Source organism: Thermobia domestica, chromosome 13 (assembly GCF_964235325.1).
Source record: "Thermobia domestica chromosome 13, izTheDome1.hap1.1, whole genome shotgun sequence".
NCBI lineage: Eukaryota > Metazoa > Arthropoda > Insecta > Zygentoma > Lepismatidae > Thermobia > Thermobia domestica.
In genome coordinates, this window is record NC_137466.1 from 129,728,917 (window position 1) to 129,847,729 (window position 118,813).

General features: G+C 36.1%; 1 protein-coding gene across 2 annotated transcripts; it reads right to left on the reverse strand.

Annotated features, from left to right (window-relative positions):
• Positions 1-247: 247 nt before the first annotated feature.
• On the reverse strand, positions 248-118,000 carry LOC145668502 (juvenile hormone esterase-like). 2 transcript variants are annotated; one of them, XM_081736462.1, is made up of 10 exons: positions 117,117-118,000; positions 39,696-39,833; positions 39,278-39,437; positions 30,398-30,583; positions 24,291-24,481; positions 18,725-18,899; positions 16,305-16,477; positions 14,518-14,668; positions 7,334-7,466; positions 248-3,301 (listed from the first exon to the last, which is right to left on the reverse strand). In XM_081736462.1, the coding sequence occupies exons 2-10, from the start codon at positions 39,756-39,758 to the stop codon at positions 3,115-3,117; spliced, it is 1,419 nt and encodes a 472-aa protein (XP_081592588.1). In that variant the 5' UTR covers positions 39,759-39,833; positions 117,117-118,000; the 3' UTR covers positions 248-3,114. The 2 variants fall into 2 exon arrangements, with proteins under 2 accessions (XP_081592588.1, XP_081592587.1); XM_081736461.1 differs by lacking the exon at positions 117,117-118,000 and adding an exon at positions 75,216-75,512.
• Between the last annotated feature and the right edge of the window lie 813 nt (positions 118,001-118,813).

Consider the following 118,813-nt stretch of genomic DNA (forward strand, 5'->3'; position numbering starts at 1 on the left):
TCTCTCGAATGAAACAAATTAATTGATGTTCACAGACGCGATTATATAATTTCCGTTGCAGTGTTTTATTGATAGTTTATATTTCTGATCTTAATAATTATTATAGATTGTTGATTAAAAAAACTGTATTCAGATTTCTGCTTAAAATAAATTGAAAATCATATATATATATATAGGGAGAGAGAGAGAGAGATACTAGATTAATAATCTACTTCAGAGTAATAAAACGGAAGAAGAAAAGAAAAGCTTCAAAATCTAAGCAGTTTTAATTTGAAACAATAATCAGACCTTGACATGTAACATAACAGCGTTGGATTTTTTACATTCAAAATTACAACATCCATACGTTCAGATTCTGATATAAAACAATTTACTGCTGGATCATTACCACTTTAAACCTGGCTCTGATAATATTACCATACGAGTGTTCAAAAGCCTAGGCGTTCAGGTGAGAATGCAACACATAGCACCCAACTCAATTGTAAATGTTTCGTGCATTTAGCTGCAGTAATGAATAACAAGGAAGTTGTGATTTTATCTGAGACATGAACACACTAAGATACACAAGTTGCAGGAATTTCAATGGCGACGGGTTTATAATGCTATATAACATGATCATACAAATATCACAGAAGTTTAGAATATCAACGACAAGAAGAGCTATTTTCTTGTTTGTAATTAACCGTATGTTTCTAGCACCAGACGTAAAACACACATATAATCGACAGCAAATGTGAGACTATAATCCTGCCTACTCAAGTCCTTATGTCCGTACAGTTCGTATTGAAAAAATAAATTTTGGCTATAGTGCTCTCTCACAAAACAATACATTCTCTGCATACTTTACATGATACAGTGCACAGATATATATTTATACAATACTTGATTGGACAAATTCATTGATATTTCGTTTAGAAGACTATCGAAAATTAAGATTGTTGTATTATTTTAGATAAAATCTTGTTAATATGTTCCCAATATCAATATATTATAGTGTGTTATTGCTTGTACAAGAGCTTTAGGATAATCAAAATATTCTATTCAATTTGGGAGCAGAGAATTCATTTCTGCTATTGACTCTACCAAGACCTTTTACTATCTAATAACACATTTAAATCTAACACTGGATCACAAATTAACGCTTATATAATAAAAATGAAGAAAGTGTTCCTAATATTTTAGTTTCCAGTTCCAGTTACCTCCCTTACGGGAGATTTATATAAAGGAAGTCCCTGCCTTAGAGCCCTGTAGACTGCTTCACTAGTAATGTTTTAAATGAAAATTGTTTGAAATAAGATTATGTATTAACATGGCTCGTGCCAAAATGACCGAATAAGCCTGTTGTAATTATAATTATTTTTTTTCACACTGTTAATGTAATAACATTTGTGAGTTAGTTTGCAAGAAAACTGACTCAAATATACATTGGAAATAATAACTCCATAGCCATGTAACAGCACGCATTATTGCCAGTGCAAGATAAATATATAACTGGTACTTTCACACTTCCTTTGAGTAACTTAGTGTTCTTCATGAAGTGCTATCTTATATACTATTGTTTTATGCAAGAGATCATATGTAATCTATACGTATATTCCATGGGTGATTCAAATCTTCATATTCCGTGTGCGTGGGTTTTCTCGGGGTTCTCCTGTTTCCTCCCACTATCTTCATTCCACCATTTCATTCATTACTCATCCTCACCGTCTCCTTTAGCCTAGCCGGCATAACCGTGGGACGTAAAACTCAAAGATTTCATTTTTTCAAATCTTCATATTCATTACATATATATAAAATACATGTTAATATATTAATCCCAGGATTCACTGTAGAAAAGGAAACATCTAATGAAAATTTTTACATATCACCATGCTTTGTCTAAATATGTTCTTAAATATTTCTCAAAATAGTGTATTTTTCTTTATAGAAATATAAAACCAAATCTACTTAATTCGCTATAGCTTTCAGACATAATTAGTAACACATTCTCTTACAGCACTGATTTGAAATAATTTCGTAAACTATAACAGGAAGCTTTTAAGATGTAATTCAAAGTACCAAGTACCATATTTTGAATCAGTTTTTGTGAAAGAGAAAATAACACAAAAAAAAAAAAACTACTTTTCTCAACAAGAAATAATATTTACAAACTACCATGATGCGAAATCCTTTCGAAATAGAGGTAGATAGCAAACCAATGTATGGAGAATCTACCCACATACACATATATGGAATCCGTGAAGATAAAATTGTCGGTGAGAAAAACCTTCTCTCGTTCCCATAGGATTTCGGAACATGAACCCGTTAAGTTTGTAGTTCTGACGCAAAATCAATACATCTACTAAATGTTATAGTTTATATACAACTTTGTACAAAACAAGAAATGTAAATTGTGTACTCAGACAATGTACTGTTATTACACTTAGTAAGTAAAATAGTTTGACATATAGAAATTTAACTATGATTTGAAACAGACCAAGAAGAACCACTGGTATCTTACAATGAACGATTAAATTGAGTATATACATTGGATGGAAATATAAGTATTTTTCCTTGTATTCTTGAAACTATCTGTAATAAAGATAGTTTCCTCACACCTTGCAATTGCAGGGGAGAGGTGCACGCATCTGACAGTGCTTAGCAGAAAATTCAAGAGGTGTAGTGGGATTCTGGATAGATAACTGTATGCATATGTAACAAGAAAAAGAAACTACAACAGAACGTCGAAAGGCATATTGCGTAGTAGATATCAACAAAAACTGTACAAGAAAACAACCTTGTATGAATAAAATAATTGTCAATAACTGTATTCGTTTTAAAAAGTCATAAAGTGATTATTAAGTTTCTAAGTGCTTAATAGTGTATTAATTTCGGTTTGTTTCATAACATTCTTTGGTTACATTTAAAGGTAAACATAAAACTGTTTGGTATCATTAAAAGTGAAAAATTTTGTTCAGAACACAAAGATTTATATACCGTTTCAAACATTACCTTTTATACAACAAGTATCTTTGTTTATATAATATTCTAAATTACACAATTATCATACACTTTTAACAAGTTAAAAAACGTAACTATCACAATGCAGTTTTGCTTCTATGTCCAACAACATGACTAAAGTTCATCTTTGGAGTAACTCGATGTTACAAATCGACGAATAGACTCCCAAACGTCCACTCCAGGTTTATGTAAGTTATCCTTGAGTTCCAGTTCCGTACCGATATCCAAATATTTCAGGTTATCTTTTGATATTTCTTCCCATTGGACGGGCACAAGATCAGTCTTATTTGGAGTTGGGTTGCTGGAAAAAAATAAACACTTATTTTTCAAAGGATTGTTTTACAAATTCCGCAACATTGTTTAGTAACGTGTCAGTATAGATCAACCAACAGCAAATTTCATTCTTCAATCTGTTATTATCGCATTTGCAACGTTTCAAGCGAGTTAGTTTTACTTCTTTTTAAATGTATTTAATAGAGTTGGAAAAAAGTTGGAATGAACGAGCTTAAAACATTTAAACTCTAATAAAAGTTGATGAAGGGTGTAATTTGCATTTGGTTGTTCTATGTAAATTGACTGTTTCCTCATCTTTTGGAGGGTATTTGTAAATATTTATTGTTGAAGATGGTAGCCACAAAATAAGCCGTTTATAATCCAGCCGTTGTTTGTACTTCCTGTTCACATTTTAGATGTTCACTAAGAATACTATCTAGATACTGGAAACTGGTCATCTTTCGTTCATTTCCTTCTTCGACTTTTATACTTGTCACAACTAGGCTCGCAACCAGACAGGGGCTATGGGGGCTTCCGCCCCCCTAAAATTTTAGTGGCCCTCCAGACCTCAATACAAAATGCTATTATTAATACAAAAAAAAAATGTAGGAGAATTTTTAATGACTTGGCCCCCCTAACATATCCATGCCCCCCCCCCAAACCTCTATGGCTGGTTTCGGGCCTGGTCACAACCCTTTTTCTCCGATCATTGCTTTCGTCTTTTAAGCATTAATATTCATTTTATACACTGAGGAAAAAATGTAGGTGGCGTACTTAAAAAGATAGGTTACATGCGTAATTCCTGTAGTTTTTGGACTTAACGTACAGCAGACGTACAACTGAAGACGCATGTTTTATAATATTTTCTGTATGTGTTCCATCTATACGTACTTTCTGTATAAAACAATGTAGGCGGTCAGGATCTCACATACAAATGGACGTATATAACATATAGCTGACGAAGGTAACATAAGTATATGCATGTGATATACGGAAAACTGTTAGATGTCAGACATCCTGCAATGGCATGATGTAACATCTAAGGGCAGTGCCTATGTAGCATACGGATAACATATGCTCGGTACTGATTACTATAGTAAGCAAGAGGATACCGTATATTTGTACAAATACCTCTGTCCGGAGAACGGATTTTTCTCTGTGTATAACTCAGCTTTTACTGTAGTTTTTTTAACATTAAGCCCACAGTAACATCTACGTACTACTAGACAATTACGCAACTCACATCTTGATATTCCCATGTTTTTCTTGATATTATAAAAAGTACGTGAGATGTTAAAAACTTTCCCAAAGGACTTTCCTGTAAGAAGTTATTCTCTTAAAATTAGCAGTTTCATATTTGTAAGTTACAACTGATGTAGATTTCTGATTGATATGAAAATGATATTTAATCAAGTTAAAGATATTGTATGTAAAATATATTAGGTTCGCATACAAGTATGTACTAACAAAGAACTATCTTATTTCGAAGTCTAATTTCATGAAAATATGAACAATATTATAAACCAAAAAGACATCAATTAGAAACAGAATGAGCGATGCTGATAAGTAGCCCTGTACCAGAGGAAATTTCAAGGTAAAACCATTTTAGAATACTCCTGATTGTCTCATGTAAAACATAAGCTATAGCTACCAAAAATTAGTGTTTTAATATTGGGAAAATGTCCTACACGTGAATTACGAGATTATAAGCACACGGACATAGGCGCCGACTTTGGGGGGACAGGACACTTTTGACCCCCAATATTTAAAGGTGGGCTCATCGTCCTCCCCCCCCCCCAATATAATTCAGTCGAGGGAGAATTAGTAAAGAAGAGCAATAATTTCTATCGTAAACTTCGTCGTGCCATTAATTCAATATTAGGAACAGCCTTCTTATTCGATAGACAATGCCGTTTTCGAAACGGTATTTTTAATAGAGCGCTGAAGCTTCAACCAACACTCTGGAAACATTGATATGAAAAGTACAGATCAATGTGCTGCGCAAAGTTGCAGTAAAGTTCCCAAATTTTGAATTGAATTTGTTTTAATGCCTTTAAGCGAATTTGATTTAGGTCGTGAATTCCGCAGCAGACCAAGATATGGGGGAGGGAAGGGGGCCATCATCATGCTGTTGATAGAAATCAGCTGAATACGATATATTAATTCATTGTTTGGTCCCCCAATATTTTCTTCAAGTAGGAGTCTATGCACACGGATATGGGGCAGAGTCAGGATATAATAGCATTGCACTGACTGATTTATCTTCGCTGCGAATCACAATTCGGCATAGTCTTTACATCAGGATATGTTAATATTTTTATGCTTATTTCTCAAAACGGATTTTGAGATAGAACGAAACGATTGAGCTATGCCAAATAATTCTAACTTTTTTGTAGAAGAAAAAGTAAGAACTCAATTGTAACGAATATATTTTTAAAAAAGTTTTAATCCTTAAAGTCTAAAAGTTTTCTTTCAGTTTCCAACAGAAATAATGACGATTATTATAATTAGTGCTATTTTCGTCTTACTTCATGTTTTAAAACATTTTATGATTAAGAGTTTCGTTTCACTTGTATATTATTTAGTGGAAAGTATGCCAGTATATACCATAACCGAACACGTAAGAATGTCAGGTTAAGAAAGGAAGAGCAATTGAGCAAATTTTTTTTCTATCAAAATAAATTCATAATGCATAATTATAAGTTTATATTTGAATATAATCATAACTTTTACAATTTTTGAATACACTTTTGGATGTTATTAGTTATTATTTGTCAACTATTCAATATTGTTATGCTCACATATAAAATACGTATTAAACATCCTTTCCTCTGACGACCTCTCCTTTACCTGCTTTTGTTTGGAGGCATTAGACGTATTCTCATAACTAACAGCCTATTAGTTGGTAGTAGGTGGGATACCTCCCATAAGTTTTATGTAAGAGTATATGGAGTATTGGTTAACAAATTATATTCTACAAGCATTTTCTATTAATCTGGTTACATTGTATCCCATTACCTCCCCCTGATAATCATTAAGTTACATGAAAACTATGAAATGGAAATAGATGGAACAGAAAATAAGGAAATACATTTAATGAATGATTTCCATGGCAACATACAATAAAAGAAGAATATACTGAACAACATTAATTTGAGAATATGTGATATAAAGTATTAAAGTGAACAACTCGAATTAATAAATTGAGTTATTTCAAATAACCCTTTTACTTTTTTGTATAAGAAGACGTAAAAATCCAATTGTAACGAATATATTAAATGACTTTAATCATTAAATTCTACCAGAAGCTTCGTTTGAATAATCAACAGCAATGACAATAATTATTATTAATAGTAATATTGTCGCCTAATATATATCATTACTTAATTTATGTTTTAAGATAATTTCTGATTATGAGTTTCGTTAGAACAACTAGAATTAATTATGAATAGAACGAGATAAGAAGGAAAATAATGTATTGTAAGCATATTTGAAGCACTTGCAATTAAACAATGTATTATACTTATATAAATTTGCATTTCAGTTTCTTTCCCTGGCATTATATACACAGTACACAAAGTATACAATAAATAAAGATTTGAAGGTACATCAATATGCGACAAATCTGTTAAACCAGACTTTAGACTTGATTCCACTGACGTGGTTGAACTAAATAGAACCAAGTTTTAATTCACAGACATCAATGAATAGACAGAATAAGTGAAGTATTTATACTGTATACACTAAGCAGGAAACATTAAAAAGAGTATATATATATACAGTGGCGGATCCAGAATATAATCAAGGGAGGGGCTAAATCATAATTTGCCGTTTTATCCAGTGTAAAGCAGAATTGAAGCCCATTTTATCCAGTGTAAACCTGAGCGTCAAGGGGGGGGGCTATAGCCCCTTGGATCCGCCCTTGTATATACATATATATATATATATATATATATATATATATATATATATATATATATATATATATATATATATATATATATATATATATATATATATATATGTATACGTAGATTTTAAAATAAGAAAATTTACTTACCCCGTACTAGCAAAATTGGTCCACATAGTTATCAGTCTATCCTTAGTCAAAACCTCAGGATCGCCAGGTTTAAGAGAATAGTGCAATTCTCCAAGAGTGAATAAATAAAGAACATCATCTCCATGCGAAACACCTGTACAAAAAATTTTTAAAAAATCTAACATTTGAATTTAAAAATGAGAGGAACTTATTTCTTTTAGATTTTAAGTATTTGAAAGAATATATCTTCAGAACAGTTAAAAATAGTAATCTTCAATCTTTAATTGGACCTGGATAGCTAATCTGGCAGTTGAGCGATCCACAGGAAAAGGCGCGTAATTAAATTAAATGAATATAAATTCCTTACAATAGTAAAGCGTTTGACCCAAAAAAAAGTGTACAATTATGAGACATATATATATATATATATATATATATATATATGTGTGTGTGTGTGTGTGTGTGTGTGTGTGTGTGTGTGTGTGTGTGTGTGTGTGAAACGATAGATGTATTGAGTTAAGAAAATGATAACGGTGAGCGTGAATATTCATGCGTAGTCTTCCAGAAAATTGAGAAATGATATTTTTTTTCTTTGAAACCTGAAAATTGATGCCGTATGATAACCATACCATTTGCTAAGATCATACTGATACTGAAGTATGTCCTCATCCACTTCTTCATTACGACACTAGCAACACGACTGTAGACAGTATGGATAATGAGGTAGAGCCCAATATTATGATGAACTCTTAAATTTTCTTTTCTAACTATGATATTGTTCAAAGATGAAACTTATCATATATATAACCTAAACAGAATGACATACTGAAGTTCTGTCGCGAACTTTTTGGAAAAGTCAAGATAATGGAATTTTTATGGCTAAAAAAGTATGTCCTTGAGTGTCATTATCAATTAATATGAGTAATTGATATTTTTTATTATGTTGGGACAAACTGATTATTTGTTTATTCGCCGTTAAGTAGCTGATTGGACGTTGGTATGGAGAGGGAGAAGTGCTGGGTTTTGAAAATCTGTGAGGTACTTCCAATACACACGGTAGTTCCAAATTGCGGGTTGTCCAAGGGTTAGTTGGAGTCCAGGGATCTTCCACCGGAAATTTTCGAAAATTGACACGGCTGAAAATAGAGTTTTAGGCGTTTTTGAATGAAAATAAAGTATTTTTATTCATATTGCAAAATTTTCTTGAATGAGAATATGAAGTAACCGGGGAGCAGGGACGGCATTAAGGGTGGGCGAGGGTGGGCGACTGCCCACCCGATGGATGGCCTCGCCCACCCATCCGCCCACCCCAACAGAAGTAGAGTAATGAAGGTGACATCCTGTACTTCAAAAGCAATAAGTAATACTTTGGATTGTAATGTAAAAGGTTCTAGGACTCTGTTTAACTATGCAATGAACAATAATTTTAAGACAGATACTTGTAGTAATATAATGATGCCAATAGTGGTGATTAACCTTTAAATTACGCAGGCTTTAAATTCCAGGACCTCGTGAACTACGAAGCCAATTAAACCGATTTCGTAGGGTTGGGAGAAAATGTAAAATTAGTCACTCGTAATTACCGCAGACACATGAAAAAAAAACTTTTGTTACTTAATATCTCTACTTGAATTTCAGTTATTGACATATACGTGATTTTTATTGTTTATGCATTATTAGTATTGTTGTTACTGTAAAGTTCCTTTTAGGAAAGAAAACTAAAATGTCCCCCTTGCCCCTCCTCAAATATACTGATAGGAGGAATATGTGTTTATTATTCCTTGAATTCCGTTGACATCACAATCCATGTAAGCCTTCCTTTCTAATTCCAGTTTTTACTCCAGGAGAAAATAACAAGAAAAAAATAAAACTTTCATGATGTATCTAGTTTTAAAGGGGATTTTCCCCATCATCCCAGATAATTCGCAAATTGCTGTGGACCAATAAAGTTAGCACGGCTAAAATTGCTCATATTGTTTCCTCTTGCATGGTGTAAACGTGATTGGTAGCTTGTTTTATTGGACATGAATATAGGCGACTTGCTTTTATTCGAGCTCATTTAATTACACATTTCCGTATTTTGTTTCTCCATTAGCAGTACAGGATGCTCGTGTTAATCCAAACCCACCGTAATCCGAAACCTGCGCTTGTCCGAATGATATTTAGCCGGCGGGGTTGATATTTTTAGACTGGTTGCTCAAACAGGAACAGTTGTGAATTATTGGACTAGATCAGATTAATTTTCTTGAATACAAGACTGTTTCAAATGACTTTTGATTGCTTAACTGTATTGTACATGTTTTAGATTAGAACTAAACCTTGACAAATATTCGTTTGTAACTAGATTTGTGGCTTTTGAGAACTTCCTTTTTAATCCAAACAATTTAATAACCTGAACAGCTCAAGCAAATATTCGGATTAACGCGCGCTTCCTGCTGTAGTTATCGAAGATTATTACTGGTCCACTTTTTACCCGCACAGTTACCATGAAAATAAACAGATGCGAAATAATGTTACTCTTATTGACCTTCCAGTGTCCCCGGTGAGTCCTGGATTCAATTCCCAGTGGGAACACAAGTGATCTGGATATTTCTTCTCTAAGTTCCGCAGTGTCCAAGTCTCCGAACCATACAGTCCAATGCTCCATATATAGCACTTGACCAACTTCTTCTTAAGTCCAATATTGAGCCTGCTAGTTAAGGAGCCTAAGTTTTTCTTGTTGAATGCTTCTTTAGCTATGGCAATTCTTGACCTGATCTCTTTGGTGCAGTAAGCGTCTCTCGTCAAAATACTTCCCAGATACTTGAAATTATCGACCTCTTGAAGTTCTCTTTGTTCTACTCTGATCGTAAGGGCGTGTTTCTAGGGGATATTCTCATAGTATTCAATATATAGTATTATTTATGGCATTAAGTATCTTCTGAACTACTAACGAAATATTTTTTGCCCGTTTATCTTAGGTTGCAGCTTGTCTGGGTATGAAAATAACGTTTAGGGCAGTTATTCTAACACTTGCTGAGATAAGTAATGAAAATCGCAGTAGCTCTTCTGAAGCAAGACATCTATTGGGTCAAGTGAATTTTCAGCTTGTGTTCCAATTCAACTTGTTCACACTTTTTCTTGGAAAGTTGAAAAGATTATTAGATTATCTACCAAACAAGGAGAGCACACTGGCTGATGCTGTTTTAGTTACGAATGGTGTAGTGGATTATTTTACTGAAATTCGAAACACAGTTGAGGAGTTCGAAAAAATTTGGAATGAATCTTGCTGAAAATAACGGTATGTCTCTAACGGGTCCAATGTCCAGAACACGATCACTGCCCAATCATTTACGTCAGTATATTATGACTGAGCAAATGTCGGTTTAGGAAGAAGATATCAAATCCCAAGAAGACTACAGACTTAGGATATTTCTTCCTATACATGACAGAATACTTGCCGAAATGCATGGATAGGCGTTTTACAAAAAATACAGGTATTCTATAAGCAGTGGGATAAGCAGTCTTCACCCTAAAAGTGTACACTTCCTCTCATTTGAGGAAATTGAACCACTTGCACGTCATTATGGATGTGATGTCGATAGTGTAGAGGTGGAACTGAAACTTCTCCCGAAAGTTTTGAAACGTTATTAGGAGGAAAAGCAATGCAAAATTACCTCCGTTTCTCAGTTTACTGAAGTAATGGATCGTTTCATAATTGCTTTCATGAAATTCGCAAATTAGCCGTAATTGTTGTCACCATTCCTGTATTTAGTTCCCCATGCGAGCGTTCTTTCTCGTGTCTTAGACAGGTTAAAACATATCTAACAAATCGAATACAAACGGTCGCCTAAGCAATCTTTGTTTCCTCTCAGTAGAAAGAAAACTTCTAATGAATATTGCTGTAGAGGATGTGGTAAACGCATTCATGCTGGACATAAAAATCGACGCATTTGCTAGCGCAACATGCTAGTAATGAAAAATGCTCTTCATTTAAGTGCAGGTATAAAGGTTTATTGTAAGCTTGTTCGTACCATGTGATCAGACCTTCATAGTTTAAAATACACTGTTCTTTCTGTGGATCATGATGAAGTTTTGTTAAAGCTATTTACTTCTTTATCCAAGTTTTATATATATATATATATATATATATATATATATACAGTAGAGCGTGGATTATCAGAAGTAATTGGGGGACATGGGTGTTCGGAAAACTGGTTTGTTCGGATAATCGAACTGTACATGTTTATTTGCCAAAAAGAAGTACTGTACAGTAAATGTATTCATAAAAACAGGCATCTCTTTAAGTATTACAAAGTAACGTACAAAGGCAACGCCTTATGAAAGCCCCATTAGAAGCTATGTTCCGCCAGCAGTGGCTCAGTGCGGCGACTACTGTGGGAAACTTGGTTTGGGAGTAAGGGGGATGATGGACGGTAGGATGGGAGAGTAACAGGTGCGAGCGAGTACACAGTTCGGCTAAGCGGTCGTTCGGTTGACCGACGTTCGGATAATCGACGCTCTACTGTATATATATTGCTAACTTGAGTTTCAGTGTCAACATATCTGTATAAGCTATGATCAAACAATCATACTGTCGAATTTCCCTATTCTTTTAGTAACATAAGTCTTTGCTGTTGCATATAGAGATCACGTCAAAAAAAAAAAAATCTTGTTTTACTTTACCTACTTATTGTGTATTTTATGTTATTAACGAAAGGTAGAGTATTATCTGTTAGTCTGTGTTGTTTGAACTTTCTTTTATTTCTATGCATTCATGTGTATTCTTGGATGGAGAGGAGCTAAAGCTGTCTTGAACTTCGACTACACAGGCACACCATTATTATTGTTTTAAAACATTGGAAATTGAGATAGTGTGTGCCACACGGAATTCGGTAGGTTGAGCATATAGCCACGAACTCCCCCAGCCCATCCTAAGTTCTGCATTTCTTCAGTCCTACCAGCCGAATGCCGGAATTGTACCTTCTATACGGCCAAGACAGCTGTTTTCCATATCCTTGTTCCTCCCCTATTTCGGTCTGAGCCTTAGCTAACTAATGAGTATAAAAAATGAAAATTATTGTCAAAAACCCAGTTCTCATTTTCATTGTCCGCCCACCCAGCAACTAGGTCCACCTCTTTCCGCCCACCCCATCAAGCGTTTCTGGCGCCGTTCCTGCCGGGGAGCGTATAAAGTTCTAACCTCCTATCTGAGAACTTGACACACCTTTCTGAATACTAACCTTTGGATTTATAGATTTTAAAAGGAAGTAGAACAAATGAAGCTAACTAAATAAAACAAAATTTAAGATTTTTTTTTTTTTTTTTTTTTTTTTTTTTTTGAATAACGATAATGCATACAACGATGCAGCGAATTGAAATGAAAGGCTTGTCTTTGGCTCATAACTTCTTATATATCTCTCTCCGCTTTGAAAAAATGGGTCCTATTATCATTTAAGAAATACGGTAAACGATTAGAGTTACTTTCTTTTTTCTTTCTTTTTCATTTCTTATTTTCTTCTTTGTTTTTAGTGTGGGTGCTTAAGGACCTGAGCAACCCAGAAGTTAACGCCCCTGCGGATAAGAATGAAAAAAAAATAACCGAGTAGGATGCAAAACTAACAAAGAAGTTCAGTGAAACCTCTGAATAAATGGACACCGATAGAACATGACTATTATGTCCGTAAATGAGAGGTGTCCCTTGACAGAGGGATTACTCAAATTTAGGTTACTCACAGCTCATGCGGTAATTGTGTGCAGTATGCACTAAATACTTAGTTATAAATGTAAATACATATTTCATATTAATATCAAAATATAGTACTCAATATTCGAATTACTGAGGAAATAACAGGGAAATTGTCTGTAAAGAAACAAAAGTATTGCTGCGTTTATATGGACGTGCACTAGAACATATAATGCGTCTGTGAAGTTTCTTCTGAATTTCAAGTCATATCTCTAAGTCCCTTCATTCGGTTACTAACTATATTGAAAGTGAAAGTAACACAATAAAAAAAGTATGTAAAACTATTATTATATTATTAAATACTGAAAATATAGACAAAGCTAACCAATCATGACGACTTATGAATTTCTTGGGGGAAAGTCTGCAGTAGTTGTCTGTCTTGTAACTCTGCGTACACTACGAATTAGAAATTATATTTCTGGTCATTGGCATCTGTGGTCTTTTAAAATTGCCACGTATGAAGAATGACGTCCCTCCACGATCACACTGTCCAGGCGGAAGGATGAAGGGAAGAATGGGACCTGTATGTTATATACCATCTTAGTATTTGCTTGTTTGAATAAAGAAAACCAAAGAGAAAAACCTCATTCAGGATGGCCGACTTGGAAAGGTTTCTACACCTTCCCGACCAAATCCCCACTGGGAATCAAACCCGGGACCGCTTCTGCGGTTACAGGTTTCTGATCGAAATTTGCATGTAACTCTTGGATTAGTTGGAATTAATTGAAGATTTATTTTCAAATTGCGGAAGTTATTTACTATGCTAAATACATATGAACTGAGAATAATTCCTATCTAGATTAAAAGGTTAGTAAAAACGTTGGCGTTAAAAGAAGACTGTCCAGTGTCCATGTTCGTATCTGAGAGTGGCCTTAAAAGGGAAGGTCCTCTCCCATAAAAACACATACATTTTTGCCAGGACTAAAAATGTCCATATTATGGTGGTGTTCATTATTGAGAAATATATATTAAAGGAGATTTCACTCTATGAGAAAAGTTGAGAGGAGAAGAACAATATTGCTGAAGGTTAGACATGATCAGAAATGCCATAATGTTCAAATAAGATGGTTTATTAAGTTGATTATTATAATAAAGAATTGGAATGTCACATTGATGATACAAATTACTATCAGACCAGGCGCCTATGGGCTAAATTTCAGATATGGATTTCCAATCTCATGATGTTGTTTTAATCTGAAATACCACATAATTAACATTTTTCGAAAAATATGGTAAAACAATTTTAACAATCTGATGAACTAAATATGAAATGTCATCAGTCTTCAAGTAAGCTGATAATCTAATGCGTTAATTTTTGTGTATGTCCCAAAAAAATGATGTATTTTTTAGTCTTAAAATCAAAATCATACAACTTAAGTTTGTACATGCAGATAGTAATATGTACTTGATCTTTTTAAAAAATAAATAAATAAATAAATAAAAGTGTCGAACTATTCACATAAAGTAATCTTAATTTTACCTTTTGGTGCTTTTGGACCCAAAAGAATTTTTCCAAGTCCGTTTGATACTTCAGCGGTGATTTCGTATAAATATATTGGATTTGTACTTTTCTCAAGCTGGAGTTTGGTAGTAGCAATTGCAGGATAAATAAAGAAGTTATCAGAATCAACCTACAATAAAACAAATACCATTTTAGTGTTCATTCTGCCTTTACAGATTTGATCACAAAGGAGTTGAAGTTACTTAAACAAGGGATATTATATTATACATATCATTTTACTCAAGTCCGTATGTTTGTGTAAGTTTAAATGAAAAAAATATATATACCTACTAATGATATGTTTCAGCTTAATATTGTAGAAGTAACAAAGGTATTGCAGCAATTACAAGAATACCAGAGCATTTTTTATGATTAGGTCAGTGATGGGCAAACTACGGCTCGCGGGTGAAATGCGGCTTTGAAAAGTTCTATCCATCCCACGACAAGATTCTTAATCTGACGAATTTAACTTCATTTCTGAGAATTAACCCATCCCAGTTCCAATCAGGTTATAAGGAACTTCTAGATTTGCAGTCACAATTTCATTTATCACATTCGCCTTCATATTTTTCATCATTAATAAGGTTTAATACTAGAAGAATTTTGTAAAATGTACTATTTTTTGCTTTTAATAAATTATATTGCCCTGCCTGAAATTCTTTTCTTTGTTCTTTGGCCTCCTTCTAAAAAACAGTTTATCCATCACTGAACTAGGTCATTTTGTTCCTTGGTACATATCAAGAGACAGATATTATTGTGTTTAGGAACAATATTACTTTTAATGATAAAGAATTATTTTCGACAACTAATATGTGTATGCTTGTTACAAAACAAATGACAAAGATATTATTTTAAAAATACAAGTTGCTTCCTCATTCCAATTACGTAGAATTGGAATTTTTTCTTTATAAAGTAACTTGAACAACAAAGGACACAATATGCGTATAAAAACAAATACTATTGCAGTTTTATCACATTATTTGCTGAAAGAACATGCAATGAATATGGAATCAGGCGTCTTAGTGTGAAATCAGGCGTGTAAAACCAGATATACAGGGTGGCTCAAAAGTAGGTATACACCCCTGCATTGATCAAGTATAACATTCTAGCTTATAGGTTGATTTGCTTCGGCTGTTCCGAGCTTAAGATATAAGTAAAAAGACATCGAGAAATGGTATAAGAAGCAGTGAGTTGATCAGTACGGGACTGTATACCTACTTTTGGACCATCATGTATATTAGAAAAATCACACAACAAATAATGACCATTCATTACATCCAAAGTAATGTACTTTTGTATAACCATCTCCCTGTTCATAAACAAAGAAGAATTCTAATAAAGAAGTTCATAATAAATTAAAATTACATGAAAAAACAATAGATGTACAATATAATATCCCTTAAACAGACTGTAGTATTTGCTTGTCACTTCAACTTATGTATGGCAATAAAAATAGTTCCCAATGTCGAAAACAAAACAAAAAATAACTAGAAAGAAGAAAAATGTCTAAAAAATTCAGGAAAGCTGTGGGCGCCATATCCCATATCCCCTTGGTTGAAAAATTCCCGACATGAGTTGCTTTTCTGTATGTATAAGTTCATAATATATAGTGCTTAGCAATATACATAAGTTTCTACTTATACCTAGAGTAGGGCACAAGTCTTTTAAAATACAAGCTTGAAATAACACATATCTACATATTGGAATAATGAAGCTTTAATGCTACATTTTTAAAATAAAGAGAAGGTGAAGACAGGCTTATTTACCTGAATGAGATTACTCATAGTTTTCCAGCCGACTTCTTGGCCTCCAAAATAATATTCTTTTATCTTCTTCGATATTTCAGCTGAATTTTCACTCTCATCATACATCATGTAAATTGGGACAACTTCTTCAAATCTTTTATTGATATCTTGAAGTTGCTGATCGGCAAGCAACACTGAAATGTTGAAAATAAATACTATACAATATTTGAATTTTGAAGATAAATGTAAAAATTCTGGTTTTATTCTTACCTAAATGATAAAACATCTCTCAGCCGACTAAATTTAATAATCGCGTTAGTGCGAAGGGAAATCGTTAAGTTATAATGGGATGGAAATTTACAAGGAAAGTGGCTTAGTTTCTGCCCTAAACATTTCGAATTTTTGTTGTAACGTACGAGTATAAGATGAAATCATTCTTGTGCATCTATGCATAAAATTCGAAACAAAACTTTTTTATATATTTGAAAGTTTGTAGTAGTAACCTAACTACATTACATACAGAGAAGTTCTCTGAATCTACGTTTACATGTAACATCGCGTAAACAGTGCAAATAACGTAAACTTCTTAATATTCTTTTTTCAAAACCTTTTCTCAGTAAGCTGAATGGGCTTTACGCATTGCTGGCTTCCATCTTATTGTATCTTGTGTCATGTTTACTGAGACACCACATTGAGTCATATCTTCCTTCACATCATCAAGCCACTTCTTGGGTTGGCCTCGCGTTCATTTGCTATTCAGTTCTATGGCATCAACTCGGTGAGCTACATAGTAGTCTAAAGGTCTTCTTCTTACCTGTCCAAACCACGAAGTCTACTTTGTTACAGTTCTTCTACCACTGGCTTAATCTTTATTGTTTCCCGGAACGCTTTGTTCCTAATTGTGTCCTCCCGCGCCACTCACAAATACGCAGTGGAGTCTCTTGAGGGAAGTCATACGAGTATTGCTAAACGTTCAATCGCTCCAAACGAAGCGATGAAAATTTGCGTAATGTTCTAGTTCTTCCATATAAGAATTAGTATAGAGTTCATTTGTAACTAAGCGGTTAGCGTACGCACTTTTTGCCTGGGAAACAAGGCTTCGATTTCCGGCGGGAGCTCATGTGGTTCATATTTCACGTTATTCAATAGGTCCACGTCTCATATAGTCTTGCTGCTGTATGGGACGTTAACTCAAAATCAAATCAAGAATTAGAATATTAGATAAGTTTTCTTCCTTGAGTTTGAAAAGATTAAAGTTTGATTTTTAGAAAAATAATCACACTGCTGAACAAGACTGCACTTATTTAATATAAAAACACATTTACACATGACGTTTCGATCTTCTAGCCAAGATCGTCATCTGATGAGGATCTTGGCTAGAAGATCGAAACGTCACGTGTAAATGTGTTTTTATATTAAATAAGTGCAGTCTTGTTCAGCAGTGTGTTTACTTTTCTGATTTGATTTGCAAGACGTATGACTATGATTCTGTGTCAGTTTGATATTTTACCGATGTGATTCCGCTACTTACGAGCCGCTACTGGAAAAATGTAATGAATCTAATATTTTGGGTCCAAGTTTTCATAAGTGGGCAAGATAGAAAACATAACTTTAATAGAAGAAAATCTGTATTGGAATTTATTCTCTTTTAAAGGAAGTGCAATGGGGTTACCTACTTCTTTATACAGTGAAACCAGTGGCGGATCTCCCCCCCCCCCAAATGTTTTGAAAGATAAAATAATTTAAGCTGTTATTGGTATATACCGTATTTACTCGCGTAATTTTCGCACTTTTTTAGAGGAAGAAAAATTGTTTTGAAACAAGGGTGCGTAAATTATGCGGGGAAAAAAAATTACCCACATCAGTGAACATCATCTAATTTTTTGCCCAGTCTAAATAACACGAAAATACCGGTACACATTTTCTTTGTAGCAAGAATTGACAACAAACAACTAATTCTAAATTTGTAGAAAAATAACATTAAAAAATTGGTTAAGAAGTCGTGTGGTTTCTTACCTTACAAATCACTGTCAAATCCTCGCGTGCGCAAATTACGCGAGGAAAATAAAATATACAGAAAATGCCCTTCAAAATTGGGGTGCGAAAATTATGCGAGGGCGAAAATTACTCGCGTATTTACGGTATATACATATTTAAAAGTTTATAGTAAAGTCATGATATACCTATCATAGTCTGGGTTCTGACCTCTCCCAGTTTTTAACTTCTAACTCCGCCACTGAGTGAAACATCCTTACAAGCGATCGTCCAAAAACTTTCCACTAGAATCGTTCACTAATACCACTAGTATTCATTTTCCTCTAAGTATCTTTTTGATTGGTCTCACAGAAAAAAAAAATCACAAAAATGCAAGTCAATAAAACAAACGTAACTTGTACTATGCATAAAATTACACTTAAATAAATATTCAAGTTACAACTTACTTCCTGCAGGCAATATTCCTTCGTGAGAGACAAATCCGTTGATCCATGGTACTTGATTAAATTCTCCTTTCTTTAATACCTCAACTGGATGGGCGGATAGAAAGGCAGGTACCCCATCGGAAGTTGTCTTTTCTACTACAGGTACAAAAGGGAAATAGAAGTCTGATCCCCATTCCTGAAAGGATAAACAATTGAATCACCGGAAGTTTAATTACATCTAGATTACTAAAAGTTTAACTACATATCACACCGGCATTTCACAATGGCGTCATTTAGTGGCTTTATGGAGTGAATTGGGATGTAGATACTTTTTCATCAATATTACAATTAGTGTTGTAAAATTTCCGAAAATTTTGAACCTGTTGGTATAAAACCGTTTTTTTTTTTTCTGTTTCTTTCCGGAAAATTAGGAAAAATTGGGAAAATAACAAAAATCACTATATTAGGTTAATTTTACTAGTAATAAAACCTTTTTTTTTTTCGAACGCGTGAAAAATGTAAGTTGAGAAATTTCAATATTGCGAATATTTAAAAAAAAGAAGCATTCGAAAATAAAACTGCTAGAATTATTGATAGACGGTTGTATTAATAGACGGAATAGATATGAGGGAAAATCTTGTATACCAATACACACTTTCCCCTCATACCTATTCTGTCTATCAATACAAAACTTGGTAGACACATTTCTTATCCCCTATAGTAATTTTCGAGATACGTTTGGATTGTGTGCTTTCAGCCGGGGCCACTCCAGAGGGGTCCAAAGTTGATGGGAGGGATTTCTGAAGGGAATTTTCCCGACATTCTCCCAATTTTCTCTGTTCAAGTATGTTATGAGCCGCAATACATAGCACCTCTGGAAAGTTTGTTTCATGCTGAAGAGAATGAACTATTGATTTCCAATGAACAGTGTTGATGCAATAACTATTTCACTATGAGTCTATGCTTTTCTTTATACTTACAATTACTCAAACTACGTCTCAGGGGCTTACTCCGTTATCTATGGCACGTATTTTTTTTTTTTTTTTTTGTGCAGGAACATATTTTTGTCATGTTTATTGAATAGACTAGGTTTGATTCAGATGTCCGGATGACATGTTCATGTCCGTTCCTTGTGAGATGAATAGTGACACTTCCGATTCCGCTTAAATCCAAATTCAGGCCCGCAACTTGGTGAGGAAGATATATATAAAAATGATTGAAAATGACCGGTATTAGTGTCGAGTCGATAGTTTTTTGGGGTCGCTGAAATGAACAATAACTCTCCGATGTCGTTTAAATCCAAATTCAGTGCTGGAACTTGGGGGAGGGAGAAGGGGTATAAAAATAATCAAAAATAGCCGATATTAGTGTCGAATCCATAATTTTTGGGGGTCGCTGAGATGAACAATGACACTTTCGATGCCGTTTAAATCAAAATTCAGCCCCCATTAATATTCCTAAAGGGGAAGGGTGACATGTAAAAGTAATTGAAAATGACCGATACTTGTGTCGAATTCATAGTTTTTGGGGGTTCCTAAGTTCAGTGGTGACAGTTTTGGTGCCCTTTGTGTCCAAAATGAAACGTCTTTTCCCCGTGCGAAAAACAGGTATTTTGCTGGTCCTTAATAAGAGCGAACAGAAGTTTCACATGCGATGTATATGTGTAATTAAGATCATCTCTCTTTTTGAGTTGTTCGTAAAATATACAAATAATAAAGAAGGGTTCTTACCAGAAATCAGAAAACTAAACAGTAAAATTAAAACCTGTTGGTTTAAGTATTTTTCCTGTTGGCGAAATACATTGTATATATGCTGTAGACACGTTACAGCAAATAAGATTAGCTTCAGGTGAAAAAATAGTTTTTAAATTATATTTTCCGGTTTTTGTCAATATTTCCGAAGAAACAATTTTTTTCTAATGGGTTCAAAATTTCCGGAAATTTTACACAGCACAAGTAAGATACATATCTGCATAAAATATATATTTGATTTTAATACACCGGTATTAACTAAAATGATTCTGGGCCCCTTATTTTAACACTTCTCTGCCATAAAGCAGGAACTTCCTAACATTGCTTAAGATAATTTTAATGCGTGTATATTAATTGCGCCAACTATGATTATATTTTAATATATTTTGTAGCCGTAACTCCATTCTAGCACGGTACTAACTTTAAAGCGGTTGGATGAGTGGTGCACAGTGGCGTATTTAGGGGGGAATTCCGGGCTTAAGCCCCTCCCCCGAAACCTTACTTACTATAGTAAAGTATATGAAATATCTTGCAGAATTTTCACATTTTCAGGCAAAGACCCCCCCGAAAGTGAGCAAAGCCCCCCCGAAACAAAACCGTAAATACGCCACTGGTGGTGCACATAAATTTTCCATCTTTGTTGCCACAAATTTTTCCAATTCTAATACAAGAAACAAAGTAGTTTTCATTTTAAAAGCAAAATGTAGTAAAATATTCGAAAATTTCATTCTTTTCCCAAATTTTCCGTTATTTTCCATGCTCGGGAAAAACCGGTAAAAAACTTGTTTTCTAACCAAAATTTCCGGTTTTTTCCCAGGCTTTCACAACACTACTTACACAATATAATAATGAAAAACGTGAAATTTTACTTATAACAGTCTTGTCCTCCTCCTCCTCCCTCCCCCCTCCATACACACACGTAAGCAAAATCTGAAATGATACTGCTGTCATATCATCTAAATTTTTTGTAGAGTGCTTCATGGTTTATCGTACCTTTTCAGCACCAAGGATATAAAGAAGATCTGCACCATAGCGCACAATCATTCGTAGATAGATATTAAAAAATGAACAAATTTTCCTCTGATTAACTAATCCAACACTCTCTCAACGCTGGCTGGCATTATTGCATGCTGGTTTATTTTTGGATCAAAAGATCCAATATATTTCAATCAAAAATTTCTTCTGTCTTATATCTTGGAGAAATACATACAGTGTAGACAAACCCAAACTATCACTTAAGTCAGTATGATGGGCTTATTCCGTAAAAATTACGAAAACTCGATTTAGGAGCCGTTCAAAAATTTTGTGGCCTCTCATCCAAAAACCAATTTCTGGATCAACATGCGAATTTCGATTCAAATTAGTCAGATCTTTCTTAGAAAATAAGGGATCACGGACAAGAAGTTTAGTCAATGACGTGGTTCTAGATTAGCTCCCTTGAAGCAAGCACAGGCGATCTGGATTTCACATTAAGCTGAAAGCTACTTTATGTAGACTCGGTACTTGAAGGATATTTGAAACAACAACTACAATCAAACAAACAAAATAAGTTTACAATAATCTCACTCTGTACAATCTTACTCAAATTAAAATTTGAAACCTCAAGGTACTTTCAAAGTTATAATTTGATTGGATGATAGTGTATTTAACATTCCTATTAGAACTGAGGTTATAAGACGTGGACCTACAACTTAATGTACGATCCAAACGAAATGATCCTCATGAGGATCAAACCTAGGACTCTCACGCCTAAGGTGCACTTCCTAATCATGTAGCCACGATGGAGCTCAACTACAATTTCATCCTGTAAAGAATCTGATATGAAATTCACACTTGAAATTTCAATTCTTGCTATGAAATAGCTCTTAAAATCTATATTATAAAAGAGAACGCACAAATCCTTTGTTCCCTCATCACGCTAATACGGCTGAACCAATTTCTTTCATTTTTGGGGGGTTATTAGGATTTGGACCCTAGATGGTTTTTATCATATCACTTTAATTTTTAATTACCAGTGTCTTGAGATAATTGACCATTCAAGTGTCCATAACGTACAAATCCTTTGTTAGTTCATCATAGGTAAAAATAAACGTATTTATATGCAACCCGCATGACCGTGTCACTCGGCGGGTTAACATAAATGACAGGCGATATAATGTTAACATTTACTGCAATCTTCTATGGTTTTTATCATATCACTTGAAAGCGAAAAAGTAAAAATTATCTAAGTAACAAAGTTTATTGCGTTCCGGGGTGACCGCAGCGAAGCGGGGTGAACGCTGCTAGTCTGATATAAAATTTAAATCTTGCTTCAATTTAGTCCTTAACAATCTGCTATGAAATTCACATTTGCGAAGTATGTAATTAAGGATTGTTTATATCATCGAATTATATAACATGACTAGCCTTTGCCTAGCTGGAGGATCTGCCCCCGGACCCACGAGTCTGCTCGGCCTACGGCCTCGCATTTCTTATCTATCGGCCTTTGCATCAACAATGAATTTTGTGAACTTGCTCTTCACATTTCCTGAATCTGTCCATCCGAGGGCTTCGATCCCATACACTGCCTCTGCTCGGCCTACTGCCTCGCACCTCTTGCACCCACAATTCTATCGTTTCTTTTCCTATTTCAACTATCTAAAAGATAAGATTTTGTATTCTAAGAAAATGCCCATTTAAATAGCATGGGAATTTCTTCATCCCCCTTTAGATCCCTAAAAAAATAAAAATATTCACTTTTGGCAATTTTCCTGTCGGTTAGTCCTGGAAGACTACAATCATGCCCAATTTCATCATTCTAATCCTGCTGGAAGTGCCTAAACATTTTGGGGTGTAGAAGACATCCCATATAAATAACATTGGAAAGATTTTTCAGTTCCCTATAAAACCACTCTAAAGTTGGAATTTTTTCTTCTGATGATTCAGCTAGGTAACGCTAAACGAGAACGTACAAGCGTACCGAATTTCAAGATTTTATTCCAATTCTAAGTACCTAAAATATGAGATTATAGGTCCAAAAAAAGCCCATTCAAATAACATGGGGAAATTCTTCATCCTCTCTTTAGACCCCCTAAAATTAAAAATATTAACTTTTGGCAATTTTCCTTTGGGTTTGTCCCGAAAACCTACAATCATGTCAAATTTAATAATTGTAGCCCTATAGGAAGTGCTCAATAATTTGGGGGTGTAAGAAGTGTCCCATATAAATAACATGGAAAAGATTTTTCAGTTCACTATAAAACCTCTCTAAAGTTGGAATATTTTATTTTTACTGATTTACTTAGGTAGTACTAACGAAAACGTAGAAGCATACCGAATTTCAAGTTTTTATTCCAATTCTAAGTACCGAAAACATAAGATTATACGTCCAAAAAAAGGCCCTTTTAAATAACATAGGGAAATTCTTCATCCCGTCTTTAGACCCCCTAAAAATTAAAAATATTCACGTTTGGCAATTTTCCTGTGGGTTAGTTCCGGAAAGCTACAATCGTGCCAAATTCAATCATTGTAGCTCTATAGGAAGTCTCAATAATTTATGTCAGCTCATGTAGTTTTGTATATAGTTAGGATTAGGATTAGGATTAGGATGTAAAACTCAACTTACAAACTCAAATCAAATCAGCATCTTTAAAAATTTTTTAAAGTGCGAACTTGAAAAAAAATACTATTGTTAAGACAAATAAAATCTCTGAGCAGATTATCTTCTCTAGTATATCTTAAATGAAATTTCTATTTATAAAATTAAGTCTTGAACGTGTTTATTTGTTATATGTTGAAATATGTTATTGGACCTTAGAAATATTGGTAAGAGAAAGCAAGAAAATTACTTAGATTACCTTGAGCTTTATGTAATTCTTTGCTAAATCGGCTGCCTTTACTTTACTTAGACACTGAATAAGCTGCTCTGAAGTTTCAGATTTGCAATTCAACATTGCTCCATATTTAAAAGCTAAGGAACGTGCTTTAGTTGCTAGAGCCCATGGACATAATGATGTTCCACTTTGAGAAATAGCTTTATGGAACAGCCCTATAATAGAAAATTATAAAAGCATGAAGCAAAAATATTAATTTTATTACTATTACAAATAAAATAATTCATAGAAATGAGGACATTATTGAAACAATTGATTGACGATATAATTCATTCATATATATTATATATTTAGGTCTAAAATTAAGGATAGTTTAAGAGTTCCGTATCTTAATATATTTTCTATAATATATTAATTACACTAAGAGAATTTTTTTATTTATTTTAGTTAAATGTTGAACTTGTGATGTATTAAATTGAAAAGATAATGACTCCAAGTTCTAGCTGGGACAAAAAGGGGCGAAGAAATGTAATATAATCACGTATTATTACAAATCCCAAGCAAAGGCGCAAATCTGTCTTCAACATTGGGGGGGACGGGTAAGATGGTCCCGTATATATATATATATATATATATATATATATATATATATATATATATATATATATATATATATATATATATATATATATATATATGTATATATATATATATATATATATATATATATATATGTATATATATATATATATATATATATATATATATATATATATATATATATATAAGCGATGTTCAAAATATTTATTAAGTTGAAAAACAATGCTGTGAAGGATCAGGGGAGCAGAATTGTCTTCAGTGACGAATTTAGGAGGCTATCGGGCTCATTCTCCCCTCGAAATAATTTGTTAGTTTTACGCATTCCACGTACAACAATAATCCTTCTTACCATTTCTAAGAATGTCATTGGTTTTCCATTTTCTTATGCTTTTTGTTTAGAAATAATACTGTATTTGTCAAATTTCATTCCATGTAAGAACCGCGTCCTTAATTGTTCTTTCTGTCATCCTTTCTATTTTTCTGTTTCTTTTTCTTGACGTTACTACTTTCATTTCGCCTATCATACTTTATCGACCGTTGTCAGTTGTGATTCAAGTTGGCCGTCATCAGTAACACCAAAACTAAGAGGAGTTGATAAGCGAAACTAGTGTTCCACACCAACATGCGCGGATATCAACATGACAGGACTTTAGTTATTATAACAAAGGAACAATTATATCGTTTAGTTATTTTTAAAAGAAGGAAATGTTTGAATTAAAGAAAATCAGAACGGGGGAATAATTAGCCCGGGAAATTAGGACGGCCAAGAGGATGCTTTCTTTTTCTTGTATGAATAGAATAAAGGGTTAGATTCACTTTTAAATTTTTGTGTCATATCATATAGGATTTATCGATCTGTAATTCTTGCCATTATAACTTCAATTTATGCATAAATTAAAATATATTTAATTCTCAAACTCAGGTGGGCAATTGCCCACTTCCTTAATTGTATTGGGCATAGCCCTCAAAAGAAAATCCTAAATACGCCATTGGTTGTCTTCAACATTGGAAGGTGGGCAGATTTGAGGCTTATTCTAGATAAGGGAGATGAAACTCATATTACGGTAGATGAATCTGATCAACTGTTGTAGAGTATATTATATATTAGGTGATGTAGATGAAGTAGTAGTACATATCAGTATTACAAATCACTGCCGTGAAAACATTCTGAAATCTGAATACATGCATATTTATAATTTGTATGTTTCTAATTAGGCATCCACAAAGATCCACGTTAAAATTGTTTTATAGTAATATAATAATATAAATGACGACTTCCCCAAAACTATGAAGAAAGAATATCAATTATGTGTGACGCAACAATACTCTTTGAGCAAAATGATTATAATCTCAATAACATTACAGGAATCGTTTCAGAAATCTGACGCATGTCATACTCTTTACTTAACAGATGTAACCTTAAGATTAGAGAGAAAAATATTCCAGCAATTGAATTCTTTTCTTTGCTTACGAAACATCCTCTCTCAAAAGAAAAATTGGGACACGCGGAAATAATACGTAGGAACAAACCATGGTTCGAACTAGCAGAGAAGAGAAAACAGGCAAAATTACGTTGGCTACAAAATCCGAATGAAGTAACTACACAAAATTTCGTAGACATCAGGCAAGGAACTTCCAAAACTTTTAGAACAAAAAAACGCGATATTTTGAAAGCTAAAATTTAGGAACTTGAAGATAGTAAAAATAAAAACATTCGGGACATGTATAAAGGGGTCAACGAATTTAAGAAAGGCTATCAACCTCGTTCTTATATATGAAAGAAAGCTGATGGAACAGTTCTCACTGATACAGATAGCATTTTAAATAGATGGAAAGATTTCTTTGACGATTTGCTTAACACGCAGCCAAAAACTATTGTGCGTGGAGAAAGGAAGATACACACGGCAGAATCATATATTCCAGAACCCAATCGAATAGAAGTAAAACTCGCTATAAAGAAATTAAAGAAACACAAATCTCTGGTGCAAACGAAATTCCGGCTGAGTTAATTTTAGCTGGAGGCAAAAAATTGTGGAACAAGATACACAAACTCATTCTCCTTATCTATAACAAGGAAGATTGCCACAAGAGTGGGAAGAATCAATCATTGTTCCAATTCACAAGAAAGGCGACAAAACTGACTGTAATAATTATCGAGGCATCTCTCTTCTGTTAACATCCCATAAAATCCTTTCAAACATTCTATTAGCAAGAATGAGCCCATACGCAGATGAAATGTTTGGAGATTATCAGTGTGGATTTAGACGAAATCGATCAACTATCGACCAAATATTTACCATTCGCCAAATACTCGAAAATAAGCGGGAATACAGTAGTCCGGTACATCAACTATTTATTGATTTTAGAAAGGCTTATAACTCGGTTAGGAGAGAAACATTGTACAACGTTCTTACAGAATTTGGAATACCGAAAAAGCTAATTAGATTAATTAAGGCATGTTTAAATGAATCCCAAAGTAAAGTCAGGGTAGGAAAAGTTTTGGCCACGAGCTTTCACGTTAAGAATGGCCTGAAACAAGAAGATGCGTTGTCGTCATTATTATTCAACTTTGTCCTGGAATACGCTATAAGGAAGATGAAGGATAGCAACCAGGGCCTAGAGCTGAACGGTGTTCACCAGGTTATGCGTACGCTGATTATGTAAGTTTAGTAGGGGTTGATATGAGAAAAATAGAAAGAAATGCAAAGGTCTTATTAGACACGCTTGCATGGACATGAGTTTAGAAGTAAATGCAGAGAAAACTAAATACATGGAAGTGCGTCTGGACCGTAATACGGCAAATTATGTATGTGTTAAAATATTAAATAATACTTTTGATAAAGTGGATACTTTCAAACATCTAGGATCAATATTAACAGACGAAAATCATATTCACGAAGAAATTAAATGTCGACTAAAAACAGGGAATTCGTGTTATTATTCAGTTCAAAACCTCTTGTCGTCGCGAATTCTGTCGAGGGATTTGAAGCTTAAAATGTATAAAACGATAATCATACTCTTACTGAGTACAGAGCATAGACTGAAAGTATTTGAGAACAAGATCCCGAGAGAAATATTCGGACCAAGAGGAACGGGAATGGGGAATGGTGGAAACTTCATAACGACGAACTACGTAAATTATATGGCTTACCAAACATTGTTAAGGTCTTCAAGTCTAGGAGGCTTAGGTGGGCAGGATATGTAGCCAAGATGGAAGAAAGTAGGAATGCTTTCAAAGTGTTAGCGGTAAGACCAATCGGAAAACGACTATTAAGAAGACCTAGGCGCAGATGGGAAGACAATATTAAGATGAATCTCGCAGAGATAGGAATACAAAGTAGAAAGTGGATCCAGTTGGCTAAAAATAGAAGTCAGTGGAGAGCTTTTGTGAACGCGGCATTGAACCTCCGAGTTCCATAGGCTATAGAGTTTGTTAGCTTACGAAGCATGAGTAGATGCCTAGGCTGATACTACAAATAGATTAAATGCGCATTTACTGAAAAGATGGGTTCTACTGACATTGGATAGTCTATATACTCTTCGTGTGCTAGGGCCTAGGGGAGAGGATGAGATAAGATTTCATATGAGGTTACGTCACGCACAGTCGCACGCCTTCATTTTCATTATAAATGGAAAAGCCAAGAGAAACAAATTTCATCTAACTTTCCTTTGTGGCAGTCGGACACAACTCATCACAGTTATCTGCAAAATGCACTTTTCAAATCGGCACTTTTCAAATCGGATTATTGGGAGAGCCTCTAGTTCCAATGTTGGGGGGGACATGTCTCCCCATTTCCCCGGAATTTGTGCCCGTACCTACAGCTGAGACAACTTTCCAGCATGAGGAGAGGGGCATATCCTCCTCTGGCATTTATTGCAATTTGTGCCCAAATAGCGGAAGTGGAATTAATACATATTGATGAGACTACTAAACTCACTACAGCACGAAGTTCAGTTTGAAATACTACAGAATACGATTCTTTTTTTAAAAAAAATGGAAAAGCCAAGAGAAATCAATTTCATCTTACATTCCTTTGGGGCAGTCGGACACAAATCCGAAAAAGCGCTTTTTAAATCAGATTATTGGGGGGGACAGTCCCCCCCAGGTCCAACATTGGGGGGGACATGTCCCCCTCGTCCCCCCCGGGATTTGCGCCAGTGATCCCAAGAAGATTTAAACCAAAGGTAATTACCCCATAAAAAGAGTCATTTTTCTGATACAAAGTTTTATAGCTACTAACAATCTATCACCTATTCACATAAACATTGAAATTCCCTGTATTTCCAAACACCTATCGGTTAAAAAGGTGAGAAAAAGGAAAACCAATATGAAATGTATGTTAAAATATATAGATAGCATTAACACCTATGAGTATTTATTGAACAAATACGATTCTTCATGAAATTTTACCCTACATAACACGCACATGGTTAGATCACATATTTTAACTACCTCGGATCTTTTTTCGCGTTGCTTTTATGAAGCTGCTTTTGTGTTTTTTTGGTTGATAAATATTGTAACTTAAATTTCAGACATTTCCAACTTAATTAGAGCTCTGTTGCACAGACGCGTAAATTCGATGACAATACAATATTATCATATAGTTTTTGCTCTAACTTACCGTTTTACTCGTAAAATTAATCAAGTTATTACAAATGAATTTAGATTATGTATATTCGTAAACTTCAATAGATAGGAACGATTCAGTGCTAGTTCGAGGTCTTTATACGACACTTTTAATATAAAAGTTAGGAACTATTTGCCTTCCTCAAGTGCTGTTTCAGCCGCTCAAGTTAATGATCTTAGAAATACAGAACTGGTTGTAGGATATTCAATAAACACCAAAAAGTTATATATTGCGAAAAACTTTAGCCTTCAACCTTAGGAAGAGCGCCCAATGCTTCCAGCCGTATTCCTAGTTCTTCATTATTCTCCACATAAAAAAAAAAAAAAAAAAAAAAAAACTCCAGTGCATTTTATGGAAACAATGTTTAAAAAATAATGCCTTTTAGTATCATTACTCATGTAAACATATTAAAATATTCCAAAGTTTGAGGCACGTTTCTACGTTTCCTGCTACAGAAGTAGGATCATATCTGCATGATAGTCATTATTCAATGAAACTCTTCTAAGATCAGATTAAATGCTACAAAGTACATTATCCATTGTGAAAGATTGAAAAAAAACTTTACCTAAGTAAAGACTACGATGATATATAGCTACTACACAATATTGTAACATGATTTCTGTTTAGCATTAGATTTTCCTCGTGACTAAGCGGTAGCGTACGCGTCTTTGGCGTGGAAGACCGGTTCGACTCCCGGCGAGAGCTCATGTGGTTTGGATCCCATGTTAATTAGTAGGTCCACGTTTCATATAGTCTCGCTGCTGAAAGGGACGTTAAACTCAAATCAAATCGAAAATCAAACCAATATGATTGTTTTATGAGACAACTCTATTTTTCAGCGATTTATAAATGAATATTTCCCTAATGATATATATATATATAACCTAATGATGAACAGCTTACCTTTGGATAAAGGTGAAAGCATATGGTAGTGGACGCTGGCTCCTCCAGCACTCTCTCCAAATATTGTAACGCTATTTGGATTTCCTCCGAAGGCTTCAATATTCTCTTGTACCCATTTTAAAGCTTGTACTTGGTCACGTAGACCATTGTTGCCAGGCAATACCTCATCTTCAGTGCTCATAAAACCTATGGAAATAAACAAAATTGTAGTTATTAATTTTATGATTAAGATTTAAAAATAAGAAGATCCATTTAGTATTAGAGATAACGAACTCCTTGTCGCTACAATTCAGAAAGTACTATTGTCTACGATATGTCTTTCGATTAGATAATATGTAGTCAGCACATTGATTCCAATCTCTGTTATTATTATTATTATTATTATTATTATTATTATTATTATTATTATTTTAGCTAACTCAGAGTTCGCTCTTAAAAATACGATTCATGTAAGTTCAAAACTTTTTGACAATGGTTGACCAATACCAAAATCTCTTTCTCGCAGATCGGGAATTTACTCCAAACCACTCACACCAAAATTACACGTGGACTAACTATTTAGCAAAACGAAACATGCATTTAGATACATAATATATTATTAATCATTGTTTTGAAAGTGTAATCAAACTATTTTAAGTACAGCCATAGAAGAAAGAGTATTCCGTTTATGAAACCGGAATCTTCTAGCGATAGACACGTGCAGCTATGACAATGGTACAGAGTAGTAGTAGCGACGTTTGTGAAAGAAGAACAGAAAATATAACTTCTATCTCGGTAAATGGTTAGTTTTTTATGCGTGAGACTTGGGTTCGACTCCCGGTAGAGGTACATACATATTATATAACTTGACAGGCAATTACTTGAAGTCTAAGGTGCTGAAATTGCTAGAAGCTATGAGCTAATACAATGCTCTACTGGCATATATTTACAACAGCTGATCGAGAGCGAATTATTTCTTGGTATTCCTTTCCTCAATTGTTTCTGTGACACTTCGTTACGGCATAATTACATATGACAATTAGTTATCACTCAAATTGATCAGTGTTCAACTCATTCTTGTTGGGCCATACGTCACATATATTGACTCAATGATGAAAAATAACATTAAACTTGAAGCAAAAGGAGCTTTCCTTATCCCAACAAAATGTATGTATAATGATTAAACGTCACTTAATTGTATTAATCTACTTCGTTCAAATAAAAATTATTAGACATTATTTTCTATCATAGAAAAGTAACTTTTAATTTTTACATGCTTATCTTTTTAGGTTATAATTTCACAATTCCATGGCAGAGAAAAATATTAAAATACCTATAAGCAATCTGTACTATGTTTCTAGAGCATTGTTTTTAAGGATATTAGGTCATAAGTGAATTTGTTTTGTAATGAATTCATAGTGAAAGTAACAGCCCTACTTTACGTTTTTTAATCATTTTATCAAATTATTGATTCGTGTATTGCGTTTCCAGATATGCAAACTATGATGTGGGTGAGTATCGGGACTTTAATACAACGTCATTATCCGTTCGTCCGTCCGTCATTCTATAGACAGGTATCAGAGCAAAAGCGGTAAGAGATATCGAAAAGCGGTTTTTCGCAATCGATTCGGCATCCCAAGAATAGGTTTCATCTCTATTATAACCGGAAGTGGTTCAAATTAACCATTTCCGGTTTCAACGTTTATAGCCATAGAGCGAAAACGATAATCGATAGCGAGAGTTTTTTTTTAAATGATTCAGCGTCTTAAGGTAAAATAACAACTGTCCGCAACACTCTACTAAAACAGAAAGTAGTTTAAACTTACTATTACTTCCGGTTTCAATATTGATTTCCATAGAGCAAAATGAGAAAGAGATATTGAAACGTCATTTTTGGGAATCAATTCAGTGTCCCAAGAATAGACTCTACGTTCCATCTACTCAGTTATCGCTCTATTCAAACCGGAAGTAGTTCAAATTAATCATTTCTAGCTTCAACGTGTGTTGTCTACAACAAATTTACTATTAATAGTTTCAACACTAATTTCCATGGAGCTAAACGATAAGATATATAGAGATTATTTTATGCAATAAATTCAATGTCTTAAGAATAGCTTCCATCTCCTCCGTTTACCCTTTATTCAGAAAAAAAAAAAGTGATTCAAATTAAACATTTCTAGTGTCAACATTTATCTCCATAGAACAAAAATAGTACTAAATAGCATCAAGTGGTTTTCTGTAATCGATTCAAGGTGTCAAGAGAACATACAACTACAACCGCAACCTATACCAAAGCCAGAAATGACTGAAGTTGACTACTATTTCCGGTTTCAATACTATAAAAGTAACCAAGAAAGTTCTGTCGCTTTTTGTGAAGGTCTGTGTTCAATTGACCCCCACACCGTGAGTTGAATGGGAATTTAGGTAAGGCGAAGGTCAGTTGTTGGTGTGGGTATATCTAACATACTACCTGGTTGTGGCAGTTCAGTTACACTGTGAATTTGCGTAAGGACAGAGTGAACATGGGACCTCCACAGAGCTTTATAAGTCCGTGTATACTGTACAAGTTCAAACTGGGGTCAAATGCCGCTGCAGTGGGGCGGAAGATATGCCAGGCCTTTAGTGACGGTGTCGTGACTACGTGGACAGTGCAGCGGTGGTTTAAGGACGGCGACGAAACACTCAAAGACGCACCACGTGCCGAAAGACCAACACATATACAAAATGAATATCTTCAGGCAGCAATTGAGGCGAAAAGTGGCCAGACATGTGAGGAACTGGGACTACAATTCAGTGAGAGTGGAGAAACCATTCGGCAGCACCTCCATCAACTTGGGAAACACTACAAGTTGGGTCGATGGGTCCCACATGATTTGACTCCGGGGAAAGAAGGCAACGTGAGCAGACACCTGTGTTTCTTTGCTGTCTCGTCTGAGGAAAGATCCATTTCTGAACAGGGTGTTGGTGTTGACATGTGATGAGAAGTAGGTCCTGTACGAAGCTCCACGGCGTTGTCATCATTGGTTAGCATCGGTTCCAATACAGCTGAAATCAGAACTGCATTAGAAGAAGGTTCTCCTGTATGTTTGGTGGACTGTTGGTGGAATCATACAGGGGAAACTGCTACCAGCTGGTCAGAGCATCAATGCAACTGTGTACTGTCAGCAGTTAAGCCATGTTCAAGAAAAGCTCAAAACTCTGGAGCCAGCATTTGTGAATCACAAATGGGATCTCCCGATACAGGCCAACGCTAAGCCCCACATGCCTAGAATGACCCGGGACACCATTCTACGCCTTGGATAGGAAATACTATTGCATCCGCCATACCACCCGGACATTGGACCGTCCGATTATCACATATTCCATTCCTTGGACAATCACCTTAGAGGACGCCAGTTTAAATCCTTAGTGGAAGTCTTAGGTGACATATCGATGTTCGAAGGTGGTGGGTGAAAACCGACAGAGCTTTCCTGGTTACCTTTATAATTTCCGTAAAGCAAAAACAGTTAAGATACGTTTTTTGCAACCGATTCAGCTCGCTTTACTCTATCTTCTCCAATAATCTATCTAAACCGAAAAAGATTCAAATTAACCACTTCTGAGTTTAACTTCTATCGCCATAGAACAAAAATGGTTAGCGACAAGTGGTTTTCTGCAATCGAGTTAGGATTGCAAGGGAACATCCCAGCACAACCCACAATTCTCTACCAAAAGCGGAAGTGGTTGAAATTTACTACTGATTTCGGTTTCAATACTAATTTCCGTAGAGCAAAAAATTGTAAGAGATATCAAGAACCAGTTTTTTTTTTTCAATCAATTTAGCTTCCCAGGAGTAGATATTATCACCTTCCCTAAGCCTCTATTCAAATTAGATGTGGTTCAAATTAACGATTTCCGGTTACAACTTTTTATTGTCATAGAACAAAAGCAATAAAACAGCGAATCATATCTTTTTCATATGGATTCAGTGTCTGAGGAACAAGTTCTATCTTTAATCTTAATAATCTATTGGAACCAGTAGTTATAGATGTAGTACTTCAAGTTTTAGTATTGGATTCCCATAGTTTAAAAGTCTATCGCAGTTTCCCATTGTGAAACAAAACTCACTTATCTATATATATAAAAGAGAACGTACAAATCCTTTGTCCGCTCATCACGCTAATACGGCTGAACCAATTTCTTTTATTTTTGGGGGGTTATTAGGATTTGGACCCTAGATGGTTTTTATCATATCACTTTAATTTTCAATTACCAGTGTCTTGAGATAATTGACCATTCAGGTGTCCATTACGTACAAATCCTTTGTTAGTTCATCATAGGTATAAAAATAAACGTATTTATATGCAACCCGCATGACCGTGTCACTCGGCGGGTTAACATACATGACAGGCGTTATAATGGTTTTTATCATATCACTTGAAAGCGAAAAAGTAAAAATTATCTAAGTAACAAAGTTTATTGCGTTCGGGGGTGACCGCAGCGAAGCGGGGCGGGTTAACATAAATGACAGGCGATATAATGTTAACATTTACTGCAATCTTCTATGGTTTTTATCATATCACTTGAAAGCGAAAAAGTAAAAATTATCTAAGTAACAAAGTTTATTGCGTTCCGGGGTGACCGCAGCGAAGCGGGGTGAACGCTGCTAGTTATCTGTAATTGTTAAATATTTTGTATCAGAAACATTAATAAGGATTGCTCTTTTGATACAGTATTTCACATTATCACATATGGCTATCAGATAAACATTTTTATCTATTTTTTTAGAAACACAAATCAATACAAATTCTTAGTTTCGTTCAAGGAAGATTCAAGCAATAGCATGAAATAACTACAATTTACTTTCAATAAATCCTTAAGCAATATATAACAGTCTAACGTCCTTCTTTGCACTGATATTATACCAAAAGAATCCTACCATTTAGAATGGGCTCCAAACCTATTCCGTTTGTATCCTCACCGGGTACAAAAAGTACTACACCACGAAGAGGCACTAGTAGTTTAATTGGTTCATTTTTTAAGGGTATTGTAAAATGTCTACTGAACATGTATGTTAAGTTCGTACTATATACGAGACATGTACTGTAGCAAAATTAATATTCACGAATGTTGAAGCAAGGCATTTATAAACTTCTGTAGTATATCTGGCTGTACTCCTTGTTCAAAAATTCTTGCTATTGTATCATCCAAAAATTAGATGCAAAACGAAGAAATAAATATCTCATTGTTTAAACTCTTTATTGCAAACTTATATCCAAACATTTTATTTCAAGTCGATTTACAGTACTTTTAAAAAGATACGTAAATAGTCATATTATTTAAAAGGACATAACATTTGTTTGTTTAGAAGACCTCCCTAGATATTATATCCATATTCAGTAACATTGGTACTGTAAGCTAGAGACCTGCACGGGCCGAAGGTTTCGGCCCGAGCCCAATCCAGCCCGAATGTACCAAGGTCCGGCCCAGCCCGGGCCCAAAAAGTTTTGGAGATTTTCAGCCCTTGCCCGTCCCGGCCCGATAGGTTTTTTAAAATTCTTGGCCCAAGCCTGGCCCGGGCCCAATAAATTTTAAAGGTTTTTGGCTCTACCCCGGCCCGATAATTTTTTTTAAAAATTTAGCTCGAGCCCCAATCTTTCTCAAAATTTAGTATTAAACTTGACCTAACCCTCAGAAAAATTTTCTAAACTCTGGTTCACAACCTGACGCTTGCCTCCCGAATGGTACCATTGCCTCCTAGAACTTTGCCTGCTATCGAGAGAACAAACACTCCATTTTCTGTAACAAAAATCTAACTTAATTGATTTTTTAGCATAAAGTGAAGATGGCAATATTGTTTAGCGACAGGCAAAACTTTCCCACCCCTTCGTGTCATATTTTGGGTTCAGTGAAGGTTAAGGTCAGAGCTCAATTTAGCGCGCAATGCCTGCAATCATCTATAGTGAAAGTGGAGCTGCTAAGCAACACAAACTGTAAATAGCTATTGCATTCTTTGTAACATTTTTCACGGGCACACTTCTTCAACGTTTGGCTTTATTCCAATTATCGCTTAACAAAAGTCAATAATTATTAAAGAATTGCAATTAATCGGCCCCAGCCCGGCCCGACCTGAAGAGGAATCAGTGTCGGCCCGCCCAAGCCCGGCCCGGCCCAAAGAAATAACAGAGTCAGCCCGCGGCCCAGGCCGGACCGGGCCTCGAGCCGAGCCCGACCCGTGCAGGTCTCTACTGTAAGCCAACGTCAAACGTATGCTCCATTTATGTTATAATGCCCTTCACTTCACATTTTATATTTTTACAGGAGCAGTCTAAAACCGAGACTGTATTTACGAAAAAAAAAAAAAAAAAAAAAAAAACGAGGATTCCAAAAACTGTACTCTGCTAGTCCATATCTCATGATAAATTTGATTTGACATAACACTTTTTGGCACCAAAAGAGGCTTATGGTCAGCGGCGCAAATCTGTCTTCAACTTTGGGGGGGGGGGGACAAGAAAGGCTTTTTCTTTTGTTAAGCGATGCTCAAAATATTTGTAAAGTTGAAAAACAATACTGTGGAGGATTAGGGAGCAGAGTTGTCTTCAACATTGAGAGGCGGGCAGATTTGAGATTTATTCTGGGGGAAAATCAATTTCATCTCACTTTCCTTTGTGGCAATCGGACACAAATCATCACATTTTTTTCACCAAAAAACACATTTCAAATCGGATTATGGGGGGACAGTCCCTCCAGTTCCAAGATTGGAGGGGACATGCCCCCTCATCCAAGGGCGCCGATTTCTCTAAATTTGGAGGGGGGGCATTCAGATGCAGAAGGTATATATGAAGATTTTAAGACAAATTGCACTCAAATTATGCCAAATATTGTATATTTATAAATACAATAGGGGGCCCACATGAGCTTTGGGGGGCCCGGGCCCCCTCGGCCCCCAGGATCGGCGCCCTTGCCCTCATCCCGCCCGGGATTTACGCCAGTTGTTATGCTATGTGTTCGAAATGACCACTAGTAGTTTCTATACAACGCCCATGGTCAGTAGCGTAGCCAGGATGTGTGTTTGGGGGGGGCCCAAGTGCTGTTATAGGTACATATAGAAAAATTACAAAGAAGAAAATATATAAACATAAAAATATATAAAAAATTACAAACATCAAAGTACCAAAGTACATTGTCGGACCTCTTTGGGGGGGGCCCGGCCCCTCCGGGCCCCCCCCTTCCCTACGCCACTGCCCATGGTGACGAACTGCACACTGAACTATGGCTGTTAATGTATCTACAGCAATGACAGCAAATGACACTACGATTTGTTCATGTAGCTCGTTGATTGTTGCTGGTTTTTGTCGATATGCCTCATTCTTGACGGTTCCCCAAAGGTCCAAATCAGGAGAGCGAGGTGGGTACTCAACAGGACCTCTTCAACCAACCTACCGTCCGGGTAGAGTTTTATTGAAATACAACTTGACATCTCGATGGTAGTGAGGTGAGCTCCATCTTGTTGCAAGTAAAAAGGTTCATCACCATACAAGTATATGAATGGCAGGCAAAACCCTTCTCTGATGCATATCAAGATACATCTCACCAGTTACGGCACGCTCGACGAAGAAGGGATCAATCACATCACACACTGATAGACCACATCACACAGCAACCCCCACTAGATTCACTGCTCTGTCCACGTGAGCATGAGGATTTTCAGGAGCCCAGTAGACACAATTATGGCGGTTTACACTCTGTGCATTAGGCTAGTGAATGTAAGTCTCTTTGTTTAGAATTTGTTTAATTGCAAACAGTGAGTATATTTTGGACCCCTCTCTAAATGTACAATTCGTTAAAATTCTTCAAAATAAGATTCTTTTATCAATAAACCGATGCCAGCGCTTTTGCCACGTTTGGTCACCCCTGGAAGACTGCAACCGGAATTTCTTTCACGCATTATATTGAAGCTGCTTGCGCTCTTTCCACCATCTCAAACAATGCTCTGCAGACTTCGTTTCATTTGAGGGAGGAAAAAGAAATCTGGCGGGGCCTAGTCTGGACTGTAGGAAGGCTGAGGCAGCATTGCCACGTTACGTTTGGCCAGAAACTCATTATCGGTTATCACATTGCCCAACAATTCATGTTCAAACTCCACACGTGTGAACAGTTCATGAGAAACGAACAAGGATTTCCTTCTATTGTCCAGATAGAGCTTTTGGCACCAATTTGGAACACGTGTTTCTCATCTGCAATTCATCTGACACCTTGATTCTGACAACACCACGAAACAGCTGCTTATCCATATCCTGTACAGGCTCAGAGGCAAAACTAAGTCGGTCACGTCGTATACCTAACATCCTCTACCAACGTTCCTGCCCATGGAAACCACATTTCACCCCTTCCCCTTGGCTAGAAAAATCAGTCCTGATATGTTATTTTAACAGACCCTGTAAGTCACGGAAAAAGAATTTAAAAACTGCCTAATCTTTTTATAAAAGTATTTCCTCCATGGAATATTTAACTGATTCAATTTATGTTACAGGCTTAAAAATGAAAATAATCATATAAGTGAAATACGTTGTGTTTAGAAGAGGTTCAACTATGGAAAATGCACAGGGTTTCATTAGGGAAAATGATTTTACATACTTTTTTTGGCGCGGAAAATAAGAATTCATCTCGTCGCATTTCTTAAAAATCATTACATACGCGTGATCTGGTTTAAAAAAAAAAAAAAAAATCCACTCCATACCATTAAGTAAAGGCGTAGTACGAATACAAATTTATTTGTTGTGACTAACTTAAAATCTCTACTAGAATGGCAAGCTTCCGTGAGTTGAAAGTAAGTACGTATCTTATTGAAACAATTTGCTTTATTGTTAGTGAAATACACATTATAGTAAAGTAAAACGTTAAACGGAGTTAACTACATACCTAAAGCCCCAATTCTGTAATTTATAGTAACTAATACAATATCTTTATCGAGAAGGTACTCTGGTCCATATGTTTTTGTGTCACCAGAGCCCACCATGAATCCTCCTCCATGAATCCAGAACATAACATCTCGAGAAACGGGATCAGAACCATCCTCATTCTAGAAATATAACCAAAAGTAACAGTTGTCAGTGGGAAAAAAGTGTTCAAAAATTAAGTGAAAAATATTTTTCATTTTATGAGCGAAGTTAGCTTGAGTTAAATATATATACGTACCTAGTAGTTATTGTATAATTAGGTTGGGCAGTACTCACAAAGGCAAGAATTATTAGACAATAAATATTAACTTTAAGGAAATAAACAAAAGGAATTTCTAGTAATAGACTAAAATTAATTTCCTTGAATAATATTTACTTACTTTAGATGTGTATACATTTAGGAATAGACAATCTTCATTTCCCATATACTTTTTCATGAGCATATGTAGTTGAGGACACGGTGAGCCCTCTTTGGTTGCATCTCGAATTCCTTCCCAAGACTCAGGAAGTTGAGGAGGCTGTAGATCAACAAAGGAAACAGTAAGTTTATATATTCACTGTTCTGCATTGTTCTGTAAACTTAACTTCTAACAACTGAAATTTTAAAATACTGCAAAGATCAATTTTATAGATAGTTTTTCTTTAAAAAAAAAAAAAAAGAAGAAGAAGAAGAAGAAGTAAATTCATTTGATTTGGGGAGATTTCCTTAATCTCTGATCGTAATAACATATCGTTGATTTACTATGAACTTACTGCTAGAATATGTGTACAAATGCTTATGCTTATCAGTGATGAAAATATGCCGGAAGTTTTTTTTTATTTATTTTATTTTTATTATCTTTCTTTTTACGAATCAGTGTTTATTTCATGTCACGTCTTGTCAGTTGCCATGGTAACGGCCGCGTGGTACTACTGACTCGGCCAAACACTGCTTCAGAGTGCGTTATCTAACCAGAAGTGGAAAATAATACTACAACTTATTAATAATAACTACATGCTTTTCTTTCGGTTTTTTTCAGGATTACTAACATTATAACAAGATAGATGGTTAAGAAGATATTTTACTTTCATCCCACATAGAAAGGTATACAAACTAGTACGATTTATTACATTTATGAAGGTAACCAACAAAGTTCTGTCGTTTTTGTGATGGCCAGTGTTCAACTGGCCCTCACACATGAGTTGAATGCGAATGGTCAGTTGTTGGTGTGGGTATATCTAACATACTACCTGGTTGTGGCAGTTCAGTTACACCGTGAACTTGAGTAAGGATAGTATGAACATGGGACCTCCACAGAGCTTTATAAGTCCGTGTATACTGTACAAGTTCAAACTGAGGTCAAACGCCGAAGCAGCGGGGCGGAAGATAAGCCAGGCCTTTGGTGAGGGTGTCTTGACTACGCGGACAGTGCAGCGGTGGTTTAACAAGTTTAAGGACATGACGAAACACTCGAAGACGCACCACGTGTCGGAAGATAAACACATGTACAAAATGAAGATCTTCAGACAGCAATTGAGGCGAAAAGTGGCCAGACATGTGAGGAACTGGGACTACAATTCAGTGTGAGTTGAGAAACCATTCGGCAGCACGTCCATCAACTTAGGAAAAACTACAAGTTGGGTCGATGGATCCCACATGATTTGACTTCGGGAAAGAAGGCAACGTGAGCAGACACCTGTGTTTCTTTGCTGTCTCGTCTGAGAAAAGACATTTCTGGACAGGGTGTTGACATGTGATGAGAAGTGGATCCTGTACAAATCTCCACGTCGCCGTCATTATTGGTTATCATCCCATGAACTGGTTCCAAAACAACCGAAACAAAAACTGCATCAGAAGGTCCTCCTGTGTGTGTTTGGTGGACTGCTCATGGCGTCTGCATCAGGAACTGCTACCAGCTGGCCAGAGCATCAATACAACTGTGTACTGTCAGCAATTGAGCCGTGTTCAAGAAAAACTGAAAACTCTGGAGCCAGCACTTCTGAATCGTAAAGAGGTCCTCCTGTTACAGGACAACGCTAAGCCCCATGTGGCTAGGATGATCCGAAACACCATTCTACGCCTTGGGTGGAAAACGCTATTGCATTCGCGATACTGTCCGAACATTGCACCGTCCAATCATCACCTGCTCCATTCTTTGAACAATCACCTTTGAGGACTGCAGTTCAAATCCCTAGTAGAGGTGCAAAATAAATTGATACCTTCTTCGCTTCACGGCCAACCAAGTTCTACCGCGATAAAAACTATGGCCTTCCAGGACGTTGGCAGAAGGTCGTGACTGCTGTTGGGGACTGTTTTTGATCTTCCAGGTACGTCTTAGGTGACATATCGATGTTCGCAAGTAGTGGGTGAAAAAGCGATAAAACTTTCTTGGTTACATTTATATATCGTACATTTATGGCTAACACACTGTAGCCTTGAGAGTAAGCAATTGTCAAAGGTGGTCTTCGATAAAAGACGGAATAAATTACACCTTCACGACGACAAATATTACGGTGTGTATTTTGATTGATTGGATTGGAGTTTAGATTTAATTTCAGCTCCAAAGTGTATGAGACGCGGCTGCCGAACCAGATAAGTTCCCACCGGGAATCGAAACAGAGTCTCTTCCAATGAAGGTTTCTACACTAACCATATAATTCACGACGGAGCTCTGGTGCGTACTTTATATGTACCAAGCTGCATATGTAAGATCTTTATGTAGGTAACATTCGCTGACATTCAGCAAACGAAAGTAGGCCACCATCATTTGTTGAAGATTTTCAATGTTTTGTTGCCACATATTGTGTTGGTATGATTGGAATATAAATTTTCACATTTGGTGGGAAATAATCCTATGTAACACCAGGGGGCGGATCCAGGGGGGCGATCGGGGAAATCGCTCCCCCCCAGAAGAGGAAGCTTTCTTATTTTATATATACAAATAAAACCCATCCCAAAGTTTGAAGCCCTTAAAAGTAGGAGTATGACAACCCACCGGCCCCCCCCAGAAGTCGGTCCTGGATCCGCCCCTGTGTAACACAACCAATGTAAGAATCGAAGTCACGCGTGCGACGTTCAGAAAACTGTCTTGGGTACCCAGTAAGTTAGAAGACAGTGTGTTGTTGAGTATTATCGTGTGGGATATTCTAAACATCTAGCCGCGAAAAATATCAACAGTGCATTTGGGCCGGAGTAATGAATGAACGTACTATACGCTATAGGTTTGCGAAATTTAATGCTGATGAAAAATGAGAGCCGCGGTCATCGACTAACAGCGAGTTCTGATTAGCTACTCAGGAACACCGTGGAAGTAGACGCTCGGAAAAGTGTACGTGCAATGGATGGGTCAAGCATATGGTATTTTCGCCAGTACTTCCAGCAACATTTTTTTTTTGCTATTGTGCTGCCAAAATGTCTTGAGCCATGGCAAAAATGCGAACTAAAGCTCACAACCTCACACGCCCTCGCGTTGAGCCAATAAGGGTTCAGCTGTTGCTAAGAGAGAGAAAGTGAGTGGAATAACTTCAGACGATAGCAGCGCTTTCAACGGAAGACTAGGGATCAAGTCAATGTGGTATAATAATAGACCATTTTTGGTTGAGAACACACTTTCCTGAATATCCAGGACATAGTGGCACACTTGTTTGATATTTTTTATTATAAATAATAATAATAATAATAATAATAATAATAATAATAATAATAATAATAATATCTCTTATAATACTGAAACCTATTAGTTTTTATAATGACTCTATATAGCACTGAGCATTATTGTTACGTGTTACGATTTTAACTAATTATTATTAAATTCTTCATGATTTTTAAATTCTAAAATTTCGCGACACACCTTAGGGGATTACGTGACCCATCATTGTGTCACGACACATAGGTTGAGAACCACTGGTCTGGGTAACCTGGTCACTGTTTGGAATTTCAAATTTGAAAAAAAAAATCATAATTGAATGGAGAAAACTAAAACAAATAAATAATAAAATTTTAAAAAATAAATCCACGATCCCTTCAATCCGAACGCCCCTGTGAATAGTGATTCAGATTTCACTTTAAACAATAGGCCCTGTCTCAGAGCATCCGGATTTAAATGTAAAGTCAGACTCCAATTAATAAAACAATTGATCAATTTCAGAAACCAGGCCATTTTATATTTACGGAATGCTATTAAATGAACAAATAATTGTGCTAGATATATTCAATACATTCAGAAATCCCGATTATCTGACAATTATGACGTCACAATCTACCCTCAAATATCTGGCGTGTCCTGTCAAGATTGGTAGTTAGTTGAAGTTCGAATCCCGTGTAGGTACTTGCGTCGGGTAGTGGTTTGGGTCCATTTTTAAACATTAGATCCCGTTTTGCGGTGGAATGAGAATGTGAAGGAACACTACGAATCACCTGAGTTAGGATCGAATTAAGGAACCCTGGCACCTGAGGTAAGTGCTCTAGTACTTTCTTTTAAAACTCTTTCCGGCTCTTAATTTCTCTGTATTATGCTTTTCACAGACTCAACAGAGACACAACAACAGAAGCATCAAGGACAGTTAAAAATGTCCATGATATTCAGAGGGATTCGACCTTCAGACGGGGTTCCTTTCTTGATCGTCACTCTAATGCCTCATACCGCTCGACGATACCATTCAGCCACGTTTCTTGTTTTCAATATATGGATTAATCTAATTTAGATTTCACGCTAGCTGTACTTTCTTGGAAGGGATGACAAGCGGAGAAGCAGGTACAATTTGGGGAGGTAGCTTCTTCTTCTTCTTCTTTTTTGTATACCAAAAAGAATAAGGATTGCAGTATATTAAAATACAATATATCTGAAGGGTTGCAGTCGAGCGGACTAGAGTTAGCCTGCAGGGGCACCTACTCCCCTTGCCCCCTCTGGTGTCGTTACTGTTTCCTGCATGGCTTTTGAACTTGTGAAAGAAAATAAACTGATTATATCAGAGGTAGTATCCACTGCGTAAACACAACGATTTGATGGCATTAGTACAGTTTATTAAGAACAAAAATAAAACATTTAAAATACATATTCTCGTAACACAGGCCTACGTATCAACACGCTGCACTTTTATTGTTCCCTTACTACTCTAAACTAGTCCTAATGCTTCTACATCTTACATATTACTTGTCTGTTCCACTAACCACTTTCCTTTTCGATGACCGAATTTCTCCCAAACCATGACCTTTCTCTCTTTCAATGTATTGGGGTCAACGTGCACATGGTACATGCAATCAATACTTTTACAGCAACATCATTCTGAAAGATTGCATAATATTTATACATTTTTCCTGTCTTGTAGTTCCTTTATTCTAGATTGACTTCCAACTGGATAGCCTTGAAAATATCTTAAGCTGCATACAAATATGTGCCCTACTGGATGTGTTTCGTATAATCTTGCGACATCATTTATGTGTTTACTAACTTGTTCCATTCCGCACCCGCAATGTTCCGGTTCCGCTACTATATATTTCATATATATATACTGTATAAGTAGTGTGCCAAATATTGTGTTGCAGAATCTGATAGTATTTCGCAATCATGAATCATTCAGCAAATTACTGGAGCTACAATAAAACATGCTAAGACGCAATTGCTTCAATTAATTGTATCGTAGTGTTTTTCGATAGAAAAGAGATTATAACAGGAAATTTACGTTCTACTTTCACAAAATACAGCTTTGTATCAATGAATCATTGGTCCTATACCAATTTCCAAATAATTTTCATTTGAGGTTATGTTTTTGTGATCTTAGTAATGGTGTTAAGAACGAAACAGGAAAACCGCAACCACGACGGTCGAGTCCTGGCTGGAATAAGTTATAGTGACACAGATAGTATCTACAGTATATTGATCTTACATTTGTAGTTTTATTAGCAAATGTACGTTATTTACTACCTGTAGATAGGCCACGACCGGCTCATCAATATTAATGAACTAGTCCATTAGCAAAAATAATAAAGTTATATTAGTTAAACAATTCACAGTGAGCAACTGCATAATTTATATCGTTTACTTAACATTAATCGAGTCATTAAGTCTGGATGGCTCAAAAAGGCAGGTCATATAGTCAGAATTGAATAAAGTGGGAACGCTTTCAAGATCGTAACTGGAAACTCAGGGGAAAAAAAAAGAACATTAGGAAGCTTTAGGCGCAGATGGGAGGACAATATTAAGATTGATCTAACAAAAATAGGAATAAAAAGTAAAAAAACTGGATTGGGTGAGCTAAGGATAGAAGTCAATAGACAGCTACTGTGAATCCGGTATTAATATCCTGTCTGCAACAGGAACAGGATATATAACATTAACATTTGCTACTCAAATTTAGTTTTGTAATAACTGATGGAAAAATAGAGTACTGATGAAAAAATTAGACTAACGCTTTTCTTTTTTTTTTTCGAAATTTTCCGCTTTTCCCCGGCCTTGGTATTTTTTTTTTAAATTTCCGTTGCTTTTTTTACCTTAAAACACTAATCAACACTACATGAGGCAAAACTGGTTGTTTAATACAGAATTGAAACCAATATTCATTTTTTTTTTTACCAGAGGCTGAGCTAACCAGGTATTGAACCTGTGGTCACGTGCATAAAACGTACGTTTGTTAATCACTTGGTTACGAAGTTACAATAAGAGGGGAAAGAATTTGTTTGGTGGATTCTTAGTTGTAGTAAAATTGTGGGCGTGTATGGAAAGTTGGTACTTGATATCTATCACATGATTGTCCAATCACAAAAGAAGTAGGTACTGTGATAACAATACTTAATATCAATCAACACTTTCTAAAATGTGGGCAACACCAAATACTGATTTACAAGTCAGCTTCTAATGGATCAATAAAAATGTGATAATTATTTCAAAGCAAAACTATAAAATGTGAAAACTATTATGGGAGATAAAGATTTAAACTGATTTTTTTTTTTATTGTGTAATTTTTCAAGTTAGTTCGACGACTCTGAATTTAATATTATTAGTTAACGAAGCCGATAACAAATTCAAATCAAGAAGAGCATGATTAAAAGACGGTAGTAGCTTGATAAAATGTATGCGTACGACATTAGTCTACTGAAACAACAATGTAAGATGACCTGTGATTGTCAATGTCAGGAACTGGAGCAATCGGGTCGTATTCATTAAAGTGGATTTTTTTTTTTTAACTTAGCATTTAATTCATCAGAATACCTGAACTATTATCTTCACCGGGATTTTTTTTTCCTGTGATATAACTTGTACTGTCTATTATAACCGCAAGAATTCCTCGATGAATCGTGAATTGAAGTAATTAAAAAGTTGCATTATAGTCATTAGCAGGGGCGATCGGGGCGTTTCCCCTTCCCCCCAGAAAAGGAAACTTTCCTATTTTATATATATAAATAAAACCCATCCCAAAGTTTGGAGCCCTTAAAAGTAGCAGTATGACAACTCACCGCCCTCCCCCCAGAAGTCGGTCCTGGATCCGCCCCTGGTCATTAGCAAACAAAATTGTAGGAATACTACAAACTAGAGATACAAGAGCTCGGGAGAAAAAACCGGCTCTTTTTTAAACGAAGTTTATTTCCACGGCTTTTTTACCTGGGAAATTTTGAAAATTTCGATTTTAATGAAGAAATAACAGTACGTTCTACCTCTCTTTTCCCATTATTAACACGAAATAACATTTAATTACAGTATTCTGAGGGAAGAAAAAAAAAATTGAAGAATCAGCGAAATCGGTTACTCAATACGAAAGCAAAAAGACAAGCCAGTGGACGCAGTGAGTTTTCTAGTTCTAACGAACTGCTTGTACGGCTTTAAAGAGTAGCTTTCAATGACATAAGTGCTTAATTAAATATTTTAATAATGTCGTCAATAACTGTTCGGAAAACGTAACTTAATCGTTAGATTTCGTAGGACATCATTATTGTTTACAATTTATACATGAACTAGAACTTCTGTTAGTAATATTTCCAATTAGTAGCAAAAGACACGCATTATGAAGAAGATTACGCGAAACAATATATATATATATATATATATATATATATATATATATATATATATATATATATATATATATATAAGGGAAAGACAGTTAAAAAATATCCATGTTTCCTATTTCAAACATGATAAGTTATAACTGTAAAGGAAAAAGTAATTATGTGAATAATGAAGTTTTACCATCGTTAATGTAACATCATTCCTGATATTGCCGTTAATATCTTTAATTTTGTAAACTGAACTTATTCTGGGTTCTACTAGAATATCTGAAGTTCATGATAATATTTTCTAACAGGAAACGGAATGGAAGCTAAATTTTATACCATAACCGAAATAGTATTGTATAATGTTTCCTGGTTTGTGATACTTTTTTTTCTTCTTTCTTTTCTGTCAGTTTGAATTTAGGCAACCCGTAAAACACAGATATCACGATGTATAACTTAAAGCACTGGATTAGGTGTTAAGGCAACCTAACACCATGGATATGTTGACCTGCATAACTCGCACCCGAAGAAATACCAGTTCGAAAATCAATCAAAATAACCAGCCCTTGATAGAACATAAGTTTCAAAGGCACTGATTCTTGTAAAGACACTTTCCTAATTGTAGAATCCACTATAGGAAAACAAAGGTGGTATTTGAATAAGGAAGCCAAAAAGCAAGAATTTCAGTTTTATTTCCAAAGAAGCTGGCTTTTTATGGGAAAGCCCTCCATCCCCCCCCCCCCCAATTTTTTTTTTTTTTTTTTTTTTTTTGCATCTTCATTAGAAACTAAAACGTTTGATATAGTAAATAATTATAAAACAGTGATAGCAGCAAAACTGATATTAATGACAAAGGTACTGAGTGATTGTAGATATGTCTCTCCATTTGTGGTATTCTTGTTCGATCTTCAGAAGAGTTTTCTATCTACGTAACAGAAAATGATCTGCAATTAATGGGTAGAATGAAGTACATTGTTTTGAAATATTAGCGTGGTGAAAGATTATGTGATAAGATTTTACCTTTATCAATTAACACGTGCTATAAAGTTATTTTATATGGTTCTACGAATTGATACAATGATTATCTAATATTTCCATGGAATTTCTGTATAACATGCTGCTTCTATAAATGGCTGAGAAACAGATCGTGTTTCCCTGAAAATAAGACCTAATCAGAAAATAAGCCCTAGCCTAATTTTTCCGATTGCTCGTAATGTAAGCCCTACTCTAAGAATAAGATCTATCCCCAGAATATGTCCCAGTAGTTACAGAACTGCAAACGGATCACTTACACATACAGATAATTGTACTTGTGTAAATAGGTAAACCCTAATGTCTCTTTTGAGTAATAAAAAAATATAAAAAAATTTTAAAAAAAAACTAATTATAAGATCCGGTCTTATACTTTCGGGGAAACACGATGTATGTAGTCATTTCATACAAAACTTCAATTTTGTTTGTTCGTTTTCAGGACGAGACAGAATCTATAGTTAAATCCGAGATCTGAATCACGTGTGTTTATAACAGGAATCAAATCCAGTCAGGAACATGGAAAGTTCTCAGCTACTAGGAAAAAAATGAAGAAAAAAAGCAATGATAATATTGCACTTCCAATTGACTCAAACACAGAACAATGAGCATTAAAAAGCAAACATGCTAACAATTTAGATGACAAATGTTTTGTTTTATAGTAAATATGGTTAATCTTAACTATACAACAGGTTCATATAAGCAGAATATTAATGTTCGTACACTGTTAAAAATACTTTCTTAAATCTGAGAAACCGTTTCTTATCTGTGCACCGAGAATATATTTTCTTAGAAACAAAAATTTGAAACTCTCATTAATGAAAAATGGAGAAAAGTAGATGAGATTGTATAAAGTGAAACGAGAAAATATACTGTTACTTTCCTTATGAATGAGAATTGCCAAATCTCATTTCTAAGAAAATATTGTCTCGGTGCACAGATAAGAAATGGTTTCTTAAATTTAAGAAATTATTTTTAAAAGTTTACTTTTGTGCACTTGGTCCTAGTTGGATTTCCAATGGGGCATAGAATAATTTGTGTTAACACAACATTGTGAGGCAATTAGATAATTATTTAAATTAAGAGATATGAACTCTAGTTTTAAAGGCCAGAACTAATGGTGTTAGGAGCAGATTACACTGACAGAAATCGTTCTAATCAGTCGTAGGCTCTACAGTGAGGAGTTTACGCATAATTTAAAATCCCTTAGTAAGAGCAGATACGCCTTTCGACGATTCGAATATATCGAAGCCTTTTTTTCAGTTTTAACGGCCCATGATTATGCAGCAAGGCTATGGGAAACGAAGATAATGAGATGGATAATAATAGTGGAATGAAGAAAGCGGGAAGAAACAGGAGAACCTCGAGAAAATCCATGCACACAATGTTTGTCCACCCCAAAGCCCACTTGGCGCGAGCTGGGATCGAATCAGGAACCCCACGCAGCAGAAATGAGCGCTTTACCACTGAGTCTCCGCGGCTCCAACGAAGACAATATTTGAAATGAGATTTCCTAAGAAACATTGTAAAGGTAATTATCTAGAGCCCTGGATAAGCTCATTTGCGCAACAGCTAAAACAAGTGTGCTTTGTTTACAAGTTTCAACTCTACGCTTAATAATTCAAGCAAAATTGATTAAGGAGACGCGAAAATATAGAAATAATACGTAGTCTGGAATCTAAATTTAAAAATTAATAAACTTTACGAGATTCAAGGTCGGTACAAAATCTCTAACACCAGTCACTAGATTTACGGAAAATTCTATATCTTACAATTCATTTTACAGATTTTTTTTAGAGATATTCATTAATAAATGCGAGTCCTAGCACAATCAAAATTCAGTCATTAAATGTTATTCTTATATATTAATTCAGAAAAATATCGTAACGAACTTCGATATAGACGAATTCTGTTAAAAATTTAAAATTTCTGTAATTTCATTTTTTTTTTTTTTAAATAAGAAGTTTAGAATATCGCTATACGCGGACAAAACACGCTTCTACTTCGCCATTCGTTTTCCTATTCCAATAAATTTTATTTATTTTTTAAAAAAAAGAAACTCATATTCTTCGTTTGAAAATTCATCATTAAAAATTACATGTGCAACCAGTCATTCCCATAATTCTTATTCTGCCTTTGTAACACAAATTCATTTTTTTTACGCACTTACCTACAATATCAATAAAAAAAAAGACCATAAATCGCCTTAGCGTCCTAACACCGCAGAAATATATTGCGTAAAACCGCGTATAACAGAACTAATTGAGAAGTCATTAATAAGACAAAACTTAATGATTCGTTTCACCGAAAATATCGAGTGCAAACGTCGGTTGAAACAACTATTTTCTACATCAAGAAATATTTGGTTTGCCTATTAATTTAATCACGAACTCGATCAAATTTAAGCTGCCAATTTGAAGACACGTATTCAAGGATGCCAAACATCTAACCTTCGATGCCGGGCTCTGTATTATCCAAACTTCAGCTCTTATCTTGTAAAATTACGAACTCCGGGAGCTATTGCTTGAAATCCAAGAGATAGAAGACCAGATAAGATTACTTCGTGTATGCTGTTTGACTTCTCAGAGTGTGTGTCGCTGCATCGAAATCCCAGCCACTAAAATCAAACTCAAGGCTGTGATAAGAACAATAGATGGGGTATTTGTTCGACAGTGACAATGTGAAGTGATTATGAACAGGGAATTCGCTTGAAAAGAATTACAATCACAACGAGTAAACAAAACTATTACTAACGTAAATCTGAATAGGACCATTATTATCTATTCTCAGTAACTATCTCTAAACTATGAATTTAATTAAATATTATTGTGATTTTACGACAGCCTATCGTAGACTCGCTCTTCCAATGGTATTTTCGCCTATACTCCCAGGAACTACCCGTCAGTCACCAGTCTAAGCTTTATTCCAAATGACCAGGCTTATCACGTCATTTAATCATATGTCTGAGTAATTTATTTTGTAAGCTAAATTAACCTAAGTTTCCCATTGCACCTAATTTTAATTTTATATCTCAATATTCAATTCACCTGAAAGTAACAGCGTCGAATAAAGACCGAGATTTGTTTAATTAAAAAAAAAGTGCAGTGTTAGAGGATTACAATACGATTATCACTAGAGATCTAAGGTTACCATTTTTTATCATTCTTATTTTTAAATATATCTAACACATACTAAAATATAAATTATTGCATATAGATTATTATTCGTAATCTTATTATTATTATTATTATTATTATTATTTGTATCTATTCATGAAGTATTACGGATTTTTTGTAACATTTTCTCAGTCCAATATAAGATGGAATCTAAGTAAGTTTTCCTTTTTTCCAAATTGTGTATACTAAACGTATCTAAAGTGTATAAATTTATAAAATATATATTCTATTGTGCCTAATTACATTTTCTGGTATGCTGAAAACACATTGTTGATCTCATTATTAAAAAATGCAACTACAGTAAGCAATGAAAACAAAATGGAAAAGAAAAAATATTCAAAAATTTGCAGCTTAAAACTGAACAAAAGAGAACAATATCGAAAAAGAACTTATTGATTGATTATAAATTGAAGAACAAAAAGAACTTATTGAAGATAATTTTGCAATATTTAATTCTGATATTTAAAACGAAGACGAATATTTGTTTATTTATTTATTTTACATGTTGGAAAACAACTCTATAGATTATATTTTCAAATTGTGTATTGTAATCTTGCGGCTGAATCTTATATCAACTTTATTTTTGCCCTTTCTTTCTTTCTTTTCGAGTGCTTTGTATATCTAGGCGCAAATCTCTTATTGTTACACATTAGGGAAAAACTAGAATTGAAATATTGAAATAGAACACAAAGCAAGATGTTTCGCTATTATGAACAAACTGTACATGAGGAGTCATGTCTGACCGAACTATGCCTATTTTATTTAGTTTCTAATAATTGAGTTGCAGTTCTTAAGGGAAGTCGGATCAACAAAAGTTACAACTTTATCGCTACAAGCTAGCTGATGAAACTTACCTAATGTATATTTGTATATGTAGAAAGAATAAGTATATAAGGTTTCTTCCCTTAGTTTGGCTTGTAGCGATAAAATTCAGAAGAAAAAATCTTCTTGCTGTAAAGAATGAATACATTATAGGATTCAGAAATGGCGTGGGTCAATAAAAAGTTGACCCACTACACATCATCATCCACTTTCACCCACCACCCACGATAATTCACTCTGACTCAACACCCACCAAAACCTATTGTCATATACTCTGACCCATGATCCACGCCCTCCTCTCCACTGAATAAAGAATTTACACTTATAATAAAACAAGACTGTGAAATTATCACTAATCGGAGTTTAACTTTCTATGATCAATCGTTCAAGAACCGCTCTGATACAATACCGGTGGAGTTTACCTTTGCGATATAAAATGGTAAAGTGTTTGATAAAATGGTAATTTCAAATTAATTATTTTTTACAGGGTGTTTCAAAACAACACGGACAACGTTTGGGAGGTGATTCCTGACACCAAGATAAGACAAAAAGTATAGACCAATCTGGGTGCACAAATACTTCCTTTTGGAGTTATAGGTTGCTGAAAACATTAAAAATTGAACTTTAAAGGTCCATAGCTCCAAAACTCTGGGACCTACTGTAGTCGGGTCAAGACTTCACTTAGGAACTAATATGTACACTATCCAAAAATACCGTACATGTTTAGAATTCTAAGATACTCACGAATCAATTTTTATAGAAGGAGCTTGGCTACGAGTTTATAATTCGTAGTACTCTCCAACTACCTGTATAAAAATTGTTGTGTGAGTACCACAGGATTCTGAAGCATGAATTTATGGATAGGGAACATACTAGTTCCTAAGTGAAGTCTTGACCCGACTACTGTAGGTCCCATATTTTTGGAGCTATGGACCTTTAAAATTCTTTTTTTTTTTCTTGTTTTCGGCAGCCTATAGCTACGAAAGGAAGCATTTCTGCACCCAGAATGGTCTATACTTTTTGTCTTATCATGGTATCAGGAATCACCTCCCAAACGTTGTCGGTGTTGTTTTGAAACACCCTGTATAACTATTTCCCTGTTGAAATATAGATACTTTTCAGTGAAAAGTAGAACGAAATTTGAAAGTCTCAAATCAAGGTAAACTAGGCCAACGTTAAAAAAAGTAAAATTTTCCATATAATTAAGCGTACCCTACGAATTTAAAATTTCCATATAATTAAGCTTATAGTACAAATATTCTGTCTGTTTTCCTCACAATTTTATGGTTTGATTGCCTTGTGTTCTGAGTGCTCCATAATATAACATGCTTCAGCAATTATTATAATAGGAAGCAATGGATATAAGATGCGAAGCACTGTAATTTTTTCTCAATTAATAATTTTTCTCAATTTATTGCTCAACTAATATCGATCGTTTTCAATTATTTTTACATATCAACCCACTACCAATTTCCCATATATAGAAAGTGCGCCCCTACCGCCATTAAAAAGGATCTTAAAAAATGCAAGGATATGTTCTGTTTATTTTTAATAAAGTGTTAATATACTGAATTTCAGCTTCCTATGTTGAATGGCTCCTGAGATGATTGGCTGTGATGATCACGCACATAAAGTTACATTCAATTTTTTATATAATAATTCATGTATTACAGGTAATTCAAAAAAATATATTTTCTGCAGCAGTCAGCTCCTCTAAAAACATACAGGGTGTCTCAAATCTCAAGTAGTAAGTCCTATTGCTATTATTACAATTACAAATATTAATATCCAAAAGTGCCTGAAGTTCTTAATGTACGTAATCTCAGGTAATAAATAGAAACAAATGAAAAAGGAATAAAAATGGAAGCCTTGCAAGTAAAACGTAGACAAATTCACCAATGTTCAGAAGATAATGCTACAATGCACTAAGCAGAGTGGGTCGGTGGGTCAGAGTGGGTCACATCCTGTTGACCACGACCCACTGACTCAAAATCACAAATCTTGACCACTTGACCTACGACCAACTGACCCACTCAATGTCTGGTAGGACTTCTTTCTTTTGCCTAGCTTGTAGGGATAAAGTTTTATTTATTTATTTATTTATTTATTTATTTATTTACAAAAGTGACTTCCCTCAAGAGTTGTCACTGGTAGTTTTATTCTAATTTTGTATTCTTACATTTAAAAGAATATAAGCTAGGATATAAATGACTATTTACTTCAAACAGAATAACGTCAATGTATTTTTTTTTAAAAAGTTTGGATACAGAGACATCGAATAGGGAATGTGATATGCATAGCGTGGCGAGATCCCAGAAAATTGGGAAATATCCGGTATAGAAAACAGATTTACGGTCATATTACGTTTAGTTACTATTGTGTAATTACTGAAACAAAAACAGTTGTCCCACAACAACGTAGCAACATGAAGTGTGTGTGAAATATTCCCGCAGTTTTGTCCTTGAAGAAATAATGATCATGATTCTGTAGTTCAAACGTTTATTCTTAGCATTGACCTTCGTATCCTTCAACTAAGATAATTCGAGAGAAACTATGTTTTACTGCTATTATAACATTTTTTTGTAAACAAAAATATTTACCACATATTACACAGAATCCAATCTATGTATATTCATGGAAAACAGAAAAGTGAAAAATTGGTCACATATACATGTTGTAACCAAATTGGAAACCGAAGGATAGGGTTATCTTTGATGATTACTTAGTGATTATTCGTCATTACTTACATCGTTATAGCAACTTAGCAATATATATATATATATATATATATATATATATACGCATATATAAAGCCCAATTTTTTGTGAGTAAGGTATCATTTACAGAAAGCATAAAGCATTTTTATTTTTCAAACGGTATGAATTAAACACTGGCGGCTCTTGAGGGCGGTATCGGTAGAAGTTAGCAATTTTATCTCTACAAGCTAAAGAAAGAAAAGTTAGCCTACATTATCACTTACTTTTTGTGTACCAGTGACCCAAATCGAATTAGGGATGGGCAAGAACGAGTTTTCATTGAAACTCGACTTGACTCGAAACAGACATCTTTGAGCTCAATTTGAGAGAAATCACACATGTATGCCAGACGTCGCTGCTTGCGAGATAAGAAAACGACTCGCAAATTACAAGTGAAGAGCAGAGGAAGAAATATTTATACCAGTAAGTCAGATCTTCAAAGACGAAATGACAGTACCAGTAAACCAAGGTTTAGATTTGGTGACAAAACTTCCAATGTACAGCGACAAGAAAGGTTATTTGAACAAAGCAAGGAGAAAAGCTCTCGGCCTGAAACAGGACACACCAACGCCTAGCAACATCTCCTTCCCTGACGATATTCTCCTATGTGAGGATGGATCCTCAGTCTTGCAATACGACAGGTTAGAAGAAGACAAAAGGATTTTATGTTTCGGTTATGAGGGTTTAAGATGAGCACTGAAAAACAGTGAGGAATGGTTCTTGGATGGAACTTTTAAGAGTTCCTGTAAACATTTTGCACAACTATATACCTTACATGCTAATATTGGAAGTATACATAGCAATACATCGGTCGTGCCCATTCTTTATGCATTGCTGCCCGACAAACGTGACGTCACGTACAGATATGTTTTCATTCGTAAAATCATGTAGAGCTAACCCAAAATTGCTGAAAGTCGACTTCGAAGCAGCAGCTGTGAATGCTCTGAAGGCTGTATTCCCCGCTGCTCAGATCTCAGGGTGCAACTATCACTTTCACCAGGCAATTTGGAGGAAGGTACAGGCTCTCGGCAAGGTAGAGGAGTACACAAAAAGAAAAGATACACGCAACCATGAGTGGATGTGTGCTTCTCTGGCACTTGTGCCTCTGGAGTGCGTTGACGATGGTTGGTTGGTAATCATGGAGGACTGTCCAACAGGAGAAAAGGTTGAGGCGTTCAATGAATATTTTATTGAACAATGGCTGGAGAATCCTAACGTTCCTAGAAAATGTGGAACTGCAGTAGGCAAAGGCACAAGACGAACAACGTCGTTGAAGGTTGGCATCATCGATTGAACAGCACCATATCAAGAAATTCACCGCATCTCTTCTCTCTTATAAAGGTGTTGAAAGCAGATGCCACATCCAGTTTCCATGTCCTTAACAGACAGGAAGTGTTTGACAACAGCCAGAAGAGGAGAAGGTTGACATATATGAAGATGGTGACTTGAAGAGATGTCTCATGAGATGAGGAACGTGCATAAACTCGAGTAGGCTAGATATTGTAAAGTGTAAATATTCATAAGCTTGTAGCCATGTATTATTTTCGACGAGGTGCAGTTAGTACGGATATACTCGACAAGGCTCCTATCGAAGCCGCCTTGGGGTATGGATCGAGTGCATTGTAATTATGTAGTCATTGCTTTTTTCCATGCTCTTGAGCGGCATGTTATAGGTCGTCCAGACGTATCAACATATATTTTTTATTGTTTTGCATAAATGTGTTTTGCATAAGTTTGTATCCAAACTAACTTTTGTAGCTGTCAAGTGTTGCTTGAATATGCGTAACTTTGTACTGATGTGGTTTAATTTTAATATTTCATAAGTTTGTAGCCAATTGTATGACGTTATTAAGTTTTGCATGAATGTGCGTAATGTATTGGTTTTGTTTTATTTTCATATTTTATAAGTTTGTAGCCAGTTTCTTATAGTCAGTTCCCTTTTTTATATAAACAGGTTTCCACCCCTCTGCGCACCTCGCCTCAAGGAGCGTGCGGATTAGCACGATAATAAATAAAGATAAAAATACCGTGCCGATGTGCACGAAAATCGTGCTGTGCGGATGTGCACCACACCCATAGATTCACTTCTCAAGCGTTAAAAGCGGTATTTTGTAACAACCTGCATGACAACTTTACCACCACCTGTTAAGGTGAAACTGATTCCGAAATTTACCCGCACCAAGCTCTTTTTTAGAAGTTAACAAGAACATAGTACAGTATGAGCGTTGAGAAGCTTATGGAATGTACTGTTAAGTCAGTGTCAGAGTTATGATTATGATTAACTCAGTATGAGTGTTAATGAGAAATAGACCAAAATTATTATTAGGGCTAACTCAGTATGAGAGTTAATGAGATATAGCCCAAAATTATAATTAACTCAGCATGAGAGTTAATGAGAAATAGACCAAAATTAGGATAGACTCAGTATTAGAGTTGATGAGATATAGCCCAAAATTATAATTAACTCAGCATGAGAGTTAATAAAATATAGCCCAAAATTAGGATAGACTCAGTATTAGAGTTGATGAGATATAGCCCAAAATTATAATTAACTCAGCATGAGAGTTAATAAAATATAGCCCAAAATTAGGATTGACTCAGTATAAGAGTTATAATTAACTCACAAGTAAACCTTACGTTTGGGTGAATCGAGTTGCTGACTGAGAAACATATAAGAAAGTAGTACTAAATGTGGTCAGTATTTCAGTGAAGTTTTAGGTGCGAAGCTCCAGGGGTTTAGGAGATACAGCTACCAGAACATCACATGGAAGTACAGAATAGTCTTTATACAGTTGGAGGTAAAAGCTCTGTAAGACCTCTTGTAACGACAAAAGATGAATAACAAATATATGGGTACATATTAGGACTAGGGGGAAGTCATATAGTAAGGGTATACCTGACGGCGGCCATCTTGAATTCCGCCATTTTGAATTAAGGTTAAGTTTTTAAAATAGGAATAGGGTCATGTGATACATGATTTAAGGCGCAAATTTAATCAGAAGAACAATGGTGACGTTAATTTTGATTTACGTGCAATTGGTAAAAAGTTATAGGGAAATTAAATATTGTTGCTGCATATGTGTTAGTCCTTTACCCCACCTTGTAAATTTTGTGTTAATGATAATAATTAAATAAAAAGCAGATGGATAAATATTAGGTCTATGGTAAGAGTTGCCTTGATGGCGGCCATGTTCAAATCCGCCATTTTGAATCAGACAAAAGTTTTAAACAAAACGCATAACAGTGACACCTTATTAATAGCAAATTTTACCATAAATCCAACGGTATAACCATTTGTGCTTTATCATTAACCAGCACAAAATTAAATGGATCGCTCCTTACGACTACTGCTTTGACGGAATTGTTAACGACAAATGTGTCAAGTGTAACTCGATTGCCTTTTTCAGGTGTGCTCAGTGTGAGTAGAGCATTTGTGCAAGTCATGCACTCTTTTCTGAACTATATATTGATTGTACTAATTGAGGACTTTTCTGGAACAAAGACCCAAGTTCAATTATGACTCAATTCCACTTTGGTCATTTTTCCTTAAATTAGCAATTTGTTTATGCGATAACAAATGCTGGTTAATGATAAAGCAAAAATGGTTATACCGTTGGATTTATGGTAAAATTTGCTATTAATAAGGTGTCACTGTTATGCGTTTTGTTTAAAACTTTTGTCTGATTCAAAATGGCGGATTTGAACATGGCCACCATCAAGGCAACTCTTACCATAGACCTAATATTTATCCATCTGCTTTTTATTTAATTATTATCATTAACACAAAATTTACAAGGTGGGGTTAAGGACTAATACATATGCTGCAACAATATTTAATTTCCCTGTATCTTTTTACCAATTGCGCGTAAAACAAAATTAATGTCACCATTGTTCTTCTGAATAAATTTGCGCCTTAAATCATGTATCACATGACCCTATTCCTATTTTAAAAACTTAACCTTAATTCAAAATGGCGGATTTCAAGATGGCCGCCGTCAGGTATACTCTTACTATATGACTTCCCCCTAGTCCTAATATGTTCCCATATATTTGTTATTCATCTTTTGTCGTTACAAGAGGTCTTACAGAGCTTTTACCTCCAACTGTATGAAGACTATTCTGTACTTCCATATGATGTTCTGGTAGCTGTATCTCCTAAATCCCTGGAGCTTCGCACCTAAAACTTCACTGAAATACTGACCACATTTAGTACTACTTTCACATATGTGTCTCAGTCAGCAACTCGATTCACCCAAACGTAAGGTTTACTTGTCAGTATGAGAGCTAATAATGCATATAGTCCAAAATTATAATTAACTCAGTAGAGAGTTAATGAGATAAAGCTCAAAATTATGATTAACTCTTTGTGCTTGAGGCTAAATTCTCATGCGTAGTCTGAAAAAATCAATGAAAACGAATTTTTATTGCGCTGAAACACGTGCTGAGTTCTAGATTGTATTTATTGTTGTTTTTCCTCTCTTAACGGTGACACACACTCCTAATAAAGACGCACATACTACTTATGACTTTTAAAGTGTATGTAGTTTTTGCTTAAAACAGAAAAGATAATCAACGTAAAAGAAACATGTGAATAATTTGATGAAAAGTAAATATAAACTTACTAAGACATGAGACAATTATGTGACCTACAATTTGTGACTTGTTTACGTTTCTATGTATGACCTTACATGTTCGTCTTCATTCTTCTATAGACATAATAAAGAAATAGCGGCAATATGCTAATACAGGTATGATTGACTTCATCTAACTCTAAATATAGAATAATATTTGAATCAATAATTTCCAAAGATACTAACAAATTCGTGCTAGTGATATGCATGACTTAATTTATCATTTATGTGATTGCAAGGACAACTACTTCCTGATAACATCCAGTGTAACATTCAGTTCTACATACTTCATACCAAAAGTTAATGACATAAATGCAGACGTGGATCTACATTTAAAGATGGAATCCGATCCAATGTAATGCGTCCAAATGTTAGTGCTCTCCCAGCGGGAACTGAACGCTGGAACGTATACTCCAAAAGGCGCATGTAATGGCTACTAGTAATTATAGACCAGAATGGAAAGGTCTATTTTCTTGCTCTGTACCCAGACCTTTATCCCACAGGGTTCCCAACTAGAACTATATTTAGCACGCAATTGATGGTAATTAATACGAGTGATTGTAATTGGACAGTTTTAGAAACTACATTTGGCCATTCTTTAACATGACGAAAAATATCCAAAAGTGTTCTATCAGTGAAGAAGAAATGCCATTGGTTAATAACAATTGCCCTAAGAATGTTCAAAATGTATCAGAATTTCTGTTGTGTCCAATGAATATACAAGAAGGAACTACTCGTAAATGTGTAAAGTGTTTCAAAAGCGTTTCTGTGCTTCTATACTCTTTGACACAATCTTATCGTTTAGTTTTGCATTATATATTTATCTCACAATTTTGCTTTCAAAAGCCCTCAGTCTCTATTCTTCTTTGTGACTTAGTGATCAATCTGTGAATCAGAGGGCTACAATGATTCATCAACACAGCTTTCACCTCTGGCGCGCGGGACTCCTGATTCGATCTCAAGTCATCTTAATTCCTGGTGTACAACATCATATCTGTGTTTTCTCTGAGTTTTCCTGTTTCTTCTCTAGGGATGCAAGGACTTTAATAAAATGCTTTCTTGAAGCGAAGAAGAAAAACATTTTCCGCTGCTCTTTTTACCTAGGAATTCTGGTGTTTCTTTTTAAATATTTCAACTGTAGTGGAAACAGCAGTATACTCTATATTTGTTTCCCCGTTGTAACTTGAAAAACCATTTAGTTATTGCATTTTGAAGAAAAAAATCTGAAAAACTTCAGAATCGAAGAAAATGATCATTCGATAGGAAAGAAAAAGGGGAAATCAGTGGATCCTCCATTCGTCCTCTCCCCCTCTCTCCTGCCACCATACCCTCTAGTACGTCTCTTATGATACAGTTCCTTCTTAGGCAATGTCCCAGCTAGTTTTTCTTCCTCTTCTCAATAATATTTAAAACTGTTCTTTTTTCCTCCACTATTTCTAATACCCTCTCATTCGTTTTCCGCTCGACCCAGCAAATTGTCTCTATTTTTCCTCTACACCAGCTTCCAGTCGTTTTCCATCATTCTTTCGTAATGTAAATGTTTATGTCTCACACAGTACAATAATCCGCTCAAGGTATTTTATGAGTCTTTTCATCAACTCTGTATTCAAGATCCCACAAAACAGACTTACTTCTAACGGCTTCTTTCACCATTCCTATCCTTCTTTTTATTTCACGTTCGCATTTCATATCATCCTAATAATGCTACTCTCTTCCTATTTCTATGTTTATCACTACTGTGGTCCATTAAAAAAAAATTGTTAAAAGTTATCTCTGTCAAGTGGTACAAAGCTTCAAGAAATTGTTGATTTATGTGGAAAAGGAAGAAGAGAAGCAGTGAATAATGTAAGATAGTGTTTAGCAGAGTTGGCGTGAGTCAATGAAAACTTGACCCACAATGAACTACTTCGACCCACCACTTACCATGAATCACTCTCACCCACTGTGACCCACTCCGACCCACTAAAACCCATCGTCATCAACTTTGTCTCATTATCCAATTTTCGCAAAAATTCGAACTTCCACTCTCCGCTTACGATATGTATTATAATGAGAGCGATATGGTAACATCCCAGTTAGAATTAAGGTCTAACTATATACCAAAAGTCATTTCATTTGACTTTGGAATTTGGCTGTGATGATCAGGCACACATAGTTACATTCATTTTTTTTTATATAGTAATTCATATATTACAGGTGATTCAAAAATGTATTTTTTCCAGTAGTTAGCTCCTCTAAAAACTCACAGGCTGTGTGTCTCGAAAGCCAAGTAGTAAGTCCTATTGCTATTATTACAATTACAAATATCAATATCCAAAAGTACCTGAAATTCTTTTTTCACTTAGATATAATTACTCACCTCAAGCAAGTAAAAAGGAACAAGTGAAAAAGGAAGAAAATGGAAGCCTTGGAAAGTAAAACGTGGACAAATTCACCACTGTTTAGAAGATGCTGTCTACAATGAACTGAGCCGAGTGGGTCGTTAAGTCATAGTGAGTTAGTGGATCAGTGGATAGGGTAGGTCACGGTGAATGGTGAGTCGCAGTGGGTCACATCCTGTTAACCCAGGAACCACTGACCCATCGACCTACTCCGTCTCTGGTGTTTAGGTAAACTTGTATAAGTTTAAATATAAAAATAGAACCAGTCATCGTTCCTACTAGTTTATGTGCTACCAATTAGATAATCTCCTTAAATTTCGTCTCAAAATTTGATGCCTCTGGTAAGAGCTCATATCCTTCGGATTCCAAGTTAACCTGTAGGGGCTAAAAAGGAACGTTAAGCTAGAATTGCTTCGTTTTGGTAAACATAAAGCGAAATACACTTATCGAACATTGCAGATCGCTGGTTCCTGAGATGAGACTAAATTTATGCATGAAACAATTTATTAAGAATAACATAAAGGAATATTTACGTTCAGGACTGAAAATTGTAATGAAAATTAAAATCAAAAGACACGAAATAGAACATTCGTAGCATCAGTTAGTAGGTGGTTAGTTGAACAGATGTTATGAACCGTTGAATCAGTACGAACAAAGAATAATATTATTGACAGTGATTTCGCTACTGCCAACATGGAGCATTTTAGCGATAGATAATTCCATAGTCATAAGTATACACCGTGGGTCGAAATTTACAAGTTATAATAGGGGTGCGAAATATTCACTAAGAATTTCTGTCGCATATTTTGTAAGTGTTTTCGATAACTTGCCTTCCCACCATACTATAATGAATATATGCGTTCGGGACGCTGAAAATTTTCTAAAAAATTTGGATGTCAGCCTAGTTTAGGACAGGTTTCAACCTACGTTAAGTAATAATAATAATAATAATAATAATAATAATAATAATAATACCTGATTCCTATGTCTAGCGCTATCACTGATGTTTCGTGTTTTATTTTAATTAATATGTAATATTAGATGCACTAGAAACACATTACATTACTTGACAATTATGTATTTCGCTTATTCATATTCCAGTGTGTTATTCCTTGATTTTATGCACATCAAGTGTATCATTGGAGTCATCAATAAAAATTGTAACTCATATCACACCATTGTAAAACCTGACGGAAAACGTATGTTGTTGAATTCTGTGGGAATGGAACCTTAATCCTGGTATCACTGATATCAGTATTTCGATCAGATTTGTGTTTCGTTCATTTTGTAGTCTGTGTAGAGTGTACAGAGGAAATTAGTACATTCCTGTATAGAGCTATGCTGTGGGTGATGTAGCGACAATTGCCATCAACAAGAAAGTAGTCTATCTTAATCTGAAGATTCTAGTGACAATTGCGATCAATTCTCATACACTTCAAGAAAAAACACATTTTTATGGTGTTAAACATTAGATGACTCGTTGCCAATCTGATGTAGTTGATAGGTTTTATTTTGCTCATAAAGATTATTTATGTATTTATTGTATATGAGAAATATGCAATGTTGAGTAGCAGAACGCATCTATTATAGTTCGATTTCCCTCAACAGTGGTGCTTATACTACTTGTGAATATAGTAAAGTTTGCAAATAAAATTTGAAATATAATAAAGTTTGCATGACAAAAATCTAGTTATTGAATAGATTATTCGGATTTCAATTTAACATATTGTCATAATTCGTCGATGTTTCCACGAATTGGTGAATATCACAACTCCGCTGCAGGCACGTAGCCAAAGGGTGGGTCTGGGGCGTCCGGACCTCCCTTCGAAACCAGAAATAAAAATATAAGGATCAAACAAAAAGAATTTCTAGAAAATTTCTTGAAAATATGAAATGAAATGAAATCTTTGAGTTTTACGTCCCTCGGTTATGCCGGTTAGGCTAAAGGTGACGGTGATGATGAGTAATGAATGAAATGGTGGAATGAAGAAAGTGGGAGGAAACGGGAGAACTCCGAGAAAACCCACGCACACGGTGTTTGTCCACCACAAAGTTCACTTGGCGGGGGCTGGGATCGAACCCGGGACCCCAAGCACCAGAGGTGAACGCTCTACCACTTTTTTTATTTCTTTTTTTTAAATACTTTATTGTACTCTTATTTAGCCAATTACATCAGAAAGGATTAACAAAGAAAATTGTACTGTGAGCATCCAATTATACCAAAAAAAAAAAAGTACAATAGACATCAATAAACTGCTGCTAGAAAATTAGCAAACTTTTGTTTACGAATTGAAAGTGCTAGAGTTTGCATACGGAACAATAATTGATTGACATACAAAGTCACATTATTATTAAAATCATTACATAAAAGAATATCGATAGTTTGGGACGTGATCCATAAAATTGCGTTATGTTTAGTGCTGGGATAAAATTGATAATCCGGAAGCAGCATGAATGACGTACAGTGAATATTAGAAGGAGTTGTTCTGCAGATACGGGCAATGATTTTTTGATAATGAAACCATATAGCTGTGTTTCGTGAGCAGCTTTCGAGCCGGTGTTGGAGAGTATCGAGAACATAACAAGTACCGCAGAAAGAAATATTACAGATACCCAATTCATAAAGTCTCCCGTTAGTAGGATATATATTATGAACAACACTGTACCAAAGAGATTGCATGGCAGGAGACAATACCGGAGTATGAATGTTTTCCCAGATTTTCTTCCAGTGTGTCATTGGGTAATGTTCTACAATACGGGGAACCGAAGTTGTGGTGCCATGATAATGATTATATAATTGTCTAACAGAAAGATCTTCAAGGTGACTCCGTGCGATAAGCGAGTAACTAATATCAAGAAATACGTCCTTGAGGTATGGCACAAGGGAAATCCAAGGTTGTATATGCAGGGGAGCTTGTAACTCAATATGACGTAGTGGTACACATAAGGCCTTGCTGGAAAAGGATTCGGAGTAGGAGCATAATGTTTGGCAGACGCGATGAATCAGCAGCGAGTAGCTCTGAAATTTAATGTCTTTAAGGCCAAGGCCACCATCACGTTTTGATAAACACGCAGTCTCGTGACTTACCCTTAGGCAGTGATTATGCCACAGCAGTTGCCCTGTTTGTTTTCGTATGATACTTAGGTATTTCTTCGGCAAGGAAAAAAATTGACTCAGAAACCAAAGACGACTAAAAATAAAAACATTTAAAAGGTATACTCTGCCTGCAAGACTGACCTGCCGGACTTTACTTTGGTGTATGAGAGCAACCAAATTACAGGTTGTGGTATGAAAATTGTAGTCTATAGTATCTGCTATGCGACGTTGCCAAGTTACGCCTAAGATTTTGATGCGATCAGTAAAGGGGAACGTAGACAAATACACGTGTTGGTCAGCCGGATTTATAAACATCAGGCGTGACTTTTGTTTATTGAGAATAGCACCTGAAACGCCCTCATAGTTCGATATGAGAAGTTCAACACGTGACAGTTCCTGTGGACTGGTAATGAAACAATGTATATCGTCTATAAATGCTTGTAATTTTAAGGATGTTGCACCAATCTGTATACCTTGAATGTGTTGTTCCAGTGTTAAAAGAAAGGGAACAAGAACCAAGCTATACAGAATGGCAGACAGGGGGCAACCTTGTGCAATACCTCGACGTACATTGATAGGATATGTAAGTGCACCATTAACCTTTAATCTTACATATCGTTGAGTATAAAGAAATTTAATCAAATTAAGAAAACTGTCTCCAAAACCATAGTTTTCAAGTACCTTAAACATGTAATCATGTGACAATCTGTCAAATGCCTTATGAAAATCAAGCGCCAATAAAGCGACCTGCGGAGAACTTGTTTTCTGACACCAATGAATACCTTCTCGTATATTACTTAGTTCTAAAAACATAGGTTTTGTATGTTTTAAACCATACTGATCATTGTGTAAGACTTGATTCAGAAACGGTTCTAAACGAGAGGCAAGGCAACGGGATAAAATTTTCTGGTCAACATTAAGGAGGGTAATCGGTCTAAAATTATCAAAGTCATGCGCACCTGCATGTTTAGGTACAAGTACCATTATGCCAGCGGTAAAGGAAGAGATGCACGTGGGCGTGAGTCGGAGTTCGTTATACATTTCTGTGAGAAAAGGCGTAAGAATGCTGTGAAATTGGCGGTAAAATTCTAGTGTAAGACCATCGGGTCCCGGAGATTTATTTAACTTCCCCGCAAAAATAGCTTGCTTGACTTCTCTTTCTGTAAAGGGGGCATTGAATATGTTACGAGCCTCCCGGGTGAAAGTACCGGTCGGACGCTCGAAGCAAGGGTCAGAAGATTGGGTTGGAGCGGGGGAATATAGGTTCTGGTATGCATCGTACAAAGCTGGGATTACCTGATCATGCTCGTGAACTACACCGTTAGGAAAGGAGACCTTGGAAATAAGGTTTTGTTTACCTCTGCGCCTTTCACAGATAACTGTATGTAAAGAGGGAACTTCATGCTGAAGCATCGTTGTTTTGCCTCTCGTGAAAAAACCTTGATTTTTCTTTCGATGTAAAGTGAGTAGGAGTGCCTTAATTTCATTAATACGAGGGAGTACGTCTACTCCTTGAGCAAGTTCTTTATAGTAGTCACATAATAAGTGATGGTAATAATTATATTGCTCTTTAAAAAGAGAGGATTTGTCTTTGCAGTGCTGTTTACAGATAGACCGAAAGGACGGTTTAATGTGATGTAACCACCATGAAAACAAACTTTTCTTGTGAGATTTAAAGTGCATTAAATAGTTCCACCTATTGGTAATTAGCAACTGTAGATCCTCGTCAGGTAAAATGCTGTTATTGAGTGACCAAACAAAGGATGATTTTAAGTACTTACGGATGGGTAGATCAATGGTACAAACCACAGCACAGTGATCAGAAAAGCATACCGGTTGAACGTTTATGGAGCGCACAAAATTAATTAAAGTGGTACTGACATAGATCCTATCCAAACGTGAGGATCCATTTCGTCGAAAAAAGGTGTGCCCTGGGGTGTTACCTTTATAATGACGCCATACGTCAACTAACTTAAAGTCTTGAATCAATTTACGTAATGTAGGAGAAGTATTGTAACCAAAACTTGAGTCTATAGGATCTAACACTGCATTGTAGTCTCCTACACAAATCAAATCTCTGGTACCAGAATGTAACTCCATTGGAACGTCAGTGAGATAGAAGGAGTTTCGCTCAGTACGTTTGTTATTCCCGGACGGCGAATATAAATTACAAAAGTGTATGCTTTCATAATTGGCTGCGATAATACGTCCTGACGGAAATTTTGAGAAAGCGGTTAATGAGATATCTTTGCGATATATAATAGCTGTTCCAGAACCAGTTTCGGGAGGATTGACTTCCCACAAATGATTAAAAAGAAAGGAGAAATTGTCAATATTGCATTCTTGAAGGAAAATTATATCCAGAGACGATTTGTTGATGTAATCGGCTAGCGCTTTTTGCTTGGTGAGACTAGAAATGCCGTTGACATTAAGAGTGGCTATACGCGTGGCATACATATTTAATGGCCACAGAAAAATAAAAAGACACCAAAAAAGCACGACACAAAGAAATGACACAATACACTTGAAACAACAAAGACGGGGGGCAACACTCGCACACATTCCCGTTCTATACTGGAAGGTGATATGATCACTTGTCCGAAGAGGTAACACTATCATTTTCCTTAGCACTTGCTTCACTATGATGGGAATCTACTCGTGACCTCGTGAAACCAGACACACAATTGTTGTTTACGGGGGGAACGCTCTTAGTTTTCTGAAGTTTATTGGCTCTACTGGATGTATCACGAGGGGAAGACTGAGATCGACCTTTGCGACGTCTCTTCTCGGGTAGAGAGGGAAGCTGGGATGCTTCTGTAGATGATGAATCTCTATCGAAAGAATCCGTCACTTCCTGGTGAGAGTCATCAATGCCCACTAACGGTGGGGTACTTACCGTGATTTCAGGTAGCGTATCCATCTCCGATGCGGAAGATGCTGAAACAGTAATGCTCTGTTGTGGAACATCCGAACTATTAGGCGCTATGGTAGTGGAACTGGAAGAGTCACTCTGCGTTGCATTAGAAGCAAGGGTCTGCTGGGAGGCAATAGCAGGAAAACTGGTGTGAGATGCAGCTGTAGAACTAGGGGGGACACCAAGCGGACAAGTGGATTCAGTTTCATTGAGTGCCTTAGCAAAAGGACTTGCAGCAGTTGCAGTTGAAGGTGGAAGGTTCTCCTGTAAAGTTGGAGGACGTTTCTCACTTAATACAGGAAAACTAGTAAACGAATGAACGTTCGGTTGAGTATCCACTTTATTCAAATTGCCGGGCATGGGCGGGGCTCTGGATGGTGAGACACTGGATACTGAAGCTGGTACGGTTGGAGGGAGACGACGCTTTGTACATTCCATCAGAAAATGATTTGGTGAGTCACAAATGGCGCAGGTTTTAACTTGACCTCCATACGTTAACCACAAACGTAAACCACAGATAGTCACATAAGAAGGTATGGGGCGCTTAATGCTCATACGTATTATCTTTCTCCCAGTCCTTACTTCATAGATGTGTCCAGTAGAATACATTTCGTCTGCAATTGACTTAATTTCACCGTACTGAGAAAGCACACGAGAAATATGATGATCTTCCAACTCGGTGGGTACCAAATGTAAACGGACAGTCATAATATTGGAACTGGCAGAATCGATTAAAATGTTATAAGTACCAAGATCATCTGAATAACTAACCTTTCCATTCACTCGAAACAGAATTTGTTCACAAAGCACTTGTGAGATTAACTTAACATATAACTGTTTGCGACTATAATCAAACTCAATACTGACAACTTGATCAGGAAGCAGATGAAAAGTATTGCGGATCCATTCATGCAAGACCAATGTGTTAGGCTTGTTCACAACATCTTGAAATGACAAACGTAAAGTATTCACTCGGATAACAGACATAATGCACTTAGTAGGTAAACTTGTACTTCACACTAGACAATATGATGAAAAGAGTAAATATAACTCGAACTACTTGGTAGTAGAAAATACTCCACTTGACAATGCAGGTTGAGTTGAAGCAAGTTAACACACTCACTACTTCCACTCGAACACCTACCGGAACAACGAGGTGAACGGCACGGCGTCTGCCGAGCAACTGCACACCACTGAGCCACCGCGGCCCCCATTTTCTTGAAAATATCTAGAAAAGTTACGGAATTCTCAGACTTTCTGATACTAGCCAGAGAATTTTCAAGTTTTCGAAATAATAGTTCCGTTCTGTAATAATATGGACATTTTTTATAATAATTTTTCGTCATCACTTCTCTGCAGTATCAAAAACATGTTATTTGAGAAACAGTTGGAATATTGCTCCTTTAACTTGTCATTTGGAACAGATAGTAATTAAGTAATTGACGGAATAATAAAAACAAAAAGGTTGTGTGGAGAGAAAGTTCTGTTAATGATTGATTCAACAGAGAATGGAACGCAGATATTTAAAATATTTTACAAGACATTATTGGATATGTACTTTTTCTAATAGGGAATGTGTACTTTTTATAATAGTTGAGGTCATAATGAAAGGAAAATGGTTATATTTGAATGAACAAAGGAAGGAACGTAGATATTGTAAAACCTTTTTAATACTTTTTTTACTCGAGATTTCTTCATAGTTTGTTATTAAAATACTTACTAACATATCCTCATTTTATTGTCCTAATAAACCAATATATGTTCCAGTAAAATAGTTTAGATTGATGGAGCCCCTGATGTGATAATGACAATATTTCATGTCACGGACCCCTCTATTACGAAATCCTGGCTACGTGTCTGTCTGGTGTATCATGAACCAGCAAATGCAGAATTTGACATGTTGAGTTTCATGTCGCTATTTATATTGGAACAAATTGTAATTTGTTCTGACAACGTTCAGTTTGTCTCGTATATACATATTCACTAATTAGCAAGTAACGCAAAATTTACGAGTTTCAACGTCGTTTTCTCGACACGATGATTTTATATATTCGCCGGTTCGCAATGTAGATTATGGGAGAAATGGGATACTCGCCAGTTCATGAAAACATCAACGGATTGTATTCTTGTTGATTCTAATGTAGTGTTTAAAGTTCATAAATAGTAGGCTGATAAGGGAATTATTTTGTAATACTATTAAAATAAATAACGATATCAGAGACAAAACGAAGACCAATTATCTCGACTTTTCCATTAGCAAAAATATATGAAAACAATGTCATGGATTTGAGCGTCACAGTATCAGAGAGAATATATTGTAATAAGCCCAGTCAAACTACAATATTCTGTTTCACCGAATTGAATCGATATTTATAAATTTACTCCCCCAAAGGCACGCGGGACCTCTAGCTTTCCAGTTATTTTACCCTATGGATTGGCAAAATTTTATGGTAAATCGAAAAATGATTATTCTCGTTGTGGCAAATCCCATGCATAGAACATATTCTTGAAACGCTTCATTGATTCCACAGACGAGCTTCTCGCTACACCTTATCATTTTTTTCTTACTTTATAGTGACTAACGTTAAAACCAGATTTTTGCCAATTTCGGTTTGAATAGGAGTTTAGGAGGGAAAATGGTGCCTATTCTTAAAACGCTAAATCGATTCCACAAAAATCGCTTTACGATGTCCCTTATCGTTTTTATTCTATGTAAATCAATATAGAAGCCAAAAAAATTAGTAGATTTTTTTTTTACCACTTTCGGTTTTAGTACAGAGATTACAGTGGAGATGGAAGATATTTTTGGGACGCTTAATCAATTGCAAAAAAATCGTTTCTCGCTATCTGTGACTATTTTTGTTCTATAATGATCAACGTTAAAACTAGAAATAGTTGAATCCGGTTTTAATACACCAATGAATTCCATGCACAGTCTGATTTTATCAACAATCTCGATTCGTAATTTTTGATCTCGTTCATTCTAATCAAAATCCATGATACAATAAGTTCTTGTGATTCTTTTTGTTTGTCTTCCGCACGGAAGGACGAGCACACAGACAGAAAAAAATAAATATATAAAGAAATTTCAATAAACCAAACTCTTTAAAAGTTAAAATCCGAAATTAGCTAGGGTAGTGCATAACTGTATTTTTTGAAAAAAGCAAGAAGAAAATCTCGCTCCTACTGAAACCTTCTTGCCGGAAATGGAAGTGTATAATTAGGAACCAGCATTTTATTTCTTTATTTATAACTCTTTTTATTCTTTATTCTTCCACATACACATCTTATCAGCTTCACTATACCATCATCACCATAAGCATTCTTTCATTACTTGTAAAGCGGTCCCGGGTTCGATTCCCGGTGGGGCCACTCGGTCGAAAAAGTATAAAATGCTTTTTTCAGGTCAGCCACCCTGAATGAGGTTTTTCTTGGGTTTTCCTCATTCACACCAGGCAAATGCCAGGGTGGAACCTAACTTATAGGTCCCAGGCCGCTTCTTTCCTTCCCCAATCCTTTCTTCCTTCCCTTTCCCCGGACTGTGTGCTCGCCGAGGGACGTCATCCCTCAAAAACGTAAAGGGCTAAATGGCCTTAGATGCCGAAAGCCCAGAAATCTAAAATCCTATCCTGTCCATTACTTGTAGACAGCTTGTGTCAAATGGATTTTGTAGTGGACAAACACCATGTGTGGGAATTTTCTCGGGGTTCTCCCGTTTCCTCCCACTTTCTTCATTCCACCTCGTCTTTCAGTATCACCACCGTCTCCCTTAGTCAACACTGCATAACTGTGGGACGTAAAGTTGAAAGATTTCATTTCATTCACTCGTAGCCAACTTGCCATAAATTTTGAAGCTTCCAGTCACTACCGTCTTCATTCATCCTCTTCGCTTCTACATTGCAATATTCTTCTTCCTCTCATTTACATTCTACCATACATTCCAAATCACATACATTCGTAATGTTTTTTTTTTTTTTTTAGTTTAACGTCCCACGAATATGCTCCGAGACTAAAGAGGCGGTGAGGATAATGAACGAAATAATAGAATGGTAGAAGGAAACGAGAGAACATTGAGAAACTCCACGCACACGATGTTTGTCCACGAAGGAGGATCACCTGGCGGAAGCTGGAGTTGAACCACGGACCAGGGGTAATCACTCCACCATTAAGCCACCACGGTCCCCATTTAAAAAAATTAAAGTCCTAAGAAGTTGTTTTCCTTCGTTTATATGTGTTTTCACTATTGCGTTTCTTTAACCAACTTTCGCTAAAACTTCCTCATTCATTTTGTGTACTATCTAGATAATTTTCTCACTTTTTTTTTCCATATCCATCTTTTCATGCTTCTAGTGGTTTCGGTATTTCGTAATATGTCAATGTTAATCCCGTACAATACACTGTTTAGCCTGACTATAAAGTAGCATATACTCATTAATACTTGTAATTTATTTATTTATTTTCACTCAGAACTCTCGCTAAAGTTATTTGCTACCCTCAACCTATTGTATATAAGTTTTTCGTTCTTCAATTGTACTTTTCCTGAAAAATGAAGAATCCTATGTACACGAGTTCAACCGAATTCATCCGATTGGGATCAAACTTGGCATGAAGGTAGACCCTGCCTTGTCATCCAAGTTTGTGAAATATTGTAGTGTGTTGGCTTTTGGTTCACGAATTATGAAGGCTGTGAAGTGAAAATCTCCGCAAAGCGATTTTAATAGAGATTTGCTTTGTAAAGAAACAATGAAGAATTACTTTTTGCCGTAACTGTGGAACTTACACTTGTTACATTTTTACTTTCTCTCTTTTAGTAATATAAGGCGAGCATCGAGATCACAGAATAGTTTTCTTTTGCTAAATTTATTCTACAAGTTCATATAGACGAAATTGAGAGCCTGAAATGTCCGCAAGGAAACATAAACAATGCTTAAACGAATGCTTAATCGAATTTTTCGTGTTAGGTAATTTCCTGGGAGCTATATTACTATTATTGCAACTCAGAAAATAAGAGCGCTTTTAATAAAGGGAGTGATTAAATGGTAGAGCGCTTACCTCCGTGAGGAAAGGTTTCTGGTTCGATTCCAGCTCGTGAGTGTTCGTGAGTTATGTATCTTTTAACCCTGTTTTCTCACATTTTTTCATTTTATAATGGTTTTCCCCTCTATTATTTATTATCCTTCTCCTGTAACGTAAAATGCATAACTATACATGTTAAATATTTCTTTTTTTCTCCAGTATCCACAGTAGAGTGGTCAGAAAGCAGTGATTAAAAAGCCGGACTTCATGAATTTGTAAACCTATTCCTCACATATGACAATTCAATTCATTAATTGCATTTAGGCATCTTTGGCTTAAGCAAGCGGCCTTCAATACACGCTTGTTCTGCAAGAATTCTTTAAATATGTCACTGCACGTACCATTCTCAATTTTTAAATCAAAGTTGAAACAAATTTAAAGTTCAGACTTAATTGTGGAGATATTAAGACGGTTGCGTTCTTTTATCCAAGCAGCATTCATTAATGAAAATTCCCATTCGCAGTAAGCATTACTACTTTGTATGAAAAGAATATACAAGCCGACTTTCTTCAAATTCTCAAATCCTTCTCTTTGTGTTTTCGCACGTTCTGAAAGTTTTAAATACCTTTCTTCAACAGTTGTACCGTTCTTGAACATATCTGAGGCTGGTACTTCTTGAAACACTGAATTCTTCGTAAAGTCCATCCATGCCAATGGATTTAATATTACATGCCTCAACAGAACTAACAAAATCTTCAAAAGAACACTCGGGATTTCCCAACGAAAGCAACGAGAGTCTCTCTAAAATCATACCTCTCGCGAATGTATTGCGAGCCCGTTTATAAAAATTCAAAAAATCAGATTCGTACTTTGTTTTATCACAAGGAACTAATAGATTCATCTTAGAATTAACTGTCGCTGTGTAATTAGAATTCACTGTGAACTCGCACGCGGTCCAAGGTGAATATGACGCGGTCACACTTTTTTTCTAAAACCATTGAAAGCTTATGAAGCAGTCGAATATCCATAATTGATATGGCCTGGTCAGGGTTGGCAATCTAATGGTTTTCCCACCAAGTTTTGGAACTAAACTTTTCTTACTTTACTAACTAACTGACTAACTCTATGGCCTATGGAACCCGGAGGTTCAATGCCGCGTTCACAAAAGCTCTCCATTGACTTCTATCCTTAGCTAACTGCATCCAGTTTCTACTTTGTATTCCAATCTCTGCGAGATCTATCTTAATATTGTCCTTCCATCTGCGCCTAGGTCTTCCTAATGGTCGTTTTCCGATTGGTCTTCCAGTCAAGACTTTGAAAGCGTTTCTATTTTCTTCCATTCTAGCTACATGACCCGCCCACCTAAGCCTCCTAGACTTGACGACCCTAGCAATGTCGCTTCTGATCTTACTTTACAAGTTACAAAAATATTCAGATAATAATTTGCAAATTCTGGAATGTCTGAGACTAGAACCATCGAACCATGAGAATAATGGAAAGTTAAAACATTCGTGAGATAACTAAAAAGAGGATAAATGAGAGTCCGGTTCGACTACTAAGCCGGACACGGGACAGGACCACCAAAAGCCAGACTGTCCGGCCAAAAGCAGGACATCTTGCCACCCTAATCTACAGCCACATTTTGATATACTTAACCTGTTCTTTCCTAAACAATATTGTTTCAAGAACATCATGAACAAGCCCGAACCTTAAATTCATTGCTGCCCCGTCGATCTGCGGAGATTGAGGTCGAAGTAAATTGCGAGGCACCATTTACAGCAAGAATAAATTATGCTTGGGAAAACTTCGAAGTTTTCATATACTGTATATGTAAATGCTAGTGATCGCTCACTTTGAGTGCACTACGTGACATTAACACCATAGTGGTAAATATGTCTTAGAAAATGATGGTTCATCATTTCTAAATATTTTGAATTCCAAAAATGAATTAGAAATAGTCAACTAATACTTTCTCGTATAGCGCGGGGACTGGGGCGTCGCCTGACATGCCTCACAAACGGTACGGCCCTGTTTCAAGTCTGTGAGAATAATCCTAAGGATAGTGTATTAAATATAAAAGAAAGGAAGGATAAGTATATGACAAAACCTTACCTTAAACCGTAGTTCTCCTACAGGTGGTTTGGCGTACGGAATCGCGTGATAAGCGTAAAATTCTCTCCCACTAAAAGATTTCATTGTTTTTCCTCGTAATTGTCCTTGTTTTATAGTTATAATTGGTGCTTTCGAACCCCATACCGGCATCAAATGCACTAATATACTCCATAATGTAAAAAAGAATACGTTACACTTCATAACGTTTTGTTTACAAAATGCTAATAAAACTGTTGATGTATTACTCACGACCTAACAATTTGAGTGCAAGTGGCACACTAACTCAGCTGTTAAGAGCCATAGAGAGTGTGGTTACACGGTGAATCACGTGAGTAAAAAGTCGGCCTATCTGAGCGGTCTTCGCGCTCAAGGACGCTTGTTTTCATAAGCAAACAATGAAACCTTTTCAGTTTGAGAATTGTTATGCAACCGATAATATCCCTTTGTCACGCTGATGAACCTTATCCGATTATATCATCTTCTTATTCTCACAATAATGAAGAGTAAAAGTGATGTGTTGGAATAGAAACAAAAATGCTACGAACATTTTGTGTAGGAGAGCGAATACGTACATTTGTTCCAATAGAAAAAATGAAATATTTCAGTTTTATGTTCTACGATTGTGCCGGCTACGCTAAAGGAGATGGTGATGATGAGAAATGAATGCAATGGTGGAATGAATACAGTGGGAGGAAACGGAAGAACTCGGAGAAAACCCACAAATTCGGTGTTTATCCACCACAAAGCCCATTTGGCGCGAGCTGGGATCAAACTAGGACCCCATGCACCAGAAGTGAACGCTCTGCCACTGAGCCACCGTGCCCCCTTGTTCCAATAAAGGATAACCTTACAGTTAAATTCTATGAGCACCAGAGAATTTATGTAACCAATTCTATCAATAAGGCTGGCCGTATATTGACCAGAAGACAGGACAGTCAAGTCGATGTTCAGTACTGTGCGTATTGCAACAAAACCTTGTATCATATAGCCACTCAAGCAGATGCTAGACAAAGATCTATCCATCGCTGTGATGCATACAGTCAATTCTCTCTCCACTTCCTCTCCTGCCTTCCCCTGTTTCTGCTTGGCTGGCCTTCCTTTGGTTAATATGCGACCGGCCTAATCCGGAAGTTTTATGCTGACGAAGATGATCATAAATGACTTTGTTTATACCGAGATGTTAAAAGAAAGAAAGAAAAATCACTTAAAACCGACTTTTTTCCATATTTATGCAACATAGAGCTTGTAAAGAACAGAGGACCTACTATATTAACCGTGGGCTCCACCAAACCACGACTGAGCATTGAATCCTAAAACGATAACTATTTGTTACCTACATTCCCTGGTTCATTAAATTAAATAATTGCGAGATTTCTTCATTGTAAATCATTTATTTCCCATGAATTTTGCTTAATTTAATATTTTTTGTATATTTACAGAACTTACAACAACGATGTGTGTTTCTATAATAATTATGACTTTCTTCTTCTTTTTATATTCGGGCTAGTGCTAATTTTAAGCACTTCTAGCCCGTTACCGTTGTATATGGTGCTTGAATTATAGGGAATTACATAAATTGTATACGTGAACTTTCTTAATACAATTATGTAAAGAACCTCAGGACATTACAATAACAATGACAGAAATTGACATTTTAGAATGCATCTGGTACAAAAATAGCCTATCGACATTAGCTTGTAGGAATATATGCAATACATGTAAACATAATGTATTTGTTCCCGTAATTAAGCCGTTAATTCGGCATTTGATAAATATTTCATTTCCTTATTTTTAATATATATCATTAATTGTCTATTCGTGTATTAGATTAATTAAATTGATAAGTTCTTAATATAAATATCTAACAAACACATATGTTATTCGAGATTTCAAAAACAAAAACACATTCATTAGGTTTAAATGTAACAATTATTTTAAAGGAAAATTGCCTTAGTTGTACAGCAAATAAAGTCAAGAAAGACGATAAATACTTATAAACTAAAATGACGTGATATTTAAAACATTAATTATTTGTTGTTATTATTTTACCAAAATTAAAGTAAAATTAAACAAATACACTCTAAAGAAACACACACTAAATTCTTGACTGCGATTGACGAATTATTAATCAGTGCACCCAATTTTAAGTTTTACACAGGATATTCGTATTCAGAAGCACATTCTGTTCTGCAATAACGTTTTTGACGATTTGCTTTCATCTGTTTCTTGTATCTTTCGAAGGAGACCATTTCTTCAGTTCATTAATGTTAAGCAACCCGAGGGATTTACCAGAATGTAAGTCGTTATCACTTTTCACACTTTTAGTTATATCTGGTTTGTTACCTTCCTCATTATGTGAATTAATTACCGTTTTATTTCTTTCCCTCCTTGGATTTCTTTTACTTTCGTGATTCTTTTGTTTGTCAATTGCTGGTTTCATAATGTGTCTGTTTCCAGTTACATCCTTGGGTACACTTACACTTACTTTTGGAAGATCGATTTCAGTACGTGAACTATGTAACAATGGAAGGTCTACATTAAAACATGCACTTCTCGACGCTTGAACTTTAATTTTGTTTCTATTGGCCTGATTTTTAAGAAATGAATCTCCAGAATTATCTTTTGTGTTTTTCTTATTGTTCACTTGATTATGTGAATCAATTTGATTCATTGTAGATTTACTTCTGTGATATTGGATCTCTTGTTAGTTTATAAATTCAATAAATTTGTACTTTCTTTATTAGAACCTATATTTTCTTCATCTTCTTGAATGGTTACCTCCTTGAGATAAGATTTTTTGCTCAGTATTTTTATAATCGCTCTTATGTTCAGTACCTGAACCTCTAGTTATTTCTTTGGTAATTGTCTGACTGCTTTGTACATCTTCCCTAGACTCGGAAGCTCTTGTTAATTGATCGGACATATTCATATTGTAATAAATTCTTTTTCCGTTGAGTAGTAATTTGTACTCCGTTTTTCTTGTCACAAAATGAAGCTCACAAAATTTAAAAATGGTTTTGGAAATCTTTACTGCTGCTTCGAGGTTATCACAAACTCCCAGTTTGTGAGGCACCAAATAAAACGATAACTATTTGTTATTTACATTCCCTGGTTCATTAAATTAAATAACTGCGGGATTTTCTTCGTTGTAAATAATTTATATCCCATGAATTTTACTTATTTATATTTTTTGTATATTTATAGAACTTCAAACTTCGGCGTCAAACAACCTCCCTTACAGGAGATTTATAAAGGAAGTCCCAGCCTTAGAGTCCTGTGGACTACGTCACTATATTTGTTTTAATTATAAATTGTTTGAAATATAAATATGTACTAAAATGGCACGAGCTAAGATGACCGATTTTGCCTGTTTGAAATATATTTGTTTATCACACTATTAATGTAATAACGAAGTATAAGCGGCGCATGAACATATTGAAAGTAAAAAACAGTATATGAAGATTGTAATAAATAATAAAATTGTCCAAGGTAAATACTTGTAAATAGTAAAAATTGAATAAAAAATTAGAGCAAAGCTCCCCAATACTTAGTGTTTACAGCGCCATCTCTTATCCTCTCTTTACAGAACTTACAACAACGATGTGTGTTTCTATAATAATTATAATTATGATTTTTCTTCTTTTTTATATTCGGGCTAGTGCTTATTTTAAGCACTTCTAGCCCGTTACCGTTGTAATCCGGAGAAGTTCGCGGATATACAGATCGTAATATAAGATGGACTCTCAGAGTACAGCCCTTTCCTGACCATACTTTCTCGTCTCTAAGAGAGCTGGACTTCAGGACCACGTTAGCGATCCTGGCAAATTTTAAGTTAGACTTTCAAACTATTTTACACTGAGTCTGTCTGTCTTTCTGTTGAACGGTTTCAGAACAAACGATAAGAGATACCGAGAAATGTTTTATATAATACTAGCTGAACCTGCGCTATTTACATAGCACACAGTTCTAATATGAGCGTGAATCTCCTTCCCACTTCTCACTATATCTGTGAAAGTCCCTTTACGAACACAAGCAAAGAACAGGAAGACTCTCAAAGGCACTGAATTGCTATAGACAAACATGTAAATGTAGTATTTTAATATACAAAATGCTGGGGTGAGTTTGTGGTAAACTTCGATAAATAATAGATGATACCAAATGCAAATATTTTTTTTTCTTAAAATTCCATATCCGAGTATGCCTCATTGTGGGTCCACAAGCCTTCGAAGTTACCAGCTTGCAACATAATAGGTTTTGTCATTCAGATTAAAGCAAAGTGCCTGAAATGTCCGCCAACCCGCTATACGTAGCTTTTCTACTGGTTGCCTTTCACAAGGGTATCAACCTTAACGTCCTAGTGCAATATTAAACTAATAGGGTTAAGACGACGTCTAAAATGTGGAATAGAAAAATAAAGACTTTTTTTTTTTTTTTTTTGAAAATTTGAATGAGAACAGGCAAATCTACACAAACTTTGGAATCGACCAGTGAAAACGTCACATTTCTAGCACTTGTGGTTTTTGAGATCTCATTGTCGACAGGATTGGCTACCTTTCCTGGCCTTATCTCGCTATCGAAACCAGAAATGGTAGATCTGTCGGTTTCAATATTGGATCCGCAGTAGTGAAGAAAACTACGGTACTTTTACACTATGAACCGAAACGGATTTGTCTCTTAATTTTCACTAGTTTTATCCCACAAGGTATTTCTTCGTTGTTTCCACCCCCGAATCGCCCACAGAATACAAAGGAACAACCTAAACGAAATAAACCTGCTGGGACATTAAAACTACGCGTACAATACTGAATCGAAGAGGTAGCAGCCCCAAATGCGGCAAGCAGACAAAATAAGTAGTACTACACACGAGACGAGAAATTTCTCATCTTGCTCGAAAATGAGATGTGAAGTACCCTTTAAAAGTTGGGATGAGACGAAAAATAGCAGTTTAGTGGGTAACACTAGTTCACCAATGTCGTAGATCTTAACAACAGTTGTAAATGACCTGGCAATGATGGCATAATACCTATGATAATGATAATATCACATCCTTTGTGAACTTCATGTGACGCGGGAAGGTTGTGGTAGCTCCTAGATATAATTAAGAAAAATCAAGGCATAAATTTTGTACATAAACTTACAAATCGAAACGAAAAAAAAATCGAGACGAGAAATAATTCTTCGAGAATCAGTGAGACGAGTCTTCTACATAATTTACTAGTCGTGACTAGGAAATATTATTTCTCGTGTCGTGAGCAACACTAACCTGTAAGAGTAAGATACAGGTGTTACATGATTACACTTAACGATGTGTGACAGCATCGCAAGAACCTAGCAGAGCCTCTGTGAGGTGCAGGTAGCCAGAGCCGAAACTATGGTTACCTAAGAATATTAACACAAAATAAAATAAAATAAAAGAAGTGGAGTGGCTGGGAATATTTAAATTAATTGCAAGGTATTTGCATAGAATGCTAATTACAAACTATGTGAAAATGATTTACTTCCCTCTTGGAGATAAGGTACTCTCCTGGAAGGGCCGCCACTCCCCTTATTAAGTTGGTAGAGCTATATTAATTAATTTTGTGGAACAGCAGATTTTAGGGTTATCTGCATAACAGCCATGCTCAAGGATGCTACAATAGTGAGTCAGTTTAAAATTTAAATAAGGTTAAAAAAAACTATAATATAAATTTTTACAGGTAGCAGCCTGTATTTAAGCTCACTATCTCATGGCTGTTATATGGTTTTTTGGGCAGAATATTTTTTTTGAGCCTTCATACAGAGAGGTGGTTAAACATACATAATTAAGGGGAAAATGTTTTTTTGAATTACACTCCTGAAACAAATATATTATTAGCACAGGTACTTACCCTACAGCAAATTGAGTAGACATTGGTTTTGGTAAGAGATGGTAGTTTTATTTTCCACGTAGGAAACAGGAAACATAATATAATAGATGTGATGATATTCACACTTTGATACACTAATATTTTATCACCTTTTCGTAGTGCACTACCACACACACACTTTCATATATTTTGATACACTTGATATGTGATATATTTAACACAATTTCCTTTTTTTAAAAAAAAATAACGTAGGATGAACCTGAAGTTAGAAAGGTCTGTTTGACCTTTAATAAAAAAAAATATAGATATTTTTTTATTTCCTCATATTTATGAGTTTTTGGTCTCTAACAGTTTATAGAGGAGAGACATATTTTAAATTTAAAAACATATTTAAATATTTGCGTAGATAAACAAACAAGTTGATGATAAAAATAAACAAATTTAATATGCTGATTTATTGTTCCGATATTCACTAGATGTTCACAAGTTTTAAATTGAATGTGACAGTGTTCTTCTAGATTTTTATTCCACTGTGAAGTAAAATGTTTTGTATGAGATATAGCACACAGGAATACTGATGTTTTATGAGGGAACTTTTAGTATCTTTTATAAACAAGCAAAATAATTGCTTGAAGCCTTGTTTTAAATGTCCAAGGACAGGCACGGCATAAAGGCGTTACCGGCCTATGTTTAATATCTTTACTTGAGATATCTTAAGTTATATATTTTTCCCATATTGGAAGAACTAGGTTTTCCCATATTAAAAATGGGATGTTCGACGAGAGTTAAACTACGAGGTCTTTATTGACTGTTTGTAGCACTCAGAGAATGAAGAATTATTAACTGAAGATTAAAGTTCACTTTCCATTGTCACTATATGTAATAATCACCACTGATTGTATAAACTACAGATATGTGTAGGGCTTACACATTCTGTGAATTGATTATAACTTCATATATAGAAAAACTGAGTTCTACACACTTGCGTATACACTTGTTCACAGGACCATCCAGGGGAACCGGACTTTGTTCACACCTTGTCCCGGGTATTAAACTCTTTGTAAGAGAAGTCATGTGACTTCCTTTTAACTGAAAAACTCTATCTTGTTGCCTCTCGATTCTCACTTGAACTACCCCGTTCTTTCATGAAAACGAGTATATGTCTTTACCAAAAACAAGGAAACGAAGAAACTCGCTTCCTCAAGCAACCTTTGACAAAGGAATCTCTGCCTTGAGGCGATATTCTGGGTGGTCCGATTTGCCACTGCACTTGTTTAGCTACCTTTTGTAGCCAACTTCACCTTGACCCTGCTGACATGTGCTGCCCCTACATCAAGGACGGTCAACACTGAAGCTTTTGCTCCCAGCAGAAACTATGAGAGTGTTTTACACAAATTTGTTTTTCTTCACTTGTTACACATAAATTAATATGATAAACATTGGTTATTTTACATTAAAATAAAGAAAAATATACAAAGAATACATATATATAAAATTTATGAACTGTCATCTCTCTCAGAAGCAGCAGTACACCCAATTCCTGTGGCTGTCTTTCAAAACTGTCTGCTACTAATGCAGCCATGTTTGCTTGGAGAGAGATTGAGGAAACATCTTTGTTAATTATTTATTTTTTACCAATACAAGATCCAAATGTCTTGTTCGATAAGGGATACACGCTGATAAAATAATTTAGAATTTTATGCGGTATTGCCAAGAACGTGTTTAGCTTAGTACGTAAATATTAATATTAAACATAGAAAATAAGTCAAATTAGAGTATACATTTTTAAATTGGTGTTGCATTTCGGGAAGAAACTAAAGGCTCGCTAGCCAGGTTTACTGGTCTTTGGTGAGAAGGGGGGGAGGAAGTGACGCTTGAGCTCGCTGCATTGGAAATCACACCTATAGAAAACTAAAATTTCGCATGTAGAAGCGAAAAAGTTTATGGCTTTTGAAACAATACGAACGCTGTGTTTCAACACACTGTATCAACTTCAGTGTAGTTCCACCAAGGAAGTCCGTAGGCTACTTCCTGTGTATAAAGATACTTATTTAGTTCCTATACTGGTTATTTCTTTCCATGGTGAGTTGTGAAGGACCTCACATCTTTAAGTCTAGGCGACAGCAAGTCGGGAAAGAAAAGAAAAACTTCTCTCAGCGCTAGCTCTCTTCCAGCGTTCTGAAATTTCATGTATGATTCATATAGAATCTGCTCATTTCCTATTTAATTAATCCTTTATCTATGCTTTTAATATCATATTTTCCATCATCCCCTGTAAACTATACATTATGCAATGACGCAGTAATTAGATGCAATTATTTAATACGCTATATAATGCCTATAAATGAAATAAACACAAATGAAATAAATACAATATAATACAATATTGTATTAATATTTACGTACTATGCTCGGTGTTTTACACTTCATTACTAATAATATCAAATAAATATGCACTGAATATGCTAATGTTAAGCAATTAATTATACCACAAATTATCATATTTACATATCAATATGCAAATGTGCCCCTCATCTGCATTTTGATATGCAGATGATGGAGAAGGACATCGGCCTTCTACAGTAATTTCCCCCCTATTATTCTAGGTGCTGTACTTTTTAGTACAGGACGTAGATCATACGGAGGGCACATTTTCATTCTTGAAATATTATAAGTACACAATACATCCAAGGTTTAAAAAAATCAAAGTTAAACAACACAATAAACATAATAAATGAAATATTAATACACAAAAGCTAAATATTGAGAATTCAGTGTTCCCTAAGTTACGTAAACATAAATGACATAGGTTCCCATACATACACTAATACACTAATACACTAGTTCACTGAAATATACACTATTACTAACACTATTTACACAGGTTGTCAAATCCGGTTAAGTGATGCTTATATGTGTGATTTGTTTCACCTCTATTTCTTTTTTTTTGGGTGGTAGTTGGAACAACGGATGGAGAACTTCCGAGTTTTTATGCTGGAGCATTTATAAGATTGCAGTTAGTTGAATGAGGAACACAGTTCCTTTACGTTTCGTGGTGTCTTAAAATTTAACACCGCCTTCACTTTCACCGGATCTTTGCCGATACCGGATTGCGAAAGATGGAAACCAAGTATGTTCAATGATTTTTTAGCAAAATTGCACTTTTTCAGCCTGAGAGTTAGGCCGCCCGCAGTGAGTAAATCCAACACTTTGTTGAGGTGTACTAAGTGATCAGCGTAGCTCCTGTCGGCTAAAATTAAATCGTCAACATAAGCGCCGCAGTATTTTTTAGCTTCTGATCCAATCAGCATATCTAATGCTCTTACGCAAGAAGCAGGGCTCTGTTTTGTTCCAAACGGAAGTTTTTGAAAAACATACGAAATGCCTTCATGTAGGAACCCAAGATATTTCTGGTCACTTTCTTTCACTTTAATTTGCAAAAACATCTCGGTCGCATCAACACAGCTGAACCAAGAGTTGTCGCAGATGTTTTGGAGAACAGATAGGGGTGGCATAGGTCTGTCGGAGAGATCCCCTGAAATTTTGGCCAGAGCTCTTCCATCAATACAAACTCGAATGCGTTCGTTACTCTTTGGCGTCACTACCAGAGGGTTTATATATGCTGTAGGCATCTTCTTGATCACACCCCAGGCCTCCCAACGCGAAATTTCATTCGATACTAAATTCCTGAATATTTTTGGGTAAGGATACAATTTTGTTTTTATAGGACGTTTGTCCGTTACTCCACCCTCATGCTCGTAGTTAGCTATGCAACCTGGCTTGATATTAAAAAGCGCCTGGTGCTTTAAAAGAACAGCTTTCAAATTTTTTCTTTGGGAGGCTGAGAGATCTGAGTAGTTCGAGACAAACTCCTTTATATCTGAATGGGAGGCACGTGTGTTTACTTTCAACCACTCTTCTGATGGGAATACATGAACTGCCATTTCTTGGGCACTTGGGAATCTACCATTATTTAAGTTTGGGGCACGAGCAGCCTTTTCTCTGCAGGTTTTATGCTCATTTAGTGCGCTAACCCGTATGGCCTTCCGTCTTTCATCTGACGGGGAAAAATTACAGTCAAAAGCATCTACTTCCTCTATAAAACTATAAGGTTTTTCGCACTCACCATTTAATTTTAAACAACGAACTACTAGATCCTCAGTCTCGCAATCTATTGATCTAAATTTCACTTCTACATCATGAGGATGTTTGAGATGTAGAAGGCCGGTGTCATAGTCTAACACGGCACGAGATTCTGTAAAGAAGTTGGAACCTAAAATCAAGGATCTGTTTAGACCTGAAATAATAATGCCTAGCGTATGAAATTCCTTCCCATGTATTTGAATGACTAACAGCGTTTGGCCTATGATCGTCGCTGATTTACTTCCAAAAGCAGACGTAACCCGTATATTTTTAGCACTCAAAAATGCGGGTGTGGGGTGGCTATTTGAGACGGAGTCCCAAATTTCTTTTGAAATAGCGGAGCAAGTAGCCCCTGTATTTAATAAAGAATTAACTTCCTTTCCAAACAAAAGTACATTAATCTCTGGCAGTGAGATGATGTTATTACTAGGTAGTTCTTCATTACTTGAATCAAATAAATTTTTAAAAATGCCATTGGCCTCTTCATATACAGCCCTATCTAAATTAATGTGTTTTCTGTTCCTACTCAACAAGGTTATCTTATTTTTGAACATGCCTTCACTGAAATGCTTCTTTGCCTTAATTTCTAAACAAAATTTACAATTTTCTTCTTCTTTTCTTTCTACATTTTCAAAAATTTCTTTAACTGCGGTTTCACATGAATTTTCATATAAATGTATATTTTCTATGTTCTCTTCTATATTTCGCACATACTTGGAATTTAAATTTGTCAACTCAGATGTACTCGTATTTTTTATTTCCATCTTACCGTTGTCCCAAGCACATGCGGACAATCCTCATTCTCTGGGAGCAGAAGAAGAGGATTGGTTACTCCTGGTATTGTTTTGGTTTTGGCTGGTAGGAGGAGGCGCACGGTCATAACGTTTCAACAGCTGAATTTCCTCGTCCTCGTGACGGAAGGAATTTCCTTGTAGTCTATCCGTGTTGCGCATTCCACCCCTCCTACCGCGGGCTCCACGAACGTTGTTGTTGTGAGAGGAGTGGGAGTTCCCCCCACGTGACCAGCCAGACGACCCACTTCCGCTGCTCTGATGGCGAGGCGGGGATCGCTGGTGGTTGTTTTGATTCGTGTTTGGGTGTCTCTTTCTCTGGTAAGGACGCTGGTTTTCTCTCGTTCTATTTTTCTTACGAGCAGCGTGCTTACCACTGTGGCCAGAGGGGTTATTGTCCTTATTTTCCACGCTCACTTGGAGCATGTTGACCCCTTTTTTTTTGGTTGCTTTGGTAAAACTGGTCGCGATTCGTTATCGACGACTGCAGTTCCTGTACCAGATTTAAAAGCTCTGCTATGGTCTTAGGGCGAGACGAGACTATCGCCCTAAATAGCCAGTTCGGGAAATGCCGCGGAAGTACCTTAAGTAATGTTGCATCAGACATTCTTGGCTCTAATATACTATTCTTGTGTAACAAATCCAGCAGATACTCTGCGGGGGATTTGTGTACACGATTGTCGAAGTGGGAGGTGAGAATAGTTGCCCTTAGATTAGCCAGCCGCTCTTCGCTAAGGTAACACTGTTTGAAATTTTGTACAAAATCTTCGTAGGTGTGGATTTTGTTCCGGTTAACTTGAAACCACTGATAACAAGTATTCCGAATTGCTTTAGGTATGAAGCTGAGCCTCATCTCGTTCGGTACTCCAGTGACCTCAAAGTACCGGTCGAGATCTTGTAGGAAGTTATAGGTTTTGGTTTCAGATTCATTTCCAGCATACACAGGTAAAGTGACGTCCCTGTGTATGATCCCAAATGCTGTTGCGAGATGCTGTCTCGTCTCATGATTACATGAGCGAGACGTCGACGGGACAGGTTCTGTCTCGTGGGAAGTAGCGAGGATCCCAGGTTGAGAACCAGGCAGATCGCGACTCGAGGTTTCATTTGGTGACGTATGGCGTTTTGGTGCACTGGAGACAGAGATGCTTGCGAGTCTCCCCTCAATCACCTCGCTTGTCTCCTTTTGTATGGAGTTCTTCCACTTCTCCATTTTCTTCTCAAGTTGTGCACACACGTCTTGAACGGTGTCTTGCATCTGTTGGATGCTACCGTTACATTCCGACCTGATCTCATCGAGTGGCGTTTCCTGCTCTAGTTCCCCCCGGATCCTGGCTAGTTGGGAAGCGAAACTCACTTCCACTCGCCTGACCTGATTATTTAGAGTAAGTGTGGTCTGTTCGACACGAGACGAGACCTGTTTAACATTTTCAGAAAGCTCTGAGTAATTCTCCTCTAATCTTCTAGTTGTTTCAGTGACACGTGAATTGAGATCTTCCCGAGCGCCTTCAATCTTCCCCCTCAGCTCTACTGTAGTGATCTCAAGTCGCTCTGTCAATTCCCGCTCACTCTGCTCAAGTCTTGACGTCATCGAATCTAAACGAACTTCAAGACGAGCATTGACTGACTCTATGGCCTGTTTAAGTCTTACACTATTCTGCCTAGTTTCATTATGAACTTGTTCAAGACTCTTATCTAATTTCTCTAGACCCCTGGAGCTTTCTTCTAGTTTCTTTTCTAACTTTTCCAATCCCTTTGAGCTTTCTCCTAATTTCAAATTCAAATCTTCCTTCAAGCTTCTACTATTCTCTTCAAGTTTTGCTTCTATTTCTAACTTTAATTCCTCCTTTAGTTTCTTTTGTCCTTGTAAGATCTCGCTTAAAATGGCCTCAATATTTAAATAACTTCTCTGTTCCACCACGCTACCCTCATTGAATGCGGTGCTAACACTATGTTCCGGCATTCTCGTAGTTTCCGTAGTTACCTCCCTTTCCTCCCGCAATGGTACTTCCTGTTCCCTACTGGGGACTGGCGGAACGGTATCCACCGCATCAGCGTCTCCCACAACGCTGACCGGACGCTCGCTAGCGCTCTGCGCGTCAACCACACTATTCTCCTCTGAGAGCTCCCTAGCTCTCTGAGCGAACTCTTCAAATACAAACTCTGTGTCCATATTTCTTACTCTTCGAGCCTGTGCTCGCGTTACAACCATTTACAAATACAAAACGGAATTACAACGTTTCTTTCCCCCCAAAGTTCTAAAAAAAACTGAATTCTCTATAACACAGATATGGTAATCAAAAATATTCAAGACACAAATAAATTTCAACACACAAGACACCTTCGTTCTTGGAAATTTTTCGGGACGAGAAACAAAACATATACCGAAATTTTACTACAGACTGTATGTTGACCAGCGTATGTTGGCCTTTACGCTGATGGCGCCACTTCTTTTGTGAGGTGCAGGTAGCCAGAGCCGAAACTATGGTTACCTAAGAATATTAACACAAAATAAAATAAAATAAAAGAAGTGGAGTGGCTGGGAATATTTAAATTAATTGCAAGGTATTTGCATAGAATGCTAATTACAAACTATGTGAAAATGATTTACTTCCCTCTTGGAGATAAGGTACTCTCCTGGAAGGGCCGCCACTCCCCTTATTAAGTCGGTAGAGCTATATTAATTAATTTTGTGGAACAGCAGATTTTAGGGTTATCTGCATAACAGCCATGCTCAAGGATGCTACAATAGTGAGTCAGTTTAAAATTTAAATAAGGTTAAAAAAAACTATAATATAAATTTTTACAGGTAGCAGCCTGTATTTAAGCTCACTATCTCATGGCTGTTATATGGTTTTTTGGACAGAATATTTTTTTTGAGCCTCCATACAGAGAGGTGGTTAAACATACATAATTAAGGGGAAAATGTTTTTTTGAATTACACTCCTGAAACAAATATATTATTAGCACAGGTACTTACCCTACAGCAAATTGAGTAGACATTGGTTTTGGTAAGAGATGGTAGTTTTATTTTCCACATAGGAAACAGGAAACATAATATAATAGATGTGATGATATTCACACTTTGATACACTAATATTTTATCACCTTTTCGTAGTGCACTACCACACACACACTTTCATATATTTTGATACACTTGATATGTGATATATTTAACACAATTTCCTTTTTTAAAAAAAAATAACGTAGGATGAACCTGAAGTTAGAAAGGTCTGTTTGACCTTTAATAAAAAAAATATAGATATATATATATACAGCTTTTTTATTTCCTCATATTTATGAGTTTTTGGTCTCTAACAGTTTATAGAGGAGAGACATATTTTAAATTTAAAAACATATTTAAATATTTGCGTAGATAAACAAACAAGTTGATGATAAAAATAAACAAATTTAATATGCTGATTTATTGTTCCGATATTCACTAGATGTTCACAAGTTTTAAATTGAATGTGACAGTGTTCTTCTAGATTTTTATTCCACTGTGAAGTAAAATGTTTTGTATGAGATATAGCACACAGGAATACTGATGTTCTATGAGGGAACTTTTAGTATCTTTTATAAACAAGCAAAATAATTGCTTGAAGCCTTGTTCTAAATGTCCAAGGACAGGCACGGCATAAAGGCGTTACCGGCCTATGTTTAATATCTTTACTTGAGATATCTTAAGTTATATATTTTTCCCATATTGGAAGAACTAGGTTTTCCCATATTAAAAATGGGATGTTCGACGAGAGTTAAACTACGAGGTCTTTATTGACTGTTTGTAGCACTCAGAGAATGAAGAATTATTAACTGAAGATTAAAGTTCACTTTCCATTGTCACTATATGTAATAATCACCACTGATTGTATAAACTACAGATATGTGTAGGGCTTACACATTCTGTGAATTGATTATAACTTCATATATAGAAAAACTGAGTTCTACACACTCGCGTATACAGTTGTTCACAGGACCATCCAGGGGAACCGGACTTTGTTCACACCTTGTCCCGGGTATCAAACTCTTTGTAAGAGAAGTCATGTGACTTCCTTTTAACTGAAAAACTCTATCTTGTTGCCTCTCGATTCTCACTTGAACTACCCCGTTCTTTCATGAAAACGAGTATATGTCTTTACCAAAAACAAGGAAACGAAGAAACTCGCTTCCTCAAGCAACCTTTGACAAAGGAATCTCTGCCTTGAGGCGATATTCTGGGTGGTCCGATTTGCCACTGCACTTGTTTAGCTACCTTTCGTAGCCAACTTCACCTTGACCCTGCTGACATGTGCTGCCCCTACACCAAGGACGGTCAACACTGAAGCTTTTGCTCCCAGCAGAAACTGTGAGAGTGTTTTACACAAATTTGTTTTTCTTCACTTGTTACACATAAATTAATATGATAAACATTGGTTATTTTACATTAAAATAAAGAAAAATATACAAAGAATACATATATATAAAATTTATGAACTGTCATCTCTCTCAGAAGCAGCAGTACACCCAATTCCTGTGGCTGTCTTTCAAAACTGTCTGCTACTAATGCAGCCATGTTTGCTTGGAGAGAGATTGAGGAAACATCTTTGTTAATTATTTATTTTTTACCAATACAAGATCCAAATGTCTTGTTCGATAAGGGATACACGCTGATAAAATAATTTAGAATTTTATGCGGTATTTCCAAGAACGTGTTTAGCTTAGTACGTAAATATTAATATTAAACATAGAAAATAAGTCAAATTAGAGTATACATTTTTAAATTGGTGTTGCATTTCGGGAAGAAACTAAAGGCTCGCTAGCCAGGTTTACTGGTCTTTGGTGAGAAGGGGGGAGGAAGTGACGCTTGAGCTCGCTGCATTGGAAATCACACCTATAGAAAACTAAAATTTCGCATGTAGAAGCGAAAAAGTTTATGGCTTTTGAAACAATACGAACGCTGTGTTTCAACACACTGTATCAACTTCAGTGTAGTTCCACCAAGGAAGTCTGTAGGCTACTTCCTGTGTATAAAGATACTTATTTAGTTCCTATACTGGTTATTTCTTTCCATGGTGAGTTGTGAAGGACCTCACATCTTGAAGTCTAGGCGACAGCAAGTCGGGAAAGAAAAAAAACTTCTCTCAGCGCTAGCTCTCTTCCAGCGTTCTGAAATTTCATGTATGATTCATATAGAATCTGCTCATTTCCTATTTAATTAATCCTTTATCTATGCTTTTAATATCATATTTTCCATCATCCCCTGTAAACTATACATTATGCAATGACGCAGTAATTAGATGCAACTATTTAATACGCTATATAATGCCTATAAATGAAATAAACACAAATGAAATAAATACAATATAATACAATATTGTATTAATATTTACGTACTATGCTCGGTGTTTTACACTTCATTACTAATAATATCAAATAAATATGCACTGAATATGCTAATGTTAAGCAATTAATTATACCACAAATTATCATATTTACATATCAATATGCAAATGTGCCCCTCATCTGCATTTTGATATGCAGATGATGGAGGACATCGGCCTTCTACACCTCTAGAGGTTAGTATTCCGTGGATTCATCATGGGCGCCCGGAACTAAAGAGGATAAGGCTAAGATGCTCTCTTAGAGTATAGTAAATCATGCATTTGCAACATCAACTAATCTTATCGACTGTAAATCAGTCTCAGATGTATACGGCGTTATGCAGTCATACATCGGTCGTGTTTAACTGATAAACGAACATACTAAGAAAGCAATGGAACAATGTGCCCAAATAATAGGTATAGGACGTTTTTCTTGCCACATGCGATTCATCCTTTCCCTGTTGAAAAGTTGCTCCTTGCAGAAACTGCAGCAAAGAAACCAACCGGGTCTAACACCATATCTTTCGCTGATCAAATATCCGTTAAGGTGTAACAGACACAAATGGGTTGGTATCCCCCAGCATAAAATCCGTTGCTGGACTGGTATGGTGATGCAGGATGCAAAAGTCGTTCAGCTTGTTGTAATTGTAACGCCAATTTTGAATGTAGCCATCAGAACAGCAGAATTCGTCCGAGAAGAGGTTGTCTTGCCACTCGGCTTTCCATGAACGACATTGGTGTAACCATTATAGAAACAAACCTTTGCTTTGCAATCAACGAGAATCGCAACAAAAGTGAGTCGTAACAAATGTCCCTACTCCGTCAGACGACGTAATTCGTGGAGCATTGGTCATTGAGCAACAATTCCAAATTGTTTCCCAAGTTTGAAAGATGTGGATGTCCATTTCACCGTAGCCACATGCAGAAGTCTACCCACAGAGTCCATGATCTCACTCGGCCATTGAGATCATGCATTTCGTCCCTGGAGCCATCGATTCTGTATTGGTATTATTGTGGCTGCATTCCCTCATAAATATGAATATCACGAAAGGATAATACTCAGTAATGATATGCAACAATTATCCCATGGTCACAAGCGAAAGCTAGTGGAATTGATGCCGTATTGAACGACAAGGCATTGTTCGACCGTCCTGATACACTCAATGTCACGGCAGTCACTACTGAACTGTTTCCTGACCTGGCTCCAGTTACTGTTTTAAGGGGCATGACTGATACGTAATGTGTTGTAGTGCATCATTGATAATCATTTTACTTTTCTTCTATCCTCTACACATTCTGCATATACGAAGGTCATTTAACTCGAAGTGGCAACATAATTGTGAAATGGAATGTAGTGAATCACGTCAAGAAGCTTACAGTCCTTCGATGTAGTCTCCGCCAGCTTTCGATGTAGTTGAACCCTTCGCCAGATGTCTGGTAACAGTTGAATACCTGTCAAAGCCCCACTTTGTGAGAGGGTGTTGGCAGTGCGCCCTAAGGCACGAGCAATGCTGGAAATGTCTCTGAAACGTTTGCCCTTGAGAAATTCTTTCATTTTTGGAAAAAGATCAAAATCCCAGGAGCTCATATCCGGGGAGTATGGCGGGTGCTCCAATACCTCCCAACCCCATCGTCGTAACAAAGTCTGTACTGGATTTGCTGTATGGCATCTGGCATTGTCGTGTAGGAGAATTGGTCCAGACTCCAGGAGGTGTGGACCTTTGCGCCGCAATGCTGGTCGCAAATGGTGATTGAGGTAAGAAGCATAATATGCAGCATTGACGGTAACGCCTGGTGGAACTTGATGTGACAGGATATAATGAATTCGTGGTCGTACGACATTATCATCATCGCCTTCACGTTTCCTGGCTCTTGCCTAAGCTCTTTCGGTCGTGAAGATTCTGGGTGGCACCATTCACTCGACTGACGTTTCAATTCAGGCTCGTAGGATCTTCCCCACTTTTCGTCACTTGCAATAATGCGGTGCAAGAAGTCATCACCTTCCTCATTGTAACGTTGAAGGTGTAGACGCGCACATTTCCACCTATGCCACTTTTGAACCTCGGTCAGAGCATGGAGTACTCATCTGGCTGCAATTTTCCGCATGCCAAGATCTTGTGTTAGCATGTGGAACACTGGTCCGGAAGAAATGTTCAGCTCCTGCGCCAATTCCTACAAGTCAAGCGCCGATCACCGTCAAACAGTGTCCGTAATCTTGCAAGATGAATTTCATCCGTAGCCGTTCGCATATGCCCTCAAACGTGCATTTTGTCTGTTGACTTTCGTCCCGCCTGAAATGCTGCAACCCATCTAGCCACTATCCGATACGGTAGAGTAGCTTCACCACAGACTTCTACTAATCCTCTGTGAATCGTCCTAGCATTTCGTCCTCGTGCCACCTGGAATTTCATAAAAACACGCTGTTCTGCACGCGTGAACATTGCGCTAGGGCGGTATTTCACACAACAATTACTTTAACAATGTCTACTAGCCATACACACCGTAAATGACCGCACCATAATATGGGACCGCAGCAGCGTTGAACTGACTCGTACACATTCACGGAACGCACTGCGTTCGTCATTTGTGTCCTGCTCACACGACACCCAATCGTAGCAGTGTTGCCAGTTCGAATTAAATTACCCTCGTATATATCAGGACATAGCTCCTTCTTAGTGTTGAATTTTTAATATCGAGGACTAATGAAATAAAATGAAATCTCATTACCTATATCATTCCATATAATGTTCTTTAACCTAAGGGAAACAGATGATTAATAAATTACAGTGAACGATGATGAAATAATTGGTTCAAGAGAATGTGGAGAACTCACAGACATGATGTTGTTCAGCAAAAACTTATTTAGCCTGGGATAGAACCAGGAACCTCTAGCATCAGAGATAAGCGATCTACCACTCAGCCACCGTACACTGCTAATCTCCAGCTCTTTACATTAACTTGTACTTAAAATGTTCAATTATTGATCAGTAATTTTATTTTGCAATTTTGAACGAAAAGCTCAAATCATATTCTTAACTTGTAAGTTTGAAATTGTAAAAAATATTGACTGTCGTATTCTAATATAAATTCACTGGTTCTAACTTAGTTCCCATTTTATTGCCTGCCTATAACTGTTTAGAATTGAGTTAAATATGATTCCTAGTGATGAGCAAATGCAAGACCAAGACCAAGACTGGAGTGGTCTTGGTCTTGGTCTTGCACATCCAGTCTTGATCTTGGTCTTGCACTGGAACCTTTGGTCTTGGTCTTGGTCTTGCACACCCAGTTTTGGTCTTGGTCTTGGTCTTGCATGCAAGAGTCTTGCAAGTCTTGCATTTAAGAAATCTCAAACTTTTCATAGATGGATTTTTCTATGGATATAAGGGATAATAAACTCTACAATGCACCAATAGTAACGGAAATACAATGTATGTTTCTAAATGTAATATACTTTAACTTCATGTAAGTATGATGATAGTGTACAGCATAGGTGATGACCTTTATTTTTTTTAATGGGTGCCCACTCTTCACTGCTTATAAGATATGCCTAAATCATAACGCTTCGTAATCTGTTTATATATTTTTTGAACAAATCCAACACTTCACTGGTTCCCAAACTGGGGATACTATCCATGAGACACATGAAAGAAAATCAAGACGACACAGATTATTGAAATACCATTAATTGCAAAATTATTTTTACACTCTAAAAGCGTCAGATTGTTCTTTTCAACCACGATTAGCTAATCCTTGCATTAAACAAACTTCCAATTAAATATTGAGATTTTGTTTTACTGATTCCAATATGTACTCTATGGGACAGAAACATTGACATTACGTAAAAGTGATGAAAAAATTGCAGGCTTTCGAAACATGGGCGTGGAGAAAAAAAGAAGAGAATTAGCTGTGTTGAACGGAAAACGAATGAGAAGGTGTTAGAAATATTAGCAATAGGGGAAAAAAGAAGACTTTTAGTTATTGATAAGAGGAGAAAGAGGAACTGGTTAGGATATTGGCTGAGGAGGAACTGTATTATGAGGGACGTGCTAGAGGGTATTGTGAAAGGAAAGAGAGGGAGGAAGCGAAGGAGACTAGTTGAAGGAAGGTATTAAACAGAAAATTGCTACGTCAAGACGAAGAAACTAGCTGATGACCACCGAACGTTGAACCTTTTCAGTTGCAGCAAGTAACCTGCCAATAATGGCAGAATAGGTATTATGAAGAAGATGATATATTTAACAATATTGACTTAAAAAAAAAGAGAGAAAGAGAATTAAAATAATAATAATAATAATCAAATCTCTTAATATTTTAGAATAATTTGAGTGAAAACTGAAAACGACTCAACTGTCTGTGTCTTTTGTGTAAACTCAATTTATATAAATACTTTTGACCTGTATTAGAAATAAAAAATAACCGCATGAAACTCCAAGTTATTTGAAGTCTCACTTGTGAATATGGATTACTAACACCAATTACCCACTTCGTTGGGTTAAACTAAAAAATAAAATAAAATAAAATAAAATAAAATGAATATAATATATTTCGTTAGTAAGTCACTTTTTTACTATTAGTAAAGCGCTCTCTGATATCGGTCATTTTCGATTATTTTTATATTTCTCTCCTCTCCTCCTCCCCAAGTTGCAAGGCTCAATTAGGATTTAAACGGCATCAGAAGGGTCACTGTTCGTCTCAGAGACCTCCAAAAGTATGGATTTGCACTAATGTCGGTCATTTTCAATAAACTTATATATCTCCTCCTCCCCAATGTTTCGAGTCACTGCATCGAAAGTGTCATTGTTAATCTCAGTGACCTCGAAAACCATGAGTTCGACTTGATAATGGTCATTTTCGATCATTTACATATATATATATATATATATATATATATATATATATATATATATATATATATCCTCCCCAACGCCAAGCTACGGGACTGAATTTAAACAGAATCGGTGGTATAAGTGTTTATCTCAGCGACCCCGAAAACTACAGATTCCATTTTAATATCGGTCATTTTTTATCATTTTAAAATATATTTCCCCTCCCCCTCCCTTAAACTGCACCGTCCAAGTTATATGACAGAAACCATCTCAGGTCCGATCATCATCTATGTCGAAAACGAGATCAAGTTCGGTCGGGTAGTTCAAGAGTTATTAAATTTTATTTCTTTTTGTATCTTTTCCATCCCTTCCCCCTCCCCTAAGTTCTACCGTCAAAGTGATTTGATGAAACCACTCGAAGTCCGAACCTCATCTATGTTGAAAATTTGATTGAGATCGATCGGTTGGTTCAAGAGTGATGAAGTCACAAAGACAGTTACTTATATTTTTTATTTTTTTTACATGTATCTCCCTCCTCCCCCTCCTCTACGTTGCATCGTCATATTAAAATGATAAAAATCGCTCCTGGCCTGAACTTCATCTATGTTGAAGATTTGATCAAGATCGGTCAAGTGTTTCAAAAGTTATTAATTTTATTTATTTTATACACACACACACACACACACACATATATATATATATATATATATATATATATATATATATATATATATTCCCCAAACCCTAGATTTTACCATCAAAGTGAAACAAACTCTAAAAAACTTTCCAGGACCGAACTTTATACATGTCAATAATTTGATTGAGATCGGTTCAAGAGTTATTAAGTCACAAACTTAGTCACTTTTATTTTTATTTATATTGATTTTTATACATCTTCCCCTTCTCCTCCTCCCCTACGTTGCTCCGTCAAAGTGAAATGGCGGATAACATTCCAGGCTTGAACCTCATCTATGTTAAAAATTTGATCGAGATTGCCATTTCTTTCAAGAGTTATTAAGTTTTCTTTATTATTTTATAACTCCCTCTTCTCCCCTCTCCTAAGTTTTACCATCTATGTGGAATGATGAAAACACTCCCAGGTTCAAACCTCATCTATGTTGAAAATTTGATCGAGATCGGTCTGGTGCTTCAAGAGATTAGGAGTCACAAAAATATACACTTTCAATTTTATAATATAGATTTATTGTTGTAGTATGATGTTATATCGCTCAATCCTCGATGTGCCGTATACCTAAGGAGGCTAAAAGTTATATTAATAAACAATTATTCAACGTATGAGCACCCGCCCATGAAATCAAACTTGTGGTCACATGCACTAAGTTTCTGTCAATGTCATGAAAATATTATTTCGATATTAATTTTATGAGCACACACTAAAAATTTCCAACGGATGCTTGAGTCTCGGAGCAAAGCCATACCCATGTTGTCGACACCCATGTTTTACGGTATTACCAATGGTCAATACTACATTTCTCTTTAGTTTTGGAAGAAGAAAACCACTAATATGTTTTGAAATGAAATGAAGTATCTAGTTTAACGTCCCACAATTATGCACCAAGGTTAAGGGAGACGGTAATGATGAGAAATGACTGAAATGGTGGAATGAAGAAAGAAGGAGGAATCGGAAAAACGCCGAGAAAGTCCACGCACACAGTGTTTTTCCATCAAAAAAGCTCACATGGCGCAAGATGACACCTGTGTGATTTGAAAATGAGCAATATCTACAGAAAACGCGAACAACCAATTCAGAAAACGACATACTGTAGCTATATGCTACAGGGGCAGATCGACTCACACGGATTGCATAAGCTACTGGGAACACATTCACTCCAGCAGCATTTTTACTGAGGCCAAGAAATCCATCTCCTTTTTTAAATTCTATAAAAAAAGTCAAGTAATGCCGGTACTTGTGCAAGACTCTTGCGCAAGAGTCTTGATCTTGCAGGTATGGTCTTGGTCTTGGTCTTGGTCTTGCACCCCTTGGTCTTGGTGTTGGTCTTGCATCGGGATTTCTGGCCTTGGTCTTGGTCTTGGTCTTGCACCCCTTGGTTTTGGTCTTGATCTTGCATCGAGATTTCTGGTCTTGGTCTTGGTCTTGGTCTTGCATGCAAGACTCTTGCAAAAACTGCAAGACCAAGACTCTTGCGCTCAGATTCCTACACTTCATTTTTTTTCAAACAAAATTCTTTCTCTCGATAGCGTGCGCAGAATTCCGTCAAAGAGGGCTGAAGCACTCAATCTCGTATTATTTCAGGACGAGTGTGATTTTTTATATAAAGATCTACGTAGGAATATTATATATTAGATTGGATTGGATTTGAGTTCAGCAGCGAGGCTATGAGACGTGGATCTACAGGTTAAAGTGGGTTCCGAATCACATGACCTCCCGTCGGGAATCGTACCCGGATCTCCATGCCAAAGACGCATGCGCTATCCGCAAAGCCACAAAAGAGCTCAGGCATATAATATAGTAAATGTTTATTTTCATAATTTCCTCAAGGATAACCCCCTCCCTTACGTATGCCAATGGTATCACTTGAATTTAGAAAACTGCACTACAGATCTTGAATAGAGATAGTATTCTTTCTGTACAGCTGCCTGCAACAAGAACGTCATATATTCTTGGTGTCCCGACAAAACGTACCAGCGACAAAACGTACCACTTGAATTTTCGCGACAAAACGTACCACTTTTGACGACCTGTCATAAATGACAACCTGTCATGGATTAACTAAAGCATTTCTGATATTTATTCCACGTACCACTTATTTAAATTACAACCTGTCTTGGACTAATTAAAACATTTCGGATATTTAATCTGCGACAAAAAGTACCATTTCAAGCATTTTTTTTTCCAGCGTGTTCACAGATTATTCTCCAGATCAAACAAACTTCTCTTAAAGGTTCTGTACGTGACAAACGTAACATTAAACACGTTTATCAGCGAGTAAGAGAACACGAGTCTTCCAAAATACATTGGACCAATGTGGGTGCTTACATATCTAACAAAAGAGAACATAATGTTAAGAAACTACTTCCTCATGAACAGGTAAAACAACGGCAGTATAAGGTTGAGAAGAACAGACAGGTAATGTATCGAGTTGTCAAAGTGCAGAAACTCATTGGTAAAAGAGGGCTCATTTACAGAGGAAATGTAGCAGCCTATAAACTGAAAGACACAGCTATGGATCATGGAAACTTTTTGGATATTATTTCTTTCTTAAGCAAATTTGATCTTAACCTTAAAAGTGATTTAGATAAGGTCACCGAGAAGAGTCATATACGAGGAATTAAGCAGGATAGTGGTCGCATAACTTTTACTAAACAGGGTGAATTATGTTTTGAATGCTATCAACACACTTATCAGAGAATATATTTCGAAAGAAGTCTCTCAAGCTTCAATATTTTCTGTTCTATTAGACACTACTCAAGATATAGTAGTTTCAGGCCAGTGCTCTGTTGTTTTACGGCATGTTGTTAAAATGGTTGTTAAACAAAGTATTGTTGTCATTGTAAAATGCATATCTACCGCAGACCAGTGTCCTTGCGGTTTACTGGTGGAAATTCTGCAGAAGTTGATATTAAGAAGTGTATTGGAAATTCAACCGATGGCTCAAGTAACATGCAAGGACAATATTCGGATTTTTACAATTTACCTGTGATCAGTTACACGTGTGATTCAGTTGATTTTGAGTTTAACGGCCCCTTAGCAGCGAGGCTATACGAGACGGGACATACTGATTTACGGGAAATCCGAACAACATGAGCTCCCGCCAGGAATCGAACCCAGGTCTCCCACGACAAAGGCGCATACGCTAACCGCCTAACCACTAAGAAACTCAGTTACACGTGTGGTGTTACGCTCATATACTCAATCATGTCATATGTGATCTGACAAAAAAATGCACTGATTCTGTGTCATTGTTCTGCTGAATGGCTGTGCGATATTTATGCGAGTCTTATCAGCGAATGAACATTTGGAAGATCAATGTTAACAAAGGCGTCTTACAATTATTGCGGAAACAAGATGGTAGAAAACACACTGTTTTTCAGAAAAAGTTTGGTCATTTTTCGAACCCAGAAAGTGCTTTGTATATAGAGTTGACCATAATAATTAAGAAAATTGCTTCTACAGAAAATATCAAACCAAAAGCTAGGTGTAAAGCGAAAGGATATATAAAAGATCTTCTCAAGTTCAAAACAACTCGGACAGCACAAATGTTCCTTAAGATATTTCAAGTGACGACCTCTCTGTCAAACTATCTCCAAATAGAGGGTGCTGCTAGCGTAGTCCTATCGGATGGTGCAGACTACTCTGTTCCAAGTGAAAGAGTAGAGAGTAAGCTTATCAGAATGGGCCAATAACAAATTTGAAGACTTAGAACGTGATTTTTTTTTTCTATTGACCTGTCGACAATACGCCTTCAGAGATGGACAAAGATTATCCTGTGAATATGAAAATGAAGCTGCTTCTATCGACGCATCGACGCATTTAACACAATATTGGACATGGTAGTTTCGAGTATTTCTTCAAGATTCAAGAAGCAATGTACTTTATGGATTATTTGGACCCTAGACACTTCAACCAAGTAACAGAACTTCCAGACGTGCCTTTCGATAAACTTACATATTTTCTGAAAAACTTCAGTAAAGAAGTTTCCAAGGATACTATAAATGTATTCTCTTGGACTTTTGAAGGACGTGGATATCCTTGAAAGTCAGTCTTGATGACGAGTACAACCGAGAAAAAATGACTGCTGATGGTGCAAGTGATTCAGAATTAGGAGAAAACATATTTCTTCACACGGAAAGCGAATGCAAAACGTGTTACAAAATTGTCCAATGTGCTGCTTTTAATTTTGAAGAATTGTAAATTTTGCAGTAATATTTATTCAAGTTTCCAGCATACAAATTTTTACTGACTTTACCCATAACTCAGGTAACATGTGAAAGAAATTTTTCAAAACTGAAATAGACTGAAATACATTAAAAATAGGCTAACGAGTACCATGTCTCAGAAACATTTGAAAACATTTATGTTGATGTCCATTGAAAAATATTTATTAAATAATATTTCGAATGCAAAAGTGATAGATACAGTAGCATCAAAAACTAGTACACTAAAACATCTGCTAATTTTGTAATATAGTATACGTTCTTCTTGAACTTCATATAATATTTTGAACAATTCAGAATAATATACTGATGAAAGAATATCAGGTTTTAATTGTCAATTGTTAATACTATTGACTTACTGTAGAAAGCAAACTGTGTAATTGATTTGTGATATTGAGATGCTGGTGGCCCTTGTGGGAGAAAGCGCCCGCGCCCCTCTAATAATGCCTATGTGTCCTTGGTCCTTAGCCTTAGTCTTAGTCTTGGTCTTGCATCGGTACTTTTCTCACCACCAATCTGTTCAACTTTTTACGTTATTTTGGCTTATATATATATACCGTCCTATCAAATGGTACGTTTTGTCGCGTATTCATATTCTTCTCTGAATGACTAAAACGGTTCAGTAGTTTTCTTACCTGAAGAAAGGATGTAACTTTCTTTCTTTCTTTTTTTTTTTTTTTTTTTTTCGAAAATTGTATTATGAACTTTAACTTGCGATATGCACGGCTGAACTTTTGTCTTTTGAGTATTGATTCTAGAAGATATTTTGCTCCGGTCAGTAACACACATAGGCGTCGTAAGCTTAGGACTCAGAGTCCTTTAGCCACCAATATTGTCGTTGAGATGGCTGATCTCCCAGAATCTCATGTTTCAGTGGCGTTCGATTATGCTTATTTCTACAAATCAATTTTCCTCATAGTTTTTGTTTTTTTAAGAACTATTCAGGTGCACTTTGATGTTTGGAACACATTTTGTTTTCTTAATTATCTGTTGTAAGTGTCCCCGATCACATCATATGATACAAACTCTTTTCTTTCTTCTAGATTTTTTATTGGCAGGATAGAAGGCAGTATTCTTTCTTGTTCCTGCTTCCAGCTTCAATCATTTGCTGGTGATGGCTGAAGTGTTTTATTTTTAAATGATGATGAGGAGGAGGATGACTATGTGAACATTGCTCACAGTGTAAGTTTGAAACATTTATCATGTTATAGTGACAACGAAAGAAAATGTTAAATTAACCTTCTTCTCGACTGTTGCAACCGCATCATGATGAGTTGCAAATAGTTTATTGCGTAGAAACGAACAACGAATTTTTTTTTATATATTATTATTCTACGATTATGCTTTGAGGCTAAAGGAGATGGTGATAATAGTAAATAACAAATTGGTGGGTTGAAGAAAGTGAGAGAAAACAGGAGAACCTCGAGGAAACCCACACAGATGCAGGCGGTGTTTGTCCACCATACAGGCTGCCTGACGTTGACGTGAGCTGAGATCAGGACGAAAATATATCTGGAGCGGAGAGAACGAGTGGAAGAACAGTTAAGCAACGTGTAGGAATAATTTGTTCTGCCTAGGCTACGAATCCATCTAAGGGGGCAAAAATGTTTAAATCCGACTTTAATTAATAGCATTTCGTTTTCAATCTACCAAGGCTACATCTAGCAATTCTTTTAATCAATTTACAATAATTGAGCTCTCGTGGTTTCTCTATGAGACAAAGAGTTGAGGTTGTCTTATCGCGAAAATATATTGTAAAAATAACGTCTCGTGTCGCACCGTGTCACGAAAATTCTGTTTTGTTTCATCTTGTAAAACGTAGATCCCCTCCCCTTCCAACCATGATGTCTTCTTTGCGCGTTATGACAACATAGTGACATAAGAGTTTAAGAAAATCTTTCAGTTTAACGTCCCATGATTATGTCCTTTGTGCTAAGACAGACAAATGATTAAGGTATATGAATAATGATGGAAAAATTAATGGAATGAGAATGTGGAAGGAAATTGGAGTACCCGAGAAAATCCAGGGACATGATGTTGTCCACCACAAACTTGCTTGCTCGGGAATCGAACCATAGACCCGACTCACTAGAAATAAGCGCTCTCCCACTGAGGCACCGTGTTCCCATATAAGAGATTAAAGAAGCAAGCCTTCTCTCGAAGCATAATTATTTTGTGTTAACAAAACCATTGCTCACATTGTATACATTGCATGCTTTAACTCTACAGTACAATGTTATTAGGGTTTAACGGGAAAAACTTTGTCTAAAGATGAGACACATACCAATCGATAAAACTTATTGAGTAAAACCAAATGATTGTAAGACCTCATGCGTAGTTTTTCGGAAAATGGAGAAAAGCTAATTGGTTCGTAAACCTAAAAATTGATGCTGTACAAGATACATGCCACGTAATGAAGTGAAACTGATACTGAATCATGCCCTCAATAAGCTCTTTATTATGCTATTAGGAAAGCGGCAGTACGTAGTATAGTTAAAGAGACATAGCCCAAAATTATGATTAACTCCTTAACGTTAATTTGTGCTTAATTTAGAATAGAAATAACACAAGACTCCGAGCAAAACACAATGTTTGTGGTAGATAATGAGTCTGATAAAGCCGAAGGATTGGTTCGTCGGCGAAACTGTTATACATCGCTATTTTAATGAAAAGCATTGGCTTTACTTAGAAGCTGTGTGTTATTTTTATTTTCAAGTACTAAAGCAAAGCTAACATGAATCAGATAGTTATTGTTTAATTTCGTTACTGTGTAACGATAAGACCTGACCAGGATAGCAGTGCGGTTTTAGGAGGATGGCGCTGCTGTTGTGTTTACACCAGTTTCTTGGCAAGTGCGGTGAGACAGGGGAGCGGAGAGTTTCACTCTGCAGTGTATCCAACGGTTTATAAAAGTTGCAGTTTAGATGCTATGCATAGCCTAATCTCTTTCTGCTTAATAAAGAACGCCGTAAGTTATGTGATTGTAGTGAACCATTTTTGCAATAATGCAGATTTATTGTGAATAATGATATATGAATGGAAATTACTAATTTAAGAACAATTGACAATTCAGTGAGCTTCTACCGTGTATTAAAAAGATTGTATAAAAATTGATTACGTTTTATTCGGTCATTATAAAACAGAAGCAACCTGTAAAACGCTGCTTCCATTAGCTTGCTCGCAAGATAATATGGAGTCATATTTGTTGTTGTCGATGTTTTTTGCTTGTTACTTAAGATGTTCTGCAAATAACTTGAATAACTTTTGGAACTGTTTGTCTTAACTTGAGCCAAGGGCGGATACAGGCTGAATGTTTGGGGGGTGGTCGTTCGAAGTCAAATCAAGGTACAAAAAAAGTAAAACAACTTTAAAAAAGGAGAAGTAGCTATTGTCTGCAATTTCTAGAATAGAAATGGCCACCTAGAAATAGAAATGGTTTCGAATGTGGACATTTTTTTTTTTTTTTTTTTAGCAAGAACGCCAATGTAAATAATTTATTGCAATTTATTATTTGACTTCTGCAACGTAAAACAAAAAAGAGTAAGGCCTACCTATTTTAGGTTTTATTTTACATTTATAATACAAAGGTGAAAATTCTTTGGTTTTATTTTTAAAATAAAAAAATATCCTATTCTGGGGGGAAATCGCCCCGATCGCCCCCCTGGATTTCCCCCTGACTTGAGCATATGCGTGAAGTGGTTTATTACGAACAGGACAAAAAGAACTGTGATAGATTGATTATAAGTAATCCAGTTAGAAACATTGCTGCTTGTATTTTAGTTCCAAAACCGGCCGCCCGCACTCGTTCGCTGGTCGGTAATACCAACCGGTAGACAACGTAGACATGAACAAGATGACATCCAAATATTCTCTACTCCAACTAGGAAATAAGAAGGAGCCAAGGTTCTGAGACGTCGACGTCAGACAGGCTTTCTCGAGCACTAGTTTTGTGCATTTTATTTCGTTTAATATAAGTGTTGTTCTTTGTTTTATTTTACTTAGTTTCACTTTTTGTAAGAGCACTTATCAGCGTTTGAAAATACGTAAATAATTCCACAATAAATAAAAAATCCACTTACAAATACGATTTAAACGAATTGTGTTTAGTGCTCTTTTTCTTATATAATTTAACATAATATGAATGCAGAGTGAATTCTGATAGCCTCTTGTATATAGATTAGATAAGAAATAGGGAAGGTCTAAAGTTGTTTTAATAGTTTAGGGTTAAACGACTTATGCAACTGCATATTATATATGTAAAAATAAAATGTACAAATACGAGTACTATGTTTAGACTATAGCATCCCATTCTCGAATATTTGTGAAATATTTTTTTTCTTTTCAAGATTTTTGGATAGAAAATCTTCACAAAATCCATGTGCTGTATTGTATGTTGACCCTTTCTAAGGAGTTTGTTCTTCTAAAACTCTTTTACATATTTACCTAACGTGTCCGTCCGTCCGGAAGAAAAAAATCTCGTGAATTACTTGGTGGACCCCTACCAATTTTGGCCACGATGTAGTGTTAAAGGTTAGGAATTGAGCTCGTTGATAGAGATTATATTCAAACTCAAAGTGGCAAAAATCAACCATTTCCGGCTTTAATGTTGATCGCTATACAGCAAAAAACGGTAATAGATAGCGGTAATTGATTTTCTGTAAATCAAGTAAGCGTCCCAAGTGTATATTTCACCTCCACTCTAATGTCTCTACTAAAGTCCGAAGTGGTAGACATTTCCGGTTACAATATTAATTGAGAAACTAGCATACCATACAAACAAAACTCCTTCAAGGGGGCATGGCGGCTCAGTGGTAGAGCACTTACTTCTGGTTTGTGGGTCCCTGGTTCGATCATCAGCCAAGTAAATATGTGGTGGACAACATCGTGTCCATGGGTTTTCTCGACTATTCCTGTTTCTTCCCACATTTCATTCCACCAATTCTTCCATCATCATTCACTTACATAAATCATTGTCTCCCTTAGCCAACAGGGCATAACCGTGGGTCAAACTGAAAGATTTCATTTCGTTAAAGAAAAAAAAAACTCCTTCAAGTGGTATACACGTGACACTACTACTTTTTTTTATTACCATTTAAGGCGTCATGTAAGTTCACCGTAAAATGTAATAAATATGTAACTGTTGATATTTTGTTTATAAAATTGTTTCGGGTCTTATTGAGGGAGATAAAATTTTCTTGTATAGTACAGTGTACGGTATGTTCTAATATCGTTGCTGGCTGCATAATATTTGTCATACATACATATAGTAGCTACCAAATACCAATCGACTTCATTAAGAATATGGGAGATAAGGGAAAGAAAAGTTCCTTCGACTCTGGAATGCAATATATGAAACACGAGAGTGTCCAAAATACTTCCCAAAGACGATCATGATACCGATGACTAAGAAACCGAACCCAGAGAAATGTCAGGATTATAGAACTATTAATTAGTCTCAGATCTCATGCAGCAAAAATTTTGCTTCGAATTCTGAACAGAAGTGATTCGAGTTTTAACGTAAGTTAATTATTTCTGATGAAGTATTTAGGACAATAAAAATACGAACACACAATCTTTTAACTAATATTAATAGAACCTTTTAAAGAGAAAGAGAGAAAGAGAAAGAAATTTATTTAGCTCATTCTTCTGTTTGAGTTAACTGTTCAACACTTAACAACAATAGCGACATTTTTAGAACACTTTTCTTTTCTTTCTTTCTTTCTTTTTTTGAAAATCAATAAAATTGAATGACATTTCAGGTCACAAATAAGCTGCAAGGCAGGAAATCAATTCTCAATCAAAGGCTGCAAGTGCAAAATAAAAGAGAGAGAAAAAAACTATATAAGTCATTATAAAGCTAAACTCTCATACACTGAAGGAAATGCATTTATGAACACACTGAACCAATTCACAATCCAGCCGAAAAAATTAAAAGAAATTTTTAATTTTTACGTCCCATGGTTATACCAGTTAGGCCAAAGGAGACGGTGATGATAATAAATCAATGAAATGGTGGAATGAATAAAGTGGGAGGAAATAGGAGAACCCCGAGAAAACCCAAGCACACGATGTTTGTCCACCACAGTTCACCAAGGACCCCATTCACCAGAGGTGAACGCTCTACCAATGCGCCACCGCGGCCCCAACCCAGCTCAAAGTTCGCACACAATCAAGAATGTGGTAGTTAGTTCGTGATAATCACAGTCCAACACGGCGACTAAGCTCCATTGCGACGATATTATACAGGATAATCAAGTAACATTCAGCATTCACCCCAATACAACGTGTAACCATTTTTATCTCTACACAAGAGTTGTTCGGGGGTAGCTGGTCGTATTTTAGGCGCTGAATGTCTGGAATAGTCCGCTGCGGATCTTGGCATAGCTGGGCGATGATTGGTCCGAAACCCAACTTCGGCCAGGCAACGTCACACATGTGCTCAAAAGGGCTTGTGTTCCAAGACCTAGAAGGCCAGGATAGAGGTCTGCACGGGTTCGGGCCTACAAAGCATACATAACTTCGGACCCGGGTCGGGCTCGGTCCGTAAATTTTTACATATATAATCATATTTCTCAGGCTTTTTCGGGCCTCACTTTGTAAATATACTGTATAACGATATATATATTGCACTGTTCTTTCTGGAGAACTTTTAAAGCACAACTGCAAAATTAATTGGTGTCAATAAAAATACAATTTTGCGTTAATAAGTAAGTTTCTGTAATTCGGGTTGATATCGGGCTCATTTGATTATCACGCGAGCTCGGGCCGGCCTCGAGCCTGAATGCTAAAACATATTTCGGACTCGGGTCGGGCCTCACATTGTAAATTCACGGGCCGATCCGGGTTTGGGCTAAAAAAATCCGGCCCGTGCAGACCTCTAGGCCAGGATAGAAGACGAATACGGAGTAGCTAGAACATACTGTGTTACCCTGGTTGTATGGAAATGCGCGTTATCCTGTTAAAAGATAAGATCTCACAAAGTGTCTAAGTAAGGTCAAAGGACAGATTTGCACGAATATAATAATTATTATAATAATAAAAACACTAGTCATACTCCGCTGAATAAAGTACAGAAGCGAACGGGATGTATAACTTATTGTACTCCGCACGAAAACGGCAAGTACGGAACTTGTACGGCGAATGCAAACATACCCTGTACTTTCACGTATATCTTCATATCTACGGAATGAGCATGGCTATCACAGCGGCAGAGATAAAAATAACTATTTTTAGATATTCAAGCATGTTGCAGATTTATAAATGTACAGTAGAGCGTCGATTATCCGAACGTCGGTCAACCGAACGACCGCTTAACCGAACTGTGTACTCGCTCGCACCTGTTACTCTCCCACCCTACCGTCCATCATCTCCCTCACTCCCAAACTAAGTTTCCCACAGTAGTCGCCGCACTGAGCCACCGCTGGCGGAACATTGCTTCTAATGGGGTCTTCATAAGGTGCTGCTGTCCGGCCAAGCCGCCAGTCGCTGTGTTTCAACAATCAGCACACTTCTGTCGGTTTGGCACTGGCCGTACAGTACTGGCCAATTTACTGTACAGTACTTCTTTTTGGCAAATAAACATGTACAGTTCGATTATCCGAACAAACCTGTTTTCCGAACACCCATGTCCCCCAATTACTTCGGATAATCGACGCTCTACTGTACGTACTAAAAACGTCCTTGTGTGTGCATCTTGAACTTATAACAGGATCGTTGAACCACTGCTGGTGACCAAATATAAAATAATTTAACTGAAAGATAACACTTTTTCTTCCAGGCAGTGATTTAAAAAAAAAAAAGTTCCAGTTTTAAATCAACATATTATAAAGGTATTTATTTTGTTTTATGATAATATCTAGGTGATAATTAGGGGTCTATACGTTTCCACTCTTCATATTAATCAATATATTAACTGAATATTTTAAAATGACTGACGTCTACATAGATTTACGTAATTTAATAATTTAGATGCAGGCCGAAATTACAGAAGGCAGGGAAAAAATAATGAAAATTTCGAAAAAAAAGGCAATCAGAAATTTGAATTAATGCAGAAGAGTCAATTACCGAAAGTAGAGAACAAAGTAGACCGATTAGAATAATTCATGCGAAACGCTCACAAAGAATTATTAAAAATACTACCACAATAGCAAATAAACTTACAAGGAAACTATTCAGAAAAGGATTGAACCCAAAATCTCCAACATTGAAACCATTTTAACAAAAGAAACACTGATCAAAGCTTAATACACACTTTATTTTAAATTATAATTTAAAATAAAGTGTGTTTTAAGCTTTGGTCAGTGTTTCTTTTGTTAAAATAATCAATCCAAAGCCATGGATAGTCTTACAATTAAAACTATATATCACCAAAGCATGCAGGTTAACGCACAAGCTATTATTAAGAACAGAGAGAGAGAGAGTATTAGTGAGATAGGTGGAAAAATAGACCAGGTTTGTTTTGAGGCAGATAAAAACACCATTCAAATAGCTCCTCCTAACAAACAAGTGCAAAGGCAAATCGAGAACATTGACCATAAGAGCAACGCGACTCAACTACGCGAGCTTCAAGTGAATTAAAACATCCAAAACAAATGCTGGCAATACGAAGAATGAAGGGAAAACGAATTTGATGATGCTAGAATGACGTTGTAATAGAGATTTAATTGGGATGTATACTTTCAAAAGTAGATGACCTCCAAAATAATCAAGTTGAAGTAGAAATACTCGAATGTAAGGTAGAAAACCTTGAGCAGGAAGTCGGTAGTCTTAGTGACGTAATTAATACATTAGAAACCAAATTTCTCAAGTGTAGACCTAAACTTATTACTATTTAGTACACCTTTCCAGAACCGTAATTACGAAAACACGAGTGGTTCAGACCCGGATAGTAGGCATAGTAGAATCTCATGTGGGGACTAGTGATGAAGAAATGAGAGTAAAGAGATGTTACAAATAGTAAACATGCTAAGTGCAGGGTAGAAATCGGATCAAGACATGGTTAGGAGACGAGATAGATCCTAGAGATTTACAATTTCTTCCGAAATGTTCAAATACCACTACAGATGTATTTATTTATAAATACTTACGAAATTTGAAAAATAGTGCAGGAGTAGCACATCTTTCCGATGAGGATCTATTCCAAGCGATACCACATTCACTTAGATATGTAGCATTAGATTGGTTTCAGGCCAGGGATAAGGAATTCCAAAATTTCCAAGTAATTAACGCTTTCACTAGTAAAGCTAGTATTTTACATAGGTTAGCAGTTTGTAGAAACACTAATTTTAACCCTTAAGTATATGCCTCTTTGCATGATTTTGTAGTTCCTCAACTCAACTTGTTGGAAGAATTGATTCTATACCAATGCTACCGTATGGGTTACACGATAATGCTTCTTGTAGGACAGGGATACCAATAAGCAACAAAATTTTACTCACCCAAGAAAAAAGCTACTAGCCCACATCCCACAATGGAAATCACTTACTTACCTTCGGTATAATATTAAATACCCGTCTGCACCGATGAACCACTCGCCTCGGGCGAGTTGTTATTTGCATTCCTGTTGTAGGACATACCAATATTCAAGAATTTCTTCCATATATGTAACGAATCGAGATTATTTATATGCGACAAACTCACGATAAGGAAAGTCGAAATGTGCACGACTATAATCATGGTAACATACAAAATCAGTCAAATTCAAACAATAAGAATTATTTTCGTTCTAATGGTCAGTGCAGTGCAGTGGGGGAGAGCGAGCGAGGCGGCGTACCTGGGCGCCGAAGTAGTGGAGGAGAAATTCGGGAGAGAAAAAGAAAAGAAGGAAAGAAAAAAGAGAGAGGAAAAATTACTTAGAATATTTTAGATCAACATCGGTATTTTTCAATCTAATATTTAATTTGAACTGCAGGGTCAGATTTATACTTGGAAAACGCATGTGCACATATATAAAGTGGAAGAAAAAATAATAAAAAGTGCTCAAAATCAAGGAAAATCAGGGTTTATTTTTGAAAATTTTATTACGCTTCGCGCCAACCATGGTGGCGCTTCGCTGTTGGTCTATCGAGCTCACTCATGTACGAGACCGCCGTCGTATACTCTCGCGCTGATTTTCTGATTTTCTGTCGATTTTCTACGGCACGGCACTGTTAATGATAATATCTACAATCATGAAAGTAGATAGAACCAAAGAGTGAATTATACTCAGTAAAAGTGTAAACGGAACGAACCTACTAGACCAAATAATAGAAACCAACAGACAGTCACGCTCAGAATCTCATGACCATATAAACAGAAATAATCAGAAAAAAAACACTCTCAGAACTTTAGCAGTCAGTCAACACCAAACAATAAAAATTCGAGGAACAAAATAAATTTTAGAGAAAATAGACAGAATCGAAATAATTCACAAAATCTTAATCATTATACAGTAATATAACAGAAATGATAATTTTAGCAGATTCAATAGACACAGGTCTTTTATTCAGGGTAATTCGGAAAACCGATAACTGTCTTTTCTGTGGGTCAAGGAATAGCCGATGATATTATAAAAATTTCAACATAGACCTAAATCAATATTATTATATCTCACATGCTTGTGTATGCAAAAAAAAAAAAAAAAAAAAAAAAAGCAAGAAACGATTGTTAATCCGATACTACTTTTGTGGGTAGCTGTATCAATACAAAATTACATCCCATGTCTTTTAAAATTAAAATTAAGGTGTGTAATAACGAAGTAGAATGTTTCTGTGATTGAGGATCAGGCGTATCCTTAATGAGTTTAGATTTATAAAAGCGTATTATCAGTTGCAGATGTTACAGTATCTAAATTGTTTAGAGTTGACAATGTGTATTTGATAGATGTTAGTGGATCTGTGAAACGAAAAGTTCACAGTTATATGTTAATTACTCTACAAATTGACGACCTTTTCGTCAATTGGAAAATCTATGTCATCGAATCACCTAAGAAGCGAGATCTTGTTTTAGAGTTAGACACAGGGAATATTTCTACGGAACACAACAATATACACCTGAAAAGTGGGAAGCAGAAGAATTTTCTGACTTTGAACTAGAGGAATCAGAAACAGAAGAAATTCTCGAGCTACAAGCTTTTTTTTTCCTGTTAAATAAAAGATACTTTAGTTATGAAAGGTTAGGCCACTATTCGTAATAGATTTTTGTAATTGATAATAGATTTGAGTCCGTTACGGTCACAGATGCTCAAAAACTAAAGACAACTGATTCATGTAGATTTTGTCGCTTAGGAAGTTAAGAGAGTAAGAGCGTAAATAACGCCATAAGGCATTTCTTAATTACATATAGTAATTCTGGAATAAAATTAAAATAATGAAAGTAAAACCTAAAATAATAACAACTTTGTTTTGTACTTAATGACGTGAATAAACATGGATAAACATCTTATAAGATACATTACATATAAAAATAAGTATTCAATATCCAGCTAACGTATTTGAATTTCTTTTATATGGTTGTTTTTTCATGCATCTCCTACATCGTTCCGTGTACGACATTTATCAATTCGGAGAGAAGAGAATTTTAGCCTCTCGATATTTAAAATTTACATCTACCGTCTTTTCCTATATATTCTGGTATTATATCAGGTATTCTAAAATGGCGCCCACGGACCACAGAGCTATTCTACAAGCCAAAATAAAGCGAAAATGTTATATGATGGTATGCTCTTCGGGGCCTTCTTCAGCCGTTATGGGGAATCAAAGTTTCCCAATGTGGTAGTGTCGCAGATTGCCTTGAAACAATTAGCATTATTTCACAAATACATCAAGCAGTTAAATCGATTGCTACAGCAATAAGTGATGCTAGTATCAATCTATATCGACTTTACTGCCAACTGGGAAGCATCGATGCAACTATTTGATAGATTAGTAGATCTACTCTATGATTCTTTATTTGCGACATTGCCACATAGTACAATTCGAGTCTCCAGACAAGGACCTGAAAGGTATATATATATATATATATATATATATATATATATATATATTAGAGACCTGCACGGGCCGAATTTTTCGGCCCGAGCCCAATGCAGCCCGAACGTACCTAGGCCCGGCCCAGCCCGGGCCCGAAATATTTTGAAAATTTTCGGCCCGAGCCCGGCCCGGCCCGGCCCGATCAGTTTTCTAAAATTCTTGGCCCAAGCCCGGCCCGGGCCCGATAAATTTTAAAAGTTTTTGGCCCGACCCCGGCCCGATAATTTTTAAAAAATTAGCTCTAGCCCCAATCTTTCTCAAAATTTAATACTAAATTTGACCTAACCCTCGGAAACATTTTCTAAACTCTGGCTCACAACCTGACGCTTGCCTCCCGAATGGTATCATTGCCTCCTAGAACTTCGCCTGTCATCGAGAGAACAAAAACTCCATTCCCTGTAACAAACATCAAATTTAATTGATTTTTAACATAAAGTGAAGATGGCAATATTGTTTAGCGACAAGTAAAATATTCCCACCCCTTCTTGTTATATTTTGAGTTCAGTGAAGGTCAAGGTCAGAGCTCAATTTACCGCATAATGCCTGCAATCCTCTATGGTGAAGAGGAGCCGCTAAGCAACACAAACTGTAAATAGTTATTGCATTATTTCTTCATAACATTTCACACACACACTTCTTCAACGTTTGGCTTTATTTCAATTATCGTTTAACGAAAGTCAATAATTATTAAATAGCTGCAATTGATCGGTCCCAGCCCGGCCCGACCTGAAGAGAAATCAGTGTCGGCCAGCCCAAGCCCGGCCCGGCCCAAAGAAATAACAGTGTCGGCCCGCCCAAGCCCGGCCCGGCCCAAAGAAATAACAGAGTCGGCCCGCCAAAGCCCGGCCCGAGGGCCGGGCCGGGCTTCGGGCCTCGGGCTTGGCCCGGCCCGTGCAGGTCTCTAATATATATATATATTTGTTATGACTTGTAGAATAGTCCTCTGTGGTCCGTGGGCGCCATTTTTAGAACACCCGATGTATATTTCGAGTACTGAAAATGTCCAATATTCCGACCACTCGGAGTATATTTATTTTTTATTTTTTACTTTCTTTTCAACATATTAGGTTTACGAACGGAAATTACTTTGACAGAGGTATATAATAATTATTACTCTTCCAGGCCAGATCGCAATTTTACTGTTCAAAGCTCATTGGGCTCCTATTGTATTTATGAATATACAAAATTTGGCATAATTTGAATGCAATTTGTCTTAAAATCCTCATATATATACCTTATGCATCTCAATGGGCCCCCAAATTTACAGAGAAATCGGCACCCTTGTGCTTATTCAGCATTTTTTCCTAAGAACTGTGAAGTAGTAAATGATTACACTTTTGTTTGATTGCTTTCATAGATTCCCAGATCCACAAAGAAGATATTTCTGTTTTAGAAACTATTTTTGAAATCATAAATATTATAGAACAAACTCTATAAATTTATCTGATATATACGCATTGTTGTCAGAGATATTGCTGAAAGAAATGCATATGCGGGTAAATATGTTGCGGAAGGGTTGTTTTATATCAATACAAACCACTACTTATTGCACTCGATCATTCTGTCATAATGGAAAGAATGACACACTAACCTGTATAGTACATGGCCAAATTTTGCATCTATTAAGAAAGAGAGAGATAAAAGAAAAGAAAAAAACTTGATACAGTCTGTATTAGTGGTGCGATATTTAACATGTTTTACTGTAGCATTTAAGCAACATAAACTTACGTACTTAAATTTAGGACAATAACAAGGACTGTAATTCACTTGTGTATGTGTTTTAAATCAGGAGATAATGCATTCTGTCGAAAGTGCATCAAAGACAGTATAGAGAAGAAATTTTACAGAGCTATAACATATAACATATAATTTAACATCCATTCTTATTGCCAAACTATACAAAACGTGGGCTATATCCCAGTGAGATTTGAATTATATAAGCTCGCACCAAGAATCGAACCCTGATCTCCCACTTCCAAGGCGCTTTTGGTATTATATATCCACAAGAGAGTATCAAAACTGAAGGAGGAATCACACTTGAATTAGCATAATAAAAATGAAATGAAATCTTTAAGTTTTACGTCCCACGGTTATGCCGGTTAGGCTAAAGGAGACGGTGATGATGAGAAATGAGTGAAATGGTGGAATGAAGGAAGTGGGAGGAAACGGGAGAACCCCGAGAAAACCCACGAGCGCGGTGTTTGTCCACCACAAAGTTCACTTGGCGGGGGCTGGGATCGAACCCGGGACCCCAAGCACCAGAGGTGAACGCTCTACCACTGAGCCACCGCACCCCCCTTAATTAGCATAATAATTCTAACAATAGTATCATTTCTATCATGAAGAATACTTACATAGTTATGAATTTGTTCTTTACAGTTTACATTACTTTCAGAGTGTCTAACCCAAATAGACTAGACCTGAATCGTTTTCCGCCTTTTGCCCCTTTGTGGTCCCGTGCTAACGCGCTCATTCTCTATACACGAGGTTCGAAATTCAATCACTGGTGCAATTTTCCCTGGGATTGGATTTGAGCTTACAGTCCCGTTCAGCAGGGAGGTTATATAAGACGTGATGGATCTACAGCCTAATGTCGGATTCGAATCACATGAGCTCCTTCCGGGAATCGAACACAGGTCTCCCACACCAAAAGCGCGTATGGTATCTACATAGCCACGAGGCAGCTCTGGTTTTGCCTCGGATACTAATTCCAATAGTGCTTCGGGTCTCCCTTTGAGCAGTAGTTTCGTGTCTCCTGTAGCATTTGTACTGGAAACGGACTTTAAATCCAAAGCAACAATAAATCTTGTCCACTAGCCACAACTGTTTTAATTATCGTCACATTCATGTTTCTCAACTTCTTTAGTCTACACAGAATAGCCTTTCGACTAAAAGTCAATAAAGCGTATAATATAGACATTGAGCCAGTGATCAGAGTGAAAAAAGGAAGATACGGTATGTTTTACTGTATTATGATTTTGATTCGACATACCGGCTATCTAAATGTTGAAATACGATGAGGGTATGTTGCCTACAAGATCGCATTTTTTATTTACATAATGACTGAAAATCATTGGAGAGCTTCTCTGTAGTTACGGGGAGGAGACATGGAGAGACTTTGATCCCCTGCCAACAACTTTCTAAAAAATAAATATTTCTATATATCCCCTTATGTTATATTATAGAGAATTATACACGAAAATCCTCAAAACTGAGTTTTTATATTAACAATTTCCTGCGGAAAAACTCCCGTACGCCTCACTCGACTGAGGAGTATTCCAAACCCTTGAAAGATCCACCACCACAGCAGACAACCCCTAAATCCGCCCAGGCTCAAAACACGACATTTATATGCATTAAGGCAAGAAGACATACACATAGGCTACATAAGAAAGAAACAATTCAATGTGCCACATCAAAATTTAAACTAGGTGAACTTCTTTGAAGACACCTCATTTTAAAAACAAAAAAGTAGGAAAAAGATAACAAAAATGTCGGTGTTGTCAACTTAGAATTTATTTCTACATAAGAAATCAAATCTTTTTACGTGCTAAGCTATTCGTCAATTACTGTGGATAAAAATGGATTTATTAAAGGTATTTTTACTCTCCAATGACGGTATTTGTACTCTCCAGTAAGAAATCAAATCTTTTTACGTGCTAAGCTATTCGTCAATTACTGTGGATAAAAATGGATTTATTAAAGGTGTTTGTACTCTCCAGTGACGGCATGTCTTGATCATTGAAAAATCAGAGACGGTATGCCTTCATCACTGAGAAACCACAGGCGGTATGGCATACCAGCGCACACCGTCTCACTTCGACCACTACATTGAGCACCACATGATTTTATTTTCTGGCAACTCTGCTAGAATTACAGAGGTCTGACTATGGTCTCGCACTTCTTGATAAGGAGGTAGCTATGATTCTGGGAGTGAAAACGCTCTTTCGGAACACTAGTTCGCAGGGCATAACTTAATTCAATAATTATAAACAACACATTAACCAACTTACCTTTAAGATATCGTGATTCTTCAATATGCATCTTCCAAATCGTCAATGACATCAAATATAGTAGGTAGTTTTGCTATCATGTGCCTGTCAAGATGTTTCTTCAACTAGCTCTTTTTTGTGAGGAGAAATATATCAGACAGAGCAATAGATGCACTTAAAGGGTTTGTTTTTTGATAATTCCATTATTATTATTTTTCAGATCCTTCCAGCACAAAGTTTGACTAATGGATTTTCATTAGTATCAACATACCATATGATTGTCTTTTTAAGTATATTTTTACCGTAATATCAGTTTCGTATCAATTATTATTAATTTGTTAGGAATGTGGATGACACTTTCGTCATTTGACCAGCCTCAAAATTGACAGATATTTCTGTTAGTATGTCTTTACGTAAGTACTACACATTCTTATTACTGGTATTACTTTTATCACACACACACAAAAAAAAAAAAGTTTCCGTTGAGAAGTTACCAAATGTTGGAAGTTTTCCTTCTTTTTCTTCTTTTCAAAAATAAAACTGTCTACGTCAATTTCGATTTTGACCATTGACCAAACAAAACAGGAACAGGTAATAATACCAGCGTTGAGAACAAGATGGCCGCTATAAAATGTGTCGCTACCACAGTGATTAATTGCGCTACAATGAATACTATTGATAACACTGTGACCGAAAGAATTTCGATAAAAACGTACGGAACTTGAACAATGAAGACAAGTAGCGCAAACACTAAAACGAATATTCCAGACGTGAGAACGAAAGCGAAAGTAGGACACAGATAAAACACGAACAGGTGCAGAGTTGTGAAATAAACCAGGGTTGCTGGTTTTAAGAGAAATCCGAGGTACAAACGCCCCATGATTGTCAACTTGACTGAACGACTAAACTACTCGTAAACATTCATGGACTGTGGGTGCTATTTTCTTTCTTCTTTCTGACGCAAACTCAAGGACGCTTTTGTGTACTACCCTGCTCCATCGATTGTACAGCACGCGATTTACGGCATGAATATGTACGTGCATACAATTGATTCGCCATACAAACAAAACAAACTTGAATTTAATATCTCTGGTAGAGTTTTAATCGATCGTCTTCGGTAAACAACTAACTTTTCAATTCAATTGACTATTCAACTCATGTCCCATTGTATTGAAAGTAATAAAATATCAGATGAAATTACGACGGTGTGGCTGTTTAGCGGAACGATCTATCATAAAACACGCAAATTAAATTGCTTACTTCCTGCACGTTACGAAAAAAAAGTTTAAATTTACTGGAACAACAACAACAGGAAAGTTTAAAAAATCCCATTTCTAGCTAAGACATTTATGGATATGAAAGAAAAAAATGTTTTCAAAGAATGTCACAGATCAATATTCAGATCTACATATAAATTTTTATATATAGGCCTACTGACTGAATAAACCTGTACCGGTAGTTTTATTTACGATCAAGTTTAAACTTGTTCTTTTGTTAATATTTATTTTGTTCTACTTATTTGTATGTTTTTCTTTGAACAATAGAAATACGAGTGGGATACTGAATTTAAATGAAATTGAATATATATATATATATATATATATATATATATATATATACAGGGTGTCAAATATACAACGCAACTGGAGTTTGGGATAGTAGAACTTTGAACCTGAAGTAGGGTGACCAAATCGTCAACTAGAAAAAACGGGACAATT

Coding starts and splice junctions, on each gene's coding strand:
- LOC145668502 (XM_081736461.1), bottom strand. CDS start 75,416: ATGAAGTGTAACGTATTCTTTTTTACATTATGGAGTATATTAGTGCAT. Junction 24,482..30,397: donor GCTTTCACCTTTATCCAAAG/GTAAGCTGTTCA, acceptor TTTCTATTATAG/GGCTGTTCCATAAAGCTATT. Junction 16,478..18,724: donor AGGAATATTGCCTGCAGGAA/GTAAGTTGTAAC, acceptor TCAACATTTCAG/TGTTGCTTGCCGATCAGCAA.